Source organism: Cherax quadricarinatus, chromosome 44 (assembly GCF_038502225.1).
Source record: "Cherax quadricarinatus isolate ZL_2023a chromosome 44, ASM3850222v1, whole genome shotgun sequence".
Lineage (NCBI taxonomy): Eukaryota > Metazoa > Arthropoda > Malacostraca > Decapoda > Parastacidae > Cherax > Cherax quadricarinatus.
This window is the reverse complement of record NC_091335.1, coordinates 6,987,539-7,131,717: the sequence shown is the minus strand read 5'-3', so window position 1 is coordinate 7,131,717 and position 144,179 is coordinate 6,987,539. Positions and strand designations below refer to the sequence as shown.

At 43.3% G+C, this 144,179-nt stretch overlaps 3 protein-coding genes across 10 annotated transcripts in view; 1 reads left to right on the top strand and 2 right to left on the bottom strand.

The window, feature by feature from the left end:
• The window catches only part of LOC128697473 (G patch domain-containing protein 2-like), a 60,627-nt gene extending 59,011 nt beyond the window's left edge, over positions 1 to 1,616 (bottom strand). For all 5 annotated transcript variants that reach the window (XM_070094055.1, XM_070094057.1, XM_070094058.1 and 2 more), the window contains exon 1: positions 1,479 to 1,616. The gene's annotated coding sequence lies outside the window, so the exon portion shown is untranslated. The remainder of the gene's footprint in view (positions 1 to 1,478) is intronic.
• A 2,681-nt stretch (positions 1,617 to 4,297) lies between these two features.
• Positions 4,298 to 15,572, bottom strand: LOC128697474 (myb/SANT-like DNA-binding domain-containing protein 3). Of its 3 annotated transcripts, none has more exons than XM_053789192.2 (5): positions 15,474 to 15,572; positions 14,181 to 14,744; positions 8,173 to 8,425; positions 5,797 to 5,978; positions 4,298 to 5,022 (listed from the first exon to the last, which is right to left on the bottom strand). In XM_053789192.2, exons 2-5 carry the CDS (start codon positions 14,626 to 14,628, stop codon positions 4,448 to 4,450), a joined length of 1,458 nt encoding a protein of 485 aa, XP_053645167.2. In that variant the 5' UTR covers positions 14,629 to 14,744; positions 15,474 to 15,572; the 3' UTR covers positions 4,298 to 4,447. The 3 variants fall into 3 exon arrangements, with proteins under 3 accessions (XP_053645167.2, XP_053645168.2, XP_053645166.2); XM_053789193.2 differs by lacking the exon at positions 15,474 to 15,572 and adding an exon at positions 15,450 to 15,470; XM_053789191.2 differs by lacking the exon at positions 15,474 to 15,572 and adding an exon at positions 15,307 to 15,467.
• An 8,794-nt stretch (positions 15,573 to 24,366) lies between these two features.
• Positions 24,367 to 133,046, top strand: LOC128697476 (snake venom 5'-nucleotidase-like). 2 transcript variants are annotated; one of them, XM_070094052.1, is made up of 12 exons: positions 24,384 to 24,432; positions 24,627 to 24,896; positions 27,191 to 27,341; positions 99,724 to 99,921; positions 102,806 to 103,007; positions 104,374 to 104,571; positions 120,372 to 120,535; positions 122,014 to 122,113; positions 122,868 to 123,029; positions 123,922 to 124,125; positions 124,320 to 124,427; positions 131,616 to 133,046. In XM_070094052.1, exons 2-12 carry the CDS (start codon positions 24,709 to 24,711, stop codon positions 131,861 to 131,863), a joined length of 1,923 nt encoding a protein of 640 aa, XP_069950153.1. In that variant the 5' UTR covers positions 24,384 to 24,432; positions 24,627 to 24,708; the 3' UTR covers positions 131,864 to 133,046. The 2 variants fall into 2 exon arrangements, with proteins under 2 accessions (XP_069950154.1, XP_069950153.1); XM_070094053.1 differs by having other exon boundaries at positions 24,367 to 24,896; positions 124,320 to 124,576; positions 131,616 to 131,768.
• Positions 133,047 to 144,179: the final 11,133 nt, after the last annotated feature.

Below are 144,179 nucleotides of genomic sequence, written 5' to 3'. Positions count from 1 at the left end.
AAAGATTTATTAAAAAGTGAAGTACTGTTATCTTGTCTAGACTTAAGTAGGTATTATGTACTAGGATAAGTCTGCCTGAAATGCCTCGGCACGACAGCGACTTTCTTTGTACTTAACAAATCAAAATTGTAATTATATATTGTACTGTTTACTAAGAAATATAATGTTTATCCTTTATTCTTTTAGGTGATACAAAACAAGACTTCAGAAAACAATAAAAATATCTTTCGTTAAACCTTGTACGCAATTTTAAAGTTATTATAATGAGTTTTATATAGTAAATTACACAGAAACTGAAGCAAGTCCCTGAGGGACTGACCACCTCAATACTACGTCTTCAAGGCTGATGGACTGATTACGTCGTCTTTACGTCTCTACCGCTTCTGCTGTCTCCACAGTACTCGACTGAAGAAGCCTACCATGTAGGTAAAACGTTTCGCCATAGATACATAACTGCTACACATGGGACACAAGGGCTTGATGGCTAGTGCACTGTTCACACACCAAGGTCCGGAGTTCGAATCTCCGGTACGGCTGGAAAACGTTAGGACGCATTTCCATAAGACACCTGCTGTCCATGTTCACCCATCAGTAAAAAATAGGTACCTGGGTGTTAGTGGACTGGTGTGGGTTGCATCCTGGGTGTTAGTGGACTGGTGTGGGTCACATCCTGGGTGTTAGTGGACTGGTGTGGGTCGCATCCTGGGTGTTAGTGGACTGGTGTGGGTCGCATCCTGGGTGTTAGTGGACTGGTGTGGGTCGCATCCTGGGTGTTAGTGGACTGGTGTGGGTCACATCCTGGGTGTTAGTGGACTGGTGTGGGTCGCATCCTGGGTGTTAGTGGACTGGTGTGGGTCACATCCTGGGTGTTAGTGGACTGGTGTGGGTCACATCCTGGGTGTTAGTGGACTGGTGTGGGTCACATCCTGGGTGTTAGTGGACTGGTGTGGGTCGCATCCTGGGTGTTAGTGGACTGGTGTGGGTCACATCCTGGGTGTTAGTGGACTGGTGTGGGTCGCATCCTGGGTGTTAGTGGACTGGTGTGGGTCACATCCTGGGTGTTAGTGGACTGGTGTGGGTCGCATCCTGGGTGTTAGTGGACTGGTGTGGGTCACATCCTGGGTGTTAGTGGACTGGTGTGGGTCGCATCCTGGGTGTTAGTGGACTGGTGTGGGTCACATCCTGGGTGTTAGTGGACTGGTGTGGGTCGCATCCTGGGTGTTAGTGGACTGGTGTGGGTCGCATCCTGGGACAAAACTGACCTAATTTACGGGAAATGTTCAACATAACAAGCAACTTTCTATACAGTAGTATATCAATAATGTCAGCTATGGTGTGTATACCTTGTACATGTACTGGTAGTAAATAAAGATATTATTATTATTGAAGAGTCAGTCTACTAGCTGAACAAAATGGAAGTGTGTGTAGTTGTGTGAGTTATGGCGCTACATACACCTCCTCCATCACTTTATCATTACCTCCATGCACTGTGAGTCTCTATTCCAGCATGTAACACCTGCCACCGTGAAATAGCGGCTTTATTAACACTGGAATAAGAGGTCGCTGGTTGGTCTCCTCATTGATCCTTCTCTCTCCTCAAGTTCCAATATTTTGTTCTCCTGCCTTAAGTAAAACATCACTTTTCAATATTTTCCTTGTTTTTCTCTCAACTTTCTTATGTAGTAAAATGATTTATTGATTTGCTAGCTGGGAGTAATTTTTAAATGAGACTTTCAAGCGAAATTGATAAGATTTCTTAGATATTGTAATTTTAAAAGTATATTCCACGTACTTTAAGAATCTCAAAATCAGCTGATTAATTATTTTTTGTTTTAAATAATATATAATATCATATTATTCCTTCAAGGAGACTCTTTTATGCTGGTGAAAGGCTTTTGGTCCATGGAAGTGAAGTTACCCTCTCCTTCCTTGGATCAAAAATGATTACATCCCGTTCCCCAGTACCTGTATGACCTTTATGGGTTTAGCGCTTCATGAATATTATAATGTGCCAACTTATTTGAGATGCCAGACTCGTCCATTATTACCATAAAATTATTGTTCATTGTCTTCCTGCAATTATTACTACTTACTATTATATTCAGGGAAAGTGCTCAACCTGTAGGGGTCATACATTATTATTATTATAATCAAAAAGAAGCGCTAAGCCACAAGGGCTATACAGCGCTGTAGGGGTCATACAGCACTTTAGGAATGGGAGGTAGTCGAGTTTGATCCAAGGATGGGGAGGACAGGTCTAATTCAAAAGGGTATCAGGCCAAATTAAACTCTTTGAATTTAAAGTGGCACACACTACCAGAATTTGAAGGGAAGTGTTGATGAGTGTCAACACACCAACCTGCCTTACATTACCATTTTATTCTGGCAGCAACACTGATCTGCTGACCTTGTCTGCCCTCTCCTACCATCCCATTTTCCTGTAGAGTCTTTGCTGTCTTATCTGAAGCCATACACAAATAACCCACACATACACAAATAACCCACACATACACAAATAACCCACACATACACAAATAACCCACACATACACAAATAACCCACACATACACAAATAACCCACACATACACAAATAACCCACACATACACAAATAACCCACACATACACAAATAACCCACACATACAAGAGAGAAGCTTATGATGTTTCACTCCAACTTGGACCAGTTGCATTATTATTATAATCAAAACTAAGTGCTAAACCCACCAGGGTCATGCAGCTCTGGGGATCATTTACATCTGTTAGTGTAACTTGTAAACGGACCATTTACATCTTTGTTAGTGTGATTTGTAAATGGTCCAAGTCAGACCAAAATGTCGCCGTAAGCTCTCTCTCCTGTGTGCGGGTTATTTGTGTATTGTTCCAGTCATGATATTGTGCCTTTTTGTTATTTATCTGAAGCCACTTTGTTTTATCAACAACAATCGTAACTCTGGTGATCTTATGTTTCCCCTGCCTCTTCATACACAAGCATCTAAATGTTTTTTTCAACACGTCAGCTGCCATCTCCCACCGAGGTAGGGTGATCCACAAAAGAAGAAATACTTCCACTATCACTCACTCCATCAGTCTTGCCAGAGATGGTGGGAGGTCTCGGTCAGGTGACCAAAAGCTCCAGTGGTGGGTCATCAGGTGACTAAGACCCATGTCAGGAAACAATTGTCCTGTTTCCTGATGAATCTTGTCTAACCTAACCTAACCTAGCAGTCCCCTCCATCTCTTCCTCTTTGTTGCTCACTGTTGCATGACCTTGTGTTTACTGCTTTCCAAATGTAATAATAATCTGCCCTGCATGAAAAAAAAAAAAAAAAAAAAAAAAAAAAAAAAAAAAAAAAAAGAGCCCACAGAAAAGAATAAAAAGTACAAGATGTAAATGGGAAACAGGAAGCTAGGCATAAAAAACATTTAAGATAAAAAACAACTCATTACAAAAATTATTAAAACAGCAACTGCATTAAAATCAGTGTTGCATTAGCCATACAGGTTTAGAGTTTGCTTTTTCTTAATGATGCTGGTGTGTTTTCAGAGAAGGACATTATTATTATAATCAAGGGGGAAGCGCTAAACCCAGAGGATTATACAGCGCCTGGGGGGGGGATGTGGAAGGCATTCAGGCTTAATTCGGGGAACTGGAGCACAAATCCAATTCCCTAAATCAAGAGCCCCTCACCAACATCAAGGAACCTTCCTTGAGGGGCAGAGAAGGACAAATAATACAAAGGGCATATGGATTAAAAGAACCTGTTTCTTTTATGCTCCACTAAAGATGAATCTTCATGTCACAACACTTCAAGCTTCAGTTTAACAAACTTTGGAAATCCAGGGCAAAATTTGCTGGGTCAGCTGACTGAGGAACAATGGACAATGGCTGCTGGTTACAGGGTTGTCCATTGTTATAATGACAGGAAAACAACATTGTCTCTGCCACAATAACCATTGCTAATCACTCTCCCATATTTAGTTTATAGTGATTGTGATATGCAGCCCAGTAGTTATGCTTAAATTACAATTACCATAAATGAACAAATGTTTAATCAATATCACCTTACCCCTAAACGATCCAAATGTATATATACGTTTTTTCAACATTTGAATGTAAAAAAAGTAGATCTTCTTTTTGTTTTTTTACATTTGAAAATGTGTAAAAAAAAACGTACATCTGCTTTTGAAGCACTACACATGTGAGCGTAGATTTGCTTGGACCGTTTATGGGTTAATTGTTTAAACAATTTTGTCGTGTTATATACTCATTCCAAAAGGTTTAATAAAAATACTACAATTGTTTGAAACTTACTTTTATTATCACATTTAGAGTACGAGACAGATCTTGGTAAAAAAGAGAAAAGGCGTGCATTTAAATTAAAAATATAATTAAAATAGATAATATCTACAATTAAATTTATTAATACCCCTTCCATAATATGGTCACTTATTCCTTTTTGGACTTTTTTTCCCAATACTGTCTTTGCAATCCAAGGATATCCAACTGTTTTTTATGATACTCCTCCAAGTATGCCAGTTGCATCTCCACTAAACGCATCTGTTGCTCATGTAGGGCTTGGTCCATCTCCATTCGCTTCTTGTTACGCTCATCTGCCGACCTTAATGCTGTGTCATAGGCATCTTCTTTGGATCTTGATGAGGACCATGATTTTCTTTTCCTGGTGGACCTCACCCTCTGCACAGGAACAACTTGTGCTGGACTATCATCAGTTACAGTTGCAAAACTTTCATGCGGCCCCTCAGGTTCACTAGATGGAGGTGCAGGAGGCTTGGGTTCTGTTGAGGGACCCACAAGGCACTCAGGTTCTGAGGATGGTACATCAAGTGATTCAGGTACAGCTAATGTATCCATCAGACGCTCTCGTTCTGCAGTCGGACCTGAATGGCACTGGGGTTCCCCTGACGAGCCAGCAATAGACTCTGGTTCTACTGACGGATCCGCAAGACAAAGGAGAGGCTCTGGTGTAGTAATAGCATAGGTAACTGGGCCATCACTAGCATCTGCACGAGGAAAGTTGACAGATTAATAAAATAGCACTGTTTTAATTGCACAAACTGAAGGGTTAAAGCAAATATACAGTTAAAAAGAAGGAAAATGCTATGCCAGATTATCATTTATTCTTCAATTAAAATATATTTTAGCTATATTTTGCAGGAACTATATATCTTTATCAAGCTTTATGCATATTCTGAACTCTGAAACACAGAAAACAACAGATTTTCTATGAAAATAAATATAACTTAGGGGAAGTGGAAAAGAATCCTTCCTCCATAAGCCACGTGTGTTGTAAGAGGCAGTTAAAATACTGGGAGGAAGGGGCTAGTAACCGCTTCTGTATAAATTACTGAATGTGAAAAGAAAAATAACTTTTGTTCTTAATTTTCAGGTCACCCTGCCTCAGTGGGAGATGGTTGGTGTGTTCAAAGAAAAATAAGAAAAATTTACAAAAATTTAGTGCATATTTCCAGTTTTGCTCAAAATAAATTTTAAAAAATTATAAAAAGAACAAGAAAAAATGTAACAGCCAGAATGTCAATGAATACTGGAGATAAAAAGAGAGAATCAGTTACCAATGCAGGTTCTGGGAAGAAAGGATAATTAGAACATTAGCAAGAAATGATGGTGTATGAACACATGCAATGGATGAAAATATAATACAGTATACATATACACACAAGATAAAGTAATAAAAACAGAGAAAGACTGAAACTAGTGAGGAGAGCGAAGTAGTCGGCAAGATCATTATTTGGAATGCATAAAAATAAATTACTTACCAGACTCTTCAAGAATGCTTTGATTATGCACATCAGAATCACAATCCCATGGATTCTCTAGAGGCTCCAGTTCTCTCTCTATTAAAGGAAGCACTTGACAACTCAGGGCATCTACTGGAATGGGTGGGGGTCCCCCAGTTTTATTCTGTTCTTGCATGACTCGTATATATTCTTTCTTGGCTCTGTATGAAATAAGACAGGTAGGTAGTCTTGAGATTTGAAGAGTATTTTGACCTAAGTGATCATTCAGTACTCTTGGCAATTTAAAAATATAAATACAACATACATAAGAACATCCAAGGTATTAGCATACAAAAGCAACTAGCATGATTAAAATACACCACATAAATAAATACTTTCACACCAAGTTAAAATAGACAGCATCAATTAAAAAGTCCCATTAAATGGTTAGTATCAAAAGACTTTCTAAAAGTTTCAGATTCTGGAAGGTATACTAGTAATTATGGACACCACATTGAAAGTGAAAAGGCTTAAGTTGTGGGCAAACAGTTAAAAAGTGTTCCACAGTCAGTTGAATGTCACAAGCTACATGAATAGGAGAAGCACCTGCAAACACATGGCTATGAGTAAGATGTGTATGCCTGATCCTCAGTCGACAAAGATTCATCTCTAATGACGATTCCTGTCAAAGGAAGAAGTCCAAGTATTCACGTCCTGCCAAACCCTGTATAACTTTCTTCTGGTCTGTATGGTCCACTGGTCCTGCCACTTTCCAAGACATTATATATGTATGTGGCCCATAAAGGCCACATACATATATAATGTTCCATAGCAGACATCTGCTATGGAACAAGCTGCTTACAGCAGTCTTCACCTCATTCTCTGTCTGTTTATTTTCCATGATGCCATCATGGCCTGGGTATCAACAGAACTCCATATCCTGGTGCCACACATGGAGACAGGCTAACCACTCCTGGATCTTTTGGACCACGGGATGGACAGAAGAATACTGAGCCAGAGCAAACAGAGCACACTGGGAATCTGAGTAGATAGTCAATTGAGATCCAACTAAGCTATCAGGACGAGAGCAGTGAGGATGCATGGAGCTCCGCAGTGAACACAGAGGATTTGTTTGCTAACTGTGCACTATAATCCTCACTGGCAATCACTACAAAGGCAATACCACCCTTGCTCTTTAACCCATTAGTAAAGACCTTTATCCTTGAAGAATGAACAAAGTCACACTCCAAGAAATTAGCTAAGATCATCACTGGGGCTCGGCACTTAGGGGTCCCCATCCACTGCCTACAAAGACGTACCTCAGGCACTGTCCAAGGATGGCATGGAGAGAAGCCAACCTCTCTGACTGCAAACACACTGAGGCCACAATCCAGGAGAGCAGCCCACATCCAGACACCACACAGGACAAAGCCTTGCACGAGGAGCAAAGGACTTCCCAGTTTCTCCTCCATGAAGACTGCAGCATAAGGTGTGTTGTCAAGTGTATGCCATGCAAAGCAAACAAAAAACAGGTTAATAACACCAAAGAACAGCTACGTGTTATGAAGAGAAGCAAACTGATCATGACACTAAAACTACTATTAACCAAGACTTTGGTCCAGTATAATTACACTATATCACATAACCTCTTTAACTAGAAGAGGCTCTGTTATTATGCATATGCTACTGTCCCTTAGAGTTGAGGGATCTCATGGAGATTTTACTAAAGTCTTACTCACTGCTCTCCTCTCCAATTATGTACACTGTACCTGATCTTTCTCATTATTCTTATTTCTCCTTATATAGAATCTCCAGTCATGTTTCATCTCCTCTGAATGTCGTCTTGTGTTGACCATCCAAAATACCCTGACCTCAGTCATAGCCTTACTATTGTTTTCTTAAACATTATTCAGTACATTAAATTACATTACACCATTGAGACTTCCTCATCTTTCGTAACCAATAATTTTAACTACATGTAATATACACCACAAATACAAAAGGACTATTATATATGAATTTACCAAAATTCATACACAGTACTGTAGTGCTGGAAATATGTTAGAATAAAAATTAATCACAAAATTCTTATAAGCAAATGAATTCTGACCACTGCAAAAGGTATTTCAGCCATTACCATGCATTAAATAGTAGAACAGTCATTACTGTAAAAAAATGTAAAATATGGAGAGCAGTAACAGGCTCAATATAAGTAAGGTGACAGCTTGTTTAATTTACACTCTTTAAAGTGAGTGAAGTTTAAAGCAGATTTTCTTACCCCTTAATACTAAGTAACAAGCTTTCAAGATCTACCATTTAGCTATCACATTCCATCACCACTTACCATAAGAATAAAGCATGTGATCTCTCTTGTAGTTGTACCTATTTAAAATTAAAACTGCAAGACACACACACCTATTGCGCATATTTTCCCAGATCTTCCGAACTTGTTGGGACGATTTGCTATATCCAGTGGCAGCATTGAAGCGTGCTGCAACATCCTGCCACACTGTCGCCTTTCTGGATGTAGCAACAAAACTAGTAGACTTGTCAGCTATTATATCCATGAAGTCCTTAACAATTCCCAACAAGCATTCCTTTTCAAATTGGCTAACAGGAGATGATCTTGACAGACACTTAGGAGGCGCTGGCATTTCTAAGGCGAAGGCTGCAATATGAAGGATAATATTTTGAAGAAGTCTGTACATTCTCCTTCCAATCACTGTAATATATCCATATTAATTTAGTGCTTTTTATCATGCTTAACACATAGCCGGATTCCTGCTAAGCTGTCCAACTGAGAGAATTATTTAATGAGGTTTGATCCATTTCAGTGATGCAAGCTGCAAAGATAATTGCTTTATGCCCATTCTGGTACGAATGTACCACCCTGTTTCTGTATGACTCATCCAGATTTAGTATATATTTTGATTAATGTATATTATTATTACACCCTACCCTCACACAGACTGCTATAACCCACTGTCACTCAGCCTCATACACCTACACAGCCTAATGAAATCCTCATCTACAGCAACTACATACCTTATGGGCACTCATTCTACACAAACTAAATTAATCTACCACCATTAAGCACATTTTTACCAAACCTACAGTATCTATATAATCCCACAATCGCCAAGCCCAAAGCAACCCAGCTACACCTGGCAGACCACAAGGCAGCTTGATCTCTTGCCTAAACACCATTCTAAATTTTATTTACCAAAACAGAAAGTGTTTGGGTGATCACAGTCATTACTTTTCCTTGGATAGAAGGATTCAGTTCAGTCTCATAACTCCAGCTTTGCTTTTTGTTTTCTTTTTTCCCCCCATCAGAAAGTATGAGTAACCCTGGTTAAGAACCACTGTTTTAGAGGTTGACCTCAAAGTAACTCCTTCAGATTTTCAAAAGCCATCAAGAGCTCAAATACTTCTGAATGAGTTCTTATACTGAAACAGTAGATGACGAATTCCACATGCTGATTTGGTAGTTATTATTTGTTGTGGTGAAAAAGTGTGTGTAAAAAGACTGAAAACACCCTCAGTAAGAATAAAAGAATAAAGATTTTATTTCTTTGTAAAGGTTATAATACGTAATTACAATTTTGGTTTGCTAAGTACAAAGAAAGCCACTATCATGCCGAGGCATTTCGGGCAGACTAATCCTAGTATACCTAATAACTACTTAAATCTAGACAAGATAAGAGTGGTTAACTTGCATTAAAATCTTTATTTAATCTTGATACTGATGCAAAGTAGTCAAGGTGGAGATTTCTAAGAATAATTATCTTGAAGTTGAACATAATAAAAACAATATTACAATTAATGGTTCAAGCAGTAATATTTCATGCTCTGGCAGAAGTTTAATAGACTAGAGGTCATATAATATAAAAACTAATTACAAGTTGTTTTGTTTGGTTTGGTTAGTACTGAGAGATGAGATGATTTTTAAGCAAAGTCCTAAATTTATAAATATGGAATACCAAAGTTACAAAAGTAGAAAAGAAGAATTAAAAAAAGAGTAAAGGTCCATCTAAGAAAGGGAACAAACAGCTTCTATTGACAAAGTGAAAACACTGAAGAAATGCAGCAGGCAACAATATGTACAATAATTTAATTTGCAGCTAGCCAAAATCAAAGGATAAAAACATTAATGAAAGGGAAAGAAAAAAAAAAACTTACTTCCCACACAACTGTGTTTGCATAGGAAAATTATCCCAACCTCTGTTCCCTACATTTTTTAATATTATAATATTATGACTAATATTATAATATTTTGATTAAAAAACATTTCTTTATCTTCACTACATATTACGAAATAACTAGGAAATCCCTTGTAGAATAAAGCTTTTCTGTCTTGTTCAATGACCTCACATGACAGATGACCATCACCAACAAACAGGGTATATATACATGCTGCTGGTTCAATGGAACATGACTCTGAGAATAAGTATATTAACACTAAAAACCTATAGAAAAATATGAAAAATTTTCTGAAATGTAATTTTAAAAAACCTCCTTCATGAACAAATTGTACCAAACAATGCCAAAGCAGCAACAGCAAATGACTATACCAAAGGTAAATGCATTTGATAAAAGTAACAACTTGTAGAAAGATAAGTTAGAGGCAGTGTGTGTGATGGAGTGTACACTGCTCACTTCATCAAGGGCTGCTGTATGTCTAACACAGTTTTCCCTGCGCTTAACACATCATAAAAGTTTCAGAGACAATTCGTATGTGAAATCTGCCAGGTCTTTCATTGCTGCTGGGACAGAAGGCAAAGGGAGCAACAGTTTGTGCACAAAGACCCACAATTTCAAAATGAGAAAAAACAGGGGCATTAAAAACATATCAGCATCTTTTTCCTTCAGAAAAGGGAGACGTGATGGAATGGATTAAAAAATGTGCTAGCAAGTACATATTATAACCAAAATTTTTACTTGCCAAACAACTTTTTAGGTTCCTATCCTGCTCAGTAAGAAGAGATAGATAAAGGTGTCCCATAGATCGATTGCTAGTGCACTCAGCTCAAACACTGAGGTCTGGAGGTTGATCCCCAGTACCGCTGGAAACATTAAGACGTGTTTCCACGAGACGTCTTCTGTCCATGTTCAGCCATCAGTACAATGGGTACCTGGGTGTCAGTCGACTGGTGTGGGTAACATCCTGGGAGAAAATTGACCTAATTTGCCCAAAATTCTCTGCATAAGTGGCTTTCTGTACAGTAGTATGTCATTGATGTTACGTAGGCCTGCATACCTCGTACAGGTTGGTCATCGCTAATCTGGCATCATTGGGACCCGTAGTGTGCCGGATTACAGAGTGGTTAGGTTAGAATACGCTTAATTAACCTGTCAATAGAGACTCTTTCTGCTACATCTTCCACATTTTCATCACTGCTTTCTCTTCCACTGGCTTGCTGCTGTGGATTTACAACCATCTGCACAATTTCTGAGTCAGTATAATAATGAAATTTGAAATTATGCTAGCCGAAATTAGTGCCGGATTACTGATGGAACCGGATAACTGATTGCCGGATTAGTGATGGTCAACCTGTACATGTACTTGTAGAAATCAAGATTTTTTTTTTTTTTCAACAAGTTGGCCGTCTCCCACCAAGGCAGGGTGACCCAAAAAAGAAAGAAAATCCCCAAAAAGAAAATGCTTTCATCATCATTCAACACTTTCACCTCACTCACAGATAATCACTGTTTTTGCAGAGGTGCTCAGAATACAACAGTTTAGAAACATATACGTATAAAGATACACAACATATCCGTCCAAACTGCCAATATCCCAAACCCCTCCTTTAAAGTGCAGGCATTGTACTTCCCATTTCCAGGACTCAAGTCCGACTATATGAAAATAACCGGTTTCCCTTAATCCCTTCACTAAATATTACCCTGCTCACACTCCAACAGATCGTCAGGTCCCAAGTACCATTCGTCTCCATTCACTCCTATCTAACACGTTCACGCACGCTTGCTGAAAGTCCAAGCCCCTTGCCCTCAAAACCTCCTTTACCCCCTCTCTCCAACCCTTTCGAGGACGACCCCTACCTCGCCTTCCTTCCCCAATAGATTTATATGCTTTCCATGTCATTCTACTTTGATCCATTCTCTCTAAATGACCAAACCACCTCAACAACCCCTCTTCTGCCCTCTGACTAATGCTTTTATTAACTCCACACCTTTTCCTAATTTCCACACTCCGAATTTTCTGCATAATATTTACACACACATTGCCCTTAGACAGGACATCTCCACTGCCTCCAACCGTCTCCTCGCTGCTGCATTTACCACCCAAGCTTCACACCCATATAAGAGTGTTGGTACTACTATACTTTTATACATTCCCTTCTTTGCCTCCATAGATAACGTTTTTTGACTCCATATATACCTCAATGCACCACTCACCTTTTTTCCCTCATCAATTCTATGATTAACCTCATCCTTCATAAATCCATCAGCCGACACGTCAACTCCCAAGTATCTGAAAACATTTACTTCTTCCATACTCCTCCTCCCCAATTTGATATCCAATTTTTCTTTATCTAAATCATTTGATACCCTCATCACTTTACTCTTTTCTATGTTCACTTTCAACTTTCTACCTTTACACACATTCCCAAATTCATCCACTAACCTTTGCAATTTTTCTTTAGAATCTCCCATAAGCACAGTATCATCAGCAAAAAGTAACTGTGTTAATTCCCATTTTGAATTTGATTCCCCATAATTTAATCCCACCCCTCTCCCAAACACCCTACCATTTACTTCTTTTACAACCCCATCTATAAATATATTAAACAACCATGGTGACGTTACACATCCCTGTCTAAGACCTACTTTTACAATAACTTTTATAATAACAATAAAATAATAATAATAATATATAATAATAAAAATAAAAATAAATAATAAAAATAATAACAATAAAATGAAACCTTTTTTCATATTAAGAATGCTTGCTGAATTTAGTCTTCAATGTTATATGTCATATTCCTAGAGATTATTAAAGCACATATACAGTGGACCCCCGACATTCGATGGCATCGACATTCAATAAATCCGACATTCGATGCATTTTAACGCAAAAATTTCGCCTCAACATTCGATGGAAAACCCGACATTCGATACGATTCGTACGAGACGTGTCCATGTGTGGCCTGAACTGCACCGTGTGTGCCAGTGTTAACAAGCCAGCCAGTGTGTGCGCATCTAATGATACATTCAGTACATTCCATATTATCACTGTTTTTGGTGCTTGTTTCTGCAAAATAAGTAACCATGGGCCCCAAGAAAGCTTCTAGTGCCAACCCTTCAAGAAAAAAGGTGCTAATGACTATTGAAATGAAGAAAGAGATAATTGCAAAGTACGAAAGTGGAGTGCGTGTGTCGGAGTGCATGATGATTTGGTAAAGAAATTGCCTGCAACTAGTGGTGATGTGAGTGAATTTAAGGCCGGCAAAGGTTGGTTTGAAAGATTTAAGAATTGTAGTGGCATACACAGTGTGGTAAGGCATGGTGAGGCTGCCAGTTCAAGTCCTAATGGAAGGGAATTCCCCTTCTAAACACTAACACCATCCACACTCTACCCTCCTCCCATCCCATCAATCATCACCAGATCTTTATTAAAGGTAAGTGTCAATTATTCTATTGTTATTGTAATTATTCTATTGCATTAAACTTAATATTTCATGGGGTAAATTTTTTTTTTCATACTTTTGCGTGTCTTGCACGGATTAATTTGATTTCCATTATTTCTTATGGGGAAAATTAATTCGACTTTCGATATTTTCGACATTCGATAGCTCTCAGGAATGGATTAGTATCGAATGTCGAGGGTCCACTGTATCTTCAGTCCTAAATGTACCATACATGAAAATCTGAAAGCAAACTTTAAAAATAATGTTCAGCAGTGATACTGTAATCAGTGATGGTGCACCTCCATTAAGAATGCAACAGAATTTTCTACAAAATTTTAAGCATCATAACATACATTTCGGGATACAATTTACCGTATATGTACCTGAAATTAATTTTTATTAATTATAATCAGTGTGCACTTTATTCTAATTAAAAAAGACAAAGACTATTTGACTGGCAGCCAGATGCCCAAACTTAAATGACATTTAACCACATTGCCAGACATATCGTATTCATTCATTTCCAGTTTGCTCGTTTGCTGTTCAAGGAAAGTTTTTATTAATTCGTGTAATCTAACTTAGCTCAATTATAAACTGATGTTTATCTCCTTGTGTTGTAAATACTCTGTAACAAACTGCTGATTATCTCACTGCTTGCCAAAGTCACTTCCATTAAAAACATTCAAAGAGAATTTCGGAAACTGCAACAATGGCAACTAACCACACAAAAATCGACATCAAACTAAATACCGTATACATAATTTCAACAGTTACCTGATCTAACATTAGCTGATGATCTGGATCCTAGTTTAAACTTTCTTCTCAGTTCTTGTGCCCTGTAGCAGGTCTTGTCAAGCACACTGTGTGAGAACGTTCTCCTCCTCCTCCTTGAATTAGTGCGTGACGTGACGGATAAACCTTTCACCAGTATTCTTCTTTTAAGAGGTCCACTTTCTTGATTTGTTATTCTTTTATACTGTTCACTCTGTTCTCTCACAATAGCCTCATAAATTTTTATTTTCTCATCTGCATCTACTTCCGTTAAATCTACTTCTTGTTTAATATCTATAATCATATCCTCTGCAAGAACACCATTTTCCACCTCTGAGTTCCCAGTCTCTTCCTTAATACAATTTTCACCATTTGGCAGAAAAGCGTCACCGTGTGATGCATTTCCAGGAACAGCTGCGCTAACTGAACCACTGAACAATGAATTCGCCATAACTGTGTTTATATGGCATCCAGGCTTTCTTATTTATCTGTTCAGGTAAACATCGGGGAATTGACGAACACTTCACCATAGCCGACCGCGCACGTTCACCTCTTATTTGCCAAAATCTGAAAATGTAATTAAAATTAGACAACTCTTAACTACATTGTCAATTTTTATTAATAATACTGTATACAATACTGCCATGTTGATGAACATCATACATGTGATATCAGAATGTCATTCTGATTGTTATAGTTCAAACACATGACAATAATTAGGAAGCAGTAAACCCGCTGGGGCCTCACAGCAATCTGGTTTGATCCACAGAAGGGGAGGAAAGTTCCAATTCCCTACAGTTTCAATAACCTTGATCTAATATATTAATTTTTATTGTTAACATTAATAATGATAAATAATAAAGTGATATATACATACAGAAAATAAACGGCTACGTAAGTGTTAATGGATATTCTAGTCACGTAATTTTACAAGTAAAATGATATAGAGTAATCAAATTTCCATGTTAATAATTACAACTGATGCGATAAATCAAAAGCGCTAAACCCGCAGGAGTCATAATAACTCTAAAGTTCTGTAATGAACATAAATAACCCGATTATTATCATATATTCTTATACTTTAGGCATCTAAAACCACAAGCAAGTCTTCCACTGTCTCCAGTATTACTCTCTGTTGGTTTAATAATGCGGCCGGTGGGCGAAACATCGCCACAGTCAAGACCCACAAGTGTAGCACAAACGTCTCGCTCATCCCTGAAGGTCACCGAGGTGGCAGTACATCACATTAAGATACAACACACACACACTGACCTCCATTACTGCATCATTACCTACCTTGTTGTTGGGGTTGTAAAGGGCCACTGTATGTGTGTGTGTGTGTGTGTGTGTGTGTGAGAGAGAGAGAGACTCAGCAATCAACATTTGCACCAATAACTCACTACAGTTGTGACCGGGTGTGGAAGTGTGAATTGCTCATTACTCTAAAATTTGTTCATGATTGCAGCCATGTATAAACGTAAGTAACCATTCTTACAGTATTCATTACCTTTGTAACTTGTGAGTTCATTACCTTTGTAACTTGTGAGTTCATTACCTTGTACCTAGTTCAGCCATCAAAACTTTGGAGCCCGGTCCCTGGACCCATTGTGTACCTCTGTAATCTGTAAATACCTTTGTAACTTGTAATGATTGTGACTAGACCTACCTGGAGTTCATTACCTTTGTAAATTGTGAGTTCATTACCTTTGTAAATTGTGAGTTCATTGCCTCTGTAGCTTGCTCAGCTATCAAAACTTTGAGGCCCAGTCCCTGGACCCATTATGTACCTCTGTAATCTTTTGACTACCGCCCACAGGATGGGTATGGGGTGCATAATAAACATATTAAACTAACTAACACTGATACCTTACTGCTCCTCCAGCCCTGCTACCCGATAACCAAGCAAGCAAGATAAGATAAGATTTCGTTCGGATTTTTAACCCCGGAGGGTTAGCCACCCAGGATAACCCAAGAAAGTCAGTGCGTCATCGAGGACTGTCTAACTTATTTCCATTGGGGTCCTTAATCTTGTCCCCCAGGATGCCACCCACACCAGTCGACTAACACCCAGGTACCTATTTGATGCTAGGTGAACAGGACAACAGGTAAGTAAGTAAGTAAGTAAGTTTATTCAGGTATACACAAATACAGTTACATAGAATTATCATACATAGCAGCATATGTGTAGAGAACCTAGGATAATCCAAAAAAGTCAGACAGAGTGACTTATTTCCATTGGGGTCCTTATATTTCCATTGGGGTGTAAGGAAACGTGTCGAAATGTTTCCACCCGCCGGGAATCGAACCCGGGCCCTCCGTGTGTGAAGCGAGAGCTTTAGCCACCGGGCCACCGGGCCACCTGCCAGGCCTGCAAGTAGGCAAGTAAGCAAGTAGGCAAGGAAGTAAGCAAGCAAGTAGGCAAGTAAGCAAGTAAGCAAGGAAGTAAGTAAGCAAATAGGCAAGAAAGTAAGCAAGCAAGTAGGCAAGTAAGCAAGTAGGCAAGGAAGTAAGCAAGCAAGTAGGCAAGTAAGCAAGTAGGCAAGGAAGTAAGTAAGCAAGTAGGCAAGAAAGTAAGCAAGCAAGTAGGCAAGTAAGCAAGTAGGCAAGGAAGTAAGCAAGCAAGTAGGCAAGTAAGCAAGTAGGCAAGGAAGTAAGCAAGCAAGTAGGCAAGTAAGCAAGTAGGCAAGGAAGTAAGTAAGCAAGTAGGCAAGAAAGTAAGCAAGCAAGTAGGCAAGTAAGCAAGTAGGCAAGGAAGTAAGCAAGCAAGTAGGCAAGTAAGCAAGTAGGCAAGGAAGTAAGCAAGCAAGTAGGCAAGTAAGCAAGTAGGCAAGGAAGTAAGTAAGCAAGTAGGCAAGAAAGTAAGCAAGCAAGTAGGCAAGTAAGCAAGTAGGCAAGGAAGTAAGCAAGCAAGTAGGCAAGGAAGTAAGCAAGCAAGTAGGCAAGTAAGCAAGTAGGCAAGGAAGTAAGCAAGTAGGCAAGAAAGTAAGCAAGCAAGTAGGCAAGTAAGCAAGTAGGCAAGGAAGTAAGCAAGCAAGTAGGCAAGTAAGCAAGTAGGCAAGGAAGTAAGCAAGCAAGTAGGCAAGTAAGCAAGTAGGCAAGGAAGTAAGTAAGCAAGTAGGCAAGAAAGTAAGCAAGCAAGTAGGCAAGTAAGCAAGTAGGCAAGGAAGTAAGCAAGCAAGTAGACAAGTAAGCAAGTAGGCAAGGAAGTAAGCAAGCAAGTAGGCAAGTAAGCAAGTAGGCAAGGAAGTAAGTAAGCAAGTAGGCAAGAAAGTAAGCAAGCAAGTAGGCAAGCAAGCAAGTAGGCAAGTAAGCAAGTTAGTTTTATTTAGGTAATTACCCAAATTTAGGTGAATACAATTATCATACATTGTAACACGTGCAAGTGATTTACCTAAGATAACCCAAAAAGGTCAGACGAAGTGACTTATTGTCACTGGAGAAGAAATATTGCCACTGGAGAAGAAATATTGCCAATAGGGAAGAGATATTTCCAGTGGGGAAGAGATGTTTCCAGTGGGGAAGAGATATTTCCAGTGGGGAAGAGATGTTTCCAGTGGGGAAGAGATATTTCCAGTGGGGAAGAGATGTTTCCAGTGGGGAAGAGATATTTCCAGTGGGGAGAAGAGATATTTCCAGTAGGGAAAAGATATTTCCAGTGGGGAAGAGATGTTTCCAGTGGGGAAGAGATATTTCCAGTGAGGAAGAGATGTTTCCAGTGGGGAAGAGATATTTCCAGTGGGGAGAAGAGATATTTCCAGTAGGGAAAAGATATTTCCAGTGGGGAAGAGATGTTTCCAGTGGGGAAGAGATGTTTCCAGTGGGAAAGAGATATTTCCAGTGGGGAAGAGATGTTTCCAGTGGGGAAGATATATTTCTCTATAATTACAACAGAACACACAGGCATTATTATTATAAAGGGGGAAGCGCTAAATTCGTAGGGATTATACAGCGCCTGTGGGGGGAGGAGGGGAGGGATGCGGAAGGTATTCAGGCTTAATTCAAGAAAGTGGCACACAGATCCAATTCCCTAGATCAAGAGCCCTCTCACCAGCGTCAAGGAACCTCCCTTGAGGGACACACAGACATAACACAAGGTAGAAATCACCTCATCACCCAAAATTAACCAAACATTGTACTTAACACCTTCAAGTTACTCAAAAAACTCCTAAATAATTGACGACTGCTCAACTATTCGTTCATGATAATTCTATGTATGTATGATAATTCTATGTAACTGTATTTGTGTATACCTGAATAAACTTACTTACTTACTTACTTACTTACTTACTAAAGTTATAATTGTTTCAGTTTCTCTGTTGTATATTGTGCTTGATGGTTGTTCAAATATTTAATCATTACTTTAGACTTATAATTGTTTTAACTGCATTGTTTTCAATTGTGCTAAATTGTAATATATTTTTATATACTATATCAAAACTGAATTCACTGTAACTCACCTGATGACCATAGGTACAATTACAGCCCTGGTATTGTCTTATTAATCTTAAGTTAGTCTTAAGTTTGCCAGAAATGTTCTCCAAATTGTTACATTCCTTTGTACAAACATGTGTCATGCTAAAATTAAATTGTTATTGTTATTGTGGGGAAGAGATACTCGATTATGGCTTGTTCAGAACTCTATAGTTCAGTTATTATTAATTTGAACATGATACAGAGAAGTACAAGGATTACAATTTTTAAAGTGCAGCATGCCAAAGCTCCTTGTATGTAGAGCATTATGGGCAGGCTTAAATAGTAACAAAGTTTGATTGGGTCACAGGTTGACATTTATGAGATACAATAATGAGATACATATATGAGATACAATTTATGAGAAACAGTTATTCAGTATTCATTATTCAGTATTCAGTGTTAATGTTGCAGTTTAAAAACTGTAGTGTAAAGCATCCTTCTGGCAAGACAGTGATGGAGTGAATGATGGTGAAAGTTTTTCTTTTTCGGGCCACCCTGCCTTGGTGGGAATCAGCCAGTGTGATAATAATAATTATTAAGTTGTGGGTGAGTAAGTGATTTTTGAGAAGAGACTTTAATATATAAACAGACAGTGTTTCTTTTATATTCACAGGTAATGAATTCCAGATTTTAGGGCCTTTTATGTGCATTAAGTTTTTGCATAGCGTGAGATGGACACGAGGAACATCAAAGAGTGATCTGTGCCTTGTGTTATGGTCATGTGTTCTGTTGAGGTTGGCAAGGAGATGTTTGAGGGGAGGGTTAATATCAGAGTGAAGTGTTCTATGTATGTAATAGGTGCAGTAATAAGTATGGATGTTTTGTATTGTGAGTAGGTTTAGAGTTTTGAATATTGGTGGAGTGTGTTGTCTGTAGTGGGAATTTGTTATCATTCCGACTGCAGCCTTTTGTTGGGTGATTAGTGGTCTGAGAGGGTTTATTGTTGTTGAGCAAAACAAAACAGCAGGTGCTTTACACATATGCTGCTATGTATGATAATTCTATGTAACTGTATTTGTGTATACCTGAATAAACTTACTTACTAAGTAGGACGTTGGTCGGGATTGTCAAGGGTCACCTATTGTTAGGTGGACCTCGGCGCCGCCACACCGCCCCCGGCACATTACCGTCTGAATCAATAACAGGCTTCCTTGAGGCTTAGAAGGAACTGATACGCGAGACACTTCAGTAGCACTCGGGTATATTTATTCCGAAACGTTTCGCCAGCCATTGGTTTCATCAGTCTGATACAGAGATTAAACTGTGGGGGACGAGAAGGAGTTTAAGGTAATCAGTCCCTCAACCTGGAGATATGTTCAGTCCGTCAGTCGTAATAGAAGTGAGCTCATGATGTATGCCGACTCTCACAACTGTTGCGCAGTTATGAGGTTGGTTGTCTATTGAGATTGAAAGGCTATCGACTGAACGAGGGTCATCAAGGCTGCAACAATACTTTAATCACTAAAACAGGGATTGAAGAAAGCTCTCAACATGAATATAATAATGGTATACAATACCGGCAAGTTGAAAAGTAGGACATGTCAAACAGAGGAATCTTTTAAAATTCCGAATTTATTATTATTATAATCATGTGGGAGCGCTAAACCCTTAGGATTATACAACGCATGTGGGGGGGGGAGGGATGGAAGGTATTCAGGCTCAATTCAGGGAACTGGAGCACAGATCCAATTCCCTAGATAAAGAGCCCCTCACCAGCGTCAAGGAACCTCCCTTGAGGGGTTAAAATTCCGAAGCATTTCGCCTACACAGTAGGCTTCTTCAGTCGGATACAAAGGGGACAACACAAGCAATGATGTAAAGACGATGGAAACAGCCCCTTACTCTCGAAGCAGTAGTTTTGAGGTGGTCAGTCCCGCAGCCTGGAGAAGAGTTCTGCTCCATAATTTGGAACAATGTGAAGCTGAAGCAACAGAGTAGTGACTTAGGTACTGCCAGAGGTGAGGCGCAGGAAAGCAGGTACAGATTGGCCAGGTCGACCCTGCCACACTGTTGTTAGGTAAGACACATATGCAACAGTTAGGTATCTTTATTTTGAAACGTTTCGCCTACACAGTAGGCTTCTTCAGTCGAGTACAGAAAAGTTGATAGAAGTAGAAGATACTTGAAGACGATGTAATCAGTCCATCACCCTTAAGGTTTTGAGGTGGTCAGTCCCTCAGTCTGGAGAAGAGCATTGTTCCGTTGTCTGAAACAATATGAAGTTGAAGTGACAGAATCGGGCCTTATATAGTGCCAGGAGGTGAGACGTAGGTTGATTTGGGAGGGCAGGTCCTTCTCAAACCCAGCCGTTCTCACTAGTAGAGGTTGTCGAAGTAGATGGTCTGTACCAAGATACCCTTGTGTTGCAGTGTCTGACAGAATGAACATTAAAATGGTATAAAATACCGACAGATTGTTAGGTAAGACACATATGCAACAGTTAGGTATCTTTATTTTGAAACGTTTCGCCTACACAGTAGGCTTCTTCAGTCGAGTACAGAAAAGTTGATAGAAGTAGAAGATACTTGAAGACGATGTAATCAGTCCATCACCCTTAAGGTTTTGAGGTGGTCAGTCCCTCAGTCTGGAGAAGAGCATTGTTCCGTTGTCTGAAACAATATGAAGTTGAAGTGACAGAATCGGGCCTTATATAGTGCCAGGAGGTGAGACGTAGGTTGATTTGGGAGGGCAGGTCCTTCTCAAACCCAGACCATCTACTTCGACAACCTCTACTAGTGAGAACGGCTGGGTTTGAGAAGGACCTGCCCTCCCAAATCAACCTACGTCTCACCTCCTGGCACTATATAAGGCCCGATTCTGTCACTTCAACTTCATATTGTTTCAGACAACGGAACAATGCTCTTCTCCAGACTGAGGGACTGACCACCTCAAAACCTTAAGGGTGATGGACTGATTACATCGTCTTCAAGTATCTTCTACTTCTATCAACTTTTCTGTACTCGACTGAAGAAGCCTACTGTGTAGGCGAAACGTTTCAAAATAAAGATACCTAACTGTTGCATATGTGTCTTACCTAACAATCTGTCGGTATTTTATACCATTTTAATGTTCATTCTGTCAGACACTGCAACACAAGGGTATCTTGGTACAGACCATCTACTTCGACAACCTCTACTAGTGAGAACGGCTGGGTTTGAGAAGGACCTGCCCTCCCAAATCAACCTACGTCTCACCTCCTGGCACTATATAAGGCCCGATTCTGTCACTTCAACTTCATATTGTTTCAGACAACGGAACAATGCTCTTCTCCAGACTGAGGGACTGACCACCTCAAAACCTTAAGGGTGATGGACTGATTACATCGTCTTCAAGTATCTTCTACTTCTATCAACTTTTCTGTACTCGACTGAAGAAGCCTACTGTGTAGGCGAAACGTTTCAAAATAAAGATACCTAACTGTTGCATATGTGTCTTACCTAACAATCTGTCGGTATTTTATACCATTTTAATGTTCATCCTGCCACACTGTTGACAAGTGGTAGGATGGCCAGGTTGACCCTGCCACACTGTTGACAAGTGGTAGGATGGCCAGGTCGACCCTGCCACACTGTTGACAAGTGGTAGGATGGCCAGGTTGACCCTGCCATACTGTTGACAAGTGGTAGGATGGCCAGGTTGACTCTGCCACACTGTTGACAAGTGGCAGGATGGCCAGGTTGACCCTGCCACACTGTTGACAAGTGGTAGGATGGCCAGGTTGACCCTGCCACACTGTTGACAAGTGGTAGGATGGCCAGGTCGACCCTGCCACACTGTTGACAAGTGGTAGGATGGCCAGGTCGACCCTGCCACACTGTTGACAAGTGGTAGGATGGCCAGGTCGACCCTGCCACACTGTTGACAAGTGGTAGGATGGCCAGGTTGACCCTGCCACACTGTTGACAAGTGGTAGGATGGCCAGGTCGACCCTGCCACACTGTTGACAAGTGGTAGGATGGCCAGGTTGACCCTGCCGCAAGACTAGGAAAATTATTTTACTCGCTGGACGGGAAATTCCCTTTAAAGCCTCCAGAGTGTAACCCTTTTGTTCCCTTTAAGGGATGTTGATGAAGGACTCTTGATCTAGGAAATTGGAGCGAACCTGAATACTTCCCTTTCCCCAAGGTTAATTTCAAAGTGGGCGTTGATGTAGTTTACCGATATAACACTAACATAGTAGTTAAAAGTTGGAGGGCCTCCAGGGGCTGCAGCCCAGGGTCCCCCGCCAGCTGCAGGGCCTCCAGGGGCTGCAGCCCAGGGTCCTCCGCCAGCTGCAGGGCCTCCAGGGGCTGCAGCCCAGGGTCCTCCGCCAGCTGCAGGGCCTCCAGGGGCTGCAGCCCAGGGTCCCCCGCCAGCTGCAGGGCCTCCAGGGGCTGCAGCCCAGGGTCCTCCGCCAGCTGCAGGGCCTCCAGGGGCTGCAGCCCAGGGTCCTCCGCCAGTTGGAGGGCCTCCAGGGGCTGCAGCCCAGGGTCATCCGCCAGTTGGAGGGCCTCCAGGGGCTGCAGCCCAGGGTCCCCCGCCAGCTGCAGGGCCTCCAGGGGCTGCAGCCCAGGGTCATCCGCCAGTTGGAGGGCCTCCAGGGGCTGCAGCCCAGGGTCATCCGCCAGTTGGAGGGCCTCCAGGGGCTGCAGCCCAGGGTCATCCGCCAGTTGGAGGGCCTCCAGAGATTAAGTGAAAAGTGATCACAGTTACTATGGTAAGTTAATAATTATAGTATGTTATTACATCACGTACATGATGAGCTGTTGAGATTATATTGTTTTTTATTTTTAAAATATCACTGGGGCCTGACAGTAGCTGTATCCCAGGGGTCTACAAAAATGTTGATCCGGCTCTGAGCAGAGGAAATGGGCCTTGTAACTCTGGTTAAAGGGAAAAAAACATACCATGGGTGGGGTTTGAACCCGCGATCAGAGAGTCTCAAAACTCCGGACCGTCGCGTTAGCCACCGGGCCTGCTAGCTTTGTGGCTCTGGTCGCGGGTTCAAACCCCACCCGTAGTGTGGTTTGGTTGCAATCGTGTCATTACGAGTTTGTGAGTCTGGTTAAGGGAACCTGCACATACTAGTTGTTCATAGAATCTTGGGATGTTTACCACACACCAGCGTTGAAAATCTGAAGCATATTGGATGAGGCGTTCTCGTGTGACGGGCGAAATAAAATCGAAAAGCTGGAGGAAGAAAAAAAAAAAAGGAAAAAATTAAACACCCACTTTAAAGGTCCCCCTTTGGGAATAGATAATAATAATAATAATAATAATAATAATAATAATAATAATAAGAAGAAGAAGAAGAAGAAGAAGAAGAGAAGAAGAAGAGGAAGAAGAAGAAGAAGAGGAAGAAGAGGAACGTTAACTGAATTGTTAACCCAGAGGGTTAGAAAGTTAGAAAATAACTTGGAATACCCAAGAAAAACCATTTATTATGACTTATTTCTGTTGTTCCTCTTCCCCGCGATGCCACCCACACCCGTCGGCTCACCCAGGTACCTGCTTACTAGCAGGTGAACACGGGCAGCATGTGTCAGGCAACAAACCAAACGTTTCCACTCTTCCTAGGACAGAAATCAGGTTGGACCATAGACCATGAGCCGTAGAATCCGCCGAGTCATTATCCACACGCGACCCCAGTACGATAACTATAACCTGGACAGGTAACACCAGCAACGTACGATAACCATCACCTGAGTAACAGGTTTATACTAAGGTGAACTTCAGCCAAGTCCACCAGTCAGCCTCCTGGCACCTTGTGAGGTAGTCGCTTGCACTCTCTCCTCCTGATCAGGTCTTAATGGGACTCTTGCTTAGTTTGAGCTTTAAGTATTTCCACTCTTTTTCTGAAACCGAGACCGCTATTTATTTTATGCAAGTAACATTATAATCTATAAGTGCTAGAAATAGCCTTTACAGATTAATATACTAATAAATCGTTATTTTTATTCGTAATAATTAAAAATATGTAAACTTTACAAGTAACAGAAAAAAATCACAAAAACATCGGGACTAAATCGATCTTATATTAGCAGCAGGTATAACTCAAGCAAAAGCAAGATTAAATACGATGCATACGCAGCTGCTAACCACATATGTGGTGTTATGTTGTGTGTGTTGGGTTCACACTGCGGGTTTTGAGCTGACGATTCTCCACGTGAATGACTTCCACGCCAGGTTTGAGGAGACCAACGTGTACTCCGGCAGGTGCAGTCCAGGAGACAAAGCCAAGAACAGATGCTACGGAGGTTTTGCAAGGTGAGTCTCCCCTCTTGTTCTCTACAAACTTGAACTGAAATTCAGAGTTACGGGTTAATTCGTACACCCCTACATCCATCCGGTGGATGGTAGTCACCTCATACCCATCCTGTGGGCGATACTGAAGAGATTACAGAGGGACTGGACTTCAGAATTGTGATACAGTATCTCGGTAAGTTACAGTGGTGATAAATTAGACACATGTGCAACTCTTGGGTATCTTTACTGAGGACACGTTTCGCCACACAGGTGTCTAATTTATCAAAATGTCGGTTCTCTGAACCATTCATCTACAAAGTTAGTGGTAACCAACTATATTATTTACAGTTACAGTAGCAATGAACTATATTTAAATATTCATGATCTGGTTACAGTATTATTAATAATAATAATAATAATAATAATAATAATAATAATAATAATAATAATAATAATATCTTTTATTTACTACCAGTACATGTACAAGGTATACAGACCATAGTTGACATCAATAACGTACTACTACTATATAGAAAACCGCTTGTTATGCTGAACATTTCCCGTAAATTAGGTCAGTTTTGTCCCAGGATGCGACCCACACCAGTCCACTAACACCCAGGATGCGACCCACACCAGTCCACTAACACCCAGATCGACACCATGCCTAACCCTTCTAGGGTAGGGTAGGTGCCTGAGCCCGAGCCTTTAGCTCATAAGACTGTCATTCCCATTAGCCCCCTTGTGGCGGGGATGGCAGACCAGAGAGGCCTAGCTTGTGGCTAGGCCTGGGGACAGTTGGTCCCAAAGATGAGGAGGTACTTGTGCCTCCTCCCATGGGAGACTTAGGTCTCAGGCACTCCCTAAAGAGGGAGCCAAGGCCGGGCCACCACTTGGACAAAGCCCGGGCCGGGAGAATACCGGCTAATCTTTAATAATAAATAATACTAACACCCAGAATGTGACCCACACCAGTCCACTAACACCCAGGATGCGACCCACACCAGTCCACTAACACCCAGGTACCTATTTTGCTGATGGGTGAATATAGACAACCGGTGTAAAGAAACATGACCAATGTTTCCACCTTGGCTGGGAATCGAACCCAGACCCTGGGCGTGTGAAGCGAGAGTTTTAGCTACCAGGCCCCGGGGGCACCGTGCCCCGTCACTGTGTACTACAGACGTTAATTCAGCCACAAAAAAACATTCAAATGTAGTTTGTATGGTTTTAAGTTATATTACTATAATTATAGGTTATCCCAGGATAACCTGGAATAACCCAGGATAACCTGGAATAACCTGGGATAACCCAGGATAACCCTGGATGTACAGACAGATCACAGACTACTCTAGATGTAGACAGAAACAACACTTTATCTATTCAAAACTAAGCGAAACAAAAGGTTACTGAAAGACATCAGTTTAGGAACTTTCTTTCCCATAACATTTACATCAGATCTGGTAAGACATGTCTGGAAACAGGACAAGTGTTTCATGAAAATTATGATTATAACCATTTTTGCTAAATATATACATATATATATATATATATATATATATATATATATATATATATATATATATATATATATATATATATATATATATATATATATATATATATATATATATATATATATATATATACATGTATATAATATAGACATAATTCCTATATAACACACTTATGAACCTACACTAAAATTCAGCTTTTTTCTTAACCGGACTGAAAAAAAAACTCAATTTTCGAAAATGTCTTTCAGAAAAAAAAAATAGTCCTGTGTAGAATATCTTAATTTAGAAAAACTTGTCTTTTCTATCAAAAAAAAAAAATCGTTCACAATACGTTCGTTAACAAGCTAAAACGGGAAAATTATTTTAGATGAAAGGGTAACTTGGGAATTACCGTAAATTTTTCTTGTGTAAGGTCCTCTCCACGAAGCATTTCCGTCTATTGTAAGAATTGTTGATGTCATCCATTGTAGTTATATTGTAACCCTCATCCATGTAAACAGTGCTGAATGACCCATACTGGTTTAACACGTGTATATTACAAGAATTTATCAGTGTTAGAGCAAGTGCAGACTGGATTTGAAAAATATAGAATAGAATACTACATTGGTTTGTTTCATATATATTAGATGAAAGTTGAACTCAGAATGAGTGTGTGTGTGTGTGTGTGTGTGTGTGTGTGTGTGTGTGTGTGTGTGTGTGTGTGTGTGTGTGTGTGTGTTTCAGTCGCTGTTTTTTTATCGCCCTGTATGACCTCTCTCATCTGTCTTGCCCTCTGACCTCTCCTATGTATCTGTCTGTCAGGTTAAAGACAGCGGTGAGCCAGGAGAGAGAGAGAAGCCCCAATGTACTGTACCTGTCTGCTGGTGACTACTTCCAAGGTACTATATGGTACTCGGTACACAAGTGGCGAGCCATGGCTCACTTCCTCAACCTTGTTCCCAATGATGCTATGGTAAGTGTACTAAGTGTATCACTTCTTTCTTCTTCTTTTGTGGTTTTCGTCATTCTCACTTTAGTTTTCCTATTTGTTTTCATTTCATATGTCTAATTCCTATGTAGAAATATTCCATTGTACCTGTCTGAGCTTCCGAGGTTATAGTCCAGGTTTAGTGCTGTACCCGATCTCTCTCTCTCTCTCTCTCTCTCTCTCTCTCTCTCTCTCTCTGTGTTTATCTATCTGTCTGCTTCTGATCCATACACTGGTATGACTGGACACCATCATTCCCTCTCATACAACCAAACACTGATCAAAATTTACCACTTTTTTCAGTCACTATTTTCGTAGATTTCACCACTTAACTTTCCCCCTCCCTGTTCACCCACTTCGTATTCCTTTATAGTTAGCCTGGTAACAAAACTTGTCAGCTTAGCTCTTCCCAATCTCTGCTGTATGTCTCACTGTCTAATGTGGCTTAATTCTGAGTAGCCTCCTCCAATGTTTACATGGGAAGGCTTCGGTCAGTTGACCAAAAGCTCCAGTGGTGGGTCATCATATGACTGAGACCCGCGTCAGGAATTACTTGTCCTGTTTCCTGACGAATCTTACCTAACCTAACCTCTAGTAAGAACATCAGAAAGAAGGAACACTGCAACAGGCCTACTGGTCCATGCGAGGCAGGTCCAAGTCTCCTACCGGCTTAAGCCAATGCCCCAACCTAGTCAGGTCAGGTCACATTCACTTAAGGAAGGAACACGGCAACTGACCTAGCAGCACAAGCTAGTCAGGACCAACTCACACCCACCCACACCCACTCATGTATTTATCTAACCTATTTTTAAAACTACACAACGTTTTAGCCTCTATAACTGTACTCGGGAGTTTGTTCCACTCATCCACAACTCTATTACCAAACCAGTGCTTTCCTATATCCTTCCTGAATCTGAATTTTTCCAACTTAAAACCATTGCTGCGAGTCCTGTCTAAGTTAGATATTTTCAGCACACTATTTACATCCCCTTTATTTATCCCTGTCTTCCATTTATACACCTCAATCATATCCCCCTTAACTCTCACAGTTTTAACTGTTACATTGTCTGTGTCATTAACTTTATAGTGGTTTATCATTTTGGTACCTCCATTAACGATATTTTTAGTCTATACCATGAGACCTGGTCACAGACTGGGCCGAGGGGGCGTTGACCCCCGAAACCTTCTCCAGGTATACTCCAGGTATACAACAGACGTCTTCAGTCAGGTACAAGACAATATATCACTGGAGATAGTGATATATTCACCTTTATTGCTGAAACGTGTAGGCGAAACGTTTCGATTAGATACTCGAATGTTGCCTTATTGACAAGTCCTGAGTTCTGGTGTTACCCAGCGATGGCTCATTCTTGGTCTCCAGCGCTGCTATACTAGGTTAGGTTACGTTCGTCAGGAGAAAGGACAAGTATTTTCTGACGCGGGTCTTGGTCACATGATGACCCGCCGTTGGAGCTTTTGGTCATCTGACCGAGGCCTTCCACTGGTTTACCAGTCCACCCTTTTAAACATTATGATCTTAGTTATAACCATTTAGTAGCAGTACACCATTAGTATTATTGCGTTAATGGTATATAATATGGGAAAAATTGATCCGTAACAGCCTGGTTGATCAGACCCTGATCCACCATGAGGCCTGGTCTCAGACCAGGCCGAGGGGGCGTTGACCCCCGAAACTCTCTCCAGGTAAAAACATTTACAACCTGAGGGACTGATTACCTCATCTCCCATTCTCTTCTGCATCTCTTTACTGGCATGAAAAAAGACACTTGTTGGCGGAAAGTCTTCATAATGAAGATAGCCAGGTGTTGCAAGTGTGCCTTACTCACGGGCCTTTAGCATCAGTGCCCCAGCAGTTGCTTACTCCATAAGTCATCACAGGACTAGAATCACTTGCCTTGGCATATTTTTTCTTGACTGAGAAAGTACAACCACCGCCATCCTGCAGCAGATAACGTGTGTAGCTTTATTTTAGTTCCACTTGGTCGTACAAGGTTCTTTTGCACTTGTGGAAGGTTCTTGTGTCCTTATGGAAGGTTCTTGTAGCCTTGTGGAAGGTTCTTGTGTCCTTGTGGAAGGTTCTTGTAGCCTTGTGGAAGGTTCTTGTGTCCTTGTGGAAGGTTCTTGTAATCTTGTGGAAGGTTCTTGTAGTCTTGTGGAAGGTTCTTGTAGTCTTGTGGAAGGTTCTTGTGTCCTTGTGGAAGGTTCTTGTAATCTTGTGGAAGGTTCTTGTAGTCTTGTGGAAGGTTCTTGTAGTCTTGTGGAAGGTTCTTGTAATCTTGTGGAAGGTTCTTGTAATCTTGTGGAAGGTTCTTGTAGTCTTGTGGAAGGTTCTTGTAGTCTTGTGGAAGGTTCTTGTAATCTTGTGGAAGGTTCTTGTAATCTTGTGGAAGGTTCTTGTAATCTTGTGGAAGGTTCTTGTAGTCTTGTGGAAGGTTCTTGTAGTCTTGTGGAAGGTTCTTGTAGTCTTGTGGAAGGTTCTTGTAATCTTGTGGAAGGTTCTTGTAATCTTGTGGAAGGTTCTTGTAGTCTTGTGGAAGGTTCTTGTGTCCTTGTGGAAGGTTCTTGTAATCTTGTGGAAGGTTCTTGTAGTCTTGTGGAAGGTTCTTGTAGTCTTGTGGAAGGTTCTTGTAGTCTTGTGGAAGGTTCTTGTAATCTTGTGGAAGGTTCTTGTAGTCTTGTGGAAGGTTCTTGTAGTCTTGTGGAAGGTTCTTGTAATCTTGTGGAAGGTTCTTGTAGTCTTGTGGAAGGTTCTTGTGTCCTTGTGGAAGGTTCTTGTAATCTTGTGGAAGGTTCTTGTAGTCTTGTGGAAGGTTCTTGTGTCCTTGTGGAAGGTTCTTGTAGCCTTGTGGAAGGTTCTTGTAGTCTTGTGGAAGGTTCTTGTAGCCTTATGGAAGGTTCTTGTAGCCTTGTGGAAGGTTCTTGTAGCCTTATGGAAGGTTCTTGTAGTCTTGTGGAAGGTTCTTGTGTAAGGTTCTTGTATCCTTGTGGAAGGTTCTTGTAGCCTTGTGGAAGGTTCTTGTAGCCTTGTGGAAGGTTCTTGTAGCCTTGTGGAAGGTTCTTGTAGTCTTGTGGAAGGTTCTTGTAGTCTTGTGGAAGGTTCTTGTAGTCTTGTGGAAGGTTCTTGTAGTCTTGTGGAAGGTTCTTGTAGCCTTGTGGAAGGTTCTTGTAATCTTGTGGAAGGTTCTTGTAGCCTTATGGAAGGTTCTTGTAGTCTTGTGGAAGGTTCTTGTAGCCTTGTGGAAGGTTCTTGTAGCCTTATGGAAGGTTCTTGTAGTCTTGTGGAAGGTTCTTGTAGTCTTGTGGAAGGTTCTTGTAGTCTTGTGGAAGGTTCTTGTAGCCTTGTGGAAGGTTCTTGTAGTCTTGTGGAAGGTTCTTGTAGCCTTGTGGAAGGTTCTTGTAGTCTTGTGGAAGGTTCTTGTAGTCTTGTGGAAGGTTCTTGTAGTCTTGTGGAAGGTTCTTGTAGTCTTGTGGAAGGTTCTTGTAGTCTTGTGGAAGGTTCTTGTAGTCTTGTGGAAGGTTCTTGTAGTCTTGTGGAAGGTTCTTGTAGTCTTGTGGAAGGTTCTTGTAGCCTTGTGGAAGGTTCTTGTAGCCTTGTGGAAGGTTCTTGTAGTCTTGTGGAAGGTTCTTGTAGTCTTGTGGAAGGTTCTTGTAGTCTTGTGGAAGGTTCTTGTAGTCTTGTGGAAGGTTCTTGTAGCCTTGTGGAAGGTTCTTGTAGTCTTGTGGAAGGTTCTTGTAGTCTTGTGGAAGGTTCTTGTCGTCTTGTAGAAGGTTCTTGTAGTCTTGTGGAAGGTTCTTGTAGCCTTGTGGAAGGTTCTTGTAGTCTTGTGGAAGGTTCTTGTAGTCTTGTGGAAGGTTCTTGTAGTCTTGTGGAAGGTTCTTGTAATCTTGTGGAAGGTTCTTGTAATCTTGTGGAAGGTTCTTGTAGTCTTGTGGAAGGTTCTTGTAGTCTTGTGGAAGGTTCTTGTAGCCTTGTGGAAGGTTCTTGTAGCCTTGTGGAAGGTTCTTGTAGCCTTGTGGAAGGTTCTTGTAGTCTTGTGGAAGGTTCTTGTAGCCTTGTGGAAGGTTCTTGTAGTCTTGTGGAAGGTTCTTGTAGCCTTGTGGAAGGTTCTTGTAGCCTTGTGGAAGGTTCTTGTAGCCTTGTGGAAGGTTCTTGTAGCCTTGTGGAAGGTTCTTGTAGCCTTGTGGAAGGTTCTTGTAGCCTTGTGGAAGGTTCTTGTAGCCTTGTGGAAGGTTCTTGTAGTCTTGTGGAAGGTTCTTGTAGCCTTGTGGAAGGTTCTTGTAGCCTTGTGGAAGGTTCTTGTAGCCTTGTGGAAGGTTCTTGTAGCCTTGTGGAAGGTTCTTGTAGCCTTGTGGAAGGTTCTTGTAGCCTTGTGGAAGGTTCTTGTGTAAGGTTCTTGTATCCTTGTGGAAGGTTCTTGTAGTCTCGTGGAAGGTTCTTGTAGCCTTGTGGAAGGTTCTTGTAGCCTTGTGGAAGGTTCTTGTAGCCTTGTGGAAGGTTCTTGTAGCCTTGTGGAAGGTTCTTGTAGCCTTGTGGAAGGTTCTTGTAGCCTTGTGGAAGGTTCTTGTAGCCTTGTGGAAGGTTCTTGTAGTCTTGTGGAAGGTTCTTGTAGCCTTGTGGAAGGTTCTTGTAGCCTTGTGGAAGGTTCTTGTAGCCTTGTGGAAGGTTCTTGTAGCCTTGTGGAAGGTTCTTGTAGCCTTGTGGAAGGTTCTTGTAGTCTTGTGGAAGGTTCTTGTAGCCTTGTGGAAGGTTCTTGTAGCCTTGTGGAAGGTTCTTGTAGCCTTATAGAAGGTCGTCGGTCTCTCTAAGCAGACATAACGACAGACGGCACCACTAATCAGTGCCCTAGCAACCATCATATCAACATTACCTCTCTCAACATGTCAAGTGTCCCTCCGGCTTGATGACAAGGCACCAGTTAGTAACTTGACCACAACAGTCAGTATACTGACTGGTGGAGGGTGTCAACAATCATGACACTCTTGTATCTGTCTTCCTTCCAACAGTTCAAAGCCTCTACAACAACGATTGTCCTTTGAAAAGGTTTGAGTAAGGAAACTAAACAGCTCACGGGTAACCAACAGCATTTTCAGAGATATTGACGTAAATCGTACCTGTAGGTTACCTCTAGTTGCAGCGTCCCCGCGTCCCGGTCCCAGATCAGGCCTCCTGGTGGCTGGCCTGATCGTTCAGGCTGTTGGTGACCGCTAGCCTATGGCAAATGACACAGAATACGATTAATATCCAAAGAACAATCAAAAAGTTATATATCGGTGGTCACCAAGGTAATACGGAACTCCAGACAGCAGGAACATGCTAGCGGGTTTAATAAACCGAAAAGATATCAAAAACTACCCGGAAAAGTCTCACTAATAATAGTAAATTTGTCAAGATGAAATTAATTGTTTTAACTAAACCAAATGAACTTAAACCGCCGAAACATGAAATAGCGCCAATGACATTTTTCTCGACTACCTGATCAAACTAACCCAGTAAAATCTTGTGTTTCCAATAAGAAGGCAGTGATTACCATACTGAAAATTACTGCGGCTTTCTATGCCCGTCCCTCCAACTAAATCGGCAGAATTAAAGCAAGACACAATGTAATAAATATTATTTTTTATTAACACATCGGCCGCATCCCACCAAGGCAGGGTGGCCCGAAAAAGAAAAACTTTCACCATCATTCACTCCATCACTGTCTTGCCAGAAGGGTGCTTTACACTACAGTTTTTAAACTGCAACATTAACACCCCTCCTTCAGAGTGCAGGCACTGTACTTCCCATCTCCAGGACTCAAGTCCGGCCTGCCGGTTTCCCTGAACCCCTTCATAAATGTTACTTTGCTCACACTCCAATAGCACGTCAAGTATTAAAAACCATTTGTCTCCACTCACTCCTATCAAACACGCTCACGCACGCCTGCTGGAAGTCCAAGCCCCTCGCAAATAATACCTCCTTTACCCCCCTCCCTCCAACGTTTCCTAGGCGGACCCCTACCCCGCCTTCCCTCCACTACACATTTATACACTCTCGAAGTTATTCCTGTTTTGTTCCATTCCCCAACCCTCTGGATAATAGTTTTGGTAAATATATCATTACTAATATATAAGAAAACTGCTCACTGGCCATCATCTACAAGTACAACTTTGCCCAACACATCACCAGAAGCTTCAACTCTCCCTAACATTCTTCAGCAAGTGAGGGTAACCATACTCCAGCAGTTACAGCTCAATTTATATCATTCCATCATTATCTATGGAGTTTGAAATATGTACATATACGAGTGTATGTATTTATAACTAAATATAATTATACTTGGCACTTGTAGGTTCGTCTCGGGCTAGGAAAAAAAGCTCCAAGAAAAAGACCGATGATCAAACATCAAAATGCTTGACTCAGTCTGTTCATCTCTTGAAAATAACGAGTATCCAGGGGAACATTTTGTTGTTCTAAGAAAATATATTTACAGTAGAGCAATTTTTGCTTCTTAAATTACAAAATAACAGGATGAGAGGCCATGATCTTACATGAAGCCACCTTAACAACATCACGTGACCACCAATTACAACAATCCATCAACTCGACTTGTCAACACAGGAGTGCCTCAGGGTAGCCTCCTGGGTCCTCTGCTATTCGTCATCTACACCAGTGGCCTTCTTAAGGCCTCTCAGCAACCTCAACCAGTTCTGTATCCAGATGGCGCAACTGTTGTTGCCTCACATCCAGATGCTGCTGTCCAAAACAATGTTGTTAACGAGAGGCTTATAAAGCTGCCTGTATGCAAACTCACTCTCAATACTGACAAGACTTTCTACATGGTGTTTGGGAACAAAGCTAAACCTATCCGCTTGAACATAATGGTAGATAATGCACACATAGACGAGATGAGGGGAAAAAATCAACACATATACACATCACATTTCTAGGAAGGTCTCCTAGACGACAAACTGCGGTAGCACCTGCCTTAATTAAACAGCATCCCCCAGGATCCCATTGGCAATAAGTCATACATCTGAATAAACTTACCCGCCGTGTGATTCTGTTTCATCTGTATAAACCTCACTTGTGGTATCGTGCTGGGGATCTACAACAAGACGCTACCTTAAACCAACAGCAAATCAACACAAAAGTTGCTTTTAAAACCATCACAGACTCAGGTTCCCGGCAACAAAATTTCCCCTCGTCCCACTTTTGTAAGAATTAGTTCTACTCAACATACAAAAGATCCACACTGATTACTGTGCATACTATATATACCGGACAATCAACACAACTACAAGCTTAGCCATGACCTGCAACATAGTACAAACACTACAAACACAACTACAAGCTTAGCCATGACCTGCAACATAGTACAAACACTACAAACACAACTACAAGCTTAGCCATGACCTGCAACATAGTACAAACACTACAAACACAACTACAAGCTTAGCCATGACCTGCAACATAGTACAAACACTACAAACACAACTACAAGCTTAGCCATGACCTACAACATAGTACAAACACTACAAACACAACTACAAGCTTAGCCATGACCTACAACATAGTACAAACACTACAAACACAACTACAAGCTTAGCCATGACCTGCAACATAGTACAAACACTACAAACACAACTACAAGCTTAGCCATGACCTACAACATAGTACAAACACTACAAACACAACTACAAGCTTAGCCATGACCTGCAACATAGTACAAACACTACAAACACAACTACAAGCTTAGCCATGACCTACAACATAGTACAAACACTACAAACACAACTACAAGCTTAGCCATGACCTGCAACATAGTACAAACACTACAAACACAACTACAAGCTTAGCCATGACCTACAACATAGTACAAACACTACAAACACAACTACAAGCTTAGCCATGACCTGCAACATAGTACAAACACTACAAACACAACTACAAGCTTAGCCATGACCTACAACATAGTACAAACATTACAAACACAACTACAAGCTTAGCCATGACCTGCAACATAGTACAAACATTACAAACACAACTACAAGCTTAGCCATGACCTACAACATAGTACAAACACTACAAACACAACTACAAGCTTAGCCATGACCTACAACATAGTACAAACACTACAAACACAACTACAAGCTTAGCCATGACCTGCAACATAGTACAAACACTACAAACACAAATACAAGCTTAGCCATGACCTGCAACATAGTACAAACACTACAAACACAACTACAAGCTTAGCCATGACCTACAACATAGTACAAACATTACAAACACAACCACAAGCTTAGCCATGACCTGCAACATAGTACAAACACTACAAACACAACTACAAGCTTAGCCATGACCTACAACATAGTACAAACACTACAAACACAACTACAAGCTTAGCCATGACCTGCAACATAGTACAAACACTACAAACACAACTACAAGCTTAGCCATGACCTGCAACATAGTACAAACACAACTACAAGCTTAGCCATGACCTGCAACATAGTACAAACACTACAAACACAACTACAAGCTTAGCCATGACCTACAACATAGTACAAACACTACAAACACAACTACAAGCTTAGCCATGACCTGCAACATAGTACAAACACTACAAACACAACTACAAGCTTAGCCATGACCTGCAACATAGTACAAACACAACTACAAGCTTAGCCATGACCTGCAACATAGTACAAACACTACAAACACAACTACAAGCTTAGTCATGACCTGCAACATAGTACAAACACAACTACAAGCTTAGCCATGACCTACAACATAGTACAAACACTACAAACACAACTACAAGCTTAGCCATGACCTGCAACATAGTACAAACACAACTACAAGCTTAGCCATGACCTGCAACATAGTACAAACACTACAAACACAACTACAAGCTTAGCCATGACCTGCAACATAGTACAAACACTACAAACACAACTACAAGCTTAGCCATGACCTGCAGCATAGTACAAACACTACAAACACAACTACAAGCTTAGCCATGACCTGCAACATAGTACAAACACTACAAACACAACTACAAGCTTAGCCATGACCTGCAACATAGTACAAACACTACAAACACAACTACAAGCTTAGCCATGACCTGCAACATAGTACAAACACTACAAACACAACTACAAGCTTAGCCATGACCTGCAACATAGTACAAACACTACAAACACAACTACAAGCTTAGCCATGACCTGCAACATAGTACAAACACTACAAACACAACTACAAGCTTAGCCATGACCTGCAACATAGTACAAACACTACAAACACAACTACAAGCTTAGCCATGACCTGCAACATAGTACAAACACTACAAACACAACTACAAGCTTAGCCATGACCTGCAACATAGTACAAACACTACAAACACAACTACAAGCTTAGCCATGACCTGCAACATAGTACAAACACTACAAACACAACTACAAGCTTAGCCATGACCTGCAACATAGTACAAACACTACAAACACAACTACAAGCTTAGCCATGACCTGCAACATAGTACAAACACTACAAACACAACTACAAGCTTAGCCATGACCTGCAACATAGTACAAACACTACAAACACAACTACAAGCTTAGCCATGACCTGCAACATAGTACAAACACTACAAACACAACTACAAGCTTAGCCATGACCTGCAACATAGTACAAACACTACAAACACAACTACAAGCTTAGCCATGACCTGCAACATAGTACAAACACTACAAACACAACTACAAGCTTAGCCATGACCTACAACATAGTACAAACACTACAAACACAACTACAAGCTTAGCCATGACCTGCAACATAGTACAAACACTACAAACACAACTACAAGCTTAGCCATGACCTACAACATAGTACAAACACTACAAACACAACTACAAGCTTAGCCATGACCTGCAACATAGTACAAACACTACAAACACAACTACAAGCTTAGCCATGACCTGCAACATAGTACAAACACTACAAACACAACTACAAGCTTAGCCATGACCTACAACATAGTACAAACATTACAAACACAACTACAAGCTTAGCCATGACCTGCAACATAGTACAAACACTACAAACACAACTACAAGCTTAGCCATGACCTACAACATAGTACAAACATTACAAACACAACTACAAGCTTAGCCATGACCTGCAACATAGTATAAACACTACAAACACAACTACAAGCTTAGCCATGACCTGCAACATAGTACAAACACTACAAACACAACTACAAGCTTAGCCATGACCTACAACATAGTACAAACATTAAAAACACAACTACAAGCTTAGCCATGACCTGCAACATAGTACAAACACTACAAACACAACTACAAGCTTAGCCATGACCTACAACATAGTACAAACATTACAAACACAACTACAAGCTTAGCCATGACCTGCAACATAGTACAAACACTACAAACACAACTACAAGCTTAGCCATGACCTACAACATAGTACAAACATTACAAACACAACTACAAGCTTAGCCATGACCTGCAGCATAGTACAAACACTACAAACACAACTACAAGCTTAGCCATGACCTGCAACATAGTACAAACACTACAAACACAACTACAAGCTTAGCCATGACCTACAACATAGTACAAACATTACAAACACAACTACAAGCTTAGCCATGACCTGCAGCATAGTACAAACACTACAAACACAACTACAAGCTTAGCCATGACCTGCAACATAGTACAAACACTACAAACACAACTACAAGCTTAGCCATGACCTGCAACATAGTACAAACACTACAAACACAACTACAAGCTTAGCCATGACCTACAACATAGTACAAACATTACAAACACAACTACAAGCTTAGCCATGACCTGCAACATAGTACAAACACTACAAACACAACTACAAGCTTAGCCATGACCTACAACATAGTACAAACATTACAAACACAAATACAAGCTTAGCCATGACCTGCAGCATAGTACAAACACTACAAACACAACTACAAGCTTAGCCATGACCTGCAACATAGTACAAACACTACAAACACAACTACAAGCTTAGCCATGACCTACAACATAGTACAAACATTACAAACACAACTACAAGCTTAGCCATGACCTGCAGCATAGTACAAACACTACAAACACAACTACAAGCTTAGCCATGACCTGCAACATAGTACAAACACTACAAACACAACTACAAGCTTAGCCATGACCTGCAACATAGTACAAACACTACAAACACAACTACAAGCTTAGCCATGACCTGCAACATAGTACAAACACTACAAACACAACTACAAGCTTAGCCATGACCTGCAACATAGTACAAACACTACAAACACAACTACAAGCTTAGCCATGACCTGCAACATAGTACAAACACTACAAACACAACTACAAGCTTAGCCATGACCTACAACATAGTACAAACATTACAAACACAACTACAAGCTTAGCCATGACCTGCAACATAGTACAAACACTACAAACACAACTACAAGCTTAGCCATGACCTACAACATAGTACAAACACTACAAACACAACTACAAGCTTAGCCATGACCTGCAACATAGTACAAACACTACAAACACAACTACAAGCTTAGCCATGACCTACAACATAGTACAAACATTAAAAACACAACTACAAGCTTAGCCATGACCTGCAACATAGTACAAACACTACAAACACAACTACAAGCTTAGCCATGACCTACAACATAGTACAAACATTACAAACACAACTACAAGCTTAGCCATGACCTGCAACATAGTACAAACACTACAAACACAACTACAAGCTTAGCCATGACCTACAACATAGTACAAACATTACAAACACAACTACAAGCTTAGCCATGACCTGCAGCATAGTACAAACACTACAAACACAACTACAAGCTTAGCCATGACCTGCAACATAGTACAAACACTACAAACACAACTACAAGCTTAGCCATGACCTACAACATAGTACAAACATTACAAACACAACTACAAGCTTAGCCATGACCTGCAGCATAGTACAAACACTACAAACACAACTACAAGCTTAGCCATGACCTGCAACATAGTACAAACACTACAAACACAACTACAAGCTTAGCCATGACCTGCAACATAGTACAAACACTACAAACACAACTACAAGCTTAGCCATGACCTACAACATAGTACAAACATTACAAACACAACTACAAGCTTAGCCATGACCTGCAACATAGTACAAACACTACAAACACAACTACAAGCTTAGCCATGACCTACAACATAGTACAAACATTACAAACACAACTACAAGCTTAGCCATGACCTGCAGCATAGTACAAACACTACAAACACAACTACAAGCTTAGCCATGACCTGCAACATAGTACAAACACTACAAACACAACTACAAGCTTAGCCATGACCTACAACATAGTACAAACATTACAAACACAACTACAAGCTTAGCCATGACCTGCAGCATAGTACAAACACTACAAACACAACTACAAGCTTAGCCATGACCTGCAACATAGTACAAACACTACAAACACAACTACAAGCTTAGCCATGACCTGCAACATAGTACAAACACTACAAACACAACTACAAGCTTAGCCATGACCTGCAACATAGTACAAACACTACAAACACAACTACAAGCTTAGCCATGACCTGCAACATAGTACAAACACTACAAACACAACTACAAGCTTAGCCATGACCTGCAACATAGTACAAACACTACAAACACAACTACAAGCTTAGCCATGACCTGCAACATAGTACAAACACTACAAACACAACTACAAGCTTAGCCATGACCTGCAACATAGTACAAACACTACAAACACAACTACAAGCTTAGCCATGACCTGCAACATAGTACAAACACTACAAACACAACTACAAGCTTAGCCATGACCTGCAACATAGTACAAACACTACAAACACAACTACAAGCTTAGCCATGACCTGCAACATAGTACAAACACTACAAACACAACTACAAGCTTAGCCATGACCTGCAACATAGTACAAACACTACAAACACAACTACAAGCTTAGCCATGACCTACAACATAGTACAAACATTACAAACACAACTACAAGCTTAGCCATGACCTGCAACATAGTACAAACACTACAAACACAACTACAAGCTTAGCCATGACCTACAACATAGTACAAACACTACAAACACAACTACAAGCTTAGCCATGACCTGCAACATAGTACAAACACTACAAACACAACTACAAGCTTAGCCATGACCTGCAACATAGTACAAACACTACAAACACAACTACAAGCTTAGCCATGACCTACAACATAGTACAAACATTAAAAACACAACTACAAGCTTAGCCATGACCTGCAACATAGTACAAACACTACAAACACAACTACAAGCTTAGCCATGACCTACAACATAGTACAAACATTACAAACACAACTACAAGCTTAGCCATGACCTGCAACATAGTACAAACACTACAAACACAACTACAAGCTTAGCCATGACCTACAACATAGTACAAACATTACAAACACAACTACAAGCTTAGCCATGACCTGCAGCATAGTACAAACACTACAAACACAACTACAAGCTTAGCCATGACCTGCAACATAGTACAAACACTACAAACACAACTACAAGCTTAGCCATGACCTACAACATAGTACAAACATTACAAACACAACTACAAGCTTAGCCATGACCTGCAGCATAGTACAAACACTACAAACACAACTACAAGCTTAGCCATGACCTGCAACATAGTACAAACACTACAAACACAACTACAAGCTTAGCCATGACCTGCAACATAGTACAAACACTACAAACACAACTACAAGCTTAGCCATGACCTACAACATAGTACAAACATTACAAACACAACTACAAGCTTAGCCATGACCTGCAACATAGTACAAACACTACAAACACAACTACAAGCTTAGCCATGACCTACAACATAGTACAAACATTACAAACACAACTACAAGCTTAGCCATGACCTGCAGCATAGTACAAACACTACAAACACAACTACAAGCTTAGCCATGACCTGCAACATAGTACAAACACTACAAACACAACTACAAGCTTAGCCATGACCTACAACATAGTACAAACATTACAAACACAACTACAAGCTTAGCCATGACCTGCAGCATAGTACAAACACTACAAACACAACTACAAGCTTAGCCATGACCTGCAACATAGTACAAACACTACAAACACAACTACAAGCTTAGCCATGACCTGCAACATAGTACAAACACTACAAACACAACTACAAGCTTAGCCATGACCTGCAACATAGTACAAACACTACAAACACAACTACAAGCTTAGCCATGACCTGCAACATAGTACAAACACTACAAACACAACTACAAGCTTAGCCATGACCTGCAACATAGTACAAACACTACAAACACAACTACAAGCTTAGCCATGACCTGCAACATAGTACAAACACTACAAACACAACTACAAGCTTAGCCATGACCTGCAACATAGTACAAACACTACAAACACAACTACAAGCTTAGCCATGACCTGCAACATAGTACAAACACTACAAACACAACTACAAGCTTAGCCATGACCTGCAACATAGTACAAACACTACAAACACAACTACAAGCTTAGCCATGACCTGCAACATAGTACAAACACTACAAACAACTAAAACCATCAATATAGTTACACTCTGCAGTTGTCTCTTAATTTATTATTTTACAAAGTCCACAATACTAGTACTACTATTGCTACTGCTACTACTGTTACTACTACTACTACTACAAAACTACCAGAAGTACTACCTCTCGTAATGCTGGCAAATGTGATTATTTGCAATTCTATTACTACCACTGTAACAGCTACTCCTAGTACCACGACTATTACTACTACAAACACTACTGCTACTATTACTACCACACCTACAAACACTACTGCTACTATTACTACCACTGTAACAGCTACTCCTAGTACCACGACTATTACTACTACAAACACTACTGCTACTATTACTACCACACCTACAAACACTACTGCTACTATTACTACCACACCTACAAACACTACTGCTACTATTACTACCACACGTACAAACACTACTGCTACTATTACTACCACACCTACAAACACTACTGCTACTATTACTACCACACCTACAAACACTACTGCTACTATTACTACCACACGTACAAACACTACTACTACTATTACTACCACACCTACAAACACTACTGCTACTATTACTACCACACCTACAAACACTACTGCTACTATTACTACCACACGTACAAACACTACTACTACTATTACTACCACACCTACAAACACTACTGCTACTATTACTACCACACCTACAAACACTACTGCTACTATTACTACCACACCTACAAACACTACTGCTACTATTACTACCACACCTACAAACACTACTGCTACTATTACTACCACACCTACAAACACTACTGCTACTATTACTACCACACCTACAAACACTACTGCTACTATAACTACCACATCTACAAACACTACTACTGCTACTATTACTACCACACCTACAAACACTACTGCTACTATTATTACCAAACCTACAAACACTACTGCTATTACTACCACACCTACAAACACTATTACTACTACTATTACTACCACACCTACAAACACTACTACTACTATTACTACCACACCTACAAACACTACTACTACTATTACTACCACACCTACAAACACTACTACTACTATTACTACAACACCTACAAACACTACTACTACTATTACTACCACACCTACAAACACTACTACTACTATTACTATCACACCTACAAACACTATTGCTACTATTACTACCACACCTACAAGCACTACTACTACTATTACTACCACACCTACAAACACTACTGCTAATATTACTACCACACCTACAAACACTACTGCTAATATTACTACCACACCTACAAACACTACTGCTACTATTACTACCACACCTACAAGCACTACTACTACTATTACTACCACACCTACAAACACTACTACTACTATTACTACCACACCTACAAGCACTACTACTACTATTACTACCACACCTACAAACACTACTGCTAATATTACTACCACACCTACAAACACTACTGCTACTATTACTACCACACCTACAAACACTACTGCTACTATTACTACCACACCTAAAAACACTACTGCTACTACTATTACTACCGCACCTACGAACACTACTACTGCTACTATTACTACCACACCTACAAACACTACTACTACTACTACTACTATTACTACCACACCTACAAACACTACTACTACTACTATTACTACCACACCTACAAACGCTATTACTACTACTATTACTACCACACCTACAAACACTACTGCTACTACTATTACTACCACACCTACAAACACTATTACTACTACTATTACTACCACACCTACAAACACTACTGCTACTACTATTAATACCACACCTACAAACACTATTACTACTACTATTACTACCACACCTACAAACACTATTACTACTACTATTACTACCACACCTACAAACACTATTACTACTACTATTACTACCACACCTACAAACACTATTACTACTACTATTACTACCACACCTACAAACACTATTACTACTACTATTACTACCACACCTACAAACACTATTACTACTACTATTACTACCACACCTACAAACACTACTGCTACTATTACTACCACACCTACAAACACTACTACTACTATTACTACCACACCTACAAACACTACTGCTACTATTACTACCACACCTACAAACACTACTACTACTATTACTACCACACCTACAAACACTATTACTACTACTATTACTACCACACCTACAAGCACTACTACTACTATTACTACCACACCTACAAACACTACTGCTAATATTACTACCACACCTACAAACACTACTGCTAATATTACTACCACACCTACAAACACTACTGCTACTATTACTACCACACCTACAAGCACTACTACTACTATTACTACCACACCTACAAACACTACTACTACTATTACTACCACACCTACAAGCACTACTACTACTATTACTACCACACCTACAAACACTACTGCTAATATTACTACCACACCTACAAACACTACTGCTACTATTACTACCACACCTACAAACACTACTGCTACTATTACTACCACACCTAAAAACACTACTGCTACTACTATTACTACCGCACCTACGAACACTACTACTGCTACTATTACTACCACACCTACAAACACTACTACTACTACTACTACTATTACTACCACACCTACAAACACTACTACTACTACTATTACTACCACACCTACAAACGCTATTACTACTACTATTACTACCACACCTACAAACACTACTGCTACTACTATTACTACCACACCTACAAACACTATTACTACTACTATTACTACCACACCTACAAACACTACTGCTACTACTATTAATACCACACCTACAAACACTATTACTACTACTATTACTACCACACCTACAAACACTATTACTACTACTATTACTACCACACCTACAAACACTATTACTACTACTATTACTACCACACCTACAAACACTATTACTACTACTATTACTACCACACCTACAAACACTATTACTACTACTATTACTACCACACCTACAAACACTACTGCTACTATAACTACCACACCTACAAACACTACTGCTACTATTACTACCACACCTACAAACACTACTGCTACTATTACTACCACACCTACAAACACTACTGCTACTATTACTACCACACCTACAAACACTACTACTACTATTACTACCACACCTACAAACACTACTACTACTACTACTACTATTACTACCACACCTACAAACACTACTACTACTACTATTACTACCACACCTACAAACGCTATTACTACTACTATTACTACCACACCTACAAACACTACTGCTACTACTATTACTACCACACCTACAAACACTATTACTACTACTATTACTACCACACCTACAAACACTACTGCTACTACTATTAATACCACACCTACAAACACTATTACTACTACTATTACTACCACACCTACAAACACTATTACTACTACTATTACTACCACACCTACAAACACTATTACTACTACTATTACTACCACACCTACAAACACTATTACTACTACTATTACTACCACACCTACAAACACTATTACTACTACTATTACTACCACACCTACAAACACTACTACTACTATTACTACCACACCTACAAACACTACTACTACTATTACTACAACACCTACAAACACTACTGCTAATATTACTACCACACCTACAAACACTACTACTACTATTACTACAACACCTACAAACACTACTGCTACTATTACTACCACACCTACAAACACTACTACTACTATTACTACCACACCTACAAACACTACTACTACTATTACTACCACACCTACAAACACTACTACTACTATTACTACAACACCTACAAACACTACTACTACTATTACTACCACACCTACAAACACTATTACTACTACTATTACTACCACACCTACAAAACACTATTACTACTACTATTACTACCACACCTACAAACACTGCAGCTACTACTATTACTACTACACCTACAAACACTATTACTACTATAACTACCACACCTACAAACACTATTACTACTACTATTACTACCACACCTACAAACACTATTACTACTACTATTACTACCACACCTACAAACACTATTACTACTACTATTACTACCACACCTACAAACACTGCTGCTACTTCTATTACTACTACACCTACAAACACTATTACTACTACTATTACTACCACACCTACAAACACTACTACTACTACTATTACTACCACACCTACAAACACTATTACTACTACTATTACTACCACACCTACAAACACTACTGCTAATACTATTACTACCACACCTACAAACACTATTACTACTACTATTACTACCACACCTACAAAAACTACTGCTACTACTATTACTACCACACCTACAAACACTACTGCTACCATTACTACCAAACCTACAAACACTACTACTACTACTATTACTACCACACCTACAAACACTATTACTACTACTATTACTACCACACCTACAAACACTATTACTACTACTGTTACTACCACACCTACAAACACTACTGCTACTACTATTACTACCACACCTACAAACACTATTACTACTACTATTACTACCACACCTACAAACACTACTGCTACTATTACTACCACACCTACAAACACTATTACTACTACTATTACTACCACACCTACAAACACTACTGCTACTATTACTACCACACCTACAAACACTACTACTATTACTACCACACCTACAAACACTACTACTGCTACTATTACTACCACACCTACAAACACTATTACTACCACACCTACAAACACTACTACTACTATTACTACCACACCTACAAACACTACTACTACTATTACTACCACACCTACAAACACTACTACTAATATTACTACCACACCTACAAACACTACAACTACTACTATTGCTACCACACCTACAAACACTACTACTGCTACTATTACTACCACACCTACAAACACTATTACTACTACTATTACTACCACAAATACAAACACTACTACTACTATTACACCCACACCTACAAACACTACTGCTACTACTATTACTACCACAATTACAAACACTATTACTACTACTATTACTACCACACCTACAAACACTACTACTACTATTACTACCACACCTACAAACACTATTACTACTACTATTACCACCACACCTACAAACACTACTGCTACTACTATTACTACCACACCTACAAACACTATTACTACTACTATCACTACCACACCTACAAACACTATTACTACTACTATTACTACCACACCTACAAACACTATTACTACTATTATTACTACCACACCTACAAACACTACTACTACTACTATTACTACCACACCTACAAACACTATTACTACTACTATTACTACCACACCTACAAACACTATTACTACTACTATTACTACCACACCTACAAACACTACTGCTACTACTATTACTACCACACCTACAAACACTATTACTACTACTATTACTACCACACCTACAAACACTACTACTACTATTACTACCACACCTAGAAACACTACTACTACTATTACTACCACACCTACAAACACTACTACTGCTACTATTACTACCACACCTACAAACACTACTACTACTATTACTACCACACCTAGAAACACTACTACTACTATTACTACCACACCTACAAACACTACTACTACTATTACTACCACACCTACAAACACTACTACTACTATTACTACCACACCTACAAACACTACTACTAATATTACTACCACACCTACAAACACTACTGCTACTATTACTACCACACCTACAAACACTACTACTGCTACTATTACTACCACACCTACAAACACTATTACTACTACTATTACTACCACAAATACAAACACTACTACTACTATTACACCCACACTTACAAACACTATTACTACTACTATTACTACCACACCTACAAACACTACTGCTACTACTATTACTACCACAATTACAAACACTATTACTACTACTATTACTACCACACCTACAAACACTACTACTACTATTACTACCACACCTACAAACACTATTACTACTACTATTACCACCACACCTACAAACACTACTGCTACTACTATTACTACCACACCTACAAACACTATTACTACTACTATCACTACCACACCTACAAACACTATTACTACTACTATTACTACCACACCTACAAACACTATTACTACTATTATTACTACCACACCTACAAACACTACTACTACTACTATTACTACCACACCTACAAACACTATTACTACTACTATTACTACCACACCTACAAACACTATTACTACCACACCTACAAACACTACTGCTACTATTATTACTACCACACCTACAAACACTATTACTACTACTATTACTACCACACCTACAAACACTACTGCTACTATTACTACCACACCTACAAACACTATTACTACTACTATTACTACCACACCTACAAACACTATTACTACTACTACTATTACTATCACACCTACAAACACTATTACTACTACTATTACTACCACACCTACAAACACTACTGCTACTATTACTACCACACCTACAAACACTACTACTGCTACTATTACTACCACACCTACAAACACTATTACTACTACTATTACTACCACACCTACAAACACTACTACTACTATTACTACCACACCTACAAACACTACTACTACTATTACTACCACACCTACAAACACTACTACTAATATTACTACCACACCTACAAACACTACTACTACTATTACTACCACACCTACAAACACTACTACTGCTACTATTACTACCACACCTACAAACACTATTACTACTACTATTACTACCACACCTACAAACACTACTACTACTATTACTACCACACCTACAAACACTACTACTACTATTACTACCACACCTACAAACACTACTACTATTATTACTACCACACCTACACACACTACTACTACTATTACTACCACACCTACAAACACTACTGCTACTATTACTACCACACCTACAAACACTACTACTGCTACTATTACTACCACACCTACAAACACTATTACTACTACTATTACTACCACAAATACAAACACTACTACTACTATTACTACCACACCTACAAACACTATTACTACTACTATTACTACCACACCTACAAACACTATTACTACTACTATTACTACCACACCTACAAACACTATTACTACTACTATTACTACCACACCTAAAAACACTACTACTACTATTACTACCACACCTACAAACACTATTACTACTACTATTACTACCACACCTACAAACACTACTGCTACTACTATTACTACCACACCTACAAACACTATTACTACTACTATCACTACCACACCTACAAACACTATTACTACTACTATTACTACCACACCTACAAACACTATTACTACTACTATTACTACCACACCTACAAACACTATTACTACTACTATTACTACCACACCTACACACACTACACTAACACTACTATTACTACTTCTATTACTACCACACCTACAAACACTATTACTACTACTATTACTACCACACCTACAAACACTACTACTGCTACTATTACTACCACATCTACAAACACTATTACTACTACTATTACTACCACACCTACAAACACTACTACTACTATTACTACCACACCTACAAACACTACTACTACTATTGCTACCACACCTACAAACACTACTACTTCTTCTATTACTACCACACCTACAAACACTACTACTACTATTACTACCACACCTACAAACACTACTACTACTATTACTACCACACCTACAAACACTACTACTACTATTACTACCACACCTACAAACACTACTACTACTATTACTACCACACCTACAAACACTACTACTGCTACTATTACTACCACACCTGCAAACACTATTACTACTACTGTTACTACCACACCTACAAACACTACTACTACTATTACTACCACACCTACAAACACTACTACTAATATTACTACCACACCTACAAGCACTACTACTACTATTACTATCACACCTACAAACACTACTACTACTATTACTACCACACCTACAAACACTACTGCTACTATTACTACCACACCTACAAACACTACTACTACTATCACTACCACACCTACAAACACTATTACTACTATTACTACCACACCTACAAACACTACTGCTACTATTACTACCACACCTACAAACACTATTACTACTACTATTACTACCACACCTACAAACACTACTACTACTATTACTACCACACCTACAAACACTACTACTGCTACTATTACTACCACATCTACAAACACTACTGCTACTATTACTACCACACCTACAAACACTACTGCTACTATTACTACCACACCTACAAACACTACTGCTACTATTACTACCACACCTACAAACACTACTGCTACTACTATTACTACCACACCTACAAACACTACTGCTACTATTACTACCACACCTACAAACACTACTGCTACTATTACTACCACACCTACAAACACTACTGCTACTATTACTACCACACCTACAAACACTACTACTACTATTACTACCACACCTACAAACACTACTACTACTATTACTACCACACCTACAAACACTACTACTACTATTACTACCACACCTACAAACACTACTACTACTATTACTACCACACCTACAAACACTACTGCTACTATTACTACCATACCTACAAACACTACTGCTACTACTATTACTACCACACCTAGAAACACTACTGCTACTACTATTACTACCACACCTAGAAACACTACTGCTACTATTACTACCACACCTACAAACACTACTGCTACTATTACTACCACACCTACAAACAGTACTGCTACTATTACTACCACACCTAGAAACACTACTACTACTATTACTACCACACCTACAAACACTACTACTACTATTACTACCACACCTAGAAACACTACTGCTACTATTACTACCACACCAACAAACACTACTACTGCTACTATTACTACCACACCTAGAAACACTACTACTACTATTACTACCACACCTACAAACACTACTACTACTATTACTACCACACCTACAAACACTACTACTACTATTACTACCACACCTAGAAACACTACTACTACTATTACTACCACACCTACAAACACTACTACTACTATTACTACCACACCTAGAAACACTACTGCTACTATTACTACCACACCTACAAACACTACTACTACTATTACTACCACACCTACAAACACTACTGCTACTATTACTACCACACCTACAAACACTACTGCTACTATTACTACCACACCTACAAACACTACTGCTACTATTACTACCACACCTAGAAACACTACTACTACTATTACTACCACACCTACAAACACTACTACTACTATTACTACTACTACTACCACACCTACAACACACTACTACTACTATTACTACCACACCTACTATTACTAACACACTACTGCTACTATTACTACCACACCTACTGCTACTATTAAACACTAGAAACACTACTACTACTATTACTACCACACCTACAAACACTACTACTACTATTACTACCACACCAAGAAACACTACTGCTACTATTACTACCACACCTAGAAACACTACTACTACTATTACTACCACACCTACAAACACTACTACTACTATTACTACCACACCTACAAACACTACTACTACTATTACTACCACACCTAGAAACACTACTGCTACTATTACTACCACACCAAGAAACACTACTGCTACTATTACTACCACACCTAGAAACACTACTACTACTATTACTACCACACCTACAAACACTACTGCTACTATTACTACCACACCTAGAAACACTACTGCTACTATTACTACCACACCTACAAACACTACTACTACTATTACTACCACACCTACAAACACTACTACTACTATTACTACCACACCTAGAAACACTACTGCTACTATTACTACCACACCAAGAAACACTACTGCTACTATTACTACCACACCTAGAAACACTACTACTACTATTACTACCACACCTACAAACACTACTACTACTATTACTACCACACCTACAAACACTACTACTACTATTACTACCACACCTAGAAACACTACTGCTACTATTACTACCACACCAAGAAACACTACTGCTATAATTACTACCACACCTAGAAACACTACTACTACTATTACTACCACACCTACAAACACTACTGCTACTATTACTACCACACCTAGAAACACTACTGCTACTATTACTACCACACCTACAAACACTACTACTACTATTACTACCACACCTACAAACACTACTACTACTATTACTACCACACCTACAAACACTACTACTACTATTACTACCACACCTAAAAACACTACTACTGCTACTATTACTACCACACCTACAAACACTACTACTACTATTACTACCACACCTACAAACACTACTACTACTATTACTACCACACCTAGAAACACTACTGCTACTATTACTACCACACCTACAAACACTACTACTACTATTAATACCACACCTAGAAACACTACTACTACTATTACTACCACACCTAGAAACACTACTGCTACTATTACTACCACACCTATAAACACTACTACTACTATTAATACCACACCTAGAAACACTACTACTACTATTACTACCACACCTAGAAACACTACTGCTACTATTACTACCACACCTACAAACACTACTACTACTATTACTACCACACCTAAAAACACTACTACTGCTACTATTACTACCACACCTACAAACACTACTACTACTATTAATACCACACCTAGAAACACTACTGCTACTATTACTACCACACCTACAAACACTACTACTACTATTACTACCACACCTAAAAACACTACTACTGCTACTATTACTACCACACCTACAAACACTACTGCTACTATTAATACCACACCTAGAAACACTACTGCTACTATTACTACCACACCTACAAACACTACTACTACTATTACTACCACACCTAAAAACACTACTGCTACTATTACTACCACACCTACAAACACTACTACTACTATTAATACCACACCTAGAAACACTACTACTACTATTACTACCACACCTAGAAACACTACTGCTACTATTACTACCACACCTACAAACACTACTACTACTATTACTACCACACCTACAAACACTACTACTACTATTACTACCACACCTAGAAACACTACTGCTACTATTACTACCACACCTACAAACACTACTACTACTATTAATACCACACCTAGAAACACTACACACACAACTACCATTACTAACTCTACTGATAGATATAATCGTGTTTTCCAGTCTGTTACTTGACCAATTATTCCCTCCGCTAAGTCACGATAAGAACAATTATTCTCCACCGGACTTACCAACTAGAATTATCTAATTAAAAATAATTACACTGGAGCTGCATGTTATGTACTGAAGATGGTGGAGACTACATGGCGTAGTTTACAAGGTGTGGAGACTACATGGCGTAGTTTACAAGGTGTGGAGACTACATGGCGTAGTTTACAAGGTGTGGAGACTACATGGCGTAGTTTACAAGGTGTGGAGACTACATGGCGTAGTTTAGAAGGTGTGGAGACTACATGGCGTAGTTTACAAGGTGTGGAGACTACATGGCGTAGTTTACAAGGCGTGGAGACTACATGGCGTAGTTTACAAGGTGTGGAGACTATATGGCGTAGTTTACAAGGTGTGGAGACTACATGGCGTAGTTTACAAGGTGTGGAGACTACATGGCGTAGTTTACAAGGTGTGGAGACTACATGGCGTAGTTTACAAGGTGTGGAGACTACATGGCGTAGTTTACAAGGTGTGGAGACTACATGGCGTAGTTTACAAGGTGTGGAGACTACATGGCGTAGTTTACAAGGTGTGGAGACTACATGGCGTAGTTTACAAGGTGTGGATACTACATGGCGTAGTTTACAAGGTGTGGAGACTACATGGCGTAGTTTACAAGGTGTGGAGACTACCTGGCGTAGTTTACAAGGTGTGGAGACTACATGACGTAGTTTACAAGGTGTGGAGACTACATGGCGTAGTTTACAAGGTGTGGAGACTACATGGCGTAGTTTACAAGGTGTGGAGACTACATGGCGTAGTTTACAAGGTGTGGAGACTACATGGCGTAGTTTACAAGGTGTGGAGACTACATGGCGTAGTTTACAAGGTGTGGAGACTACATGGCGTAGTTTACAAGGTGTGGAGACTATATGGCGTAGTTTACAAGGTGTGGAGACTACATGGCGTAGTTTACAAGGTGTGGAGACTACATGGCGTAGTTTACAAGGTGTGGAGACTACATGGCGTAGTTTACAAGGGGTGGAGACTACATGGCGTAGTTTACAAGGTGTGGAGACTACATGGGGTAGTTTACAAGGTGTGGAGACTACATGGCGTAGTTTACAAGGTGTGGAGACTACATGACGTAGTTTACAAGGTGTGGAGACTACATGGGGTAGTTTACAAGGTGTGGAGACTACATGGCGTAGTTTACAAGGCGTGGAGACTACATGACGTAGTTTACAAGGTGTGGAGACTACATGGGGTAGTTTACAAGGTATGGAGACTACATGGCGTAGTTTACAAGGCGTGGAGACTACATGACGTAGTTTACAAGATGTGGAGACTACATGACGTAGTTTACAAGGTGTGGAGACTACATGACGTAGTTTACAAGGTGTGGAGACTACATGGCGTAGTTTACAAGGTGTGGAGACTACATGACGTAGTTTACAAGGTGTGGAGACTACATGGCGTAGTTTACAAGGTGTGGAGACTACATGGCGTAGTTTACAAGGTGTGGAGACTACATGGCGTAGTTTACAAGGTGTGGAGACTACATGGCCTAGTTTACAAGGTGTGGAGACTACATGGCGTAGTTTACAAGGTGTGGAGACTACATGGCGTAGTTTACAAGGTGTGGAGACTACATGGCGTAGTTTACAAGGTGTGGAGAGTACATGGCGTAGTTTACAAGGTGTGGATAATACATGGCGTAGTTTACAAGGGGTGGAGACTACATGGCGTAGTTTACAAGGTGTGGAGACTACATGGCGTAGTTTACAAGGTGTGGAGACTACATGGCGTAGTTTACAAGGTGTGGAGACTACATGGCGTAGTTTACAAGGTGTGGAGACTACATGGCGTAGTTTACAAGGTGTGGAGACTACATGGCGTAGTTTACAAGGTGTGGAGACTACATGGCGTAGTTTACAAGGTGTGGAGGCTACATGGCGTAGTTTACAAGGTGTGGAAACTACATGGGGTAGTTTACAAGGTGTGGAGACTACATGGCGTAGTTTACAAGGGGTGGAGACTACATGGCGTAGTTTACAAGGTGTGGAGACTACATCGCGTAGTTTACAAGGGGTGGAGGCTACATGGCGTAGTTTACAAGGTGTGGAGACTACATGGCGTAGTTTACAAGGTGTGGAGACTACATGGCGTAGTTTACAAGGGGTGGAGACTACATGGGGTAGTTTACAAGGCGTGGAGACTACATGACGTAGTTTACAAGGTGTGGAGACTACATGGCGTAGTTTACAAGGTGTGGAGACTACATGGCGTAGTTTACAAGGCGTGGAGACTACATGACGTAGTTTACAGGGTGTGGAGACTACATGACGTAGTTTACAAGGTGTGGAGACTACATGACGTAGTTTACAAGGTGTGGAGACTACATGGCGTAGTTTACAAGGTGTGGAGACTACATGACGTAGTTTACAAGGTGTGGAGACTACATGGCGTAGTTTACAAGGTGTGGAGACTACATGGCGTAGTTTACAAGGTGTGGAGACTACATGGCGTGGTTTACAAGGTGTGGAGACTACATGGCGTAGTTTACAAGGTGTGGAGACTACATGGGGTAGTTTACAAGGTGTGGAGACTACATGGCGTAGTTTGCAAGGTGTGGAGACTACATGGCGTAGTTTACAAGGTGTGGAGAGTACATGGCGTAGTTTGCAAGGTGTGGAGAATACATGGCGTAGTTTACAAGGGGTGGAGACTACATGGCATAGTTTACAAGGTGTGGAGACTACATGGCGTAGTTTACAAGGTGTGGAGACTACATGGCGTAGTTTACAAGGTGTGGAGACTACATGGCGTAGTTTACAAGGTGTGGAGACTACATGGCGTAGTTTACAAGGTGTGGAGACTACATGGCGTAGTTTACAAGGTGTGGAGACTACATGGCGTAGTTTACAAGGTGTGGAGGCTACATGGCGTAGTTTACAAGGTGTGGAGACTACATGGGGTAGTTTACAAGGTGTGGAGACTACATGGCGTAGTTTACAAGGGGTGGAGACTACATGGCGTAGTTTACAAGGTGTGGAGACTACATGGCGTAGTTTACAAGGGGTGGAGGCTACATGGCGTAGTTTACAAGGTGTGGAGACTACATGGCATAGTTTACAAGGTGTGGAGACTACATGGCGTAGTTTACAAGGGGTGGAGACTACATGGGGTAGTTTACAAGGGGTGGAGACTACATGGCGTAGTTTACAAGGTGTGGAGACTACATGGCGTAGTTTACAAGGTGTGGAGACTACATGGCGTAGTTTACAAGGTGTGGAGACTACGTGGGGTAGTTTACAAGGTGTGGAAACTACATGACGTAGTTTACAAGGTGTGGAGACTACGTGGGGTAGTTTACAAGGTGTGGAGACTACGTGGGGTAGTTTACAAGGTGTGGAGACTACATGGGGTAGTTTACAAGGTGTGGAGACTACATGGCGTAGTTTACAAGGTGTGGAGACTACATGTCGTTGTTTACAAGGTGTGGAGACTACATGGCGTTGTTTACAAGGGGTGGAGACTACATGGTGTAGTTTACAAGGGGTGGAGACTACATGGCGTAGTTTACAAGGTGTGGAGACTACATGGCGTAGTTTACAAGGTGTGGAGACTACGTGGGGTAGTTTACAAGGTGTGGAGACTACATGGCGTAGTTTACAAGGTGTGGAGACTACATGGCGTAGTTTACAAGGGGTGGAGACTACATGGCGTAGTTTACAAGGTGTGGAGATTACATGGCATAGTTTACAAGGTGTGGAGACTACACGGCGTACTTTACAAGGTGTGGAGACTACATGGCGTAGTTTACAAGGGGTGGAGACTATATGGGGTAGTTTACAAGGGGTGGAGACTACATGGGGTAGTTTACAAGGTGTGGAGACTGCATGGCGTAGTTTACAAGGTGTGGAAACTACATGGCGTAGTTTACAAGGGGTGGAGACTACATGGCGTAGTTTACAAGGTGTGGAGACTAAATGGCGTAGTTTACAAGGGGTGGAGACTACAAGGGGTGGAGACTACATGGGGTAGTTTACAAGGGGTGGAGACTACATGGGGTAGTTTACAAGGTGTGGAGACTACATGGCGTAGTTTACAAGGGGTGGAGACTACGTGGGGTAGTTTACAAGATTTAAATTTTAGATTTTGCCACCGAAGTGGCTAGTTTATTGAGCACCCCATATCCATCCTGTGGATGGTAGCGCGAGAGCATATGGATACACAAAAGGCCCAGGAACTAGGCCCCAAAGGGTTAACAGGAATACATATGGATTTATATCTACATATCTATAGTTCACTTATCTGTTACAAGCAAATTTAGGAAATTTGCTTAGTATATCTGGTATCTTATTTTCATTAATAAGATATCTTGACATGTCACATAGGTTATTATACTGTCTGTCTCTGTATTCCTCAATAAGTGGACAATTAAGCACATAGTGTTCAAGAGAGTGACCATATGCCTGATCACATAATTTACATTTAGTTTGATCATCATCTGTGTGTCTCCCAAACTGCAAGAAGTTCTTGTAACCAAGCCTAAGTCTGGCCACTACAACATCAGTCAGTCTGTTCACATTGCACGTTGCTCCATAAACATACTTATCTACGTTCATGTTATCATAGTGGGTTATAGATCTACTCGGGCTTCTAACTGCATTCCTATAACAATCATTTTCATTATTTACTTCTCTCCTAATATTATTCCTAATGCTAGACACAGTTATACCAAAGTTATATTCTACATTCTCCTTCTGGATACTCTTCTTGGCTAACATATCAACTTTATCATGAAGGAGTAATCCAATGTGTGATGGGATCCATAGCAATTGTACATTAATTCCTTTGTCCCTAATTTTTGAGTATCTATACCTGGCTTCCCCAATGAGCATGTTGTTGGAGTCATTATATGAGCCAAGAGCCTTCAATGATGACATAGAATCAGTAATGATGATAGAGTCAAGCTCAGTGTCATAGGTTAGCTTTAGCGCCATTAGGATTGCAAACAATTCAGTTTGCAGTGTAGACGCCCAGTTGTTAATTCTTATGCCTAACTCAACAAATTTATTATCGTTCTTAACTAGGGAGGTGGCAACAAGAGCAGATGCAGCCCTGCCAGAAGACTCCTGTTTAGATCCATCAGTGTATATAACTTGTGATAACTTATTACTACCAGCTAGGCGAAAAATTTCTTCTTGGGCAGTTGCTCTAACAAGAGATTTAAGGAAGGGATTACTAGCAATGAGCTTCTTGGGAGGGACTTGTAGGTATGTGATATTAAATGAACACATCTTCCATGGAGGGGTGAAATGCTCTTGTTGCCTACAGTGATACAGCTCATGTAGGTTATAAAACTTAATGCAATTGCACGTTTTCACAATCCATTTAGATCTGTGTGTATTTACCTCTAGACACTTGGTAAGATTCACTGTGACAGTGTCTGGTTCGTTTCTCAACATTCTAATACCAAGTACAGTGTTAATTTCAACAATCCTATCACTGATACTAGAAATACCAAGCTCCTTCCTCATGTTAAGAACTTTTGTAGATCTGGGACAGCCAAGAATAGTCCTGAGAGCTTCATTTTGCATTAACTCCAAGGGTCGGAGGGAACTTTCTCTAGCTAATATCAACATGGGAGCAGCATAATCAATTAAGGACCTAACATAGGCTATGTACATCATTCTCACGCTTCTCACATTAGCACCATAGTTGGGATTGTAGGCAGCAACAGCTTTGAGAGCATTTAGCCTAGCTTTGCATTTCTTGTTTAGTTGTGGTATAGTGGATTTGTTAAAGGGTACATCTACACCAAGATATCTGTAAGTTTTAACGTAGCTAATGATTTCACCCTGCAAATAGATGGGTGGGGGAAGTCGTTTGCTTGTTAATATCTTAGTTTTAGAGGAAGATATTATGAGGCCTAGTCGATTACAAATTGCTTGAACTTCATTAAGAATGGTATTCATCTTCTTATGCCCTGTTGTATGGATCATGATATCATCAGCATAGCTTATAGCTATATGTTTAGGTGAGGCAGGTAGAGCATTTAGGAGAGCATTAATCAGAATATTAAATAGCATGGGACTAAGAACTCCTCCCTGCGGTATACCTAAAGACATTTCTTTAGAATCACTTTTGAAGCCTTGGTAAAGGACAGAGGATACTCTATTTGACAGGTATCCTATTATCCAGCAGAGTAAGCTACCACCAATATTCATTTTGGCTAGTTCATGTAGTATAACGGTTCTGTTCGCAATATCAAATGCAGATTTTAGATCAAGAAAAGTGGTAAAACTAGTAGAGGTGTGTGCAGTGAGAAAGGTGGAAATACAGTTCTGCACACTTTTACCTTTCATGAACCCATAGAGGTAGGGGGAAAGTTGATGTCTGATTCTGTAGTACAGTCTGTTAAGTATCATTCTTTCAAAAGTTTTGCAAAGACAACTAGTTAAGGAGATCGGCCTAAATGTATCAGGCTGTTGGGGCTTAGGGATAGGCACAATGAGACTATTGGTCCAGGAAGTAGGAAGAACGCCCTCAATGTAACTGAGATTATACAGTGCCAACAAAGGGTTATCAGGCACGTGCCTTAGAGTTCTGAGAATATCATAGGTTATACCATCCTCTCCAGGAGCAGTTGATCGACCTTTGGTTAATGCATTATCTAATTCATACTCGGTGAAGAGGCAATCACTCTCATCAATATTTTGGCTCATAAAATTAATCAGTTTCAACATTTCTTCAGAAGTACTCTCTAAATTTTTTCTAATATGAGATGGAAGGCTTTCATGCCTGGATGTTTTGGACCAGTCATTTATGAGGTCATTTGCTTTTTCAAGAGGAAAGGGATGAACAACATTGCCAGTCTTTTTCCTGGTTATTTTATTTATACCTTTCCAAACCAAACTCAAAGGCGTGGACCTATTTAATCCACTAACAAACTGTTCCCATTCCTGTTGCCTAAGTTCTTCCTTTCTATTCCTTGCATTTGTTAGTGCAGCTTGGAACGTTCTGAGCAGGTCTGGGGTTCTACATTCACGGTATGCTTTACCAATCTTCCTAGCTGCATGTGTTAGATTGCGCAGCTGTGGATCATTATAGTATTTACATTGGTTTTTATTGTTATTTATAGTGGAGGGTTTTTGTTTCCTATTCCTGCCCACTTGATCTGTGAGAACACTCTCAATAGTGGTAATTAAATCATCATTAAATTTTTGTGTGCCAATGGGCTCGTAATTCTTATACCATTGATCCAAGTGGTTAATAAAGTTGTCTCTGTGTTCTGGTTTGAGAATAAGTTTCCTCCTTCTGTATTTAGCTCCTTGATTGCTGGAGATGTGATCAAGATTGACAGTTGTTAGTCTTGGGAAGTGATCAGATAGAAGATCATCAACTATGACAGAGTCATGCATCGTATATGATGTATTAAATCCATGTATTAAATGATGTATTAAAACAAGGTGTGGAGACTACATGGGGTAGTTTACAAGGGGTGGAGACTACGTGGGGTAGTTTACAAGGTGTGGAGATTACATGGCGTAGTTTACAAGGGGTGGAGACTACGTGGGGTAGTTTACAAGGGGTGGAGACTACGTGGGGTAGTTTACAAGGTGTGGAGATTACATGGCGTAGTTTACAAGGGGTGGAGACTACGTGGGGTAGTTTACAAGGTGTGGAGATTACATGGCGTAGTTTACAAGGGGTGGAGACTACGTGGGGTAGTTTACAAGGTGTGGAGATTACATGGCGTAGTTTACAAGGGGTGGAGACTACGTGGGGTAGTTTACAAGGTGTGGAGACTACATGGGGTAGTTTACAAGGGGTGGAGACTACATGGCGTAGTTTACAAGGGGTGGAGACTACATGGGGTAGTTTACAAGGGGTGGAGACTACATGGCGTAGTTTACAAGGGGTGGAGACCACAGGGGGAAGTTTACAAGGGGTGGAGACTACATGGCGTAGTTTACAAGGTGTGGAGACTACATGGCGTAGTTTACAAGGGGTGGAGACTACATGGCGTAGTTTACAAGGGGTGGAGACTACATGGCGTAGTTTACAAGGTGTGGAGACTACATGGGGTAGTTTACAAGGGGTGAATTATACACAGGGTAGTTTACAAGGGGTGAATTATACACAGGGTAGTTTACAAGGGGTGAATTATACATAGGGTAGTTTACAAGGGGTGAATTATACATAGGGTAGTTTACAAGGGGTGAATTATACATAGGGTAGTTTACAAGGGGTGAATTATACATAGGGTAGTTTACAAGGGGTGAATTATACATAGGGTAGTTTACAAGGGGTGAATTATACACAGGGTAGTTTACAAGGGGTGAATTATACATAGGGTAGTTTACAAGGGGTGAATTATACATAGGGCAGTTTACAAGGGGTGAATTATACACAGGGTAGTTTACAAGGGGTGAATTATACACAGGGTAGTTTACAAGGGGTGAATTATACATAGGGTAGTTTACAAGGGGTGAATTATACATTAGTTTACAAGGGGTGAATTATACACAGGGTAGTTTACAAGGGGTGAATTATACACTCCACCATATGAAAGCAAAAGACTCGGCAGGAGATGCAACATTCCCCAGATGAAAAGCAGGGGCGCCACGAGTACACTGAGACAACACAGTAAGTGTCCGGGGCCCAAGACTGTTCAACTGCCTCCCAGCATACATAAGGGGGATTACCAATAGACCCCTGACTGTCTTCAAGAAGGCACTGGACAGGCACCTAAAGTCAGTACCTGACCAACCGGGCTGTGGTTCGCACGTCAGCTTGCGTGCGGCCAGCAGTAACAGCCTGGTTGATTAGACCTTGATCTACCATGAGGCCTGGTTTCAGACCGAGCCGCGGGGGCGTTGACCTCCGAAATTCTCTCCAGGTAAACTCCAGGGTAGAGTCTACACAAAATTCAGATTACCCGGTGCATAAATTACACGGGTACAGATTACACAGAGGTACAGATTACACGGGGATACAGATTACACGGGGGTACACATTACACGGGGGTACACATTACACGGGGGTACAGATTACACTGGGGTACAGATTACACGGGGGTACACATTACACGGGGGTACAGATTACACGGGGGTACACATTACACGGGGGTACACATTACACGGGGGTACAGATTACACTGGGGTACAGATTACACGGGGGTACAGATTACACGGGGGTACAGATAATATAACATCCCAGAAGATAATCGAGTATAAAAAAAAATAAGAGAACAATTGTGTCAGTCAGTAAGGTCGAGTTTGCGATACAAACAAGAAGTAACAACCAGCCTTACAGTCAGTAACAATAACATAATAGCGTGTCAACAGGGTAAATGTCAATGTCTAAGCGGATGTAATAATAATACTTTTATGACCCATTTACCTCAAACGGTTTTTTTTTTTTATTCGGGGGTATTCTCCCGGCCCGGGTCTTTTCCAAGTAGTGGTGACCCGGCCTTGGCTCCCTATCTGGGGAGTGTCTCGAGACCTATGTCTCCCATGGGAGGAGGTACAAGTACCCTCTCATCTTTGGGACCAAGTGTCCCCAGGCCTATCCACATTCCCCGCCCTCACGGGGCTCGTAGGGAGAAGCTAGGCCTCTGGTCTGCCATCTACCCCGCCTCAAAGGGGCTCGTGGGGATGGCTCGTAGGGAGAAGCTAGGCCTCTGGTCTACCATCTACCCCGCCTCAAAGGGGCTCGTGGGGATGGCTCGTAGGGAGAAGCTAGGCCTCTGGTCTGCCATCTACCCCGCCTCAAAGGGGCTCGTGGGGATGGCTCGTAGGGAGAAGCTAGGCCTCTGGTCTGCCATCTGCCCCGCAACAAAGGGGCTCGTGGGGATGGCTCGTAGGGAGAAGCTAGGCCTCTGGTCTGCCATCTACCCCGCCTCAAAGGGGCTCGTGGGGATGGCTCGTAGGGAGAAGCTAGGCCTCTGGTCTGCCATCTGCCCCGCAACAAAGGGGCTCGTGGGGATGGCTCGTAGGGAGAAGCTAGGCCTCTGGTCTGCCATCTACCCCGCAACAAAGGGGCTCGTGGGGATGGCTCGTAGGGAGAAGCTAGGCCTCTGGTCTGCCATCTGCCCCGCAACAAAGGGGCTCGTGAGGATGGCTCGTAGGGAGAAGCTAGGCCTCTGGTCTGCCATCTACCCCGCAACAAAGGGGCTCGTGGGGATGGCTCGTAGGGAGAAGCTAGGCCTCTGGTCTGCCATCTGCCCCGCAACAAAGGGGCTCGTGAGGATGGCTCGTAGGGAGAAGCTAGGCCTCTGGTCTGCCATCTACCCCGCAACAAAGGGGCTCGTGGGGATGGCTCGTAGGGAGAAGCTAGGCCTCTGGTCTGCCATCTGCCCCGCCTCAAAGGGGCTCGTGGGGATGGCTCGTAGGGAGAAGCTAGGCCTCTGGTCTGCCATCTGCCCCGCAACAAAGGGGCTCGTGGGGATGGCTCGTAGGGAGAAGCTAGGCCTCTGGTCTGCCATCTACCCTGCAACAAAGGGGCTCGTGGGGATGGCTCGTAGGGAGAAGCTAGGCCTCTGGTCTGCCATCTGCCCCGCATCAAAGGGGCTCGTGGGGATGGCTCGTAGGGAGAAGCTAGGCCTCTGGTCTGCCATCTACCCCGCAACAAAGGGGCTCGTGGGGATGGCTCGTAGGGAGAAGCTAGGCCTCTGGTCTGCCATCTGCCCCGCAACAAAGGGGCTCGTGGGGATGGCTCGTAGGGAGAAGCTAGGCCTCTGGTCTGCCATCTGCCCCGCAACAAAGGGGCTCGTGGGGATGGCTCGTAGGGAGAAGCTAGGCCTCTGGTCTGCCATCTGCCCCGCAACAAAGGGGCTCGTGGGGATGGCTCGTAGGGAGAAGCTAGGCCTCTGGTCTGCCATCTACCCCGCCTCAAAGGGGCTCGTGGGGATGGCTCGTAGGGAGAAGCTAGGCCTCTGGTCTGCCATCTGCCCCGCAACAAAGGGGCTCGTGGGGATGGCTCGTAGGGAGAAGCTAGGCCTCTGGTCTGCCATCTACCCCGCCTCAAAGGGGCTCGTGGGGATGGCTCGTAGGGAGAAGCTAGGCCTCTGGTCTGCCATCTGCCCCGCAACAAAGGGGCTCGTGGGGATGGCTCGTAGGGAGAAGCTAGGCCTCTGGTCTGCCATCTACCCCGCCTCAAAGGGGCTCGTGGGGATGGCTCGTAGGGAGAAGCTAGGCCTCTGGTCTGCCATCTGCCCCGCAACAAAGGGGCTCGTGGGGATGGCTCGTAGGGAGAAGCTAGGCCTCTGGTCTGCCATCTACCCCGCAACAAAGGGGCTCGTGGGGATGGCTCGTAGGGAGAAGCTAGGCCTCTGGTCTGCCATCTACCCCGCAACAAAGGGGCTCGTGGGGATGGCTCGTAGGGAGAAGCTAGGCCTCTGGTCTGCCATCTGCCCCGCAACAAAGGGGCTCGTGGGGATGGCTCGTAGGGAGAAGCTAGGCCTCTGGTCTGCCATCTGCCCCGCAACAAAGGGGCTCGTGGGGATGGCTCGTAGGGAGAAGCTAGACCTCTGGTCTGCCATCTACCCCGCAACAAAGGGGCTCGTGGGGATGGCTCGTAGGGAGAAGCTAGGCCTCTGGTCTGCCATCTGCCCCGCAACAAAGGGGCTCGTGGGGATGGCTCGTAGGGAGAAGCTAGGCCTCTGGTCTGCCATCTACCCCGCCTCAAAGGGGCTCGTGGGGATGGCTCGTAGGGAGAAGCTAGGCCTCTGGTCTGCCATCTGCCCCGCAACAAAGGGGCTCGTGGGGATGGCTCGTAGGGAGAAGCTAGGCCTCTGGTCTGCCATCTACCCCGCCTCAAAGGGGCTCGTGGGGATGGCTCGTAGGGAGAAGCTAGGCCTCTGGTCTGCCATCTGCCCCGCAACAAAGGGGCTCGTGGGGATGGCTCGTAGGGAGAAGCTAGGCCTCTGGTCTGCCATCTACCCCGCAACAAAGGGGCTCGTGGGGATGGCTCGTAGGGAGAAGCTAGGCCTCTGGTCTGCCATCTACCCCGCAACAAAGGGGCTCGTGGGGATGGCTCGTAGGGAGAAGCTAGGCCTCTGGTCTGCCATCTGCCCCGCAACAAAGGGGCTCGTGGGGATGGCAGTCTTATGAGCTGCAGATGGTAGCAAGTTCAGGCCTCTTCAAATGGTTGTTAAGTCTCTTAATATGTCGATTTTTTCTTTTCAAATTTGAAAAATTAGACACATGTGCAACTCTTGGGTATCTTTATTGAGGAAACGTTTCGCCACACAGTGACTTCATTAGTCCATACGTAGGAGAAACTTGAAGAACAGGAGGAGAATGGGTACTCTGAAGGTGGGGTTTGTACTCTGAAGGTGGGGTTTGTACTCTGAAGGTGGGGTTTGTACTCTGAAGGTGGGGTATGTACTCTGAAGGTGGGGTTTGTACTCTGAAGGTGGGGTTTGTACTCTGAAGGTGGGGTTTGTACTCTGAAGGTGGGGTTTGTACTCTGAAGGTGGGGTTTGTACTCTGAAGGTGGGGTTTGTACTCTGAAGGTGGGGTATGTACTCTGAAGGTGGGGTCTGTACTCTGAAGGTGGGGTTTGTACTCTGAAGGTGGGGTTTGTACTCTGAAGGTGGGGTATGTACTCTGAAGGTGGGGTTTGTACTCTGAAGGTGGGGTTTGTACTCTGAAGGTGGGGTTTGTACTCTGAAGGTGGGGTTTGTACTCTGAAGGTGGGGTTTGTACTCTGAAGGTGGGGTTTGTACTCTGAAGGTGGGGTATGTACTCTGAAGGTGGGGTCTGTACTCTGAAGGTGGGGTTTGTACTCTGAAGGTGGGGTTTGTACTCTGAAGGTGGGGTTTGTACTCTGAAGGTGGGGTATGTACTCTGAAGGTGGGGTTTGTACTCTGAAGGTGGGGTTTGTACTCTGAAGGTGGGGTTTGTACTCTGAAGGTGGGGTTTGTACTCTGAAGGTGGGGTTTGTACTCTGAAGGTGGGGTTTGTACTCTGAAGGTGGGGTCTGTACTCTGAAGGTGGGGTCTGTACTCTGAAGGTGGGGTCTGTACTCTGAAGATGGGGTCTGTACTCTGAAGGTGGGGTCTGTACTCTGAAGGTGGGGTCTGTACTCTGAAGGTGGGGTCTGTACTCTGAAGGTGGGGTCTGTACTCTGAAGGTGGGGTCTGTACTCTGAAGGTGGGGTCTGTACTCTGAAGGTGGGGTCTGTACTCTGAAGGTGGGGTCTGTACTCTGAAGGTGGGGTCTGTACTCTGAAGGTGGGGTTTGTACTCTGAAGGTGGAGTCTGTACTCTGAAGGTAGGGTCTGTACTCTGAAGGTGGGGTCTGTACTCTGAAGGTGGGGTCTGTACTCTGAAGGTGGGGTCTGTACTCTGAAGGTGGGGTCTGTACTCTGAAGGTGGGGTCTGTACTCTGAAGGTGGGGTCTGTACTCTGAAGGTGGGGTCTGTACTCTGAAGGTGGGGTCTGTACTCCGAAGGAATAACGAGGATGTGACTTTCTCTAACATGCTTCGAGCGTAAATTTCTCCTCTGCCCACACCATGGGTGTTTCCCTGCCCACACCATTGGCGTTTCTTCTCTGCCCACACCATTGGTCTTGTTAGGTTTCAAGTCTGTCGGCTGCACTCTCGACTACCCTGTCACCTCCAGTTCCTCAGCAGTGTACTAGGCAAGGACCTGGAGAGGATTCCGGGAGTCAACGTCCCTGCGGCCCGGTCTGTGACCAGGCCTAGTGGTGGATCAGGACCTGATCAACCAGGCTGTTAATGCTGGCAGCACGCAAACCAACGTATGAGTCACAGCCCGACTGGTCAGGTACTGACTTGAGGTGCCTGTCCAGCTCCCTCTTGAAGACAGCCAGGGGTCTATTGGTAATCCCTCTTATGTATGCTGGGAGGCAGTTGAACAGTCTTGGGCCCCTGAGACTTACTGTGTTGTCTCTCAGTGTACTCGTGGCGCCCCTGCTTTTCATTGGGGGAATGTTGCATCTCCTGCCGAGTCTTTTGCTTTAGTAGGGAGTGGTTTTCGTGTGCAGATTTTGGATAAGTTCCTTTAGGATTTTCCAAGTGTATATTATCATGTATCTTTCTCGCCTACGTTCCAGGGACTTTAACCGTTCCCAGTAATTTCGGCGCTTTATACTTATACTGAGCCAGTGTAGGCCTATACAGGTTCTCTCGCTTGCAGGGTTGGGGAGGGGGGATCACATATCCCTGCTCAAGACACCTCGCAACTATCCGCTTGGTACCATGGATGCTGTCATACCCAGTGTTAAAACTGTGCGTGAAATCTGTTTTTTATCATTTATAGGACACACACACACACACACACACACACACACAATTAGATAAGTATACATACACACCAAGGCTGGATGTAGCGACCTTCTATTATGTTAAGAACAAATGGTAATGTCAGTGTGTGTGTGTTACAGGCGGCACGAACACTGTACACTGCATAATATGCTGAGAGCAAGATGTTGAGCGCCTCCGTGTAGGCCTAGCTGGGGGAGTTGTAGGCCTCTTCTGCTGTCATTGGAGGGGGTGAGGCCTCCACCAGGAGAGCAGCGACCACTGCTTGGCCTCACTGTATCAACACTGGGTTGCAGAGTGCCACCCCGTGTATCACTGTGGCACTGCCCAGGCTGCCCACCTGCTGGCACTGCTTCATCTCACTCTCTCACAGTGCCTCTCCACGTGGCTTTTAACAGCTCTACGTGGAAGAAAATACAGACTCCACCCTGCTTCAAATTACCATCATATCTCACGCTGGAGACAATCACCACCCACACTGTGACACACGATCACTACCCACTATCAGTGGTCACCATCCACACCGTGACACACGATCACTACCCACTATCAGTGGTCACCACCCACACCGTGACACACGATCACTACCCACTATCAGTGGTCACCACCCACACTGTGACACACGATCACCACCCACTATCAGTGGTCACCACCCACACTGTGACACACTATCACCACCCACTATCAGTGGTCACCACCCACACTGTGACACGATCACCACCTAGGCTGTTTATACCACGTATCGTCAACACCGTCTACGAGTATATTTACCAAGGCAGTTTAACGATAGTTAGTGATAGCCTTGTATGAATCAGGAGAGGCCAGACGGAATCTACCCTTTCCCAAGTATGTATTTCGACCCCCTTCTGGTACCCTCTTCTCATGAAGAGGGTCCCAGAAGGGGGTCCAGATATACAAATAGATTAGTCTCGTGAGTTTCTGTCTCCATGTGGGTCATTATTGAGCACACACACACACACACACACACACACACGCAATCAGCGAAGAGGCGGGGCCAGGAGCTGTGACTCGACCCCTGCAACCACAAATAGGTGAGTACAAATAGGTGAGTACACACACACACACACACACACACACACACACATATATATACACTTACACACACACACACATACACATACACACACACACACACACACACACACATATATATATACACTTACACACACACACACATACACATACACACACACACACACACACACACACACACACACACACACACACACACACATACAGATGAGGAGGGGGTGAAGAAACTGATAAGGGACATCGATACCTCAAAGGCAATGGGACCGGACAACATCTCCCCGTGGGTCCTTAGAGAGGGAGCAGATATGTTGTGCGTGCCACTTACCACAATCTTCAACACGTCCCTGGAAACTGGGTAACTACCTGAGGTATGGAAGACGGCAAATGTAGTTCCCATTTTTAAAAAAGGAGACAGAAAAGAGGCACTAAACTATAGACCTGTGTCATTGACGTGTATAGTATGCAAAATTATGGAGAAGATTATCAGGAGGAGAGTGGTGGAGCACCTGGAATGGAACAAGAGTATAAATGCCAACCAGCACGGATTCATGGAAGGCAAATCCTGTGTCACAAACCTTCTGGAGTTTTATGATAAAATAACAGAAGACACGAGAGAGAGGGGTGGGTTGATTGCATCTTCTTGGACTGCAAGAAGGCCTTTGACACAGTTCCTCACAAGAGATTAGTGCAGAAGCTAGAGCATCAGGCGCATATAACAGGAAGGGCACTGCAATGGATCAGAGAATACCTGACAGGGAGACAACAACGAGTCATGGTACGTAATGATGTATCACAGTGGGCACCTGTGACGAGCGGGGTCCCACAGGGGTCGGTCATAGGACCAGTGCTATTTTTGGTATATGTGAACGACATGATGGAAGGGTTAGACTCAGAAGTGTCCCTGTTTGCAGATGATGTGAAGTTAATGAGGAGAATTAAATCTGATGAGGACCAGGCAGGACTTCAAAGAGACCTGGACAGACTGGACACCTGGTCCAGCAAATGGCTTCTCGAATTTAATCCTGCCAAATGCAAAGTCATGAAGATAGGGGAAGGACACAGTATCATGTGGGAGTTCGACGTGGATTGGGTAAAGTAATACTCACGTAGGCTGGTAGTACGTATAATTACAGACAAGGTGAGTAGCGCCCTTACAGCCGTACCTATCTCCCTGCTCTCTCTCGTATAACTGACTGACCGGCCGCCCACAGTACCCATATGTGAGGGGGTCTTTGAATACTGCCAGGTCAGCACATGAGTTCAGACAGTGACTCAGGCAGAGACGGTTGGTCGTGAGTCAACTGGCACAGTGGTTACTGGTAACTGGTTACTACTACTGAGAACAGAAGACCACAGACCGAGTATAGGCTAGGTAGCCAAAGACTGCAAACCTCACTCAAGGAGAAAGATCTTGGGGTGAGTATAACACCGAGCATGTCTCCAGAAGCACACATCAACCAGATAACTGCTGCAGCATATGGGCGCCTGGCAAACCTGAGAACAGCATTCCGATACCTTAGTAAGGAATCGTTCAAGACACTGTACACCGTGTATGTCAGGCCCATACTGGAGTATGCAGCACCTGTTTGGAACCCGCACTTGATAAAGCACGTCAAGAAACTAGAGAAAGTACAAAGGTTTGCGACAAGGTTAGTTCCAGAGCTAAGGGGAATGTCCTATGAAGAAAGATTAAGGGAAATCGGCCTGACGACACTGGAGGACAGGAGGGTCAGGGGAGACATGATAACGACATATAAAATACTGCGTGGAATAGACAAGGTGGACAAAGACAGGATGTTCCAGGGAGGGGACACAGAAACAAGAGGCCACAATTGGAAGTTGAAGACACAAATGAGTCAGATAGTAGGAAGTATTTCTTCAGTCATAGAGTTGTAAGGCAGTGGAATAGCCTAGAAAATGACGTAGTGGAGGCAGGAACCATACACAGTTTTAAGACGAGGTTTGATAAAGCTCATGGAGCGGGGAGAGAGAGGGCCCAGTAGCAACCGGTGAAGAGGCGGGGCCAGGAGCTATGAATCGACCCCTGCAACCACAAATAGGTGAGTACACACACACACACACACACATATATATATATATATATATATATATATATATATATATATATATATATATATATATATATATATATATATATATATATATAATGTATATTATATATGACCATAAAATCCTAGGCTAAATATGTACATAATATACGTTTTACGTAACAATAAAAGGTATACCCACGAGGACATTTTAAATATATATATCATGTACCGTAGCGTGAGTAAAGACTTTGATTTTTCCAGAGGAAGTCACAGTTGACATGTGTTTTTCACAGTAGTTCCTGTGATCTGGCTTTTGATGGATAGAGCGCCACTCTCTGGTGCTGGAGTCTATCCACTTGCTATCCTCCATGTTGTGGTGGCTGGAGACCTTGCTACGTGGTGCCAAAGGTCTATCCACTTCCTGTCTTACAGCAAGCAGTAGTACACTCCCTAGCCCGGAAAAAACTGTGTGTGGGTGTGTGTGTGTGTGTGTGTGTGTGTGTGTGTGTGTGTGTGTGTGTGTGTGTGTGTGTGTGTGTGTGTGATCCTTTTGTAGTCCTACCTGATCCTCATCCGTTTGTATTCTTTGCATTAGCTTCACATCGTCTATAAACAAGGGTACCTCTGAATCTATTCCTTCCGCCATGTCATTCACATATACCAGAAACAGCACCGGTCTCAGGACTGACCCTTGTGGAACCCCGCTCGTCACAGGCGCCCACACTGACACCTCGTCACGTATCATCACTCTTTGTTTCCTTCCTGTCAGGTATTCTCTGATCCATTGCAGTGCCTTTCCTGTTATTTGTGTCTGCTCCTCCAGCTTTTGCACTAATCTCTTGTGCAGAACTGTGTCGAAAGCCTTCTTGCAGTCAAGGAAAATGCAGTCTACCCACCCCTCTCTTGTCTTACTTCTGTCACCTTGTCGTAAAACTCCACAGGAATTCCCTTCCCTGAAACCGTGCTGGTTGTCAAGTATAATCTCATTCCTATATGTGTGTGTGTGTGTGTGTGTGATCCCTCAGGGATCCATTATGGCCTTTATCTGAGCTACATCGTCTGATTACCTATCCTACATCATCTGATTTTCCTCCTTGGTCGTGAATTATCCAATTTTCCTAAAATAAAAATAATCCACATATTCTTCTTTCCCTTCTTCTTTTCATTCTTCGTCTGACCCTTCCCCTCTTTCTTCTTCAAAGTTCAAGGAGCGTAGACTGCCAGAATAAGCTCGCCGTAGTCTTTAATACTAATATACGGTGAGTGTGAAGTATGTCAAGCGTGTATAATAGCATAATATACGTGTATATGCATACCCTGGTCTGTTCCGAGAAGGCTGTGTCTGGAAGATACATATTGCGGACCACTAACATATACCAGACCATGGCCAGAAGCATATCACTGACCACTCTGGCATGCTAATTTAACACCATTGTCGAGGGGGGAGGGATGATTAATTAGAGAGAGAGAGAGAGAGAGAGAGAGAGAGAGAGAGAGAGAGAGAGAGAGATCACTCCTGCAAGAGACTCTAACCATGGATGAACACAAGGCTAAGACTGTACACAAACGGGCCGCTATATCAAATGAAATTCGATAAAAACAGTGTGTGTGTTTGTGTTACGTTCACACATGTGATTTCACACATGAGAGGTGATAATTGTCGAGTGCTGCTTGTGCGTCTTATATGAGCACGAAGACGTATAAGAATATTCAAGATTTGCAATGGAATCTCGTAGCACCTTGAGAGTAGCAGTCACCCATGAGGAGAGTACAATACCAGGGTACAGGAAGCTAATACAGAGGTCGTAGTATTGACTGCTCAAGCACGTTCAACCTTACCCAAGAAAGTACAGTACCAGGGTACAGGAAGCTGGTACAGACAGAGTTGGAGCCAAGACTGCTCAAACAGGTACAGTATTTCAGCAGAGATCACAATAATAAGATACAGGAAGTAAGATACAAAGGTCGGGGTCAAGACTGCTGGTCATCTGCCCTCTGGATACACTCTGGCAGTCTCATACCACGCAGTACCTTCAAGGATAGAGAGGCTAGGAATGTGCCTTGATGCTATGAATGGATAGGTGTGTGAACAACACCTGTCAGGTGACACATGTTTTGTATCCTCACGACTAAAACAACAACAGCAACACCAGTGTCAGGAAACACTTGTCTTGTTTCCTGATCAGGAGAACGCCTCTACTTTCATATATTTAAATCTCCTTTGTCATTATATCCTGGTGGGTAAAACGTCTCTCAAAAATAAACACGTGTCGCCCAGTGTGTTATTCACCAGGGAGACTGATGCAGACTTCCTCCTTCACGTCTGAGTTACCTGAAAAAAATAACTCTTTACGACATGAACACGAATGATTCTGCCAAGGTCTTTCTACGACACAATGGAACCATCAAATTGATCATGTACTGTACTTCTGGAGCACCACAATAACACTGTGTGTTCTGGTGTATGTCACCACGACAGGAACACTGTATGTTCTGGTGTATGTCACCACGACAGGAAAACTGTGTGTTCTGGTGTATGTCACCACGACAGGAACACTGTATGTTCTGGTGTATGTCACCACGACAGGAAAACTGTGTGTTCTGGTGTATGTCACCACGACAGGAACACTGTATGTTCTGGTGTATGTCACCACGACAGGAACACTGTGTGTTCTGGTGTATGTCACCACGACAGGAACACTGTGTGTTCTGGTGTATGTCACCACGACAGGAACACTGTATGTTCTGGTGTATGTCACCACGACAGGAAAACTGTGTGTTCTGGTGTATGTCACCACGACAGGAACACTGTATGTTCTGGTGTATGTCACCACGACAGGAACACTGTGTGTTCTGGTGTATGTCACCACGACAGGAACACTGTGTGTTCTGGTGTATGTCACCACGACAGGAACACTGTGTGTTCTGGTGTATGTCACCACGACAGGAACACTGTGTGTTCTGGTGTATGTCACCACGACAGGAACACTGTGTGTTCTGGTGTATGTCACCACGACAGGAACACTGTGTGTTCTGGTGTATGTCACCACGACAGGAACACTGTGTGTTCTGGTGTATGTCACCACGACAGGAACACTGTGTGTTCTGGTGTATGTCACCACGACAGGAACACTGTGTGTTCTGGTGTATGTCACCACGACAGGAACACTGTGTGTTCTGGTGTATGTCACCACGACAGGAACACTGTGTGTTCTGGTGTATGTCACCACGACAGGAACACTGTGTGTTCTGGTGTATGTCACCACGACAGGAACACTGTATGTTCTGGTGTATGTCACCACGACAGGAACACTGTGTGTTCTGGTGTATGTCACCACGACAGGAACACTGTATGTTCTGGTGTATGTCACCACGACAGGAACACTGTGTGTTCTGGTGTATGTCACCACGACAGGAACACTGTATGTTCTGGTGTATGTCACCACGACAGGAACACTGTGTGTTCTGGTGTATGTCACCACGACAGGAACACTGTGTGTTCTGGTGTATGTCACCAAGACAGGAACACTGTGTGTTCTGGTGTATGTCACCACGACAGGAACACTGTGTGTGTACTCACCTAGTTGTACTCACCTAGTTGTGGTTGCAGGGGACGAGTCATAGCTCCTGGCCCCGCCTCTTCACTAGTCGCTACTGGGTCACTCTCCCTGCACCATAAGCTTTATCATACCTCTTCTTAAAGCTATGTATGGATCCTGCCTCCACTACATCGCTTCCCAAACTATTTCACTTCCTGACTACTCTGTGACACAAGAAATACTTCCTAACATCCCTGTGATTCATCTGTGTCTTCAACCTTCAACTGTGTCCCCTTATTGCTGTATCCCATCTCTGGAACATTGTCTTTGTCCACCTTGTCAATTCCTCTCAGTATTTTATACGTCGTTATCATGTCCCCCCTATCTCTCCTGTCCTCCAGTGTCGTCAGGTGGATTTCAGTTAACCTCTTCTCGTAGGACATACCTCTTAGCTCTGGGACTAGTCGTGTTGCAAACCTTTGCACTTTCTCTAGTTTCTTTACGTGCTTGGCTAGGTGTGGGTTCCAAACTGGTGCCGCATACTCCAATATGGGCCTAATGTACACGGTGTACAGGGTCCTGAACGATTCCTTATTAAGATGGCGGAATGCTGTTCTGAGGTTTGCTAGGCGCCCATGTGCTGCAGCAATTATTTGGTTGATGTGTGCCTCAGGAGATGTGCTCGGTGTTATACACACCCCAAGATCTTTTTCCGTGAGTGAGGTTTGTAGTCTGTGCCCCCCTAGACTGTACTCCGTTTTCGGTCTTCTTTGCCCTTCCCCAATCTTCAAGACTTCGCACTTGGTGGGGTTGAACTCCAGGAGCCAGCTGGTGGACCAGACCTGCAGCCTGTTGAGATCCCTTTATAGCTCTGCCTGGTCCTCGTCCGATTGAATTTTTCTCATCAACTTCACATCATTTGCAAACAGGAACACTTCGGAGTCTATTCCTTCCGTCATGTTGTTCACAAATACCAGAAACATCACAGGTCCTAGGACTGACCCCTGTGGGACCCCGCTGGTCACAGGTGCCCACTCTGACACCTCGCCACGTACCATGACTCGCTGCTGTCTTCCTGACAAGTATTCCCTGATCCATTGTAGTGCCTTCCCTGTTATCCCTGCTTGGTCCTTCAGTTTTTGCACTAATCTCTTGTGTGGAACTGTGTCAAACGCCTTCTTACAGTCCAAGAAAATGCAATCCACCCACCTCTCTCTCTCTTGTCTTACTGCTGTCACCATGTCATAGAACTCCAGTAGGTTTGTGACACAGGATTTCCCGTCCCTGAAACCATGTTGGCTGCTGTTGATGAGATCGTTCCTTTCTAGGTGTTCCACCACTCTTCTCCTGATAATCTTCTCCATGATTTTGCATACTATACATGTCAGTGACACTGGTCTGTAGTTTAATGCTTCATGTCTGTCTCCTTTTTTAAAGATTGGGACTGCATTTGCTGTCTTCCATGCCTCAGGTAACCTCCCTGGCCCCGCTTCTTCACTGGACGCTACTAGGTCCTCTCTCTCCCTGCTCCATGAGCTTTATCATACCTCATCTTAAAGCTATGTATGGTTCCTGCCTCCACTACATCACTTGCTAGACTGTTCCACTTCCTGACAACTCTATGACTGAAGAAATACTTCCTAACATCCCTTTGGCTCGTCTAAGTCTTCAGATTCCAATTGTGACCAATTGTTTCTGTGTCCCATCTCTGGAACATCCTGTCTCTGCCCACCTCATCTATTCCAGGCAGTATTTTGTATGTCGTTATCATGTCTCCCCTAACCCTTCTGTCCTCCTGCAGCAGTTATCTGGTTGATGTGTGCTTCCAGAGACGTGCTCGGTGTTATGCTCACCCCAAGATCTTTCTCCTTGAGTGAGGTTTGCAGTCTTTGGCCACCAAGCCTATACTCTGTCTGCAGTCTTCTTTGCCCTTCCCCAATCTTCATGACTTTGCATTTGGCGGGGTTGAATTCGAGAAGCCAGTTGCTGGACCAGGTGTCCAGCCTGTCCAGGTCTCTTTGTAGTCCTGCCTGATCCTCATCGGATTTAATTCTCCTCATTAAGTTTACATCATCTGCGAACAGAGACACTTCTGAGTCTATCCCTTCCATCATGTCGTTCACATATACCAAAAATAGCACTGGTCCTAGAACTGACCCCTGTGGGACCCCGTTCGTCACAGGTGCCTATTGTGATACCTCATCACGTACCATGACTCGTTTTTGCCTCCCTGTCAGGTATTCTCTGATCCATTGCAGTGCCCTCCCTGTTATATGCGCCTGATCCTCCAGCTTCTGCACTAATCTCTTGTGTGGAACTGTGGCAAAGGCCTTCCTGCAGTCCAGGAAAATACAATCAACCCACCCCTCTCTCTCGTGTCTTACTTCTGTTACTTTGTTATAAAACTCCAAAAGGTTTGTGACACAGGATTTGCCTTCCATGAATCCGTGCTGGTTGTCACTAATAGTCTTGTTGTGTTCCAGGTGCTCCACCAATCTCCTCCTGATAATCTTCTCCATGACTTTGCATAATATACACGTCAGTGACACAGGTCTGTAGTTTAGTGCCTCGTTTCTGTCTCCTTTCTTAAAAAATGGGGACTACATTTACCGTCTACAATACCTCAGGCAGTTGCCCAGTTTCAAGGGATGTGTTGAAGATTGTGGTTAGTGGCACACACAGCATCTCTGCTCCTTCTCTAAGGACCCACGGGGGAGATGTTGTCCGGTCCCATTGCCTTTGAGGTATCAAGGTCACTTAGCAGCTTCTGCACCTCCTCCTCAGTTGTGTGTATGTCATCCAATACTTGTTGGTATATTCCCTGTTGATGTTCCCTTCTGTGCTGTCTTCCCAGAGTCCTTCCTGTCTCTACTGTAAATACTTCCTTAAATCTCTTGTTAAGCTCCGCACATACCTCTTGATTGTTTCTTGTGAGTTCCCCACCTTCTGTCCTCAGTCTGATTACCTGGTCTTTGACTGTTGTCTTCCTCCTAATGTGGCTACACAGCAGTTTTGGGTCAGACTTGACTTTCGATGTTATGCTGTTTTCATACTGTTGCTGGGCCTCCCTCCTTATCTGTGCATACTCGTTTCTGGCTCTTCGACTAATCTTATTTTCCTGGATCCTTTGCCTTCTGTACTTTTTCCATTCTCTGGTGCACTGTGTGTGTGTTCTGGTGTATGTCACCATGTCAGGAACACTTTGTGTATGTTGTGGGTGTATGTCATCATAACAGGAACACTGTGTGTGTGTTGTGGTGTATATCACCACGACAAGAACACTGTCTGTGTTGAAGATAATCATTGTCTTATGAAATTGTAGTATCTCACATTACCAATCAGGTACGACTGTAAGAAGACTGGCTATCAGAAACTGTACATGAATTCCTCCATCCGACACTGATTGCATGTTAGACACTGCACCTGATCTCCCTCTCACCTGTTACTTAATGCTAGTTGAGCACAATACCTGATCTCCCTCACCTCTGATCGCTGCTACACACACTGCACCTGACCTCCCTCATCTGTCACTGATGCTGGTCCACTGTTTAATCCCAGGCTGCCCACTAGAAAAAACAAAAGTAACTAGCAGTAGGGATGCCACATGTGTATGGCACATGTGGCACCCCTATATGACACTGCTCCCCTTCAGTGCCATATATAAGACACTCATGAGGTGTGTGCCACCTGGCCGTCAAGATTACGGTACTGAGGCACCCATCTACCTTTGCTGGAGGAGTCAGGGGGTTCGGTTTCACCCGAACTTACACCGATCCCTTGATCCTTCGACCTTCATGTCAGCAAGTCACATTGTTTGACTTAACTGGGTCATTCTAGCTTCAAAATTTACACAATGTACGTTGTATGGGTATGTTATGTATATCTGGAGTATACCTGGAGAGGATTTCGGGGGTCAACGCCCCCGCGGCCTGGTCTGTGACCAGATTATTGTAAAAAATAATATTATGGGTTACGCAGGTAAATGTAGATAGTTACTTAGTGTGGCAGAGTGTTGAAGAATGAGTGTTACGGTGATGGTAATGTGTTGAAGATAAGGTGTTGGAGGTGAAGACCAACACTGGTGTTTCTGAGTGACAGTGTTGGAGGTGAGGGCCAACACTGGTGTTTCTGAGTGACAGTGTTGAAGGTGAGGGCCAACACTGGTGTTTCTGAGTGACAGTGTTGAAGGTGAGGGCCAACACTGGTGTTTCTGAGTGACAGTGTTGAAGGTGAGGGCCAACACTGGTGTTTCTGAGTGACAGTGTTGAAGGTGAGGGCCAACACTGGTGTTTCTGAGTGACAGTGTTGAAGGTGAGGGCCAACACTGGTGTTTCTGAGTGACAGTGTTGAAGGTGAGGGCCAACACTGGTGTTTATGAGTGACAGTGTTGAAGGTGAGGGCCAACACTGGTGTTTCTGAGTGACAGTGTTGAAGGTGAGGGCCAACACTGGTGTTTATGAGTGACAGTGTTGAAGGTGAGGGCCAACACTGGTGTTTCTGAGTGACAGTGTTGAAGGTGAGGGCCAACACTGGTGTTTATGAGTGACAGTGTTGAAGGTGAGGGCCAACACTGGTGTTTCTGAGTGACAGTGTTGAAGGTGAGGGCCAACACTGGTGTTTATGAGTGACAGTGTTGAAGGTGAGGGCCAACACTGGTGTTATAAAAGTTTACTAAATACCACAGCAACAACAAGGTCAGCGTAAAAATGTCAAGAGACCATAAGGCGAACACAAAAACAGTATGTTAAACTTCCCACTGAAGGAGTGGGTAACACTGTGTTTCCCGCTGAAGGAGTGGGTAACACTGTGTTTCCCACTGAAGGAGTGGGTAACACTGTGTTTCCCACTGAAGGAGTGGGAAACACTGTGCTTCCTACTGAAGGAGTGGGAAACACTGTGCTTCCTACTGAAGGAGTAGGTAACACAGTGTTTCCCACTGAAGGAGTGAGAAAGAGAAGATGACAACACAGGAACACAACTCGGCGGAAATACAGTGTAAACACGACATTCAGAGAATATCACAAGTATTACTACTACTTCCACCACTGCTGCTACTACTACTACTACTACTACTACTACTACTACTACTACTACCACAAGTACTACTACTACCACAAGTACTACTACCACCACTGCTACTACTACTACCACAAGTACTATTACTACTGCTACTACCACAAGTACTACAACTACTACTACCACAATTACTACTACTACTACTACTACTACCACAAGTACTACTACTACCACAAGTACTACTACCACCACAAGTGCTACCACCACCGCCACCATTATATTATACTTTGCAGCTGACTTTATACCTATATATATACCCCTTCTATGTCCCAGTATTGGGACATTAGCTGCACTTATGTCCTTGTGCCTAACACTGGGAAACAAGGTCAACCTTCTCATGACATGACCCAGTTGTTTTTACTGTTGTTGTTGTTCTCCTTTACTGACAGCGATGAGGTTAGTTTATTCTCTGTAGCAAGAGTCAAGTGTTACAAGGTCTAGGTTGTCAGTTTATGAATTGACTGGAAGAGTCAGTGGGTGTGTGGAGTAACTGGTGTCCAGACGTCATGCTCGCACTGTGTTGATCTTCCAGTCAAGAACACTGTCTTGACGCCAGTAAAGAAACACACTTTAAGACACTCGAGAAATATGATGAGATACAGATACGAAACACATTTAGGGGACAGTAGAAAAACACATTTAGAGAGTAGAGAAACACAAAAGAGAAACACATTTCCTGATGGCTGGTCATCACGCAAACTGGTATAACATAATATACCTTAGAATATTAGATGATGGCTTCTGCCTCGCCCAAAACTGATCAAGTTTTCTCCCGACCTGCCCTGGTTTGTGGGTCACTCTCTCTCTCTCTCTCTCTCTCTCTCTCTCTCTCTCTCTCTCTCTCTCTCTCTCTCTCTCTCTCCACCCACTCTTTTCCACATTCCATCCTTACTTACCCTTCTTCCTCCTTCAACTTACCAAACCTGTGGTTAAAACTACTACCACTCTCTCTCTACCATGGAAATGTAATTTAAATACATGACGAAGAGTCATATGACTCCATAATACATACATACATACACACACATATATATATATATATATATATATATATATATATATATATATATATATATATATATATATATATATATATATGTATATATATATATATATATATATATATCCTAGGTAGTAGGTTGGTAGACAGCAACCGCCCAGGGAGGTACTACCGTCCTGCCAAGTGAGTGTAAAACGAAAGCCTGTAATTGTTTTACATGATGGTAGGATTGCTGGTGTCCTTTTTTCTGTCTCATGAACATGCAAGTTTTCAGGTACGTCTTGCTACTTCTACTTACACTTAGGTCCCACTACACATACATGTACAAGCACATATATACACACCCCTCTGGGTTTTCTTCTATTTTCTTTCTAGTTCTTATTCTTGTTTATTTCCTCTTATCTCCATGGGGAAGTGGAACAGAATTCTTCCTCCGTAAGCCATGCGTGTTGTAAGAGGCGACTAAAATGCCGGGAGCAAGGGGCTAGTAACCTCTTCTCCTGTATATATTACTAAATGTAAAAGGAGAAACTTTCGTTTTTCCTTTTGGGCCACCCCGCCTCGGTGGGATACGGCCGGTGTGTTGAAAGAAAGATATATATATATATTTATAAATATGCAATAAGATCACTATAAACAGGTGATATCACTATATGCAGAATAACTACTTGATACAAATTGCGAAATTCCAAGTGCTTTCGTGATATCTCCCATTAAGGGACAGCATATGGAGGAGGTGAATGCTTTCAGATATTTGGGAGATGACGTGTCAGCAGATAGGTCTATGAAGGATGAGGTGAATCATAGAATTGATGAGGGAAAAGGGTGAGTGGTGCACTTAGGAATCTGTGGAGACAAAGAACTTTGTCCGTAGAAACAAAGAGGGGAATGTATGAGAGTGTAGTTATACCAACACTCTTGTATGGGTGTGAGGTATGGGTTGTGAATGTTGCAGCGAGGAGAAGGCTGGAGGCAGTGGAGATGTCATGTCTGAGGGCAATGTGTGGTGTGAATATAATGCAGAGAATCCATAGTTTGGAGATTAGGAGGAGGTGCAGGATTACCAAAACTATTATCCAGAGGGCTGAGGAGGGCTTATTGAGATGGTTTGGACATGTAGAGAGGATGAAGCGAAATAGAATGACTTCAAGAGTATACAAAGGGAATTAGAAAAGCAAAAAGAGATTATGAGGTTAAAGTTGCAAGAGAATCGAAGACTAACCCAAAAGGATTCTTTCAGATATACAGAAGTAAGATCAGGGACAAGATAGGCCCACTCAAAAGTTCCTCGGGTCAGCTCACTAACAGTGATAAGGAAATGTGTAGAATTTTTAACACATACTTCCTCTCAGTTTTTACACAGGAGGATACCAGCGATATTCCAGTAATGATAAATTATGCAGAACAGGACGATAATAAACTGTGCACGATTAGGGTCACAAGTGACATGGTCCTTAGGCAAATAGATAAATTAAAACCTAACAAATCCCCAGGCCCTGATGAACTGTATGCAAGGGTTCTAAAGGAATGTAAAGAGGAGCTTAGCACACCTTTGGCTAATCTTTTCAACATATCACTACAAACTGGCATGGTGCCAGATAAGTGGAAAATGACAAATGTGATACCTATTTTCAAAATAGGTGACAGGTCCTTAGCTTCGAACTATAGACCAATAAGCCTAACCTCCATAGTGGGAAAATTTATGGAATCAATAATTGCCGAGGCAGTTCGTAGCCACCTTGAAAAGCATAAATTAATCAACGAATCTCAGCATGGTTTTACAAAGGGGCGTTCCTGCCTTACGAATTTATTAACTTTTTTCACTAAGGTATTTGAGGAGGTAGATCATGGTAATGAATATGATATTGTGTATATGGACTTCAGTAAGGCTTTTGACAGGGTCCCACATCAGAGACTATTGAGGAAAATTAAGGCACATGGAATAGGAGGAGAAATTTTTTCCTGGATAGAGGCATAGTTGACAAATAGGCAGTAGAGAGTTTGCATAAATGGGGAGAAATCAGAGTGGGGAAGCGTCACGAGCGGTGTTCTTCAGGGGTCAGTGTTGGGCCCCCTGCTGTTCACAATCTACATAAACGACATAGATGAGGGCATAAAGAGCGACATCGGCAAGTTTGCCGATGACACCAAAATAGGCCGTCGAATTCATTCTGACGAGGACATTCGAGCACTCCAGGAAGATTTGAATAGACTGATGCAGTGGTCGGAGAAGTGGCAGATGCAGTTTAATATAGACAAATGCAAAGTTCTAAATGTTGGACAGGACAATAACCATGCCACATATAAACTAAATAATGTAGATCTTAATATTACGGATTGCGAAAAAGATTTAGGAGTTCTGGTTAGCAGTAATCTGAAACCAAGACAACAGTGCATAAGTGTTCGCAATAAAGCTAATAGAATCCTTGGCTTCATATCAAGAAGCATAAATAATAGGAGTCCTCAGGTTGTTCTTCAACTCTATACATCCTTGGTTAGGCCTCATTTAGATTATGCTGCACAGTTTTGGTCACCGTATTACAGAATGGATATAAATTCTCTGGAAAATGTACAAAGGAGGATGACAAAGTTGATCCCATGTATCAGAAACCTTCCCTATGAGGATAGACTAAGGGCCCTGAATCTGCACTCTCTAGAAAGACGTAGAATTAGGGGGGATATGATTGAGGTGTATAAATGGAAGACAGGAATAAATAAAGGGGATGTAAATAGTGTGCTGAAAATATCTAGCCTAGACAGGACTCGCAGCAATGGTTTTAAGTTGGAAAAATTCAGATTCAGAAAGGATATGGGGAAGTACTGGTTTGGTAATAGAGTTGTGGATGAGTGGAACAAACTCCCGAGTACAGTTATAGAGGCCAGAACGTTGTGTAGCTTTAAAAATAGGTTGGATAAATACATGAGTGGATGTGGGTGGGTGTGAGTTGGACCTGATAGCTTGTGCTACCAGGACGGTTGCCGTGTTCCTCCCTTAAGTCAATGTGACCTGACCTGACTAGGTTGGGTGCATTGGCTTAAGCCGGTACGAGACTTGGACCTGCCTCGCATGGGCCAGTAGGCCTTCTGCAGTGTACCTTCGTTCTTATGTTCTTATGTAAAGGAGGTTTTGTGTGCGAGGGGCTTGGACTTCCAGCAGGCATGCGTGAGCATGTTTGATAGGAGTGAATGGAGACAAATGGTTTTTAATACTTGACGTGCTGTTGGAGTGTGAGCAAAGTAACATTTATGAAGGGATTCAGGGAAACCGGCAGGCCGGACTTGAGTCCTGGAGATGGGAAGTACAGTGCCTGCACTCTGAAGGACGGGTGTTAATGTTGCAGTTTAAAAACTGTAGTGTAAAGCACCCTTCTGGCAAGACAGTGATGGAGTGAATGATGATGAAAGTTTTTCTTTTTCGGGCCACCCTGCCTTGGTGGGATGCGGCCGATGTGTTAATAAAAAATAAATAAATAATACTAATACTACTACTGCTTCTACTACTACTACTAATAATAATGATAATAATAATAATCTTTATTTCTACAAGTACATGATACAACTTATACAAACCGTAGAGCAATTTACGTTAATTTTGTCCCCCAGGATGCAACCCACACCAGGCGATTAACACCCTGGTACCTAGTTACTGCTAGGTAAGTTGTGACAGCAGGTGCAAGGTGACTAACACCCAGGTACCTACTTACTGCTAGGTGAACAGGGACAGCAGCAAGTGTAAGGTGACTAACGCCCAGGTACCTACTTACCTCTAGGTAGACAGCAGCAGGTGTAAGATGACTAACACCTAAGTACCTAATTACCTCTAGGCAAAGAGGGACATCAGGTGTAAGGAAACATGCCCAGTGTTTCACCCATGCCTGGGATCGAGCCTGGACCTTCCTGTGTGAGCTGAGGATCAGCATGACATATCACCCCTAAATAAAGACAAAAAAAAAAAAAACACGGTTTAAGAAAGAGTATATTGAAGAGGCAATTTATTCAAGAAAATAAGATGGGTATTAAAATAAGGAATAAAGATATAGTGACTTATTTCTAATGAGGAGAAAGGGGGAGTTCAGAAATAAGGGGAGGAAAGAGGAGGGAGTGGGGGGGGCTGTGAAGCAATAGAAATTGACGCAGGAACGTGGGGGTGGGGGGGCGGGGGTCAGTCAGGTGATGACCCAAATCGGTTATCAGCCAGGTGTGAAATTTCACACTGGGCCATTCTGAGCTGGTCCGCTGGGCCCGAAAAACTACTATTGTTGAAGTCACTGAGTGTACATAATGGTGACAGAAAGTGTACCGAAGCACACTATTGCAACGATATTATATATATATATATATATTATATATATATATATATATATATATATATATATATATATATATATATATATATATATATATATATATATACACTGAGTTTACTTTCATTCCAATTTTAGGTGTTATTTTTGACTCATGGTGAGCAGGTGAGGTGTAGACTTAATAACACTTGTATAGTCGATAGATTTTAAACCCAATTAATCAATGTGATTTTCATTATATGGAAAGCAGTGAGTTGTGTATAGAGGATGTGACAGGTTCCAGTATTACTGTTGTGTAGAGTGAACACTACACCCACATTACAGAACAAGGTTCTATTGGAACAATGTTACAGTGGGACTGTGTCGCCCACAGTGGAACTTTCTCACCTTTAATTATCATCCAAGCCTATCTTATTACAACTTAATCATACCTTTAAAAGGCAGATAGAATTCGTAGCTTCCTACCAATGTTATAAATCTAACACACCAGCCAGTCTGGTTGTTCTTGGTAAAGTGTTGACGACCTGGTGCTTGTTCTGATGTTATCATAGTCTCTCACTGTACAGTAACACTGATTTGATAACACACATGTGCCACAGTTGGGTATCTTTATCCCGAAACGTTTCGCCTACACAGTAGGCTTCTTTAGTCACGTACAGCAGAGTCAACAGCAGCAGTAGAGATGTAAAGACGACGTAATCCGTCCCTCAGTCTAGCAACAGGTGCTCAGAACCAGTGATGTTGTATTTATCAACATTATTATTATTATTATTATTATTATTATTATTATTACCGTATCTAAGCGCTAAACTTATAAAAGTCATACTGAAAAAAATATTTATCGACAATGTTTATCTACCTTTCCTTCCATTTATAGTGCTGGAATATTCATATTTTAAGACGGTGAGGCACAAATTTGAGAACACTGTTATCTGGTAGGGTCATATTTTTTTGAAAAAAGGGAGAATGCCTCAATTAGTATTTTTTCCGCCCCAATGTTTTTTTATGTAAAGATATCTCGCCACGTAGCCCACTACTGTTGTGCGTCTTCATCAGTGGTGATGAATGTATGGATCTGGGAAGCTGTAGCGTAGCTTGATGTATGATGCCAGACGGTCCCATGGCTGCTGCCCTGGACGTGACTTACAGTAATTGGCCACAGCAGCACCAGCAGACTCACCACTCCATTGTCTGCTCTAACATTACCACCACAACACAACGTACATCATGATATCTGGCTCTATTACACTGACGTACATGCTACAACACATCTTTTGTTGTTCTCAGATGTGATGTGTACGTGTGACGTCACGCTTCCATGGCGGCGCCAGACGCCATACTGCCGGTCATAAGAACATAAGACAACTCAACATCTGAAGACTAAGACACATGTGCAACATTTGGGTATCTTTATTGATGAAACGTTCCTATGCAGTAGACTTCTTCAGTCAAATACTGAAATAAAGATGATGTAATCAGTCCATCAACCTTGGAGAAAAAGTATTTGAGGTGGTCAGTCCCTCAGCCTGGAGAAGAGTTCAGCTCCATGGAGCTAAAGTAGCCTACTGTGTAGGCGAAACGTTTCGACACTGAATACATTCAATTGTTGCACATGTATCTTACTCATCAATGTTGTTTATGTCTGACAACGGGACTCCAACAGTGTTGTGTGTAGGTCATCAAGGTTATGTCCTGTAAGACTCAGCACTTTGCTGAACACTTGATCTGTGTGACTGTCAGCTGCTTGTGACTATCATCTACTTGTGACCCTCAGATGCTTGTGACACACTCTACAAACACAAACATTCATGGGCATTGATGCCAGGTGACCCTGGCTTGTTGGGGGCCAGGGAAGACGGGGACATTACAGCACTCCAGGAAGATTTGAATAGACTGATGCAGTGGTCGGAGAAGTGGCAGATGCAGTTTAATATTGACAAATGCAAAGTTCTAAATGTTGGACAGGACAATAACCATGCCACATATAAACTAAATAATGTAGATCTTAATATTACGGATTGCGAAAAAGATTTAGGAGTTCTGGTTAGCAGTAATCTGATACCAAGACAACAGTGCATAAGTGTTCGCAGTAAAGCTAATAGATAAACAAGATAAGCTAACAAGATAAACGACTTCTTCTCAAACATAGGATCTAATCTCGCCAGTAAAATCCCACATACCAATGCCCATGCCGGGGACTACCTAGATGGTAATTTCCCTAATTCCTTCTATCTTGCACCAACTGAGCCCACGGAAGTCATTGGGATCATAAAGTCACTTAAAAATAACTCGGGGAATCTGTCTCATGTCCCACCATTACTGTACAAGCGAGCGGCCCATGTCCTTTCGCATGCTATTTCATTACTTTTTAACAAGTCAATAGAGACTAGCACCTTCCCGAAACTACTCAAGATGGCAAGGGTTACACCAATACATAAAGGTGGTGACCCTACAGACTTAAACAACTATAGGCCAATATCTAACTTACCATTGCTATCCAAAATCTTTGAGAAACTCGTGCACAGGAGACTATATTCATTTATAACGGCTCAAAACATACTCAACCCCTGCCAGTTTGGATTCAGGAAAAATAAAAGCACTAATGATGCAATCATAAAAATGCTAGATCTGCTTTACACAGCATTGGAAAATAAGGAATATCCACTAGGAATTTTTATTGACCTAAGAAAAGCTTTTGACACAGTAAACCACCAAATCCTACTCCACAAACTTGACCACTACGGTATAAGAGGCCATGCGCTTGCTTATTTCAAATCTTACATTACTAATAGGTATCAGTACGTCACCATTAAAGACACAGCATCAGCAACACGGCCACTTGATACTGGAGTTCCGCAGGGAAGTGTCCTTGGTCCCCTGCTCTTCCTCATATACATCAATGACCTTCCAAACGTATCCCAACACCTGAACCCCATTCTCTTTGCTGATGACACGACTTATGTCATCTCTCACCCTAATCTTGCCACCCTCAACACCATTGTGAATGAGGAGCTGATTAAAATATCGACTTGGATGACAGCCAATAAACTTACGCTTAACACTGACAAAACCTACTATATTATGTTTGGTAGCAGAGCAGGAGATGCACAAATTAACATTAAGATTGACAACACTCTAATTACCAGAAATAATGGGGGAAAATTCCTAGGCTTATACCTTGACAACAACCTGAATTTCAGCACCCATATCCAGCATATAGCCAAAAAAGTATCCAAAACGGTTGGGATCCTCTCCAAGATACGATACTACGTGCCGCAAAATGCCCTTCTCACACTATACCACTCACTTATTTATCCATACCTCACCTATGCTATTTGTGCTTGGGGATCAACTGCAGCAACACACCTAAAGCCAATAATAACCCAACAAAAAGCTGCAGTAAGAATAATCACTAAATCCCATCCCTGGCAGCACACCCCCCCACTCTTCAAAGATCTAAACTTACTCCCAGTTCAGTACATCCACACTTACTACTGTGCAATCTATATCTACAGGGCCTTAAACTCTAATATCAACCTTGACCTAAAACGCTTTCTTGATAGTTGTGACAGAACCCACAGGCATAACACCAGACACAAACATCTCTACGACATTCCCCGTGTCCGACTAAACCTTTACAAAAATTCAATGTATGTCAAAGGCCCTAAAATCAGGAATACCCTACCTGAGAACTCTAGAACTGCAGACACATTCATCACCTTCAAAACTACCATTAGAAAACATCTTATCTCCCTGATACACCCCGTCAACTAACTACACGAATACCACCTGGTGGTTCACACTTACACTCGCTCACTCATTTGACCATAAACAGAAATATTAATCTCAGTCTTAAAATAATGAATCCTGTGATACTCCAATACTGAAACTATATACTGTGCCAAAACAAAAGCATTCACATTGCTAAACTCATAAACTAGTTTTTAGTCACTTAGCCATAATACCAACTTACCTCATAATTTGTAATATTTTACAATTAAGAATAAAACTAAGTATGCCCGAAATGCCTAGCCATGCTAAGCGTTCTAGTGGTACACTCTGTAATCACAATTTTACTACATGTAAACCAAACAATAACCAAATTTCTGTAAACTCAGCATTGTAATCCTTATAGAGAATAAACTTTGAATTTGAATTTGAATTTGAATTTGGCTTCATATCAAGAAGCATAAATAATAGAAGTCCTCAGGTTGTTCTTCAACTCTATATATCCTTGGTTAGGCCTCATTTAGATTATGCTGCACAGTTTTGGTCACCGTATTACAGAATGGATATAAATGCTCTGGAAAACGTACAGAGGAGGATGACAAAGATGATCCCATGTATCAGAAATCTTCCCTATGAGGATAGACTGAACATTAAAATGGTATAAAATACCGACAGGTTGTTAGGTAAGACACATATGCAACAGTTAGGTATCTTTATTTCGAAACGTTTCGCCTACACAGTAGGCTTCTTCAGTCGAGTACAGAAAAGTTGATAGAAGCAGAAGATACTTGAAGACTTTAAGGGTGATGGACTGATTACATCGTCTTCAAGTATCTTCTGCTTCTATCAACTTTTCTGTACTCGACTGAAGAAGCCTACTGTGTAGGCGAAACGTTTCGAAATAAGGATAGACTTAGGGCCCTGAATCTGCACTCTCTAGAAACGTGTAGAATTAGGGGGGATATGATCGAAGTGTATAAATAGAAGACAGGAATAAATAAAGGGATGTAAAGAGTGTGCTGAAAATATCTAACTTAGACAGGACTCGCAGCAATGGTTTTAAGTTGGAAAAATTCAGATTCAGGAAGGATATAGGAAAGTACTGGTTTGGTAATAGAGTTGTGGATGATTGGAACAAACTCCTGAGTACCGTTATAGAGGCTAAAACGTTGTGTAGCTTTAAAAGTAGGTTAGATAAATACATGAGTGAGTGTGGTTGGGTGTGAGTTGAACCTGACTAGCTTGTGCTACTAGGTCAGTTGCTGTGTTCCTTCCTTAAGTGAATGTGACCTGACCTGACTAGGTTGGGGCATTGGCTTAAGCCGGTAGGAGACTTGGACCTGCCTCGTATGGGCCAATAGGCCTGTTGCAGTGTTCCTTCTTTCTTATAATCTTATGTCAGTTTGCGTGCGGCCAGCAGTAACAGCCTGGTTGATCAGACCCTGATCCACCACGAGGCCTGGTCTCAGACCGAGCCGCGGGGGCGTTGACCCCCCGAAACCCTCTCCAGGTATCTCCAGGTGTCCATGGTAATTCCTTTCGTACTACCTTTGGCCTCTACCCTTCACTCCCCGTTTCTATTTTTGTCCCCCACCAACCACTCTCCCTGCTTTACACTACCACTTCTTCTACCACTACTACTACCACTACTACTACCACTACTACTACCACTACTACTACCACTACTACTACCACTACTACTACCATTACTACTACCACTACTACTACCACTACTACTACCACTACTACTACCATTACTACTACCACTACTACTACCACTACTACTACCACTACTACTACCACTACTACTACCACTACTACTACCACTACTACTACCATTACTACTACCACTACTACTACCACTACTACTACCACTACTACTACCACTACTACTACCACTACTACTACCACTACTACTACCACTACTACTACCACTACTACTACCACTACTACTACCACTACTACTACCACTACTACTACCACTACTACTACCACTACTACTACCACTACTACTACCACTACTACTACCACTACTACTACCACTACTACTACCATTACTACTACCACTACTACTACCACTACTACTACCACTACTACTACCACTACTACTACCACTACTACTACCACTACTACTACCACTACTACTACCACTACTACTACCATTACTACTACCACTACTACTACCACTACTACTACCACTACTACCTGCCTTATCACTACAACTCCTCCCACCTGTCTTGTCCCGTCCCTGCCAGCTGGCTTATATATTCTGGCTCCTCTCTTTTCTGTCAGTGTGACTTTGTAAATTGTCCAAGTCAGACCGAAACGTCGTCGTAAGCTCCTCCTATGTGAGGGTTGTGTATACACATCTCTCGTTGTAATACACGGAGAGATACACATCTCTCGTTGTAATACACGGAGAGATACACATCTCTCGTTGTAATACACGGAGAGATACACATCTCTCGTTGTAATACACGGAGAGATACACATCTCTCGTTGTAATACACAGAGAGATACACATCTCTCGTTGTAATACACAGAGAGATACACATCTCTCGTTGTAATACACGGAGAGATACACATCTCTCGTTGTAATACACGGAGAGATACACATCTCTGGGTGTAAGTACCCTGGTGTACAGAGGTGTGGAAGAGAGCGCGGACTGACCTGGCGCACTGGGATATTCCTGCGCCGCTCCTGCGGCTGTATTTGATCTCTGCGACTGTCTTACCTGTAAGGCCGAGCAACCCCTTGTGTAACCAACCCTGGCAAGCATTTATCTCCACTTAAACCAGCTCTGAGCACTCTTATACAGTATCTCAGAGAATTTACAAGTGGACGATGGGTAGTTTATCTCACCTACCCACCCCGGCTGTCCTAAATTAGTGGAGTGTGCGTTAAACAAGGGTGGTTCTCGCTTCCCCTAGGGAAACCCACACTGGCCAGGGTGTAGGTGAGGTGTACAGGTTACTCCAGACACAGTGGTGCGAGGCTGTAACGTCACACACACACACACACACACACACACACACACACACACACACACACACACACACACACACACACACACACACACACACACACACACACACATATGCTCATGGAACAGGGAGAGTGGACCTAGTAGCTACCAGTGAAAGGCGGGGACAAGAGCTATGAATCGACCCCTTCAACCACAATTAGGCGAGTACATGTCCTACGAGGAGAGGTTAAGAGAAATTAACCTGACGACACTGGAGGACACTTAGGTGAGTACACACACTTTGGGGCCCTGAAGCTTAAACTGTTATGGGGGCCCCTTGCAACCCCGTCCTCATACAGTAGACCCAAAATTTGAAGCAATGTAGACGAAAGTGGCTCCTGGGGCCCCTCCTGGATTAGGGGCCCCTCAAGCTTAAGCTTCATTAGTGTCATAGTAGATCCGTTCCTGTCCACAGCTCTTGTACAGTCAAAATCATTGTTCAGATTCACACATTAAGTGTCCGGGGCCCAAGACTGTTCAACAGCCTTCCACCATGCATAAGGGGAATTACCAATAGACCCCCTGGTTGTCTTCAAGAGGGAGCTGGACAGATACCTAAAGTCAGTGCCGGATCAGCCAGGCTATGGTTCCTACGTTGGACTACGTGCGTCCAGCAGTACCAGCCTGGCTGATCAGGCCCTGATCTACCGGGAGTCCTGGTCATGGACTGGGCCGCGGGGATGTTGATCTCTGGAATGCCCTCCAGGTAGACTCCAGGTAGGTAGGTACTCATCGCTAAATCAATTATAGACTTACTGATTAAGATTTATCTTATCTTATTCTCGCCTTGGGTGTATATTATCATGTTTCCTTGTGTGTTGAGCTTGTTACACTCGTCCTAGGTGTATGATGCAGGTGCAGACGTCATAGACAACACCACTGATGTTACACAGTGGGTGGTCAGTGGTCAGTCGTCACGTGAGGTCACAGACCCTGAGCTGCTTTGGGGATTAGCGTGGACGGTTACAAAGCATGGCTTGCTTCTGCAGTGTTTTAAAAATTGAGGTTGGAGAGTTGAAGGAGGAGGTCTTGCTTCTCCAGGAGGAGATTAAGAGGCTGAAGGTCCACCTCAATGGGTCTGGGAGAGATTGTGAGGTGGCTGGAGTTGTGGGGAATGAGGCTTCTAGCAGTGAGGTGCAGTCTGTCTCTCGCTGTGAGGAGGCTGTAGGTGGGGAGGTAGCAATGGCTACCAGCAGTGAGGTGCAACCCAGCACCTGCTACAAGTGGCGAGTGGTAACCAGTAATGGGAGGAGAATCAGAATAAGGAAAGTTAAGAGTGAAGATCTGAAGGTAGGAAATCGCTTCTCTGTTCTTCAGGATGAATGTACTTCAGTGGCCAGTGAAGGTAAGGGTACTACTGCCCCTGCTAACAGAGGTAAGCGCATTCTTGTGGTTGGTGACTCTCAGGTAAGATATATTGACCGTGCTTTTTGTAATAGGAATAAGAAGATGAGAGATAGAGTGTGCTTCCCTGGAGCTGGTGTTGGGGACATAGTTAACAGGCTGGATAATATCATGTCAGGTAATGGGAACAAGCCCATTATCTGTCTCAGTGCTGGTGGAAATGATATTGGGAAGGGTAGGAGAGAAGAGCTGCTAGATAAGTACAGGTCAGCTATAGATTTCATTAAGTCTAAGGGAGGGGTCCCAATCATATGTAGCATCTTGCCTAGAAGGGGAGTAGGAAATGAATGGTTGTCTAGGGCAATTGGTGTAAATTGCTGGCTAGACAGATACTGCAAGGAACTTGCAATCCCATTCATTGACAACTGGAACAACTTTTATGGCAAACATGATATGTATGCAAGGGATGGGGTACATCTCTCTGGGGCTGGGGTGGTAGCACTTGCAAACTCAATTGAGAAGGCCATTGGTGAAATGCCTATGATTTTAAACTGATAGAAGATAAAGGTATGGGTGTGTGTGGGAAACAAGCAGGTTGCAACACTAGGGTTGGAAACAGTAAATGTATAAAAGGCATACAGCATGAAGTTATAAATAAAGACAATAGATCAGGTCAGCAAACAAAGGGGGACAGCAGAGGGCAGCAAGGGACTAGCTCCCTTAAGGTTTACTATACTAATAGCAGGAGTGTAAGAAATAAGATAGATGAGCTAAGATTAATTGCAAGCGCAGGAAACATAGATATTATTGCTATAACAGAGACCTGGCTCAATCTGAAAGATAGAGAGATGCCCTCTGAATGTCACATACAAGGCTATAAATTATTCCACACTGACAGGGTCAACAGGAAGGGTGGTGGAGTAGCGATGTATGCCAGAGACAATTTAAATTGTTGTGTTAGACAAGATATAAAATTACAATTTAAATTGTTGTGTTAGACAAGATATAAAATTACAATTTAAATTGTTGTGTTAGACAAGATATAAAATTAGAAGCGTCAGCCACTGAATCTGTTTGGTTACAGCTTCTCGAGGGCCGAGAAAAACTAATTTTGGGTGTGATTTACAGGGCCCCAAATCTTGATAGGGAGTGCAGTAAACTTCTATGGGACGAAATTCGTAAGGCATCTACATACGAAAATGTTGTGCTAATGGGAGATTTCAACTATAGACAGATTGACTGGAGCAATTTGACAGGAAATCTAGAGTCAGGTGACTTTCTTGATACGATCCAGGATTGTTTTTTAAAACAGTTTGTGACAGAGCCAACTAGGGGAAATAACCTCCTTGACTTGGTTCTTGCCAGCAGGGAAACACTAATTAATAATCTTGAGGTTAATGATGAGCTTGGGGAAAGTGATCACAAATCACTCAGTTTTAATATATCATGGAATTCCCCTAATAATGGCAATCAAGTCTCCGTCCCTGACTTTCGCTTGGCTGATTTCATAGGACTGAAAAATTACTTAGGTGGGCTGAACTGGAATGACCTGACTAAGGGTCAGGTAGGTGGTGATGATTGCCGATATGACGCTTTCCAGGGCATAGTTCTAGCTGCTCAGTCAAATTATGTTCCAAATAGGGAATCAGATCAAACAAAAATGATCCTAAATGGATGAACAATAGATTAAAATATCTGAGTGGTCAAAAGAGAGGCATATGTAGGCAAATCAAAAGAGGAGAGGGGCAATTAAGAAACCGATATATTCAGTTAAAGAGAGAAATAAAAAAGGGAATTAGAAAAGCAAAAAGAGATTATGAGGTTAAAGTTGCAAGAGAATCGAAGACTAATCCAAAAGGATTCTTTCAGGTATACAGAAGTAAGATCAGGGACAAGATAGGCCCACTCAAAAGTTCCTCAGGTCAGCTCACTAACAGTGATAAGGAAATGTGTAGAATTTTTAACACATACTTCCTCTCAGATTTTACACAGGAGGATACCAGCGATATTCCAGAAATGACAAATTATGTAGAACAGGACGATAATAAACTGCACGATTAGGCTCACAAGTGACATGGTCCTTAGGCAAATAGATAAATTAAAACCTAACAAATCCCCAGGCCCTGATGAACTCAGTGGTGACCTGTACTTAACTCAGTGGTGACCTGTACTTAACTCAGTGGTGACCTGTACTTAACTCTGTGAAGAAGTGTCTTGTGTGCTCCCGTGGACTGAACCAAGATGCCCTCCATCGAGCAACTTTACCAGCAGCTTAAGGAAGAACTGAGGGTAGCGAAGATGGAGATACGGCGATTGACCGAGGAGAACAAGAGGATTCGTAGTAGTCCTCCTGTTTCGAGCCCTCAGGTCTAGAAGGGATCCTGGTCAGTGGCTGGACAGCAGGGGACGAAGTTGACGATCAAGAAGACGAATGGAAAGCCAGAAATGATGAAGAAGAAAGAGACTGCTGTGGAAACTCTTGTGGAAACCTCCAACGCATTCTCGGTGCTACCCGACGAATATGAGTCGACTACTGGGATCGTCACGACGAACGACAACAAGGAAGGTAAGAATATTGTTGTTGTTGGGGATAGCCAGGTTAGATACATGGATAGGGCATTCTGCTTGAAGGACAGGAGTAGGAGACAGAGGGTTTGCTTTCCTGGGGCTGGGATGGAGGACATTGTTAGCCGGCTTGACAACATCATGAACGGTAATGGGATCAATCCTATTATTTGCCTCAGTGCTGGAGGCAATGATGTAGGCAAGTGTAGAAGTGAGGATTTAGTTAGAAAGTTCAGGACAGCTATAGACATAATTAGGAAGAAGGGGGGGCGCCCTGTTATATGTGGCATTTTGCCAAGAAGAGGTGTTGGTAATGAATGGTTGTCCAGAGCAATTGGTATTAATTGTTGGCTGAATAAACACTGTAAGGATAATGCAGTACCATTCATTGACAACTGGGACAACTTCTATGGCCGAAATGACATGTATGCCAGGGATGGGGTTCACTTATCCAGGGCAGGTGTGGGTTTTCTTGCTAACTCAGTTGAAGGGGTTGTTAGGACTTTAAATTAGGATTAGTTAGAGGTATGGGTTTAGAAATGATAAATAATGAGTATGGATATATTGACTTATGCTCTGATATTAAGAATCTTAATAGTAACTGTCATGGAGTAACTCTGAGTAATGATAATTTCAGAAATTGTGTAAAAACAAAGATGAATAAGAATAATGTGCAGAAGAAAAAACATATGATGGTATTTTATGCTAACAGTCGAAGTGCAAGAAATAAAATTAATGAACTATGTTTGGTAGCATGTGCTGGGAACTTTGATATCATTGCATTAACTGAAACGTGGTATGATTTAAAGAGTCGGGATATGACTGCTAAGTGTAATATTCAGGGATTTAAGTTGTTCAATGTGGATAGATGTAATGGGAAGGGGGGAGGAGTTGCATTATATGTTCGAGAAAATATTAATTGTTGCATAAAAACAGGTATAAAAATAGATGGAGCAGTAACAGAATCTGTTTGGGTAGAGTTTGTAGAGGGTCAAGAAAAACTAATTCTAGGTGTAATATACCGACCTCCAGGCTTGGATCACGATAGAGGGAGACTTCTTTGGGACGAAATTGTTAGGGCTTCTGGACACAGTAACATAGTCATAGTAGGGGACTTTAACTTTAGCCAAATTGACTGGAATTCTTTGACAGGTAATCTAGAGTCCAGTGACTTCATGGAAACAGTTCAGGACTGTTTTATGAAGCAGAGCGTAACAGAGCCTACCAGGGGTAATAATTTGCTAGACCTAGTCTTGTCAAATAAGAACATAAGAACATAAGAACGAAGGAACACTGCAGCAGGCCTACTGGCCTATGCGAGGCAGGTCCAAGTCTCCTACCGGCTTAAGCCAATGCACCCAACCTAGTCAGGTCAGGTCACCTTGACTTAAGGGAGGAACACGGCAACCGTCCTGGTAGCACAAGCTAATCAGGTCCAAGTCACACCCACCCACATCCACTCATGTATTTATCCAACCTATTTTTAAAGCTACACAACGTTCTGGCCTCTATAACTGTACTTGGGAGTTTGTTCCAATCATCCACAACTCTATTACCAAACCAGTACTTTCCTATATCCTTCCTGAATCTGAATTTTTCCAACTTAAAACCATTGCTGCGAGTCCTGTCTAGGCTAGATATTTTCAGCACACTATTTACATCCCCTTTATTTATTCCTGTCTTCCATTTATACACCTCAATTATATCCCCCCTAATTCTACGTCTTTATAGAGAGTGCAGAATCAGGGCCCTTAGTCTATCCTCATAGGGAAGGTTTCTGATACATGGGATCAACTTTGTCATCCTCCTTTGTACATTTTCCAGAGCATTTATATCCATTCTGTAATACGGTGACCAAAACTGTGCAGCATAATCTAAATGAGGCCTAACCAAGGATGTATAGAGTTGAAGAACAACCTGAGGACTCCTATTATTTATGCTTCTTGATATGAAGCCAAGGATTCTATTAGCTTTATTGCGAACACTTATGCACTGTTGTCTTGGTTTCAGATTACTGCTAACCAGAACTCCTAAATCTTTTTTGCAATCCGTAATATTAAGATCTACATTATTTAGTTTATATGTGGCATGGTTATTGTCCTGTCCAACATTTAGAACTTTGCATTTGTCTATATTAAACTGCATCTGCCACTTCTCCGACCACTGCATCAGTCTATTCAAATCTTCCTGGAGTGCTCTAATGTCCTCGTCAGAATGAATTCGACGGCCTATTTTGGTGTCATCGGCAAACTTGCTGATGTCACTCTTTATGCCCTCATCTATGTCGTTTATGTAGATTGTGAACAGCAGGGGGCCCAACACTGACCCCTGAGGAACATCGCTCGTGACGCTTCCCCACTCTGATTTCTCCCCATTTATGCAAACTCTCTACTGCCTATTTGTCAACTATGCCTCTATCCAGGAAAAAATTTCTCCTCCTATTCCATGTGCCTTAATTTTCCTCAATAGTCTCTGATGTGGGACCCTGTCAAAAGCCTTACTGAAGTCCATATACACAATATCATATTCATTACCATGATCTACCTCCTCAAATACCTTAGTGAAAAAAGTTAATAAATTCGTAAGGCAGGAACGCCCTTTTGTAAAACCATGCTGAGATTCGTTGATTAATTTATGCTTTTCAAATAAGGAAACACTCGTGAATAATCTGGAGATCACTGAAGAGCTTGGCGCAAGTGATCACAAATCCATCACTTTTAGCATCAACTGGGAATGCAAGAATAATGATAATACAGTAAAAATCCCTGATTTTCGTTCTGCCGAATATAATGGACTTAGGGAACACCTGTCTAATCTTGATTGGGGTTATCTAGCTAATGATTTTATTGGCGATGATCATACTTATGATTATGAAGGGATCTGCTTTTGTGATTGTTTTCTTAATAATGTACACCGTGCCCAGAGTATATACATTCCCCAGAGAGATATTAGGTCTAATAATAACGATCCCAAATGGGTTAACAGGAGGCTAAAGCATCTATTAGGGGAGAAAAGGGGAATTTATAGGCGCATCAGAAGAGGAGAGGTTAACCTTGTTAGGTAAGACACATATGCAACAGTTAGGTATCTTTATTTCGAAACGTTTCGCCTACACAGTAGGCTTCTTCAGTCGAGTACAGAAAAGTTGATAGAAGCAGAAGAGACTTGAAGACGATGTAATCAGTCCATCACCCTTAAAGTTTTGAGGTTGTCAGTCCCTCAGTCTAGAAAAGAGCATTGTTTCATAGTCTGAAACAATATGGAGCTGAAGTGACAGGATGGAGCCTTATATAGCGCCAGGAGGTGAGACGTAGGTCACTAGTAGAACGCAGATGTTGGGAGGTCAGGTCCCTCTCAAATCCAGCCGTTCTCACTAGTAGAGGTTGTCGAAGTTGAATGCATGTCTGTACCAAGATACCCTTGTGTTGCAGTGTCTGACAGATTGAACATTAATGTTCAATCTGTCAGACACTGCAACACAAGGGTATCTTGGTACAGACCTGAAATCTACTTCGACAACTTCTACTAGTGAGAATGGCTGGATTTGAGAGGGACCTGACCTCCCAAAGTGACCTACGTCTCACCTCCTGGCGCTATATAAAGCTCCATTCTGTCCATTCAACTTCATATTGTTTCATACTATGGAACAATGCTCTTCTCCAGACTGAGGGACTGACCACCTCAAAACTTTAAGGGTGATGGACTGATTACATCGTCTTCAAGTCTCTTCTGCTTCTATCAACTTTTCTGTACTCGACTGAAGAAGCCTATTGTGTAGGCGAAACGTTTCAAAATAAAGATACCTAAACGTTGCATATGTGTCTTACCTAACAACCTGTCGGTATTTTATACCATTTTAATGTTCAATGCAACAGTTAGGTATCTTTATTTCGAAACGTTTCGCCTACACAGTAGGCTTCTTCAGTCGAGTACAGGAAAGTTGATAGAAGCAGCCTCCTCCTGCTTCACCTCACCTCACTACAGTATATAAGCCACGTCTACGGCTCTATGCTGTACATTCTACAAGATTGATGGACTGAACACATCGACTCCAGGTTGAGGGACTGATTACCTCATTCTCCTCCTCTCCTTACGCCTTCCTCTTTGTATTGGACTGATGAAGCCACTGTGTGGCGAAACGTTTCCTGAATAAAGATTCCCATATGCTGCATAAGTGTCTCAATCTTCAGACTTGGACCTGCCTCGCATGGGCCAGTAGGCCTGCTGCAGTGTTCCTTCGTTCTTACGTTCTTATGTTCTTATTACACCTGATAATGTTGAAGTGATGTATGTATTAATGAATGAGAAGCACTGAGTAGGCCTACTGGCCCTACAATGGTCAAGGCCTCTTTACTGAGATGTCCCTATTTCAACAGTCGCTGGGGAACCACGAGTTTGACGACGGTGTGGGGGGCATCGTGCCCTTCCTTGAGAACATTACTTTTCCGGTTTTGGCTGCCAACATTGACGACTCTCTGGAACCTTCCATCCAGGGCAAGTACCACAAGTCCGCGGTCTTCACCTTGTCTGGCCGCAGTGTGGGTGTTGTAGGCTACATTACTACAGAGACCATGGTAAGTCAACACCAGCAGTGTGGGTGTTGTAGGCTACATTACTACAGAGACCATGGTAAGTCAACACCAGCAGTGTGGGTGTTGTAGGCTATATTACTACAGAGACCATGGTAAGTCAACACCAGCAGTGTGGGTGTTGTAGGCTACATTACTACAGAGACCATGGTAAGTCAACACCAGCAGTGTTGGTGTTGTAGGCTACATTACTACAGAGATCATGGTAAGTCAACACCAGCAGTGTGGGTGTTGTAGGCTACATTACTACAGAGACCATGGTAAGTCAACACCAGCAGTGTGGGTGTTGTAGGCTACATTACTACAGAGACCATGGTAAGTCAACACCAGCAGTGTTGGTGTTGTAGGCTACATTACTACAGAGACCATGGTAAGTCAACACCAGCAGTGTGGGTGTTGTAGGCTACATTACTACAGAGACCATGGTAAGTCAACACCAGCAGTGTGGGTGTTGTAGGCTATATTACTACAGAGACCATGGTAAGTCAACACCAGCAGTGTGGGTGTTGTAGGCTACATTACTACAGAGACCATGGTAAGTCAACACCAGCAGTGTTGGTGTTGTAGGCTACATTACTACAGAGACCATGGTAAGTCAACACCAGCAGTGTGGGTGTTGTAGGCTACATTACTACGAAGGAACATAGATAGAAGGGACCAGGAACGAAGGAACATAGACGGAAGGAACCAGGAACGAGAGAACATAGATGGAAGGAACGAGGGAACATAGATGGAAAGAACCAGGAACGAGGGAACATAGATGGAAAGAACCAGGAACGAGGGAACATAGATGGAAGGAACCAGGAACGATGGAACATAGATGGAAGGGACCAGGAACGAGGGAACATAGATGGAAGGGACCAGGAACGAGGGAATATAGATGGCAGGGACCAGGAACGAGGGAACACAGATGGCAGGGACCAGGAACGAGGGAACATAGATGGAAGGAACCAGGAACGAGGGAACATAGATGGAAGGGACCAGGAACGAGGGAATATAGATGGAAGGGACCAGGAACAAGGGAATATAGATGGAAGGGACCAGGAAGGAGGGAACATACATGGAAGGGACCAGGAAGGAGGGAACATAGATGGAAGGGACCAGGAAGGAGGGAACATAGATGGAAGGGACCAGGAAGGAGGGAACATAGATGGAGGGGACCAGGAACGAGGGAACATAGATGGAAGGGACCAGGAACTAGGGAACATAGATGGAGGGGACCAGGAACGAGGGAACATAGATGGAAGGAACCAGGAACGAGGGAACATAGATGGAAGGGACCAGGAACGAGGGAATATAGATGGAAGGGACCAGGAACAAGGGAATATAGATGGAAGGGACCAGGAAGGAGGGAACATAGATGGAAGGGACCAGGAAGGAGGGAACATAGATGGAAGGGACCAGGAAGGAGGGAACATAGATGGAAGGGACCAGGAAGGAGGGAACAAATATGGAAGGGACCAGGAACGAGGGAACATAGATGGAAGGGACCAGGAACTAGGGAACAAAGATGGAAGGGACCAGGAACGAGGGAACAAATATGGAAGGGACCAGGAACGAGGGAACATAGATGGAAGGGACCAGGAACTAGGGAACAAAGATGGAAGGGACCAGGAATGAGGGAACAAATATGGAAGGGACCAGGAACGAGGGAACATAGATGGAAGGGACCAGGAACTAGGGAACGAAGATGGAAGGGATCAGGAACAAGGGAACATAGATGGAAGGGACCAGGAACAAGGGAACATAGATGGAGGGGACCAGGAACTAGGGAACAAAGATGAAAGGGACCAGGAACGAGGGAACATAGATGGAGTCCAGCACCTCAGATGCGTCACAGACGTCAGGAAATGCGCCTACACTGCAGGGAGGGACAGGAGCTAGGGCACAACACGCTACAACTTACACTTCTCGCAACTTGACAAAACAGAAACGCGAGATATATCACGTCTCCTGAGCTCAGGCTTAATCATTCAGGTAATTACACACACAGATGAGATATCATGTGTGTGTGTGTGTGTGTGTGTGTGTGTGTGTGTGTGTGTATGTGTGTGTGTGTGTGTGTGTGTGTGTGTGTGTGTGTGTGTGTGTGTATGTGTGTGTGTGTGTGTGTGTGTGTGTGTGTGTATGTGTATGTGTGTGTGTGTGTGTGTGTGTGTGTGTGTGTGTGTGTGTGTGTGTGTGTGTGTATGTGTATGTGTGTGTGTGTATGTGTATGTGTGTGTGTGTGTGTGTGTGTGTGTGTATGTATGTGTGTGTGTGTGTATGTATGTGTGTGTGTGTGTATGTGTGTGTGTGTGTGTGTGTGTGTGTGTGTGTATGTGTGTGTGTGTGTGTGTGTGTGTGTGTGTGTGTGTGTGTGTGTGTATATGTGTGTGTGTGTGTGTGTGTGTGTATGTGTGTGTGTGTGTGTGTGTGTGTGTGTGTGTGTGTGTGTGTGTGTGTATGTGTGTGTGTGTGTGTGTGTGTGTGTGTGTGTGTGTGTGTGTGTGTGTGTGTGTGTGTTGAACGTGTCGGTTCATCTTAACAAAAGTTACATGACCTTGATCTGTCACATCTCACTCACAAGTTGCGACTTGTCGCAGCTTCCACTACGTCAGTGTCTCGTCTGACGCAACTCTGCTGCTCTGACACTACCTGCCAGAGTAGCGTTTCCGTCTTTTTATTCGTGGACGGAGGCTCGGGCCTCCAGCACCTGACATAACCAATAAAAGTATTCCGAGAGTGTAATATCTCTACGAGTCACTATGACATGCAACTCTCTTGTCACCTCCTGGTTCCCTTCCAACATTTTCTACAAACTGTTATTTAAACATAATCATATCTTCCACTTCTCCAGTCATATTGTGTCCTTCTGCCACCCTGGCAGGTTATCGCCACCCCTGGCAGACTGATCATCACCGACGAGGCAGCAGCAGTGCGAGCAGAGGCCAGGAAGTTGAAGGAACAAGGAGTGGATATTATCATTGCCTTGGGTCACTCTGGCTACAGGAAGGACATGGAGATCGCTAAGGAAGTGGAGGAGGTGGATGCAGTGGTGGGCGGACACACCAACACATTCCTGTATACCGGTGAGTCTTGCTGGATCCTCTTGTACGTAACTCCTCACTCTAACCTGCAATGTATTATACTACGATTAATATCTCGGAAAAATCTAACTTTCTTTACCCGTCATACTCCATCACACAGGATGGTTCCACCTGTCATACTCCATCACACAGGATGGTTCCACCTGTCATACTCCATCACACAGGATGGTTCCACCTGTCATACTCCATCACACAGGATGGTTCCACCTGTCATACTCCATTACACAGGATGGTTCCACCTGTCATACTCCATTACACAGGATGGTTCCACCTGTCATACTCCATTACACAGGATGGTTCCACCTGTCATACTCCATCACACAGGATGGGTCTTCCACACACAGCCCGACTTATCACATTCAGAATATGATAAGTCTCCAGTTCCTCTTGATAACCCTCTCTTGAACACCTTAGTGAAAGCTTCCACTCAATACCGCAGGTTATCTCAGAGTTGCACCGTTATGGTCATCCCTGAATCAGGGTTGGAAATGGGAATTACGCCGGACAACGTACCCAAACTGTTCTAATCTCTCGAGATAGTCCGCTGGAGAGAGACTAGTCTGAGGTGTATGTTTTACTGTATCACTTGATTACATCGTCTAGTGGAACACTTGATTACATCATCTAGTGGAACACTTGATTACATCATCTAGTGGAACACTTGATTACATCGTCTAGTGGAACACTTGATTACATCGTCTAGTGGAACACTTGATTACATCATCTAGTGGAACACTTGATTACATCATCTAGTGGAACACTTGATTACATCATCTAGTGGAACACTTGATTACATCGTCTAGTGGAACACTTGATTACATCGTCTAGTGGAACACTTGATTACATCGTCTAGTGGAACACTTGATTACATCATCTCCAGCTCTGCTGGAAGAAAACCCTTATAACCGTCGCAGATACTGAAGTCACGATGGAATATTTACAAGATCTACATCGTTGTTAGGTAAGACACATATGCAACAGTTAGGTATCTTTATCTCGAAATAAAGATACCTAACTGTTGCATATGTGTCTTACCTAACAACCTGTCGGTATTTTATACCATTTTAATGTTCAAGATCTTCATCACATTACCGGAGTCTCATGGCTCAGGCTGACACATTTCACTGCTTCGTGCACGAAATTCTTCCTGTGTGATGGTGTTTGACATGAAACCAATGCTGTGTGATGTTACACATGAAAGGGAGGCATTATAACACCTGTAAATAAGTTGAGGTAGGACACCAACTCTTAGCCTGTAAAGGAATCGTGAAAAAGACACTTTCCCAATAACATGTTTGAGGGACACCCAAATATTGCCACTACTGCCTTGTTTGTGTACTGCCCTCAGGTACGACCCCCTCTACGGAGCCCAAAGTAGGAGCGTACCCGACGATAGTGAGACAGAGCTCGGGCAAGCAGGTTCCCGTGGTACAAGCCTACGCCTTCGGAAAGTACCTGGGCAGGCTGGTGCTGACCTTCAACGAGAGAGGCGATGTCAGTGCATGGAAAGGCAACCCTATCCTCTTGGATAACACCATCCCACAAGGTTAGTGCATCCCTACACATGTGAACAAGTGCATATATTTATGTATATTTATGTTCACATTTATCTCGGAACAGAGGAGGCTCGAACCTACGACCTTGGAGACGTAGTACGCAGCTCTGGAGCAAACACCTAGTTTACTAGCCGCCACAGTTACGTGTGGCCTGGCTTGGTATGTTTAGTACTACGTACTTTATCCTCAGGATGGTGTCCCATAACTGCGTTGGTAGCGCACCCAGCTCACACGTTGTGGTCTGTGGTTCGATCCCCGGTATGGGTGGAAACATTCGGGTGTGTTTCCTTAAGACACCTGCTGTCCACATTCACCTAGCAGCAAAATAGGTGCCTGGGTGTTAGTGAACTGGTGTGGGTTGCATCCTGGGGACAAAATTGATCTTATTTACCTGATATGCTCTACATAACAAGCAGTTTTGTATACAGTAGTATGTCACTGATGTCAGCTATGGTCTGTATACCTTGTACATGTACTGGTAGAAATACAGATAATTACAGTAGGGAGCTCAGGAGCAGACGCCTGGTTCACTAGTCACCACAGTTACGTGTGGCATATCTAGGTGTGTCTAGTACTGCGTACTTTGTCCCCCAGGGTCATAGGTTCGATTCTCCTGTACTCTGAGAGGGATGTTTGTAAATATCTGGCTTGCTTTACCAAGTATAAGCATATATATTTATATAATTTTATGGTGAGTGTTGTGTTGTAACATAACCAGAGTGATGCTCACAGCAGCCACGCTCACGTCTCTCTCTAATAGCGTCAACTGAGGTAATTCTTTATGATAACCCGCCTGTCTTACTCCTGTTATCTTGCTGTCTTCCTATGAGATATCTCTTTCGTATGCTTCCTTTATTTTACTTTCTTATTTCTTTCTTCTCCATTCTTGTGTCCTCTTTCTCGTTTTTATACACTGAATATGCAAAGTTGCATATATATATATATATATATATATATATATATATATATATATATATATATATATATATATATGTGTGTGTGTGTGTGTGTGTGTGTACTCACCTATTTGTACTCACCTATTTGTGGTTGCAGGGGTCGAGTCATAGCTCCTGGCCCCGCCTCTTCACTGGTTGCTACTGGGTCCTCTCTCTCCCTGCCCCATGAGCTTTATCATACCTCGCCTTAAAACTATGTATGGTTCCCGCCTCCACTACGTCACTTTCTAGGCTATTCCACGGCCTGACTACTCTATGACTGAAGAAATACTTCCTAACATTCCTTTGATTCATCTGAGTCTTCAACTTCCAATTGTGACCTCTTGTGTCTGTGTCCCATCTCTGGAACATCCCGTGTGTGTGTGTGTGTGTGTGTGTGTGTGTGTGTGTGTGTGTGTGTGTGTGTGTGTGTGTGTGTGTGTGTGTGTATTAATGTTTGCAAATATCGCGAGGATGGGTATCTAGTGCCCCGTGTTCCTGCCCTATCTAGCTGATGCCCCACAAACATTGACACTGCACAGCAGATACCCCAGAAAATAGTAGTTAAATTAAGGAGTGGAGAGTCAGAGTGACTGGTGACAGCAGGAAAGTTGCTGGTAGTGAGACGGTGAAGGTTTGAAGACGAGTGAGAGAGGCATTCCCGAGTTAACAGACGGCATCTACCCGATGTAAAGAAGAGAAGGAGAAGAAGAAACAGCAGAAGGAAGAGGAGGAAAAGAAGATAATGCTGATAGACCATCTGGCGGAAATGCTGAGGCATGTTAGTGGCTTTCTATGTGTCTAACAACATTATATTACATGTTAATTACAGTTTATATACTTGAGAAAAACTGATTTTGCTTTTTGATTTCGGTAAACACTGTATCTACGCCCTTGAGTGTGGATGTTACTGATGAGTGAGTCACACTACGAGAAAATTCCCTAGAGCAGTATATACACATGTGACCAGCAGGAATATATGTACACTCACTACAAGTACACCACGATGAACACCTAATTACTGCACACCAGTATTCTCTCACTAGTATAACAGAAGACAGGTAACACTCCTGCTCCAGTAAACACACACCACTAAGTACTATATTAAACTCGCCGTTTTTGAATATCACCGACTGATGATCAGAAAAAACTAGTAACAGAAATGTATAAATCAAAAACCTTGATGTAATTAATGGTATAGAGTATCGACAAGTGGACGAGTAAGATCTACGATACCTGGATATCTTTCTTGTGGAGAGGTATCGCTTAAGTAACAAGCTGCTTCTGTTGACTACGATAGTGATTTTAATATTAATACGTATAGGGGGCTAAAGGTATATAGTTGGTGCATATGTATCTTGCAGCGTGTGAGGCCAGCACTGTGTACACAGCAGTGATACTGGTCCTGTGAGGCCAGCACTGTGTACACAGCAGTGATACTGGTCCTGTGAGGCCAGCACTGTGTACACAGCAGTGATACTGGTCCTGTGAGGCCAGCACTGTGTACACAGCAGTGATACTGGTCCTGTGAGGCCAGCACTGTGTACACAGCAGTGATACTGGTCCTGTGAGGCCAGCACTGTGTACACAGCAGTGATACTGGTCCTGTGAGGCCAGCACTGTGTACACAGCAGTGATACTGGTCCTGTGAGGCCAGCACTGTGTACACAGCAGTGATACTGGTCCTGTGAGGCCAGCACTGTGTACACAGCAGTGATACTGGGTGTGTGAGGCCAGCACTGTGTACACAGCAGTGATACTGGGTGTGTGAGGCCAGCACTGTGTACACAGCAGTGATACTGGTCCTGTGAGGCCAGCACTGTGTACACAGCAGTGATACTGGTCCTGTGAGGCCAGCACTGTGTACACAGCAGTGATACTGGGTGTGTGAGGCCAGCACTGTGTACACAGCAGTGATACTGGGTGTGTGAGGCCAGCACTGTGTACACAGCAGTGATACTGGGTGTGTGGGGCCAGCACTGTGTACACAGCAGTGATACTGGTCCTGTGAGGCCAGCACTGTGTACACAGCAGTGATACTGGGTGTGTGAGGCCAGCACTGTGTACACAGCAGTGATACTGGGTGTGTGAGGCCAGCACTGTGTACACAGCAGTGATACTGGGTGTGTGATGCCAGCACTGTGTACACAGCAGTGATACTGGTCCTGTGAGGCCAGCACTGTGTACACAGCAGTGATACTGGGTGTGTGAGGCCAGCACTGTGTACACAGCAGTGATACTGGTCCTGTGAGGCCAGCACTGTGTACACAGCAGTGATACTGGGTGTGGGAGGCCAGCACTGTGTACACAGCAGTGATACTGGGTGTGTGATGCCAGCACTGTGTACACAGCAGTAATACTGGGTGTGTGATGCCAGCACTGTGTACACAGCAGTGATACTGGGTGTGGGAGGCCAGGACTGTGTACACAGCAGTAATACTGGGTGTGTGATGCCAACACTGTGTACACAGCAGTAATACTGGGTGTGTGATGCCAACACTGTGTACACAGCAGTGATACTGGGTGTGGGAGGCCAGGACTGTGTACACAGCAGTAATACTGGGTGTGTGATGCCAACACTGTGTACACAGCAGTAATACTGGGTGTGTGATGCCAACACTGTGTACACAGCAGTGATACTGGGTGTGGGAGGCCAGGACTGTGTACACAGCAGTAATACTGGGTGTGTGATGCCAACACTGTGTACACAGCAGTAATACTGGGTGTGTGATGCCAGCACTGTGTACACAGCAGTGATACTGGGTGTGGGAGGCCAGGACTGTGTACACAGCAGTAATACTGGGTGTGTGATGCCAACACTGTGTACACAGCAGTAATACTGGGTGTGTGATGCCAACACTGTGTACACAGAAGTAATACTGGGTGTGTGATGCCAGCACTGTGTACACAGCAGTAATACTGGGTGTGTGAGGCCAGCACTGTGTACACAGCAGTGATACTGGGTGTGTGAGGCCAGCACTGTGTACACAGCAGTGATACTGGGTGTGTGAGGCCAGCACTGTGTACACAGCAGTGATACTGGGTGTGGGAGGCCAACACTGTGTACACAGCAGTGATACTGGGTGTGTGAGGCCAGCACTGTGTACACAGCAGTGATACTGGGTGTGTGAGGCCAAAACTGTGTACACAGCAGTGATACTGGGTGTGTGAGGCCAGCACTGTGTACACAGCAGTGATACTGGGTGTGTGAGGCCAGCACTGTGTACACAGCAGTGATACTGGGTGTGTGAGGCCAGCACTGTGTACACAGCAGTGATACTGGGTGTGTGAGGCCAGCACTGTGTACACAGCAGTAATACAGGGTGTGTGAGGCCAGCACTGTGTACACAGCAGTAATACAGGGTGTGTGAGACCAGCACTGTGTACACAGCAGTAATACTGGGTGTGTGATGCCAGCACTGTGTACACAGCATTAATACTGGGTGTGTGAGGCCAGCACTGTGTACACAGCAGTGATACTGGGTGTGTGAGGCCAGCACTGTGTACACAGCAGTGATACTGGGTGTGTGAGGCCAGCACTGTGTACACAGCAGTGATACTGGGTGTGGGAGGCCAACACTGTGTACACAGCAGTGATACTGGGTGTGTGAGGCCAGCACTGTGTACACAGCAGTGATACTGGGTGTGTGAGGCTAAAACTGTGTACACAGCAGTGATACTGGGTGTGTGAGGCCAGCACTGTGTACACAGCAGTGATACTGGGTGTGTGAGGCCAGCACTGTGTACACAGCAGTGATACTGGGTGTGTGAGGCCAGCACTGTGTACACAGCAGTGATACTGGGTGTGTGAGGCCAGCACTGTGTACACAGCAGTAATACAGGGTGTGTGAGGCCAGCACTGTGTACACAGCAGTAATACTGGGTGTGTGATGCCAGCACTGTGTACACAGCAGTAATACTGGGTGTGTGAGGCCAGCACTGTGTACACAGCAGTGATACTGGGTGTGTGAGGCTAGCACTGTGTACACAGCAGTGATACTGGGTGTGTGAGGCTAGCACTGTGTACACAGCAGTGATACTGGGTGTGTGAGGCCAGCACTGTGTACACAGCAGTGATACTGGGTGTGTGAGGCCAGCACTGTGTACACAGCAGTAATACTGCGTGTGCGAGGCCAGCACTGTGTACACAGCAGTGATACTGGGTGTGTGAGGCCAGCACTGTGTACACAGCAGTGATACTGGGTGTGTGAGGCTAGCACTGTGTACACCGCAGTGATACTGGGTGTGTGAGGCCAGCACTGTGTACACAGCAGTGATACTGGTTCTGTGATGCCAGCACTGTGTACACAACAGTGAAACTGGGTGTGTGAGGTCAGCACTGTGTACACAGCAGTGAAACTGGTTCTGTGATGCCAGCACTGTGTACACAGCAGTGATACTGAGTGTGTGAGGCCAGCACTGTGTACACAGCAGTGATACTGGTTCTGTGATGCCAGCACTGTGTACACAGCAGTGATACTGGTTCTGTGATGCCAACACTGTGTACACAGCAGTGAAACTGGGTGTGTGAGGTCAGCATTGTGTACACAGCAGTGATACTGGGTGTGTGAGGCCAGCACTGTGTACACAGCAGTGATACTGGTCCTGTGAGGCCAGCACTGTGTACACAGCAGTGATACTGGGTGTGTGAGGCCAGCACTGTGTACACAGTAGTGATACTGGGTGTGTGAGGCCAGCACTGTGTACACAGCAGTGATACTGGGTGTGTGAGGCCAGCACTGTGTACACAACAGTGATACTGGGTGTGTGAGGCCAGCACTGTGTACACAGCAGTGATACTGGTCCTGTGAGGGCAGCACTGTGTACACAGCAGTGACACTGGGTGTGTGAGGCCAGCACTGTGTACACAGTAGTGATACTGGGTGTGTGAGGCCAGCACTGTGTACACAGCAGTGAAACTGGGTGTGTGAGGTCAGCACTGTGTATACAGCAGTGATACTGGGTGTGTGAGGCCAGCACTGTGTACACAGCAGTGATACTGGTCCTGTGAGGCCAGTACTGTGTACACAGCAGTGATACTGGGTGTGTGAGGCCAGCACTGTGTACACAGCAGTGATACTGGGTGTGTGAGGCCAGCACTGTGTACACAGCAGTGATACTGGTCCTGTGAGGCCAGCACTGTGTACACAACAGTAATACTGGATGTGTGAGGCCAGCACTGTGTACACAGCAGTGATACTGGGTGTGTGAGGCCAGCACTGTGTACACAGCAGTAATACTGGGTGTGTGAGGCCAGCACTGTGTACACAGCAGTGATACTGGGTGTGTGAGGCCAGCACTGTGTACACAGCAGTGATACTGGGTGTGCCAGGCCAGCACTGTGTACACAGCAGTGATACTGGTCCTGTGAGGCCAGCACTGTGTACACAGCAGTGATACTGGGTGTGTGAGGCCAGCACTGTGTACACAGCAGTGATACTGGGTGTGTGAGGTCAGCACTGTGTACACAGCAGTGATACTGGTCCTGTGAGGCCAGCACTGTGTACACAGATGGGGTTGTAGGCGCCCTTATAAACACAAACATTAAAAATCAGGAACGTGACGATAAGCTGTCCAATATACAAAAAGAGTTAGAAACAGAAATACAAATAGCTAGAGCTTCATTTAAGGTTATTAATATAATATTCAAGAGGTTGCTAGTAGAATTGCAGTAAATCAACCATTCAAATCATTATGAAGCTGTGTGTAGTCTGTGGTCAGTCAAACAAACGGGCTACCACATGGATAAATTGTCATTTTTGTGGAAATTGGTGTCACGCTCCTTGTGCAGATATCCCAGAACTAGCTACAAGCAGTATTAAAACAGAGAAGTGTTTCTGGGTATGCCCAAATGAGGAAAATCTGTGGACTAAAAGCACAAGGGTATTAAAAGAGGACAACATCAAAGCTGCTTTCATAGAAAACCTGGAAGCTTTCTACAACAGATGGGAACATAAAAAGTCCGGGCTGAATGGTACTGCCCTTGATACTGGCCATGTAGTCACAAACTGTAAGGCTGGAGGTGATGTCCTGGGAGACAGTAATAGTAAAGCTGGAGGTGCTGTCCTGGGAGACAGTAATGGTGAAGCTGGAGGTGCTGTCCTGGGAGACAGTAATGGTGAAGCTGGAGGTGCTGTCCTGGGAGACAGTAATGGTGAAGCTGGAGGTGCTGTCCTGGGAGACAGTAATGGTGAAGCTGGAGGTGCTGTCCTGGGAGACAGTAATGGTGAAGCTGGAGGTGCTGTCCTGGGAGACAGTAATGGTGAAGCTGGAGGTGCTGTCCTGGGAGACAGAAATGGTGAAGCTGGAGATACTGTCCTGGGAGACAGTAATGATGAAGCTGGAGATTTTGTCCAGGTAGTCGGGAATTATACGCAGGAAGGAATACATATGAATGACCTCATAGGGGACAGGAGCCATAGTAGGGAAACAAGTGTAGTCAAAGATAAGATAAAACCAATATTGCAAACTAGAAATACCGCAGGAAATAGCAAACAAGAGGACTCCAATAGCAATAGTGAGGATAAATTACCAAAAACAACTGGTGGGAGCTCCATTGTTGGTGCTAGGGAGGATAGAAGTAAGACAGGGAAACATGCACCAACAGGGAATACAGTCACAGAAACCCAAGGCAAGCGGAAACCAAGCCTGTGCACATACTATGCACTTGGTATCTGCTGGCATGGGAAATCTGGAAAAACAGATGGGACGTGCAACTATGACCACCCTAGAAAATGCCATGCCCATATGACAACAGGAAAATGCAAACTCCCTTCCTGTAAGCTTTTTCACCCTGAAATGTGTACCTCTTCAGTACAGGAAAGACTGTGCTATAACTTAAATTGCCAGGCATACCATCTAAAGGGGACAAAAAGATACAAAACATCCAGGCCATGGGAAAACCTGGGTAGCCACAGCCACTCAAGAGGGAGAGGTTTTTTAGTGCCAGGAAGGAAAAAAAAAACTGGCAGGAAATGGCAGAAATCGTACACCAAATCCAGTCATTCCTGGAGTGGAACCACAGTCGATGGCCTCCACTCCAAACCAACAGATACAGATACTAATGCCGGAAAAAAAATCCCCCCCCCCAGTACCAACAATACCACCAGTCCGATAACATTCTTCTTTGCAAATATACAGGGTCTAAAGCCAGCAACAAACAACAAAATACCTTTCATCCGTGGACTGCTTGCAGAGGCAAAGGCAATGTTCGCGGCTTTCACTGAGACCCACATAAAGGATCACTTGGACAATGAAATATGGATCCCAGGTTACAACCTATACAGATGTGACAGAGTGAACAGGCAAAAGGGGGGGGTTGGCCTGTACATTGCAGAGTCACTTGTTTGCACAGAACTGCTTAATGCCTCAAATGACGTAGTGGAAGTTTTAGCAGTAAAGGTCGAGAACCAAAACCTAGTCATTGTGGTAGTCTACAAGCCTCCGGATGCAACATCCCAGCAATTCCAGGAACAGCTGTTAAAAATTGACCACTGTCTGGAAAATCTTCCAGCTCCTGCACCCAACATCTTGCTCCTGGGGGATTTCAACTTAAGGCACCTAAAATGGAGGAATATAGCAAATAATATTGTTGCAGTAATAACACCAGGAGGCAGCTCTGATGAAAACTCACACTCACACGAGCTTTTAAATCTCTGCACAAAATTCAATTTAAACCAGCAAATAATAGAGCCTACTAGACTGGAGAATACACTAGACCTCATATTCACTAACAATGATGATCTGATAAGAAATGTCACCATATCAAAAACAATATACTCAGATCACAACATAATTGAGGTTCAGACATGTATGCGAGGAGCCCCAGACCGACAAAATGAGACTAGTCACGAGGGAGCATTCACCAAATTCAACTTCAATAACAAAAACATAAAGTGGGACCAAGTAAACCAAGTCCTAACCGATATAAGCTGGGAAGATATACTAAGCAACACAGACCCAAACTTATGCCTAGAACAGATTAACTCGGTGGCACTCGATGTATGCACAAGGCTTATTCCTCTAAGAAAAAGGAGGAGTAGATGTAAAATAGAAAGAGACAGGCGCTCCCTTTACAGGCGACGGAAAAGAATAACAGAGCGGCTAAAAGAGGTCAATATATCTGAAATGCGCAGGGAGACACTGGTCAGAGAAATAGCAAGCATCGAACTTAAGCTAAAAGAATCCTTTAGGAGTCAGGAATCGCGGGAAGAACTAAAAGCTATAAATGAAATCGAAAGAAACCCAAAGTATTTCTTCTCCTATGCCAAATCAAAATCGAGAACAACGCCCAGTATTGGGCCCCTACTTAAACAAGATGGGTCCTACACAGATGACAGCAAGGAAATGAGTGAGCTACTCAAGTCCCAATATGACTCAGTTTTTAGCAAGCCGCTAACCAGACTGAGAGTCGAAGATCAAAATGAATTTTTTATGAGAGAGCCACAAAATTTGATTAACACAAGCCTATCCGATGTTATCCTGACGCCAAATGACTTCGAACAGGCGATAAATGACATGCCCATGCACTCTGCCCCAGGGCCAGACTCATGGAACTCTGTGTTCATCAAGAACTGCAAGAAGCCCCTATCACGAGCCTTTTCCATCCTATGGAGAGGGAGCATGGACACGGGGGTCGTCCCTCAGTTACTAAAAACAACAGACATAGCCCCACTCCACAAAGGGGGCAGTAAAGCAACAGCAAAGAACTACAGACCAATAGCACTAACATCCCATATCATAAAAATCTTTGAAAGGGTCCTAAGAAGCAAGATCACCACCCATCTAGAAACCCATCAGTTACACAACCCAGGGCAACATGGGTTTAGAACAGGTCGCTCCTGTCTGTCTCAGCTACTGGATCACTACGACAAGGTCCTAAATGCACTAGAAGACAAAAAGAATGCAGATGTAATATATACAGACTTTGCAAAAGCCTTCGACAAGTGTGACCATGGCGTAATAGCGCACAAAATGCGCGCTAAAGGAATAACAGGAAAAGTCGGTCGATGGATCTATAATTTCCTCACTAACAGAACACAGAGAGTAGTCGTCAACAGAGTAAAGTCCGAGGCAGCTACGGTGAAAAGCTCTGTTCCACAAGGCACAGTACTAGCTCCCATCTTGTTTCTCATCCTCATATCCGACATAGACAAGGATGTCAGCCACAGCACCGTGTCTTCCTTTGCAGATGACACCCGAATCTGCATGACAGTGTCTTCCATTGCAGACACTGCAAGGCTCCAGGCGGACATCAACCAAATCTTTCAGTGGGCTGCAGAAAACAATATGAAGTTCAACGATGAGAAATTTCAATTACTCAGATATGGTAAACATGAGGAAATTAAATCTTCATCAGAGTACAAAACAAATTCTGGCCACGAAATAGAGCGAAACACCAACGTCAAAGACCTGGGAGTGATTATGTCGGAGGATCTCACCTTCAAGGACCATAACATTGTATCAATCGCATCTGCTAGAAAAATGACAGGATGGATAATGAGAACCTTCAAAACTAGGGAGGCCAAGCCCATGATGACACTCTTCAGGTCACTTGTTCTATCTAGGCTGGAATATTGCTGCACTCTAACAGCACCTTTCAAGGCAGGTGAAATTGCCGACCTAGAAAATGTACAGAGAACTTTCACGGCGCGCATAACGGAGATAAAACACCTCAATTACTGGGAGCGCTTGAGGTTTCTAAACCTGTATTCCCTGGAACGCAGGAGGGAGAGATACATGATTATATACACCTGGAAAATCCTAGAGGGACTAGTACCGAACTTGCACACGAAAATCACTCACTACGAAAGCAAAAGACTTGGCAGACGATGCACCATCCCCCCAATGAAAAGCAGGGGTGTCACTAGCACGTTAAGAGACCATACAATAAGTGTCAGGGGCCCGAGACTGTTCAACTGCCTCCCAGCACACATAAGGGGGATTACCAACAGACCCCTGGCAGTCTTCAAGCAGGCACTGGACAAGCACCTAAAGTCAGTTCCTGATCAGCCGGGCTGTGGCTCGTACGTTGGTTTGCGTGCAGCCAGCAGCAACAGCCTGGTTGATCAGGCGCTGATCCACCAGGAGGCCTGGTCACAGACCGGGCCGCGGGGGCGTTGACCCCCGAAACTCTCTCCAGGTAAACTCCAGGTAAACAGCAGTAATACTGGGTGTGTGAGGCTAGCACTGTGTACACAGCAGTGATACTGGGTGTGTGAGGCCAGCACTGTGTACACAGCAGTGATACTGGGTGTGTGAGGTCAGCACTGTGTACACAGCAGTGATACTGGGTGTGTGAGGTCAGCACTGTGTACACAGCAGTGATACTGCGTGTGCGAGGCCAGCACTGTGTACACAGCAGTGATACTGGGTGTGCGAGGCCAGCACTGTGTACACAGCAGTGATACTGGGTGTGTGAGGCCAGCACTGTGTACACAGCAGTGATACTGGGTGTGCGAGGCCAGCACTGTGTACACAGCAGTGATACTGGGTGTGTGAGGCCAGCACTGTGTACACAGCAGTGATACTGGGTGTGCGAGGCCAGCACTGTGTACACAGCAGTGATACTGGGTGTGTGAGGCCAGCACTGTGTACACAGCAGTGATACTGGGTGTGTGAGGCCAGCACTGTGTACACAGCAGTGATACTGGGTGTGCGAGGCCAGCACTGTGTACACAGCAGTGATACTGGGTGTGTGAGGCCAGCACTGTGTACACAGCAGTGATACTGGGTGTGTGAGGCCAGCACTGTGTACACAGCAGTAATACTGGGTGTGTGAGGCCAGCACTGTGTACACAGCAGTGATACTGGGTGTGTGAGGCCAGCACTGTGTACACAGCAGTAATACCGGGTTCTTCACCAAACTGGGCAAGAGCTGCGCACTCTTGCAGTCACGATGTTGTGAATTTTAAGAGGCACGTCAGTACCTCCGTCTTCAAATAACATGTTCATTTTCCACTATAATCTACCTTGTCCATAATTATTATCACATTTGCTTTGTCTGTTTCGTAAGGTGAAGTCCAGAATCTTTACTTAATTCATGGTATAACTTAACAAATCTTAGATCACAATTGTTGTTGTAGAGGTGTGAGCAGCACAGTTGTCCTCAAAGATTTGTTAAGTTATACCATGAATTAAGTAAAGATCCTGGACTTCACTTTACGTAACAAACAAAGCAAATGCGATAGTAATTATGGGCAAGGTAGATTATAGAGGGAAGATAAACATGATATTAGAAGACAGGGGAACTAACGTGGCTCTTTACTCTCCGTCAAACTCCTATCATTTCTCTCACGGATCATGCACGTACCTCTGACCTCTTCTGCAGCCTTGTTATGGAAAGCTTGGGTGTGGTTACTGTCAGGTTCTCGTTACAAGTGTCAAGTGGCGGGTCACCTTAGGTCATTCAGAGGCCAGTAAGGTCACTCATTTACAGTCGTGCGCCACACAAGGCACCATTTGGAGGCTGGGCTGGCAGCAGGTAACCTTATCTTTTAAAGGAAAAAGAAAGGGGTGGAATATTTCATCAGACTGTTTGCCGTTTTGGTGTTAAGGTTGTTAAGGGCCACTAAAGCTTACGCCGTAATGTTTGCAGTGATGTTTATATATTGTGGATAGTTTAAATTGTCTGAGGTTTGCAGTTATAGAAAGTAGTCCTCTTTTAAGCTATGGTCAGAGTGGTTATATTAATCGTGGCAGCATCTGCCTTTCTAAATATGACCAAGTGGGATTTCTTTAATCTCGGATTAGTTTTAATAATGCTCGTTCAAATAGGTCTTTTTTTATTCCCTGGTTAAATAACAAATTATATCTCGTCACCCTCACATACCTGTGCCTGTATTGAGTGAGGATGTGTGAAAGAGGGAGTGTAAAAGAGTGTGAAGGAGAGTGTGAGAGTATGAGTGTTAGAAAGTGTAAGTGTAAGGAAGTGTGAGAATGAGAGTGAGTGAATGTGAGGAAGATTATCTCAAGTTGGCAGTACAGGACCAGTCAGTCCTCTCCCCTACAGTGAGGTCCACAGTAGTTCGGAGGTACCAAGATTTAAGTTGAGTGGTTCTACACAGTAGCTCGGAGGTACCAAGATTTAAGTTGAGTGGTTCTACACAGTAGCTCGGAGGTACCAAGATTTAAGTTGAGTGGTTCTACACAGTAGCTCGGAGGTACCAAGATTTAAGTTGAGTGGTTCTACACAGTAGCTCGGAGGTACCGAGATTTAAGTTGAGTGGTTCTACACAGTAGCTCGGAGGTACCAAGATTTAAGTTGAGTGGTTCTACACAGTAGCTCGGAGGTACCAAGATTTAAGTTGAGTGGTTCTACACAGTAGCTCGGAGGTACCAAGATTTAAGTTGAGTGGTTCTACACAGTAGCTCGGAGGTACCAAGATTTAAGTTGAGTGGTTCTACACAGTAGCTCGGAGGTACCGAGATTTAAGTTGAGTGGTTCTACACAGTAGCTCGGAGGTACCAAGATTTAAGTTGAGTGGTTCTACACAGTAGCTCGGAGGTACCAAGATTTAAGTTGAGTGGTTCTACACAGTAGCTCGGAGGTACCAAGATTTAAGTTGAGTGGTTCTACACAGTAGCTCGGAGGTACCAAGATTTAAGTTGAGTGCTTCTACACAGTAGCTCGGAGGTACCAAGATTTAAGGGCTACGTTGTTCCCCTTTCTTCAAATAACATGTTCATTTTCCTACTATAATCTAATTGTCCATAATTATTATCACATTTGCTTTGTCTGTTTCGTAAGGTGAAGTCCAGGATCTTTACTTAATTCATGGTATAACTTAACAAATCTTAGATCACAATTGTTGTTGTAGAGGTGTGAGCAGCACAGTTGTCCTCAAAGATTTGTTAAGTTATACCATGAATTAAGTAAAGATTCTGGACTTCACTTTACGAAAACAGACAAAACAAATGCGATAGTAATTATGAACAAGGTAGATTATAGAGGGAAGATAAACATGATATTAGAAGACAGGGAAACTCACGCGCCTCTCTCTCTCTCTCTCTCTCGTAAACACCACTAGGAGAAGCTATTAAACCGACAGGCTGATAAAAAAACCACTGGCAAAAATGGAGACCTTAACTGCGGTTAAGTTGTAAACCAATTTTCTTTTTTAAATCATAAAACCACTTGTTTAAAATGTCAGATTGCTTTTCCATCGCTGGGTCGGCTTAAATCTCACACTTTCACGGTACTGAATGGCGTTACAAAATAAGATTTTATGTACTCACCCATTTGTGATTGTGACAGGTGTCGACTCGTAGGCTCTGGTCGTCACTCCCGCACTGCGTGGGTCAGTGTGGGTCATGCGTGGATCAGTGTGGATTACTGCCACTGTTTACGACCTATTATAACCAAGAGTAATGGAGGGGGAGTTAGAATGACCCCCCCCCTCCCATGACCCCTGTTATGGGCGTGGTCCTAGGGGAGATATCCTGCGCGTTTAATGGCACCATTCCTTGCTCACTTGTGTGATGTGGGTGAGACTTTTGATTTCATTTAGCAAATTTGGGAACACCCACCGTATGCAGCTACCCTATTATTTATGAGACACAGGGGGGGGGAGACACACGCAGTGTGCAGCTACCCTGTTATATATGAGTTACAGGGTGGGAACACACACGGTGTGTAGCTATGTCATAGTGGCATGGTAGGAAATAGGCTACCTGTTTCCCTGCCACAATCCACCACACAGGACAGGTTTCGTACAGTAGGTAATGGAATGTGTCAGCCTGAGCTGAGATACTTCAGTAGGGCGATGAGGATATCGTCAAGTATTCCACGATGGGTTCCTGGAGTATACCTGGAGAGGATTTCAGGGGTCAACGCCCCCGCGGCCCGGTCTGAGACCAGGCCTCGCGATGGATCAGGGTCTGATCAACCAGCTGTTACTGTTGGCCGCACGCAAACTGACGTACGAACCACAGCCCGGCTGGTCAGGTACTGACTTTATGTGTCTGTCCAGCTCCTTCTTGAAGACAGCCAGGGGCCTATTGGTAATCCCCCTTATGTATGCTGGTAGGCAGTTGAACAATCTTGACGGCAGCTTCAACGGCTTCCTTCCAGCAGGGTTGAGGTTACCGTTACTTGGGAATTATAATGTTAGATGGTCTGCACATGGGAGGGTGCGTGGAGTTGACAGGACCTGGGAGTGGTCTTGACGACCAGGTCTGGTGTGGTCTTGACGACCAGGTCTGGTGTGGTCTTGACGACCAGGTCTGGTGTGGTCTTGATGACCAAATGACTGGACAAAATGATTATAATCATTACCATAATTTTTAAAGGGGTGGACAGTTAAACCATCGGAAGGCCTCGGTCAGATGACCAAAAGCTCCGGTTGTGTGTCATCGTATAATTAAAACCCACGTTAGGAAACACTTGTCCTGTTTCCTGACAAATCTTACCTACCTTCCACTAGATACCAACACAATATACTTTAATTCTAAACATATAGTTGAAAGTAAATTCTATATATATATATATATATATATATATATATATATATATATATATATATATATATATATATATATATATATATATATATGCAATAAGATCACAGTAAACAGGTGATTTCAGAATATGCAAAACAACCACTGTGAAAGAATAGAGAAATTCCAAGCGCTTTCGTGACTACTCACATTATCATTGTTCCTTGATAATGCGAATAGTCACGAAAGCGCTTGGAACTTCTCCATTCTTTCACAGTGGTTGTTTTGCATATATATATATATATATATATATATATATATATATATATATATATATATATATATATATATATATATATACATTTGATTTCTCTCTACAATATATATACATGTATATATACATATGTGTTTCACTACAGATCCAGAGATCTTAGCAGCGCTGGTACCTTACAAGAAGAAGATTGATGACATGGTGACTCATGAGGTGGGCAAGTCCTTTGTTTTCCAGGACGGCAACAGGCTCTCCTGCAGGATGAGAGAGTGCAACCTTGGCAACCTGCAAACGGATGCTATCATCCATATGGTGGGTGGTTGTGGACTGTTGAGGCTGTTTGCTGTGTTGGTGTTAAGGGCCACTAAAGCTTACGCCGTAATGTTTGCAGTGTTGTTTAGGGCCACTAAACCTTACGCCTTAATGTTTGCAGTGTTGTTTAGGGCCACTAAAGCTTACGCCTTAATGTTTGCAGTGCTGTTTAGGGCCACTAAAGCTTACGCCTCATATCTGTAATGTTACAGTAACCTTCTCTTGTTTTCATTGACGTGCAGATGATTCATTACCTTTGTAACTTGGTCATGATTCTAACCAGATCTACCTGGAGTTCATTACCTTTGTAACTTGTTCATCTATCAAAACTTTGGGGCCCAGTCCATGGACCCGTTATGTACCTCTGTAATCTTTTAACTACCGCCCACAGGATGGGTTTAGGGTGCATAATAAAGATAATAAGCTAACTAAACTCCATTGTTGTTTGTTAAATTTAATGCTTTTCGAATACTGAAAGGCCATTTAAGGTACAATCTCACTGTATATACAGTATAGTGATATATATAAACTTCTTGTATATTTATTGATGCAAACTTGTGTGTACATACATGATAGCTATAAACCTGTTTATATATATAAACAGAGACGATTTATGAATCGACCCCTGGAACCACACGTGAGTACACACATATACAAAAAAAACATACATACGCCAAGTGTCTATCGACAAGTGTCTTTGACAGCTAGTAGCTACAACAACTACTACTACAACTACTACTACTATTACTACTACTACATACACACACACCTCCCTCAACCTCATGGAGTGAAGGCAAACATGTTTGTTTCCTGTAAACCCAAGTCGTAAAAAATATTTAATAACGAGAAAGACTGGCCCTGCTACCTGCAGAGACCATGGTGCGAGTCACCCTGCAGAGACCATGGTGCGAGTCACCCTGCAGAGACCATGGTGCGAGTCACCCTGCAGAGACCATGGTGCGAGTCACCCTGCAGAGACCATGGTGCGAGTCACCCTGCAGAGACCATGGTGCGAGTCACCCTGCAGAGACCATGGTGCGAGTCACCCTGCAGAGACCATGGTGCGAGTCACCCTGCAGAGACCATGGTGCGAGTCACCCTGTAGAGATCATGGTGCGAGTCACCCTACAGAGATCATGGTGCGAGTCACCCTGTAGAGATCATGGTGCGAGTCACCCTACAGAGATCATGGTGCGAGTCACCCTGTAGAGATCATGGTGCGAGTCACCCTGCAGAGATCATGGTGCGAGTCACCCTGCAGAGATCATGGTGCGAGTCACCCTGCAGAGATCATGGTGCGAGTCACCCTCCATTCTTCTCCTTATTCTGTGTTTTTTAGGTTCATATTTCTTGACAATACGCCGTGTAATCCACAGGCGTTTTATAACCCCTACTGATTGAGAACCTACCCATGTTTATGTACTACTATTGCTACTACTACTACTACTACTACTTTTAATAATGTGTTCTTTACTCAGAATGCCAAGTATCCAGACGACAACAAGTGGGCACTGACCAGCCTGGCTGTTCAGAACGGTGGTGGAATCAGGGCGTCCATTGATGAGCGTGCCTCTAATGGTCAGTGGCTCATCAATGTATGTTAACTCACGTATACCTCAGGAAGTCCATTGATAAGCACCTCCTTGAAGGCGCTTACGCTCCAGAAATTATTTATTCTTCATATCTTTGGATTAAATCATCTTATTACTTCCCATTTCTAGAGACTGTACGAGGTATATTAGTGTAATAATATTTAGTGTAATAATAATATTTGTTCGGATTTTTAACCCTGGAGGGTTAGCCACCCAGTATAACCCAAGAAAGTCAGTGTGTCATCGAGGACTGTCTGTCCGATTTTCATTGACGTCCTTTAGTCTTATCCCCCAGGATGCCACCCACACCAGTCGACTAACACTCAGGTACCTAATTACTGCTGGGTGAATAGGGACAGCGGATGTAAGGAAACATGCCCAGTGTTTCCACCCGTGCCGGGGATAGAACCACGGACACTCAGTGTGTGTGTTCTGCCAGTCGAGGCACATTCATGTCAAGCAATATATAATTAAACGTATGAGCTGTATAGATAAGTACGTATGAAATACTGTAATGAAGGTCATGTAATGATTTTAATTATACATAATCTTAATGATGTGGACCTCGGTCAGGTGACCAAAAGCTCCAGCTGTGGGTCATCACTAAGACTAATTTCTCCATTAAAATGCAGATCTGGGAGTGATTTTTTTATATACTTTTTAAGTAAATTTCCTTATTTATATGCATAAAATTTCGTCTAAAATTCCTTCAACAACTTATAAATTATTAATATTTGCAGGTGTAATCACCATGGAAGATATACTTACTGTGGCGCCTTTCCAAAATACCATAGACATCGTTGAGCTGAAGGGCAAACATGTGAAGGAAATGTTTGAACATTCAGTGAGTCATTACGACACTCAGGCCCTGGATCATCCTGGAGGATTTTTGCAAGTCTCCGGTACATAGACTACAGTTTTCTCTAATGTCTAATACTTTAGAAAACGAAATCCTATGTTCTATAATACGTTTGAATTTGAAGGTAAACTAAAGTAAGATGATACATCCTTCGCTTTCTTTATAATAATAATAATAATAATAATAATAATAATAATAATAATAATAATAATAATAATAATAATAATAATAATAATAATAAATGTCTATTTTCTTGCAATGCTTACAATGTATGGTTTACATACTGTAAAATATTAATTACAAGGAAGGCCTCTAGCAGGCCTAGGCATTTCTGGCAGACTTTAGGTTTAATTTATTAATGTTTGACTGATGTCTGTTTACATTTACAACTGTGTCATTTCGATTTCGTGAGCCACTTAAGTTATCCTTAAAATTTCTGAAAATAAATGAGAAATGTGGAGAGAGAAGAAAGGATGTGATGGTAAATTAGCAGATACCGTGTAAAATTTAGGTCAAAGGAGGAAACACTGAGACTGCTAAAGGAATTTTATATATCAAAAGTCATTGGGCGTGAAGACATACCAACATGGGTGCTGTAATAAGCAGTAAACCTGTGTGAATCTATAGCAAAGATATAAATTTGTTACCAGAGATGGGATGAGTACAACTGAGTACAGCAGAGTGCACACACTTCCCTGGACCCATATGTGCCTCTGTAATCTTTTGACTACCTTCCACAGGATGGGTCTGGGGAACTTAACAAAGTTATTAAACACACGCACGTACACATAGACGCCTCAGAAATTTTTACTCGACATACTCATCCAGTTATGTTCAAGGTTACCTATAGTCGCTGCCAGGGGTCACCGCCCCCACGACCAGGTCCCAGACCAAGCCTGAGTGCTGGCCTGATCGATCACTGTTGGTACCCACAGGTTTCGTGGTGGTGTACGACGTGAACCTTCCCGTGGGTTCAAGAGTGGTACGTCTGCAGGCCCGCTGTCAGGAGTGTCGCATCCCTGAGCTCCAGGATGTCAAGGATGACCTCATCTACAGGATAGCTATGGCATCCTTCCTGGCCAACGGCGGCGATGGCTACTCTGTTATCAGAGATAACAAAATCAATCACCACCTGACTGGTAAGACTGAGGATAATGTCCTGTGCTGGGGAGAACGAGGCTAGGTTATTAAGTTCTTTTTTTATATATTGTTGTTTAAACAGTATATTATTAGTATATTCGGCCCTTTTGTTTAATATATTACTATACACCATATTTATTTAGAGTATTTGCTTACCATCCATTTTCAGTAAGGAAATTTCATCCCTGCCTAGGTCTCCTGGACACAGACGTCTTCATGCAGTTCATCCAACAGATGAGTCCTCTTTATCAAGGCTTGGAAAACCGCATTCTCTTCGTGGATTCCAACGACCTGTGCCCTGGTATGCTCACCCACACCTTCCCTCCCAAGAGCCCTGCCTACACCCTGCCTGGCGAGAACGACACTAGGCCTGCTGACAGAACGTCGTCAGCAGCAGGGAGGCAGGGGGAGGTGATGCTGGTGGCGGTGCTGGGGCTGCTGTTACTGGTGGTGGGATATAAATAGTAGTTGCTTGGTGTGTCTCCTAAACTTTAGTTATTGGAATCATTGCCTTCTCTCTTCCTCTAGGCTACCCGTCCATGTTGTGATTCGCAAGTTGTGCCTCTGGCGAATACTCTCTGGAGAAGGCCAGTAACTTTACACGGTGGGGGTTTTGGCGAATTTTCATTAGGTTCGCCATACCTTGAAGGCCAGTACACTACCATAAAGACATAATCTGTACGAAGGGAAATCTGGCGAAGGTGCGTCGAGTCTACCACAAATGCGAGATTAGGATACTTGCATCAACAATCCCTGCGTTGCTTTGCTTAGTTTACCTTCACAGAGAAGTCTTAGTGCTGGGGATTGGTTTTTGATGGAAGAACTCGGAGTACACTTTCCTTTCTGGTGATCAAACCTAATTACCTTCTATTCCCCAGGCGCTATATGACTCGTATGGTTTGAGCGCTTCCCCAGGAACATATTAATTAAGCTTGGTGTCACACACACCTTCGCCAGAGTGCCACAAGTGACGATTACTGGTATCAACGCCACGGTTAACTTTATCAGTAATTCTGTAGGACTAGGTGAGTGTTGTAGAGCTACGTTAGCTGTAGGTAAAAGCTACGTTAGCTGTAGGTAGAAAGCTACATTAGCGATAACAGTAAGCTACGATAGCTGTAGCAGTACTGAACTAACATCTCATTGTAAATAAGTGATTAAAAACTAGTCTTCATAAAATAACGGTGTAGAGGGATAACATGCACCACTGTATCATCTGACTCGCACACTGTGGCTCAAACTGGACCATGTTTCACTCCCCACTGATTATACTGTGTTCCAGAACCGACTGAAACCTCGTCTAGTTTCGTTTCAATTAACCTAGCTGATTTATAGGTTAGTTGAAATTTGTGTCAGCCCCGTATTGTGACTTGTTGCGCCCACAGTATATATATATATATATATATATATATATATATATATATATATATATATATATATATATATATATACAATGTATTCTTTGTAAATATTACCCTGTACATTGTACTTCTGAGGGCATTAATTGTGTTTTCTTCTCGAACACAAGTATATATGTAAACACATATAAATACTTCATAATCTCTATCATTATATCAACTGTTGGATGAACTCTGGGTGTTACACAGCCCTGGGAGATTATCACAGCCCTGGGAGACTATCACAGCCCTGGGAGATTATCACAGCCCTGGGAGATTATCACAGCCCTGGGAGATTATCACAGCCCTGGGAGATTATCACAGCCCTGGGAGACTATCACAGCCCTGGGAGATTATCACAGCCCTGGGAGATTATCACAGCCCTGGGAGACTATCACAGCCCTGGGAGATTATCACAGCCCTGGGAGATTATCACAGCCCTGGGAGATTATCACAGCCCTGGGAGATTATCACAGCCCTGGGAGATTATCACAGCCCTGGGAGATTATCACAGCCCTGGGAGACTATCACAGCCCTGGGAGATTATCACAGCCCTGGGAGATTATCACAGCCCTGGGAGACTATCACAGCCCTGGGAGATTATCACAGCCCTGGGAGATTATCACAGCCCTGGGAGACTATCACAGCCCTGGGAGATTATCACAGCCCTGGGAGATTATCACAGCCCTGGGAGACTATCACAGCCCTGGGAGATTATCACAGCCCTGGGAGATTATCACAGCCCTGGGAGACTATCACAGCCCTGGGAGATTATCACAGCCCTGGGAGATTATCACAGCCCTGGGAGATTATCACAGCCCTGGGAGATTATCACAGCCCTGGGAGATTATCACAGCCCTGGGAGATTATCACAGCCCTGGGAGATTATCACAGCCCTGGGAGATTATCACAGCCCTGGGAGATTATCACAGCCCTGGGAGATTATCACAGCCCTGGGAGATTATCACAGCCCTGGGAGACTATCACAGCCCTGGGAGATTATCACAGCCCTGGGAGATTATCACAGCCCTGGGAGACTATCACAGCCCTGGGAGATTATCACAGCCCTGGGAGATTATCACAGCCCTGGGAGATTATCACAGCCCTGGGAGATTATCACAGCCCTGGGAGATTATCACAGCCCTGGGAGATTATCACAGCCCTGGGAGATTATCACAGCCCTGGGAGATTATCACAGCCCTGGGAGATTATCACAGCCCTGGGAGATTATCACAGCCCTGGGAGATTATCACAGCCCTGGGAGATTATCACAGCCCTGGGAGATTATCACAGCCCTGGATGTTCATCACAACCCTGGGAGATCATCAGAGACCTGGGTGTTCATCACAACCCTGGGTGTTCATCACGGCCCTGGGAGATCATCACAACCCTGGGAGATCATCACAACCCTTGGAGATCATCACAACCCTGGGAGATCATCACAACCCTGGGAGATCATCACAACTCTGGGGGATCATCACAACCCTGGGAGATTATCACAACCCTGGGAGATCATCACAATCCTGGGAGATTATCACAGCCCTGGATGTTCACCACAACCCTGGGAGATCATCAGAGACCTGGGTGTTCATCACAACCCTGGGTGTTCATCACAGCCCTGGGTGTTCATCACAACCCTGAGTGTTCATCACAACCCTGGGTGTTCATCACAACCCTGGGTGTTCATCACAACCCTGGGTGTTCATCACAACCCTGGGTGTTCATTTCAACCCTGGGTGTTCATCACAGCCCTGGGTGTTCATCACAACCCTGGGTGTTCATCACAACCCTGGGTGTTCATCACATCCCTGGGTGTTCATTTCAACCTTGGGTGTTCATCACAGCCCTGGGTGTTCATCACAACCCTGGGTGTTCATCACAACCCTGGGTGTTCATCACAACCCTGGGTGTTCATTTCAACCCTGGGTGTTCATCACAGCCCTGGGTGTTCATCACAACCCTGGGTGTTCATCACAACCCTGGGTGTTCATCACATCCCTGGGTGTTCATTTCAACCTTGGGTGTTCATCACAGCCCTGGGTGTTCATCACAACCCTGGGTGTTCATCACAACCCTGGGTGTTCATCACAACCCTGGGCGTTCATCACAATCCTGGGTGTTCATCACAACCCTGAGTGTTCATCACAACCCTGGGTGTTCATCACAACCCTGAGTGTTCATCACAACCCTGGGTGTTCATCGCAACCCTGGGTGTTCATCACAACCCTGGGCGTTCATCACAACCCTGGGCGTTCATCACACCCCTGGGCGTTCATCACACCCCTGGGCGTTCATCACAACCCTGAGTGTTCATCACAACCCTGGGTGTTCATCGCAACCCTGGGTGTTCATCACAACCCTGAGTGTTCATCACAACCCTGGGTGTTCATCACAACCCTGAGTGTTCATCACAACCCTGGGTGTTCATCGCAACCCTGGGTGTTCATCACAACCCTGGGCGTTCATCACAACCCTGGGCGTTCATCACACCCCTGGGCGTTCATCACACCCCTGGGAGTTCATCGCAACCCTGGGTGTTCATCACAAGCCTGGGTGTTCATCACAACCCTGGGTGTTCATCAGATCCCTGGGTGTTTATCACAGCCCTGGGTGTTCATCACAACCCTGGGTATTCATCATAACCCTGGGTGTTCATCACAGCCCTGGGTGTTCATCACAACCCTGGGTGTTCATCAGATCTCTGGGTGTTCATCACAACCCTGAGTGTTCATCACAACCCTGGGTGTTTATCACAGCCCTGGGTGTTCATCACAACCCTGGGTATTCATCATAACCCTGGGTGTTCATCACAGCCCTGGGTGTTCATCACAACCCTAGGTGTTCATCAGATCTCTGGGTGTTCATCACAACCCTGGGTGTTCATCACAACCCTGGGTGTTCATCAGATCCCTGGGTGTTCATCACAGCCCTGGGTGTTCATCACAACCCTGGGTGTTCATCACAGCCCTGGGTGTTCATCACAACCCTGGGTGTTCATCAGATCCCTGGGTGTTCATCACAGCCCTGGGTGTTCATCACAACCCTGGGTGTTCATCAGATCCCTGGGTGTTCATCACAGCCCTGGGTGTTCATCACATAACATTACTCGTGGCAGCCACTGCTGATCTAGTAACTAAATCCTACACAGTCTCCTATGTGTATATTACCACACATGTGACCACACATGTGACCACACATGTGACCACACATGTGACCACACATGTGACCACACATGTGACCACACATGTGATCACACATGTGACCACACATGTGACCACACATGTGACCACACATGTGACCACACATGTGACCACACATGTGACCACACATGTGATCACACATGTGACCACACATGTGACCACACATGTGACCACACATGTGACCACACATGTGACCACACATGTGACCACACATGTGACCACACATGTGACCACACATGTGATCACACATGTGACCACACATGTGACCACACATGTGACCACACATGTGACCACACATGTGACCATACATGTGACCACACATGTGACCACACATGTGACCACACATGTGACCACACATGTGACCACACTATCACCAGCAACCCTCAGTACCAACCATTCCACAACCACTGGGTACCCCATACTGGTTTAGTGCTTCACCGTGAACGTTACATACCCTCAGAATTCTGCTTTACGAAGCAATATTTATATTCAAAATTTTATCTCCTGACATAATCTAAGTATTGTGAAAAAAATGCCCCCCTCCCCCCCCACACAATATACATTCTTGTACATTATAAATTCTGGCTGGATGAATTGTGTTAGTAAGGTGATGGTGTAGTTCTTCGTATGTTCTTTAATCTCACGTAAATATATATATATATATATATATATATATATATATATATATATATATATATATATATATATGCAATAAGATCACAGTAAACAGGTGATTTCAGAAAGAATAGAGAAATTCAAAAATCTTGATACAGGAAAAAAAACTTTTGATAAAGAATTCCCCCCAAAATGCTGATGGGTGTGTCTATAAGATTCCTTGTAAAATTTGCGATAAAGTTTATTACGGTCAAACTGGTAAAAATCTCGAACTAAGATTAAAACAACATAAATATAGCATTAGAACTGGACAAGATTCCAATGCTCTATTTATTCATGTAAGAGATTTTAACCATCCAATTGATTTTCAAAAAGTTGAGAAAGTAGTATCAAGCAAGTCCATGGTCGACAGGAATATAATTGAATCTTGTTTCATAAAAAGCAGTTTTGACAATAATATGAATATTTCCTTTGGTTTATATAAATTAGATCCATTTATAATTAATAGAATTTGGGAAGAATTTAATAATACACTGGACAAATAATAATTTTTAAATTTTCTTAATTAATATTCTTGGGTAGAATAGTTTGTGGGTGAGTTGTGCAAAGGACCTGTCCAGTTGGGTCGGCGCGCGTCAGGTGTTGAACCGTTGTGGGATCTGATAGTGAGGTGCTGGCCAGACCCCTTATATAGCTTCCTTGGATGCTTTACTTTCATAGTTCCTTGATAATGTGAGTAGTCACGAAAGCGCTTGGAATTTCTCGATTCTTTCAGAGTGGTTGTTTTGCATATATATAGATATACATATATATATATATATATATATATATATATATATATATATATATATATATATATATATATTGTGCTGTGTATATATAAAATATTCCTTATGTATAGAATATTTTCTTAAAATATTTTAGATATTTGTGTGTAAATACGATGAAGTGTGATATTAAAACATGTATTTATTGGTGTTATTTTGTTAGTGTGTATTTTAAGTTAGGTTTATCGTCAAAATTTGTATTGAGGTGTTGATCTTTATACAGTGGAATCTCGATGTTTGAACTTATTTGCTTCCTAGATGGTGTTGGAACTGTGAAAAGTTCGATGCCCGAAATAGTATTTCTCAGGCTATAATCAGCCTGACACACACTGGAGGAGGTTGAACTGAGAGTTGGGTCACTAAGGTCAGGTCAGAGGTCACTTCAAATCATTTTTGAAACAAGACTTTCCTGTAAAGCCTTTTTTTAACAAGTGAATTGTTAACAAGGCGGTGCATTCACACTCCAGAGAAACGTTCAAAGACCAGGTCAATTTTTTTTCTGAACAAAACTGTTCAGACTCCAGTTAGAGATCCGGTACGTTCGAACACCGAGGTTCCATTTAGGAATTTACTATTTACTGTTAATTAATAATAATGAATTCCTTATATAATTAAGTTGACTACAACACCACAAAACATTCATCCCTTCCCCAAACTTTTCCACAACACAGTTCTTCCCAATCTTCAAAACTTCAGGTCTTGATAACAGGTTTTTCCCAAATCCAGTCAGATATTCCTGCCCACGCTCTCTACCCTCGACCTCCCACTGGAGGTGCATCGACACTGGTGAGGAGTTCTTCATCCTATATGGTCGACTTTATTCTCCTGAATGCCTCCCATCCCCAGGCGCCATATGACCCCTATGGGTTTAGCTTTCCCATGAATATAGAGAAATCTCGTAGAGCATTCGTCTCGCATTTCGATTTAACGTCCTTGTAAATGCATGCTGGATGCTCAAGCCTCTGCCACTCAAAACCTCCTTCACACCATTCTTCCAACTCTGTCTTGAGTGTCCCGTACACCTCTGTCCACACTCAATCACTTTACATATTAATTTAGTTTCACTTTTGAGAAACTCAGATATTTAGGTATTTTGCAAAAAATTAAGCAATAGTTAAAGCCATAATTCTGTTTATATATTTTGTGCAGCTAAACATTATTTTTTTTTTTAAGATTTAATGAGTTACCTGTCAATGTTGAGAAAAATCCATATTTTGACAACAAAAAGCGACTGATGTCTATCTCGACCTTTAAGATCTTCTGAAGAGGACCTCAGTTAATGGTTCAAACATGTAGCCAATCTCCTTTATGTTTTAGTGTCAACCCATAATATATAGAATTTCATTCGTACCAAAATCCAAGGAAGACATGAATCACATTATGTTCATGAATAATTCCTGCTAATTACAGTTCTCCTTTGCTATTATTGCTTCCAACATTTACCCCCCAGCATCTACAAGGTTAAAACTGTTGAAGACCAAGAATGAGAGCACGTCCAGCCATCGCATCCTCACACCTCACCAGATGTGGAAGGAAATGATGGCCCTCCATGACGACTATTACCAAAAACATTTTGTTTCCCCTGCAACAGTAACATCAAAGAAAACAGGACGTTACAGAAAACTTGACAATAAGGAAGAATTTGATGGGTATCTCACCAAGATTTCTCAACACATTGTCACGGGATCTAATGTTTGATTACATTAATTGACTGATGTTCATTGAGGCTAAATTCATTCTAAATTACTTTTCACATACAGGTTTTCACTGGCTGCTTTATACACATTAATTACAGGTCTACATCGGTGATAATGAGTTACGGTTTATTAAACTTAAAGACACAAACAAGTATCTTTCCTTCTAAGGATTTCCACCCACTGCAGATTCCACCCACTGCAGGTTGCGCCCACTGCAGGTTCCACCCACTGCAGGTTCCACCCACTGCAGATTCCACCCACTGCAGGTTCCACCCACTGCAGATTCCACCCACTGCAGGTTGCGCCCACTGCAGGTTCCACCCACTGCAGGTTCCACCCACTGCAGATTCCACCCACTGCAGGTTCAACCCACTGCAGGTTCAACCCACTGCAGATTCCACCCACTGCAGGTTCAACCCACTGCACATTCCACCCACTGCAGGTTCCGCCCACTGCAGATTCCACCCACTGCAGGTTCCACCCACTGCAGGTTCTGCCCACTGCAGATTCCACCCACTGCAGATTCCACCCACTGCAGGTTCCACCCACTGCGGGTTCCACCCACTGCGGGTTCCACCCACTGCGGGTTTCACCCACTGCAGGTTTCATCCACTGCGGGTTTCACCCACCTGCTGTTGGTGAAACCTCATATAGACTTTTTTAGTAAGTAAGTTCATTCAGGTATACACAAATACAGTTACATAGAATTATCATACATAGCAGCATATGTGTAGAGAACCTGGGATAACACAAAAAAGTCAGACAGAGTGACTTTTCTCTGCTATACCTGGAGTTTACCTGGAGAGAGTTCCGGGGGTCAACGCCCCCGCGGCCCGGTCTGAGACCAATATTCTTCTGTTTGTATCTTCTGTGAACACTTCTCCACCAGCTTCTGTGTCCACAAGGTCACCATTTATAAAAATAATAGGCTGAGCTAGGTAAAGTTCGTCTGATAACAGTACAAGTGTGTCCTGACGCGCCGGCGGAGCTTTTGGTCATCTGACGGAGACCTTCCACTGGCTTACCGCACCATATTTATAACCATTTCTCTTTTTAAAAATAATACCAACACGTGATTTATTAATATGTAACAATATGTATAATTAAAAATATTACAGATTATTTATATATAAATTAATATATATTTACATACATTCTAAAAGCACAAAATTTATATTTAAATTTTCTCTTAAGTTTATAACTAATAATAAATAATATTTTATTAAGTAAAATTTATTATTATTATTATAGTTTTATTACCAATAAAGTATTACCTTTCTTTCCCAAGTCGCTGTGACCCCTGCGTGTTTAGCGCTTGCGGGTGAATGCAATGTTATATGTAAATTTTACTGGTTATCTAGTACACGAATATGTAAAGTTATTAATTATTATTATTAATTCTAGGAGCTAAATCCATCCAGCAGTGATGTGTGGGATGTGTTGGTCCAGCAGTGATGTGTGGGATGTGTTAGTCCAGCAGTGATGTGTGGGATGTGTTGGTCCAGCAGTGATGTGTGGGATGTGTTGGTCCAGCAGTGATGTGTGGGATGTGTTAGTCCAGCAGTGATGTGTGGGATGTGTTAGTCCAGCAGTGATGGGTGGGATGTGTTAGTCCAGCAGTGATGTGTGGGATGTGTTAGTCCAGCAGTGATGGGTGGGATGTGTTAGTCCAGCAGTGATGGGTGGGATGTGTTAGTCCAGCAGTGATGTGTGGGATGTGTTAGTCCAGCAGTGATGTGTGGGATGTGTTGGTCCAGCAGTGATGTGTGGGATGTGTTAGTCCAGCAGTGATGTGTGGGATGTGTTAGTCCAGCAGTGATGGGTGGGATGTGTTAGTCCAGCAGTGATGTGTGGGATGTGTTAGTCCAGCAGTGATGTGTGGGATGTGTTAGTCCAGCAGTGATGGGTGGGATGTGTTAGTCCAGCAGTGATGTGTGGGATGTGTTAGTCCAGCAGTGATGTGTGGGATGTGTTAGTCCAGCAGTGATGTGTGGGATGTGTTAGTCCAGCAGTGATGTGTGGGATGTGTTAGTCCAGCAGTGATGTGTGGGATGTGTTAGTCCAGCAGTGATGTGTGGGATGTGTTAGTCCAGCAGTGATGTGTGGGATGTGTTAGTCCAGCAGTGATGTGTGGGATGTGTTAGTCCAGCAGTGATGTGTGGGATGTGTTAGCCCAGCAGTGATGTGTGGGATGTGTTAGTCCAGCAGTGATGTGTGGGATGTGTTAGTCCAGCAGTGATGTGTGGGATGTGTTAACCCAGCAGTAATGTGTGGGATGTGTTAGTCCAGCAGTGATGTGTGGGATGTGTTAGTCCAGCAGTGATGTGTGGGATGTGTTAGACCAGCAGTGATGGGTGTGATGTGTTAGTCCAGCAGTGATGTGTGGGATGTGTTAGTCCAGCAGTGATGTGTGGGATGTGTTGGTCCAGCAGTGATGTGTGGGATGTGTTGGTCCAGCAGTGATGTGTGGGATGTGTTAGTCCAGCAGTGATGTGTGGGATGTGTTAGTCCAGCAGTGATGGGTGGGATGTGTTAGTCCAGCAGTGATGGGTGGGATGTGTTAGTCCAGCAGTGATGTGTGGGATGTGTTAGTCCAGCAGTGATGTGTGGGATGTGTTAGTCCAGCAGTGATGGGCGGGATGTGTTAGTCCAGCAGTGATGTGTGGGATGTGTTAGTCCAGCAGTGATGTGTGGGATGTGTTAGTCCAGCAGTGATGTGTGGGATGTGTTAGTCCAGCAGTGATGTGTGGGATGTGTTAGTCCAGCAGTGATGTGTGGGATGTGTTAGTCCAGCAGTGATATGTGGGATGTGTTGGTCCAGCAGTGATGTGTGGGATGTGTTAGTCCAGCAGTGATGTGTGGGATGTGTTAGTCCAGCAGTGATGTGTGGGATGTGTTAGTCCAGCAGTGATGGGTGGGATGTGTTAGTCCAGCAGTGATGGGTGGGATGTGTTAGTCCAGCAGTGATATGTGGGATGTGTTAGACCAACAGTGATGGGTGGGATGTGTTAGTCCAGCAGTGATGGGTGGGATGTGTTAGTCCAGTAGTGATGTGTGGGATGTGTTAGTCCAGCAGTGATGTGTGGGATGTGTTAGTCCAGCAGTGATGGGTGGGATGTGTTAGTCCAGCAGTGATGTGTGGGATGTGTTAATCCAGCAGTGATGGGTGGGATGTGTTAGTCCAGCAGTGATGTGTGGGATGTGTTAGCCCAGCAGTGATGTGTGGGATGTGTTAGTCCAGCAGTGATGGGTGGGATGTGTTAGTCCAGCAGTGATGGGTGGGATGTGTTAGTTCAGCAGTGATGTGGGGGATGTGTTAGTTCAGCAGTGATGTGGGGGATGTGTTAGTCCAGCAGTGATGGGTGGGATGTGTTAGTCCAGCAGTGATGGGTGGGATGTGTTAGTTCAGCAGTGATGTGGGGGATGTGTTAGTTCAGCAGTGATGTGGGGGATGTGTTAGTCCAGCAGTGATGGGTGGGATGTGTTAGTCCAGCAGTGATGGGTGGGATGTGTTAGTTCAGCAGTGATGTGGGGGATGTGTTAGTTCAGCAGTGATGTGGGGGATGTGTTAGTCCAGCAGTGATGGGTGGGATGTGTTAGTCCAGCAGTGATGGGTGGGATGTGTTAGTTCAGCAGTGATGTGGGGGATGTGTTAGTCCAGCAGTGATGGGTGGGATGTGTTAGTCCAGCAGTGATGGGCGGGATGTGTTAGTCCAGCAGTGATGGGTGGGATGTGTTAGTCCAGCTGTGATGGGTGGGATGTGTTAGTCCAGCAGTGATGGGTGGGATGTGTTAGACCAGCAGTGATGGGTGGGATGTGTTAGTCCAGCAGTGATGGGTGGGATGTGTTAGTCCAGCAGTGATGTGTGGGATGTGTTAGTCCAGCAGTGATGTGTGGGATGTGTTAGTCCAGCAGTGATGGGTGGGATGTGTTAGTCCAGCAGTGATGGGTGGGATGTGTTAGATCAGCAGTGATGGGTGGGATGTGTTAGTCCAGCAGTGATGGGTGGGATGTGCTAGACCAGCAGTGATGGGTGAGATATGCTGGACCAGCAGTGATGGGTGGGATATGCTAGACCAGCAGTGATGGGTGGGATGTGCTAGACCAGCAGTGATGGGTGGGATATGCTAGACTAGCAGTGATGGGTGGGATGTGCTAGACCAGCAGTGATGGGTGGGATATGCTAGACTAGCAGTGATGGGTGGGATGTGCTAGACCAGCAGTGATGGGTGGGATGTGCTAGACCAGCAGTGATGGGTGGGATGTGCTAGACCAGCAGTGATGGGTGGGATGTGCTAGACCAGCAGTGATGGGTGGGATGTGCTAGACCAGCAGTGATGGGTGGGATATGCTAGACCAGCAGTGATGGGTGGGATGTGCTAGACCAGCAGTGATGGGTGGGATGTGCTAGACCAGCAGTGATGGGTGGGATGTGCTAGACCAGCAGTGATGGGTGGGATGTGCTAGACCAGCAGTGATGGGTGGGATGTGTTAGTCCAGCAGTGATGGGTGGGATGTGCTAGACCAGCAGTGATGGGTGGGATGTGTTAGTCCAGCAGTGATGGGTGGGATGTGCTAGACCAGCAGTGATGGGTGGGATGTGCTAGACCAGCAGTGATGGGTGGGATGTGCTAGACCAGCAGTGATGGGTGGGATGTGCTAGACTAGCAGTGATGGGCAGGATATGCTAGACCAGCAGTGATGGGTGGGATGTGCTAGACCAGCAGTGATGGGTGGGATGTGCTAGACCAGCAGTGATGGGTGGGATGTGCAGTGATGGGTGGGATGTGCTAGACCAGCAGTGATGGGTGGGATGTGCTAGACCAGCAGTGATGGGCTGGTGATGTGCTAGACCAGCAGTGATGGGTGGGATGTGCTAGACCAGCAGTGATGGGTGGGATGTGCTAGACCAGCAGTGATGGGTGGGATATGCTAGACCAGCAGTGATGGGTGGGATGTGCTAGACCAGCAGTGATGGGTGGGATGTGCTAGACCAGCAGTGATGGGTGGGATGTGCTAGACCAGCAGTGATGGGTGGGATGTGCTAGACCAGCAGTGATGGGTGGGATGTGCTAGACCAGCAGTGATGGGTGGGATGTGCTAGACCAGCAGTGATGGGTGGGATATGCTAGACTAGCAGTGATGGGTGGGATGTGCTAGACCAACAGTGATGGGTGGGATGTGCTAGACCAGCAGTGATGGGTGGGATATGCTAGACCAGCAGTGATGGGTGGGATGTGCTAGACTAGCAGTGATGGGTGGGATGTGCTAGACCAGCAGTGATGGGTGGGATGTGCTAGACCAGCAGTGATGGGTGGGATGTGCTAGACCAGCAGTGATGGGTGGGATGTGCTAGACCAGCAGTGATGGGTGGGTTGTGCTAGACCAGCAGTGATGGGTGGGATATGCTAGACTAGCAGTGATGGGTGGGATGTGCTAGACCAACAGTGATGGGTGGGATGTGCTAGACCAGCAGTGATGGGTGGGATATGCTAGACCAGCAGTGATGGGTGGGATGTGCTAGACCAGCGAGGGCTACAAGTAAGACAGTCGAAGTTGGTGTGACAAAGGTGTTGGTGGCAAAAATTCAAAAAGGATCTCTGTGGTAATATGTGACATCCAGGTGTCCAACAGGACACAAGTCGAGAAAGATTTGTTAACACGGTAGTGATTATTTCTATCCTGATATTGTAACTTTGAAGGAAGCAAAGACATGCACTATATTCCTGCTTTACTGATAATATTAACGGTAAACTTATCTAGATTTGCAGGTAAATATACCTGGAGTATACTTGGAGAGAGTGTCAGGGGTTAACGCCCCCGCGGCACGGTAGAATAACTGCAGGCAATAAAGCAATGTATGGTGAGAGACTAACACACAGGATCACTGGAACAACTGCAGGAGTACACTGGAACAACTGCAGGAGTACACTGGAACAACTGCAGGAGTACACTGGAACAACTGCAGGAGTACACTGGAACAACTGCAGGAGTACACTGGAACAACTGCAGGAGTACACTGGAATAACTGCATGAATACACTGGATGATGAAGGACAGGTTACCAACACGTCAGCTGTTCTACACGAGGGTCATTAAGGCTGTATGTCACCTTTTCACCACTAGTCACCGCTGCCTGGTCACAGACCGGGCAGCTAGGGTGCTGACCCAGCAGTGATGGGTGGGATGTGTTAGTCCAGCAATGATGTGTGGGATGTGTTATAACGTCCAGCAGTGATGTGTGGGATGTGTTAGTCCAGCAGTGATGTGTGGGATGTGTTAGTGCGGCAGTGATGGGTGGGATGTGTTAGTCCAGCAGTGATGGGTGGGATGTGTTAGACCAGCAGTGATGGGTGGGATGTGTTAGTCCAGCAGTGATGGGTGGGATGTGTTAGTCCAGCAGTGATGGGTGGGATGTGTTAGTCCAGCAGTGATGTGTGGGATGTGTTAGTCCAGCAGTGATGTGTGGGATGTGTTAGTCCAGCAGTGATGGGTGGGATGTGTTAGTCCAGCAGTGATGGGTGGGATGTGTTAGATCAGGAGTGATGGGTGGGATGTGTTAGTCCAGCAGTGATGGGTGGGATGTGCTAGACCAGCAGTGATGGGTGAGATATGCTGGACCAGCAGTGATGGGCGGGATGTGCTAGACCAGCAGTGATGTGTGGGATGTGCTAGACCAGCAGTGATGGGTGGGATGTGCTAGACCAGCAGTGATGGGTGGGATGTGCTAGATCAGCAGTGATGGGTGGGATATGCTAGACCAGCAGTGATGGGTGGGATGTGCTAGACCAGCAGTGATGGGTGGGATATGCTAGACCAGCAGTGATGGGTGGGATATGCTAGACTAGCAGTGATGGGTGGGATGTGCTAGACCAGCAGTGATGGGTGGGATATGCTAGACAGCATGTGCTACAGTGATGGGTGGGATGTGCTAGACCAGCAGTGATGGGTGGGATATGCTAGACTAGCAGTGATGGGTGGGATGTGCTAGACCAGCAGTGATGGGTGGGATATGCTAGACTAGCAGTGATGGGTGGGATGTGCTAGACCAGCAGTGATGGGTGGGATATGCTAGACTAGCAGTGATGGGTGGGATGTGCTATACCAGCAGTGATGGGTGGGATATGCTAGACTAGCAGTGATGGGTGGGATGTGCTAGACCAGCAGTGATGGGTGGGATATGCTAGACTAGCAGTGATGGGTGGGATGTGCTAGACCAGCAGTGATGGGTGGGATATGCTAGACCAGCAGTGATGGGTGGGATATGCTAGACCAGCAGTGATGGGTGGGATGTGCTAGACCAACAGTGATGGGTGGGATGTGCTAGACCAGCGAGGGCTACAAGTAAGACAGTCGAAGTTGGTGTGACAAAGGTGTTGGTGGCAAAAATTCAAAAAGGATCTCTGTGGTAATATGTGACATCCAGGTGTCCAACAGGACACAAGTCGAGAAAGATTTGTTAACACGGTAGTGATTATTTCTATCCTGATATTGTAACTTTGAAGGAAGCAAAGACATGCACTATATTCCTGCTTTACTGATAATATTAACGGTAAACTTATCTAGATTTGCAGGTAAATATACCTGGAGTATACTTGGAGAGAGTGTCAGGGGTTAACGCCCCCGCGGCACGGTAGAATAACTGCAGGCAATAAAGCAATGTATGGTGAGAGACTAACACACAGGATCACTGGAACAACTGCAGGAGTACACTGGAACAACTGCAGGAGTACACTGGAACAACTGCAGGAGTACACTGGAACAACTGCAGTACACTGGAATAACTGCATGAATACACTGGATGATGAAGGACAGGTTACCAACACGTCAGCTGTTCTACACGAGGGTCATTAAGGCTGTATGTCACCTTTTCACCACTAGTCACCGCTGCCTGGTCACAGACCGGGCAGCTGGGGCGCTGACCCCCGAAACCTTCTCCAGGTATAATTAAGTAAATTTATTCAGGTATACACGAATACAATTGCATAGATTATCATACATAGCAGCATATGTGTAGAGAACCTGGGATAACTCAAAAAAAGTCAGACAGAGTGACTTATTTCCATTGGGGTCTTTTTACCTTATTATTATAATATAAAGGTTATAATATATTATTATTATTCTATAATGAAGATAACATCTTATTATCATACAAAAAAGACTATCTACTACACGAGGGTCATTAAGACTATCTACTACACCAAGGTCATTAAGACTATCTACAATACGAGGGTCATTACTAGGAATAAGGCAAAATTTACACGTATGTTACATAAAAAATAGAAAATCATTCCCCTCCCTTTCTGTAGCTACATTCATCAGACACTTTTTGGCACTCTTCTTGAACTGGTTCATGCTATGACTGGCTTTGACATGTGCGGGTAGTCTGTTCCATTCCTTTATTGCTGTACAATAAAAGGTGTTTGACGCCTGGCCACTGACTGTGGGTACTACAAAGTTGTGCTCTCTCCCCCTAGTACTATGATTGCTTTGGTTCCCAACCTTGACAAAATACAGCAAGATACTCTGGACACTGTTCGTGAACAATTTTATAAACATGATTTAGCTTCAGTTGTTTTACTCTGTCTTCAACATTCAGCATATCCAACTGCTGTAATTCATCCTGGCCTACATGTTCTCTTGGTCCCAGCCCCAGGATGAATCTTACGATTTTGTTCTGGGTGATTTGCAGTCTATCTTTCAGTTTTTTTGTCAAGGCAGAGTACCATGAAGAGCAAGTGTAATCCATATGACATTGTATAAGGGCTAGACATAGGGTCCTGCGAGCCTCAGTAGGTAGACACTGTGCTTGTCTATACAGGAACTTCAGTCTGGCATTCGTTTTCTTTACTACACTGTTCCCTATCAATTCTCCTGACATGCATGGGTCAAAGGGGATTCCCAGATATTTTACTGATGAAACCAAAGTGATGGACTCCCCATTACACTGAACATTAAAATTATTTACCCTTCTCAGTTTATGTTTCCCGAGGTGTAATGATAGTTTGACTCCAGTTCCAGTGTTAAAACATTAGCAATATCTTGTGGGTCTTTACCTGACACTAACAGAGCACTGTCATCTGCATACAGTAGGAGTTTGTACTTGACACTGATAGGAATATATATTCACTGAGAGACATACACCTCTCAGTGTGTATCCTGCGTCTCGCAGCTACGAAGATTAGTAAATTTTAATAATAATAATAATAATAATAATAATAATAATAATAATATGGTAGATATATTGTATAACTTGGGTTTTTTCGACGAAAGAAAATAAAACTGCAAAACAAAGGTGTTAAAACTGTATCTTATTAGATTTTTAGATTTTGCCACCGCAGTGGCTAGTTTATTGTTCCCCCCATAACCATCCTGTGGACGGTAGCGCGAGAGCATATGGATACACAAAAGGCCCAGGAACTAGGCCCCAAAGGGTTAACAGGAATACATAATTGGCCCAGGGACTGGACTCCAAAACTTTGGAGTCCAGTCCCTGGACCAATTATGTACCTCTGTAATCTTTTGACTACCGCCCACAGGATGGGTATGGGGTGCATAATAAACATATTAAACTAATCTAACTCTGTATTCTTCAATAAGTGGACAATTAAGCACATAGTGTTCAAGAGAGTGACCATATGCCTGATCACATAATTTACATTTAGTTTGATCATCTGTGTGTCTCCCAAACTGCCAGAAGTGCTCATAACCAAACCTAAGGGGGCCGTAGGGCAAAATCTGTAACTCTGTTGTTTACCGTCCGATTTTCTCCAGTTTTGGTACACAAGACAAAGTGGTTTCACTCTTTCTTGAAAATATTTATCAAAAATATACCTCAAACAACAACTGAGAAATGACTGATTTACTGAAAATGCCCTTGTGGCCCAACTTTTTTTTTTTTTCGCCGGTATTCTCCCGGCCCGGGTCTTTTCCAAGTAGTGGTGACCCGGCCTTGGCTCCCTATCTGGGGAGTGTCTCGAGACTTAAGTCTCCCATGGGAGGAGGTAAAAGTACCTCCTCATCTTTGGGACCAAGTGTCCCCAGGCCTAGCCACATTCCCCGCCCTCACGGGGCTCGTAGGGAGAAGCTAGGCCTCTGGTCTACCATCTGCCCCGCCTCAAAGGGGCTCGTGGGGATGGCAGTCTTATGAGCTGCAGATGGTAGCAAGCTCAGGCCTCTTCAAATGGTTTATTTATTATTATTATTATTAAAGATTCGCCGGTATTCTCCCGGTCCGGGCCTTTTCCAAGTGGTGGCCCGGCCTTGGCTCCCTCTTTAGGGAGTGTCTGAGACCTAAGTCTCCCATGGGAGGAGGCACAAGTACCTCCTCATCTTTGGGACCAACTGTCCCCAGGCCTAGCCACAAGCTAGGCCTCTCTGGTCTGCCATCCCCGCCCCAAGGGGGCTAATGGGAATGACAGTCTTATGAGCTAAAGGCTCGGACTCAGGCACCTACCCTACCCTAGAAGGGCTGGGCATGGTGTCGATCGCTCGTAGGGATCTCTTATATGGGACTACGTAAGGTTGTTTGGACACTTGGTGCCGAGAGAACAATGCTTATACTAATTTTCGGTGAGTCCTTTACTCTAAATAAACTTATCTTTATTTCACAAAAAAAAAATAAAGTTTGTTAGTTCCTGGAATATTGCAAAAAAAAAAAATCTGCCCTTTATTCCCACATAACTCCCAAAGTATTTGGAATATTTCCAAAATTTGGTCACCGAAAAATAGAGAAATCATTATTCTACAACTTTTGTGAGTATTATATTCCATTTAATTCAGTAATAAAGGGAGAAGTTTGGACATTAGGTGAATAAGTTACTTCCGAGATATCGGCCGGGAGCGCCGGCCGGCCCCCGTTTTTTAGCTTTAAAAAACTACCTTAGCTCATTATTGTTACGTTTGTTAAATAATTCAGGTGCTATTTTTTTAGCTTTAGAATATTTACTTTGTTGTATACTTAATTCTAACTATAGATTCACGCCTGGTGGCGTGGGTGGTGGCCCGGTGGCTAAAGCTCCCGCTTCACACACGGAGGGCCCGGGTTCGATTCCCGGCGGGTGGAAACATTCCGACACGTTTCCTTACACCTGTTGTCCTGTTCACCTAGCAGCAAATAGGTACCTGGGTGTTAGTCGACTGGTGTGGGTGGCATCCTGGGGGACAAGATTAAGGACCACAATGGAAATAAGTTAGACAGTCCTCGATGACGCACTGACTTTCTTGGGTTATCCTGGGTGGCTAACCCTCCGGGGTTAAAAATCCGAACGAAATCTTATCTTATCTCTTATCAACCTCTTATTTAATGACTTAAATGATTCAAACAGTTACTGTAATTACCAACAGACCCCTGGCAGTCTTCAAGCTGGCACTGGACAAGCACCTAAAGTCAGTTCCTGATCAGCCGGGCTGTGGCTCGTACGTTGGTTTGCGTGCAGCCAGCAGCAACAGCCTGGTTGATCAGGCTCTGATCCACCAGGAGGCCTGGTCACAGACCGGGCCGCGGGGGCGTTGACCCCCGGAACTCTCTCCAGGTAAACTTCAGGTAAACTACACAGCAGAACAATCAAAGGCACTTCTCAGAGCCAACAACAACATAACTATCTTTAACTACAATATCAGATCTTTAAGCAAGCATTATGACCTCCTAGCATTACTAAATTCCTTGCATGCCAATATGTCCATCATTACACTAACTGAAACCTGGCTAAAGCCTGATACTACAGATGTCTATGCCATTCCTGGTTACACAGCCATACACAACTGTAGGCCAGACCAACAAGGGGGTGGCACAGCTATATACTACTCAGACCAACTAGAATGTATCACTAATACTTGCACAAGGGATGAACATGGGGAATATATAATAGCTAAATTCAAATCCAAATACCTACAAAAACCTCTCACAGTGATAAACATCTACAGAGTTCCACAGTCAAACATTAGCCAATTTAGTCAAAACCTAGGAAGTATGATAACTGATGCACGCATGAACAAAGATCACTTACTACTCTCAGGTGACTTCAATATAAATCTCCTGCAAGACCAGGACCCACACGTTACTGAATTCACAAACACAATGAGTAACTGCATGTTACTACCAACAGTAACAAAACCTACAAGAGTTACAGAGACTAGTGTTTCCCTACTTGACCACATCTGGACCAACACCATATCCCCTTTAAAATCAGGCATAATTACAGATAATACCACAGACCACTACCCTACTTTCCTCATAACAACTCTTGGTAAAATACCCCAAGACACTACTAAAGTCACCTTCAGACTTCACAATGAGGCAGCCATTAATAACTTCA

Bases quoted from the DNA above. Each gene is read 5' to 3' on its own strand.
- LOC128697474 (XM_053789192.2), bottom strand. From the start codon at position 14,628: ATGGCGAATTCATTGTTCAGTGGTTCAGTTAGCGCAGCTGTTCCTGGA. The intron at 5,979-8,172 runs GTGTGTGTGTCT...TATTTCATACAG, and splicing joins TGGGAAAATATGCGCAATAG to AGCCAAGAAAGAATATATAC. The intron at 5,023-5,796 runs GTAAGTAATTTA...TTCCTCGTGCAG, and splicing joins AAGCATTCTTGAAGAGTCTG to ATGCTAGTGATGGCCCAGTT.
- LOC128697476 (XM_070094052.1), top strand. From the start codon at position 24,709: ATGCATACGCAGCTGCTAACCACATATGTGGTGTTATGTTGTGTGTGT. The intron at 104,572-120,371 runs GTTAGTGCATCC...GTTTCACTACAG, and splicing joins GGATAACACCATCCCACAAG to ATCCAGAGATCTTAGCAGCG. The intron at 124,428-131,615 runs GTATGCTCACCC...TTTACCCCCCAG, and splicing joins TTCCAACGACCTGTGCCCTG to CATCTACAAGGTTAAAACTG.